This window comes from Pleuronectes platessa, chromosome 13 (genome assembly GCF_947347685.1).
Source record: "Pleuronectes platessa chromosome 13, fPlePla1.1, whole genome shotgun sequence".
NCBI lineage: Eukaryota > Metazoa > Chordata > Actinopteri > Pleuronectiformes > Pleuronectidae > Pleuronectes > Pleuronectes platessa.
This window is the reverse complement of record NC_070638.1, coordinates 23,970,262-24,114,440: the sequence shown is the minus strand read 5'-3', so window position 1 is coordinate 24,114,440 and position 144,179 is coordinate 23,970,262. Positions and strand designations below refer to the sequence as shown.

Sequence of the window (144,179 nt, the reverse complement as noted above, 5' to 3'; positions counted from 1 at the left end):
CAGACTGAGCTACTATGGGGGGTTACCCTGAGTCTCTGCAACTTCTCTGTATTTATTTGAGTAACATCACGAGATCAAACACTCATGGTGGCTTATCAAATATTGGTTTTGGGCCTCACAGTAAAGTGCTGCACACTGAGTTGTGTACCCAGTGTTTCACAGGCATGCAGTCTAAAGAGGAAAAGAATCGCTTGTTGACACCACCGTTTGTTTTATTTTGGGGAGGCCAGGATCAACCAAAGTCGACGACAAGCTCAGCATTTGTTTTGTGAGATGAAAACGTAACAACTGCACTTAAAGTAACGAGTTGTTGAACTCCGATAATTAATGAAAATACTATCATAATTTTTATTTGACATATTATGTCAATATAAAACATGATGAAAATACTATATGTACCAGAAACTTTTGAACATTTACAGCACATTTTAACAATACCACATTGATGTTGATAGATGTAATAATTTTGGTCACTATAAGCACGATACAATTTTCACATAATCTCATCTCTAGCTGGTCATATGGTTGATCTGAATCATTCATCTCTGAAAATACAGGAGATGTGTTGATCACTTTCATATTGTTGCCGTATTTGAGTTATTTACAGCCAATTTAAATATTGGCTTCATATTTCCTCAATTTGGGTTTTTCAAATGATTGTCTTAACTTCCATGTGTTTTTCTACCATTCTACATCATGTGTCATTTTATCTACCCCCACAGGGCTGCCAGTCGCTGCAGTATGCAGAGATAGAAGGGTAACAGCCTTGCCTGTCTTAGTGGGACTGATGTGTGATGCTGCGTTGTGCCCTCTGTATTTGCATTGTTTTCATCAGCAAACTAAATCCTTTAGATGACGCATCGCCATTTAACCTTGCATGAAATCACAATGCTCAAAGTTTTTATCTAGTGTTGTAAGTTTTAAATACCCTGTATGGGTCGACAGCAATAATTCAGGTAGCTTTAAACAAAGACATCACCGAATCACTGCTGTAATTCCACAATTCCATGAATTGTGGAATGGAATTTCCCCAGAGCATGCATATACGTATATATACTGCTGTTTGAACTGTTTGTGTGCAGTAGGCCTGTGATTATAATCATATTAGCTTGACTCTAGCTCAACAAACGGCTTGGGCTAATGCACATGCTTTTTTGAAATTTCCCACTTGTGTGTAGATAAAAAATCTCCAGTGATTGCATTTAATCTGCACCATCACAGATCCTGGGGCCACCAGTAAGAAAGGTCCCCTGCCAGGAAAGTGCTACACTTCAACAGTGTATGTCGTTGGCTCTGAAAGTGAACTTTTGTCAGCCACATGACGAAGAGCATTATCAAAAGTGTGTCCAACTACAATGCCCTGAGAAGTAATTCCACTTGGTTGTAGGGCTGCCACTAACGACTATTTTTCTATCAATTTAATCTGTTGATTACTTAACTGATGCGTCGATTAATCTAAACGATTAATTTTCCTCACAAAAAATCAAATTGACCCTTTCATTTCATTTTAGAAGCGCCGCACAGCGCCAAGGAAAGCCCGGCTTCTCCTATCCACCCCCGTTTAACCTCTGTGTGGTTCACATGGGCCGCGATGCGCCTCGCGCCCTGCACCGATGGTTTCGGCGTCGAATCTGTCGAGTTTGTTAATGATGTGCGTGAGACAGACTCTGTACTAATGTTGACATCTTTATTCGGGTCCTCACTTCCGTGTCTGACCCCGCCCCCCACATTCATTGCCTCCTCCTATTGGTCTACAACATACCAAGTTCCATTGTTTCCGCTCGCCGTAAGCGTATCGCGCCAGGAAACACACTGGAGAATAATTTTTTTAAACTATCTTAATGAAATATTTTATATGATATAAATGATCAAATATGCATCCCATACTTTGTTTTCCCCTTCTGTTGTCCTGGAGTTTTAATTTTCCCAATCGCATAATTAAATGACCCCCTCTGCCCATCCGCTACAAGCACACAAGCAGATAGACAGGGTGGGGGGGGGGCTAAGAAGACCATCATCATTTATCCCCAAACCAGTACATTGAACGGGTAACATACAACAACAAGCGGAGAAAGCAGAAACGTTGGCTGACCGGCGCTGAGAAATGCGCGTCCCGTGTGAACAGCTGGGCGCCTGCACACGCTTGAGAATAGTGCTGTGCAGTGCAGCGCTTCTGCGTCCGGTGTAATTCCGGCGTATAGTGATATTGAAGAAGAACATTTGTTATAATGAATTGAATGAATTTGAAACGTTATAGAAATCGAAATAGTTAATTCATAATTTTGTTGGCGTCCGACGCGTCGGCTTAAAATATTGATGTAGACGCATTTTCAGCGTAAACGTCTTAGATGACGTTGACTAATCGTGGCAGCCCTACCTGGTTGTGAGTGTTCATGCATCACACACATGTTAAAAGCCCTCAGGAGGAATAGGTTTGAAGGCGGTACACTGCAGCCCTTACATAAGACTTGAGAGGAGCACTGTGTTTGCAGTGTCACAGGAGACACTGAGCAGAGAGAAAGAAACGGTGTGGCCTGCATATACCTCCTGTGTGAACCAGCTGCTGTTGTCCTCTGAGAATGGAGTATACAAAAGAACAACTTGGTATGGTATTGTTTGGTCTTTAAGCTTCTGCAGTTGGTTTTGTTTGTGTGTGCATGTAGCTTGTTTTAACTCTTTGTGTTAGTTTGTATGTGAGACGTATTCGCACTGCAGGATTTAAGATTTTCAGTGTTTCTCAGAGCAACTCAACAGTTTTAACTATTTTTGACCAGTGACGTGTTTTGGGTTCTCTTGATAGTTGATCCTCCACAATAAATAATAATGGTCCCCTTTGAGTTAATATAGTTTAATGCATTTATGTATACTGCTTTTAATGTAGCACAGTTTTTCTGTGTTGGGAGAAGAAGAAGAGCAGTCTTCAACGATCATCCTATTCACAATCCTGTTCATGCTAAATATTTCAAAAGCCATTAACAAACCTAAATGGGCAAACCTGAATTTCTTGCTGAGTCAAATGTAACCCATACAGGTATTGCCTGTAGCTGTAGGATCGGCCCTGTGGCTTAGTTTAGGGCTAAAATACCTCTGCTTTGTTTGCGTTACTGGTCTTTAGTGTGACAGACATCATCCTGAGATGGATTAAGGTGCTGTAAATTCATGATGCTTACTGGTGTGATTGTGTTTTAGGACTACAAAAGACATCGTTGACACTGGAACTTTCTCTATCATGTTTGTGAAACTTTTTTTCTTAAAACCACGGTTGAAGAGTGACTTAGTTGGTGTGTTAGAGAAAGGAATCTTTGGCTTTTGATGGATTACTCTCTGTGCCCGTCAGTGTGATTTTCTTTTCTCTTTAAATTAAAACCTGTGTGGTATTTTTTGAGCATGTGTGTGTAAACCGTGCATATCACCTGTAGATCACAGTAATGTTCAGTCACTTCCCCGAACCTCTGCAGCATTAACGAGCTTTGTGTGGCTGTAACAGCCTTAGGCCATAAGAGCTGTCATTTAAATGACTGATGCAGCTGAACTATGAGGCTATAGAGGGCTTGCATTGCATAAAATACAAACAATTCTGCATTCTTTTAAGTTGATTTTATCTTTGTGAAAGTAAAGCGAAACAATATGAACCCTCATACAGAACTGAAATAAGCATCAGGGAATTGTCGAAAATTTACTGGCCTATTTTCTTGCTTAAAATACCTATAAAGTGGTTGTTGGCTGATTTAGGTTTAAGCCAATTAACCACTTATTTATCAACTCTTCATTTCAGCACTTCGATTAATCCACTTAAGCAATTGACGCATATAAAGATAAGAATCTGCTACTTATGTTGGTTATGTTAGTATAAATTAAGATATTTCTGTGTGACTGTCCTTCGACATTCTTAACCAGTCATTTGATCAGAGTCAAACATGAAAAGTGTTGGTAAGAATGTTAAGAAGTGCAGTGTTGATGGCATAGTTATTTGACAGGTGGTTTTGAGAAATGTAAAAAATTTGTCAGAACACCTGGACAGGTGCTTACAGTTATAAGCTTTGTTGGTCTCTCAGTGCTGCAGAGAGAATTGAATACAATACTCCAGATCAGGTGGTGGAAAGAGAGTAGTTTTGTAAAGCTGCCAGTGGCTGGCAAGCCTGTAAGTGATGTTGATGCCTGTGTTCTTCTCTCTGTCTGTGTCAGTGCCAGCTGGGCCAACATACTATATATAGCTGTTCTTGACCCCCAGAGCTATATTAGGCTTATAGACAAAAGGGACAGCGATTGAGGATGACTTACAGTTGAGTAAGAGAAGGAGGCAGTCATAATTGGTAGAGGGGCGGGACAGAGAGTGAGACAAAGAGGACTCGAGGCTAGGAGACACAGCAGCTCTTCATTCTGAGCTGGGACTGCATGCTGTCTCTGTGGCCAGTAAACCGGTTTGATTAGTTAGTGAACCCGGCTGCCAGTCGGCAGGGATGGGTGATCCATTAACCCTGGTGGAGTCTGCCGCCACTCCTGTTATCACAGCCATCCCCACTGTCATTGGTGGGGAAATGCAAGGTGAGCAAGGTGTGCGGTCAAGGACCAGTGACCAGAAGGCTGACATGGACAAATCATCTGCGAGAATTGTATGGGGACTGTTTGGTTGTGTTGAGGAACTGTGTGCTGAATCAGATCTAAACTTGTGTGATCTCTAATTTTGTTTTTTGGTCAGTTGCTGTTGAGCATTAACACATACTAAACAACACAAATCGATTTTTGCATCACTACCGTATTTTTGATGGAATATTTTAGTACCTATAACCTAGAAGGTCCTAGTCTGTTTGACTTTGTCATGGCCACATGTAGATCCTGAACAGGGTTAATGCAACTGGAAGTCTCCCCCTGGCTAAAGAATTTGTGCTAATCTAGGCACTAATGCTGAACTGTCTTAGAAACTTAGAAACAAAACGGATATTAATCTCCTTTGCTGTTTCCTGTGTCAGATAATGTGGATTCATCAAGTTTAGAGAATTTAAGAGACTTGAGTATATTTCAGTTTTATTGTAAACTGAATTAGTCTTTATCCCCCCCAAAAATGGCTCAAACTCATTATGGAGCTCAGGATTTGATACTGTGATAGAAAGTCCTTGTCAAAGTTAACACTATATTTATCAGCGCAAACTGTTTGAAATGTATATCATCTATGTAAGTACTTTGAACTATGCTCTTTGAGTGTGTGTCTGTGTGAGATTTGACCTACAACACCTGTTCATTCTCCCTGCCACTATTTTCTCCCATCATGCATTGTTGTATATCGTCGACAGCCCCGGAATAGCTTCTGGGATGTGGTTTATTTTTCCGTTTCCATCGCATGGCTGAGAACTTTCTGCCCACCACACTCTCTTATATGACTCCTTGTCATGTTTAGAAGGTGTGGCTGGGTCTAAAACCAAGGTTAAAGGGGACCAAGTGACAGTGTTGGAGTGATCAGGGATATGAGCAGATAAAGTTCACTTGCCACAGATGGTATTCAGACGATTATTTCACTTACTGGGCAACAATACCAATTGTTCATCAAGCTACATCTACTGTAATTGACAAGGTGGACTATCAGTTCTTGTTATTACTTTTCTCTGTACAGGCTGACCTCCCGCTTCACTTTGCTAACTTAAATGGCGTGGTTAACGTAAAAGACAACTTCTTAATCAAGACTGTGTATGATTGGTATCGCTGTTTTTTATACTAAGCTTGGATGATACAGTCTATTCAAATAGTGGTAATAAAATCTACCAGCTTCTCAATATGACTTAATGATTTGATTTTAGAGTAAAAAGGAAATCTAAATGTCAAATCCACATGTATGAATCTGACACCATATTCTGTTGTAATGTTGCAGACGGGAAAACTCAAGCTGGCAGTAAGAATGGGAAGAAGGCCGACTCTGGATCCAGCGGCAGCTTCTTCACCTGGTTCATCGTCCTGGCCCTGCTCGGTGTCTGGACTTCTGTAGCCGTGGTCTACTTTGACCTGGTTGACTATCAGGGAGTCCTTGGTGAGTTCACATTACAACACACATCTGTTTTTGCTTGAAAAGCAGATTATTGTGCACATCCTTTCTACAATTTTTTCATCACATACACCTTGCTGAAAATGTATGGAAACAACTTTTCTGGATTTTGTCATCATTTCAACGTTCTCCCACATCACCGTTCCTCAGCTACTACTGTCATCTGTTCTTTAAGTAAACCCCAACCCTGAATATGAACCAGTCTAACCATGATTTTTACCATTGTCAGAGCATTTTAGTCAGACCTTCATCATTCATTACTAGCCTGATGTGAGTGTGCTTCAATCCACTGTCCTTCTGTTCTTATCAACTAAGGCTGAACCTAACGATTATTATTTTCAATTAATCTAAAGATAGGTTTTTATGACTCGATTAATATAATAATGAATTTATCAAAAATTTAATTTTTGGTCCGTGATATCATTTAATCATCTTCTCTTGAATACAAATACTATATAATAAATAGTATGCACTTCAAGACATTATTCCACAACAAAAATGATATATAACTACCTTACACATATAAACAATCTCAGCAACTAAACGGCTTTAACTTTTATCTTTGTTGCCACTTTCTCTAGTTCAGTGAGAGAAATAAACTCTAGCATGTGCTGCCATGACCACCGTAGCAATGAAAGGGCTGCGCGTGTTAAAATGGAAGCGGCCTGTCACAAACTTATAGGTCTGGGTCTGTATAGAACAGCATTTGGGTCCGGTCCAGGACCCGGTTCACCTATGGGGGACACATGCTAAATGATCATGGCCGATTTAAAAAAAAATAAAAATAAAAAATTATAAGGTGAGTACATGCTTTGGCAGTGCGCAGCCACCTTCCGTACGATGTGTTGATGCACCAACACTTGCTTTATACAAAATACAGTTGAAAAGGGAGTGAAAACATTTCTAGATAACTGCGTCAGTTAAATCTTAAAAAGGTAAAAATCTCAATCAATTTGAATATCGCCAGTGTTGTGCTGTTCAGCATCCAGTTTATATCATACTTTTATATAGTTGAGCATATAAAGTTTATAACTAGTCTATATCACCTCTGTCACGTTTAGCTTAGAAAATGCAGTTTTTTTGTGACATTAAGATGTCTATTAATCACAATTACCATGCATTGTCCAACATACATATATCTCCTTCAGTTTTGTCTCATTGGTCTGTTGCATGTGGACCACGTAATTAACCCATTAACTGATCTGCTTCACTGAATTGTCCTACAAGTTGCATGTCTGTGTCATGTTTGTTCACCCTGTATTGTCTGCCACTAATCTGCATTCCTAATTATTAATGTTGAATGTTCTTGTCTTTAACTGCTATTTATCTATGAATTACAAATCTGTTCTGTAATCTTGCCGTTATTCCAATATATATGTTTTGTGTTTTGCATGCAGACAAGGCTAAAGGCTTACAAATTAACCTGTCAGAGACCTTGCAAGGTAAAGCCACGATTTTTGTCATGTCTTTTACAGTTGTGCTGTCAAGATAGTTTCCTCACTCACTTTACTCTCAGAGGCTGGCCAGGCTAACTTTGGCCAGAGACCATCATCATCCCTTCTTAGCTGCTATAATGCAAATTTCTGAAAAATCGACTGCAGTAATAGTAAGGCCTATTTCCCGGAGCAGCGATAGTTTTCATCTCAGACTAGTTCTGGCCATCCGCCGTCCTATTATTGGACAAACCTCCAAGTTTTTACAAAATCAGAATAGTCACGTTACTGTGTTGAATTGCTCCTTATTTATTTCACTTTCTTCCATCTACTCCTACTGTCCCCCATGTTGTCCCACATTTAAAGAAATTCACCAAGCGGTCAGTGGACTAAGTTGGTGAAATCAATCATATCGCCACTTAACTCCTTCCAATAGTGATGGATCTTAAGAAGACAGTCTCTCATGAGCTTGATGTTTCTCTTTAAAGGATAAGACCACATTTCGCGTTGAAAAGCATTGTATGAAATATACGTAATGCAGAACTAAATAAAATTGGCTTCTATTGTTTGCTAGATTTGATTTGATTAATTTAGGAAACTGAAGCCAGTATCCTCAATTAAGCAGAGCAAGTATTGAGATTTATCTGGAAAAGATTGAACAGGAACGATAATCATGAGGAAAATAATTTTTTACAATTTAGATAAGGACAAAGACTTGGGATGTGAGGTCCATCTTTTTGTGTGTACTTGAATGATGCATGCAAATGTACAGCTTTCCATAATGTGTTGTCATGATTCCTGTGAGGATAAACCTTAAGACCACTGTGTTTGTCAATGCTGTAGGTAAACTGGTGGCATACGATACAGATGGCGATGGTGATTTTGATGTCGAAGACGCTAAAGTTCTTTTAGGCAAGTTAATTTATCTCTAATCTACAGCCAATTACACTATCAGTGTCCTGCAGAAAGTAAAATGATGGAACATATTTTCTTCTCCGCTGACCAACGTTATTTTTTTTTACTGTATTATTAGTTTCTCTCTCGTGATATAGTTGGAAAATATTTATTCTGAGTAACAGTTTCTGAAGACCACTGATGTGTAATTTATGTTTGAAATCATGAAATGGCATTTGGGTTTCTTTTGCATGACTGACAATCATACAGTTGCCATAGAGACAATATAATCAATGATTATCACAAAAAAAGCATAACTCCTCCATAACACTTTGTGGACTGAAGTACCTCTTGGAGGTTTGGTGAGTTTTCTTAACAGTTTTGTAGTTTTAAATAACTATAAGCATATCTTTGAGATCATGTTGTAGTGGTACATTTTTTTTTTTTTTTTTAGATTTGGGATCTTATTGTCCATGTGAAGTCTGCTGCATGTTGCATGGTTTTATACAGAGCCAGCCTCTGCTTCTTCTGTTCCTTTTAATCATGTAAATATAACTGCCAAATCATTGCACTAGTTTTGACATGTTGGACCACAGCTGTGGCCAAATTTAAACAGAAGAGTCTGTTTAATAAAATGCTCAACGAGATGATACGTGTCCTACCTCAGAGAACCGGAACATTTGTCAAATGTTATATTTGGAGATCATTAAAGCCCTGGCTTTTAACTCTGACAGGCACTAGAGTTCAAGGTTAAGTATGTCCCAACTTTTGCAGTGTTTAAGATATTCAGCAGTTAGCAGCCTTATGGCTATTAAATGATATGTCCTTACACTGAGCAAACTTCGTGTAAAAATGTCTGCCCTGAAGTCCTCAGGTACATGATGGTTTCTCACTCTGTTGTATGCTCAGTAAGTTTGATCAGACTCCAGGTTCCCCAGTCTGTCAACAGAAGTGGATCTGTTTTTCCATGTCTCTGTGACCTTCTTCACTTAATATTAATTTACCCAAATTATCTTAAGCAGCAACCTTATGGTTAATCTTTGGCACGGCAGTGCATGATCTCATGCGTATTCTGCACGACTTATCCTCACCTTATCCTTTGTTTTCTCCTCTGTGTAGCTCTGTATTTTTGCTCTTTGTTTAGACCCATAGAAGCTCTTCTATAGTAAAAAGTACAAAGTAGAAAGTATTTGTCTATTTTCATTACAGTGCGAATAGTTTGACGTTTACCTGAGCACTCTATGGCCATTTTCAGATAGGACCTCAGGGTAAAATCCGGAGAATTTGCTACGGAGTTTACCTTTCACAGATGCCCAATGCAGCAGGAGTTTTTCTGCACATACGCGTTCATAACAGAACAAGCCAATAAAGTACGTAGAAACTGGACCGTAAAACACTTGCGTTCACACATGCGCCTCCTCCGGAGAAAGTACGGAGGATCTGCAGCATCCAGTGTATGTATGAAAGCAACTTTTAATCAGCTGATCTAGCTCAGCTAGTCTTGTGTCTGCTAGCAAACTGCTGCATTCTCCATCCACCTCCCACCATGATGGGAGGGCATCCTCCATGTTAGGTGTCCACATTGTTGTAGTTACAATATTTATTACAGCAATTCTTACATTCTAAACATGATGTACATTTGAAACTATCCTATCACTACCTACAAGTTTGTCTGACCTGTTTTATGTTCAGTCTTTCCTCTAGTAATTGATCCCTCTGTATCTACCTCAATGTTTACTTGGCATCAATCACATTTTGAGATTAAATATCAGTAACAGCTATCTTTTCAAAGTAGCTGTTGTAGTGTATAACTATCTGGAGATGACAAAAGAAATGCAGTGTAATGTTTAAATTCAATATTTTAATTCCCATATTAAATTCCAATTTACATCGATGGTGACCACATTAGCAACCTGATTAATCTCCATTTGTGGTAATGGCTGCAAATCTAATGATTCTTGCGTACATTATGCGGTTTTCAGCTCCCCTCATGCAAACACCAAGTGTGACATTTACATTTGATGTAAAACTCTTCTGCAGCATCTCCTCTTTAGTCTATGTAACTTATCTTCTGTGATTCTAGGCTGTCTACGCATGATGAGCAGGTTGAACTGAATTCTCAGTTGGAATTGAGTCAGTGCAGAGAGTTCAGTTCGATGCTGATTTGCTGTGACATGGTGCAGGGTCACCACTGTCTCCTTTTTAATTCTGTTGGTCATGAGTAGACAGCCCAACTCCAACAGGTTTTAAATAGTGACTAAGTAGATCCCTTGCTGCTTAACCTACGCTTAAACTTATCTTACCTTCTCCTTGTTTCTTTCCCTCCCTCTCTTTTCTCCTCTGCTCTTAATATTGTTTCATTTTGCTCCATGTTTTTCCACTTCTCCTTCTTCTGACCTTTTATATTAGTTTATTCCTTACGCTGTCCGTGTCCCTCCATTTATTTTCCTACACCGTGCTCCCGAACTTCTCCTCCATCCACCCATTGCCCCCATCCGCTCTTGTTTGCATAGGCTTGACCAGTGAGGGCGATGGTCAGGGTACATCCAAGGTTCTGGATTGGTTAGAAGAAGTGGAAGAGGGCAGCTCTGATTGGCTAAACAGTTTCTTCACTTTCCTGTACGGTCTGATTAATCCCCTGGAGCCCACAGATGAGGAGGAACTTAGTGCCTCAGGGGAAGCTCTGGAAGCCAATGACGAGGATGAGGAGGACGATGATGAGACCGGAATCCGAAGAAGAGGAGCAAAAGATGATGGACAACAGGGGCAGAAGATCATTATAGTCGGCCTCCACAATCAATAACGTCAGGCGTACTGCAGCAGCACAATTCTCCTCCAATGCAGTTTTCAAATTAAGGCCTCAGCATCCAACAGGCTAAGCTACTCGTTCTGGAAACGTGTTTTCTTTTCATACCTTTGCAGGTTTTGCAAATGAACCCAGCCAGTAGCTTTGGGTATAGATATCTCCAGTCTTGTCTATTGCTGTAGGCCCTACCTATCCCAGGTTTCACCCAATGTAATCCCCAAGTATTGTCAGACTAGAAAAACTTGCTTATTTGTTACAGCAGAATTTTGTGAAAGTAAAAATCCTGTTGAAGGAGTTTTTAATAGATGTCTGTTCCTCTGCTGGGATGTGGACATGATACTCAGGAACACTTTTATAAGTCATCTCTTAAACCTTTTTTAAGATTCTATAAATACATTCTTTTCTATACTCGCATGTTGGCAGGTGATTTGCACTTGGGCAGCTGCTTAATTGTCTCTTTTTAAGACATTGAATCTTTTCCTATGGCTGCATGCCATAAAGCTGATCCTGACAACATTTACTCTGGATTGAGAGCATGAATTTTAACTATTTTTTTTACTTCAAACTGTCAAGTTAAAGGCTTTTGTCTTTGATCTTATTTTTATCTGGTAGTAACATAGTTAGTATCTGGATTATGAAAATGTTGTTAAAGGCATAACTAAAATCCATTGCAATTAGAACATCTAGACCAAATCTGGTGATGGACTTGTTTGCATTGTGATTGGATCTCAGCCACATCATCTAAATATCTGTTAGTTAAGTCATACTCCTCAGAATACTAAATCTGACCACTTTGCTGTCTATCGTCCATGTCAAAAAAGCTATGTCTAAATACATAGATGCGTTTTCTTGTTTACTGGCGTGTACAGTTCCTCAGACGAGTGATACAATTTGTGTCTCTTGGATCCTCAGTTGTGCAGCTGGGTACACTGCTCAACACAAATTGTGCTTTGCGTGATCACATGAGGTCAGTTTCTGCCTCTGCCATTCAGGTAGTACACAAGTCTGAGTACAGCATGTGGTCATAGGCACTATTTTAGTGTTTTCGTTCAACTTAGCTCCACCATGTTGGATAAGTCCTCCCACTTTACACAATAAAACCACAGTTGTAGGAGTGAAAGTTGAGCCCTGTCTTCAATTTAATGAATAAGGATATATTGGGTTATGACATCAGTATCGGGTGGCACACAAGCTTTGTAGGATTGTTTCCTATCCTTCAAGTTCTTTGCATTGTGCAGGAATTGAGCTTCATATTGTTTATCTTTTACCATCTGTCTGCTAAGCAAATTCTGAATATTAACTTGCATGAACAAATACAAATATCTTACACTGACAGTAGTTCTCAGCCATGAGCTGTAAAGTTCAAGGTTCAAGTTTATGGGTGTGCACTGACAGAATTGTCGTCATTCCAGTTTGTGGGTCAGTTGACAGGAGTGTGCTGCAATAGAAGGGTGTGGTGAATTGCTAGCAGAGGGTTGAATATACATGCTGCTGTTGAAGCACAAAGATTTATTACTGTGTAATTCTCTAAATTCAGTAAAGTACAACCTTTAGCGTCATGTGCAGCATTTGTGTTTCTCAGTCTAGCAGTAACTGGACTTTTAAATCAAACAATCTATACTCAATTATTTCCCCTTTTTTGCTGACATGAGCAAAAAGAGAACCAATTTATAATTTTTTTGTTTTAATGGCCTCACTTGTTTTAGATCAGATTAAGTTGTTATTGAAACTGATAATCCATGCACTTAGATGACGCATTAAAAACGCCTTGACCTTGCCTTGACCTATGCCAATATACATATTACTTAGTCACAATAACATTTAAAATTGTGAAACCTTCATATAAAACCCTATTTTGAGAATATATCATATAGTCCATTCAGGTCGGGCGGTGCTAGGGTCTTTTCGGTTTACTAGCTCGTCTAGTGACATTGTTGACTTTAAAAAGGTCTACCTTGCTCAATTTAGACTCAACCAAGCAGAATTTCATCCCTTGTTGATGCCTAGTAAAGTAACTGTTAGATTTTTACAGCAACACTGTGTATGTCATACAAAACGTCAGTTGTAGTTGAATAACACAGATTGACCCATGGTGTGTCTAACATTAACACTGGTGTTGGATGAAAAGTATTCCAGTGATGTAACTTAACCTGTTCTTGTGTAATGTCAGATGAAAAACCAGGTGACACAGACAGAAGAGGAGCTGAGAAAGGTATTATCAGGCAGCCACATGCATGAAGCTGTGCTGTACTACAGTGTGGTCTAGTGGACAAGGTGTCAGCTACTCACAATCCATTATCTCGTTTTAGTGGGTGTGAATTAAACTAACACTCAGGATCCATTTTATTAAATTAATCATTGGTTATTTGTTGTTTGCAGAGATTTAAAGATTTTTGGCCTAATTCTTTGCTTGTGCTTGACATATTTAGCTCATGTTTAAGAAATTGTTTAAACTGGTGTAACCAGAATAGAACAGAATTTTTACCTGTTTCTCAAACGAGTGTAACATCCTGGTGGTGTGTACAACGTCAACACTGTCTGGAGAATAATAAAAACCTATTGTGGCATGGACCTTGTCTTGCTGTGGTCCTAATTTATTCCTAGACATGGACATGCCCTTCTGGTGTGTGTAGATGTCCAGTAACGTTTAAGCATGGACTTCCTCCCATAACAAATAATTGGAGTGGTGAAACACCAAACACTGTCATTGATCATTCATCCCAGAGACCCCTCCAATAAAGGATGTGGGCCGGAAGCTGCGGGATGCTCTAAAGCAGCAGCTGGCAATCATCCACGAACGTGTGGAGGCCAAGAAGCTCGCCAAGCTGGCCCTGGCTGAAGTCAGACAGCTCCTGGCCAGAGAGGAGGAGGAGGAGAAGCTGGATCTGGGTAGGAAGGATATGACAGCCAGGGTGAAGGAAAGAGTCTCTGCCAGGCTGAAGGAGGAAGAGGAGAAGATGGAGAAAGAAGAGATAGAGAATGCTCTGGAGAAACTAAGAAAGGAAAAGGCAAAACAACAGGATGAGATAAATACAGAGGAGGGCAATGACAAGAAGGACAGCGAGAAGTCAAAGAATGGTGTAGAGAATGAAGAGGGGGCAGGAAGGAAAGCACAGGAGGAGAAGGGTAGAGGGAGGAAATCTGGCAAAGAAAAAAGGAAGAAAACCAAAGACGGAGGAGGCAAGAAGTGATAACCGAGGTAATGGTCTCACAGGACTAGATTGGTCCCATAGGAAGCCAGTATTATTCACTTTTTGCCTCTTCAGAATCAAATTTTGTTAGATTCATATACTCGTCCCTTGTTCTACTTCAATTCTGAACTAAACTTAGTAATTATTTACAAAATGTTTTACATCCACTCATGTTTAGACAACTAACATTTTCAAAGGTTGGGGTATTTTTTTAACCAATGAAGGTAAAGAAGAATCTATGCCTTGTTATTGTTGTACTGGTCACAGTGATGCTTCAAAAACATTGTTTTGGTACCTTACCAATATCTTGTTGTATTATTTCTATGATACCTCGCTCATTTGGTTGATGTATAGATAAGTAGTTGTCAGCTGGTCCACATTAATCACCACTATGACCATCATGATGCACAAATTAGATATTTCACATGTTGAATATGATTTTAGAATATTGAAAGAAACAAATTTGCAGTCAAATGCAACGAATTAAACCGTTTAGTCTTGAAGTACATGTTATGTGGCCTCCTTAACAATAATACCGTAGCATGCTTGCTCTCTTTCCAGCTCGGCTAACTTAATATATTATGTGTCATAACCGTTTCGTCCATCTATTGGATTGAACTAGCCACCTTAGCTGTCCATGCTACCAGAAAAGAGTCAAGGGCCCTCTGGCACGAAGTCTGTATAATGACTGTGAACATAGAAGGACCGTGTCTGGAGGAAAGATGTGCTGACAATATCATTTCTTCTGGCTGCTTTATCCAGTGCTTTCTAAACTAGATTATGTCCAGTGGTTGAGAACATGTCTAACACAGTCTCCAGTTGTGTCCATAGCCAATTGTCTAGACATCGTTCCAAGCCCATATGTGAGAACAGCTGTAATGAGCAAATGGCAGCCTGGTCAATGTTCAGAAACAAAGATGTGCTGTAGGCTTTTAGTTGGCTTCCATTTTCTAAGAGTATAAGGAAAGATTGGGGTGGTTTGGGGGATGGGACTCAAACTGCAGTGGTCCAAAATGGTATTGATATCAAGTATGAGACACTTAAGTGTCTGTGATCATGGTTGGATTTGAATAGATTGAAATCAATAGAGAACATTACAATGTGAGGCTTTTTCTTAATTTAGGGAGATTTGTGTTCCACTTTTGTCTTTTGTCAATAAAGTGTCTGATCCATTCTTTCTCGTGTTTTTTGTTCTTGATCCATAAAGTGATGTTAAGTCAGTCGTCGGAGTGTTTCGTGGTTCAGAAATTGAGATCACCCTAATACATTTTCTATTTTCAGACTGCCATCCTGTTTAGACCTGCTCTTCAAAATAGTTCCCTATCCTGGGATCACACGGATTACTCTTCAGTACACTGTTAAATGACAGTTTACAAAACGCTCCCTGTGTATAAATGCTACACAAATGTGTTTCAATCATAATATACAACAAACCATTATATGTTAATGAGATGAATATCAGTCTGCAAAAGAAAACCAATGCCTCTCTTACACATGGTCTTTTAAAAGTAATGTTTTATGTGAATGATGTTCTGTGATATTACACTAGGCTGTCCCCACAAGGTCCTGCACAAGTCATTTAAAAACACAGACACTCCCACCATTGTGCAACAATACCACCCAAACTCTCTGTTCAGTTTCTTTTGCAACAACCATAAATCAGATGTAAAATGAACACCACAATCACTGAATATTCACATGATGGACCCACACATACAGTATGTAAATTATATTCTGTCTCTACTACTTCCTTGCCAACGTGTGCATCATCTCATGTAGGACTGAAAGAGAAAGCTGTTGTCATCACTTCCCGAAGCGATCACGCTGCTGCCCCAGTGGAGACTCTTGAAGCCGAACCCACACCAGAGGGTAACAAACAAACGTTCATTATAAACACTTTCCCTCCAGTGCCGTCACAGGAACATGGTGGTAGTAGATAATGAGGGAAGAGGGAGCGCAGGTGTAGTCAGGGGACAGAGCTTCATCAGCTGATGGGATTTAGTCTGTAACCAGGCAGACACCAGCAGCTCACACTGAGCTGTCAGTCAGTTCTGTTAGTGCTGACAATTGTCAATGCGAGTAATAGAGCCTGTAAAGTGACACACTTGCTCTGTACATTAAAAAAAAAGAAATTAGGTATTATACAAATCTATTAATCTGCTGCACTCATCAGTTCATCTGGAGAAAGAAGTTCATGTGGAGCACTTATGACATGATACTGTAAGAATGTTCAGAATTTTTGCATCGACTTACTGTTTAAGTATTGGTTCTTGTAATACCTTAATGTAAAGTGGCAGTTAATGGTGCCATTAGTTACAATTGTGTTCATGAAGCCAGGACTAGTAAGAGATATTTCAAATATCTAAATAAAATCCCACGTTTTGGCTTATTCTGCTCTAAGTGAATCACTTTGATCACTCTATATGTGAGTAGACCATATAACACAGATGTGCCTGTCAATGTAAAAAATGCTAATGTTTCCCTTGTCGTCTTCTCTCCCCCTAGCTGTCGTTGAGCCCGACCCTGTACTCGTGGAGGAGATAATTGAAGCTGCTGTAGCAGAGGACACTTCTGCTCCACCATCAGGTAACTGAGTGGGAATGCCTTAATCATTGAAAATTCCTAGACGGAAACAAAAATGTGTGTACTTGATACAGTACAAGAGAGTAGGTGCAATGGAGGCAGCAGGCAACTCAAGATTATGTGGAGTACAATCTGTACAACTCTCTGCTTCCAGAGCCTGAACCAGAACCTGAAGCAGAACCTGAGGAAGAGCCTGAACCAGAACCTGAGCCAGAGCCTGTGGAGATTCCTGAGGTTTGTACAGGCCTGGTTAATATTAGAAAAGCTTCAGATGCAAACACTATTGAATGCTTGCATTGTAACTTATTCCTGCTGAAGGTTGATTTTCTTTTTGTCACTGGGATCATTAACTATACAACTACACAAATATAAATGTGACGCTGTCCTTGAAATCTGTCTGGTGTATTTCTTTCCAGGTGATTGAGGAGGATCCAGAGGTGCTGGAGGAGGAGGCTCCTTTCGTAGAAGAGGAGGCCCCTGCACAAGAGGCCCCTGAAGAGGAGGCCCCTGCACAAGAGGCCCCAGTCGAGGAGGCCACAGAGGAGGTATAATACCTTTGTTATTGTTGCCTCATAATTGCATACTGTTTCATTCACAGATTTCTAGAGAAGTGTCTCATCTTCTCTGCAGCATCAAAAGTGAAAACTGAGCACATGTCTTGATTTTGCCAGTCACTTCTTGTCCTGGAAACCACGGCTGCTGGATTTTGGCAGAAATCATAATCAAGATTATCTTGGTCAATTTGTAATCACAATAATTTGACGGGATTACTCATTGACTTGGAAACATTATATATTTATTTAACTTTAAATGCAAATTTAAAATGTTGATGCCCATGTTAACAGATTAGAGTATCTACATCACCTGAGTAAGCAGTGAAAAGCTTATCTCTTGTCTGAAGAAGTGTGTATCCGTCTGCTCGTCTCTGGCGCTGTTCACACAAACTGATAATCTCATCAATTTAGTTGCAGTGGTTGGTTCCTATAAAGTTGTAAACTTGCAGTTTTTTCTCTTTACTGCTGCAGTTCTCTGATCATTTACAAGCTACTTACAACACAGCTTTGACAAAAACTGGGGGGGGGGGTGGGCAGAGCAGGCTGTTCTGTGAACTGCTAACATGTTTATTCACTTAGAAAATGTTTGGCTGTTTTGCAATCAATAAAATGTGGTAACTTATTAATGGTAAAAAAATGGAAAAGTGCGGTCTGTATCAGAATCACGAACAACAAATGGCTCACAGATAAAAACCAACATTTCACAACTTCAGCAGCAGAAGTACCGTTTTGCTGTGATCAGATACAGTAAATTCCTGTGTGTGTGCTGTTAGATGATGCTGTCGCTAACACCTAACTTGTGTCAGGCCCACAGAATACAGCAGGTGCCTGCAGATCATACGTTTCTGCACACTTAAGTTCCTAGAGATGTAAAAACACTTTCTCTAAGTTAGCAGATTACAAATAACATCCCGTGTAAACAGTCTGTGCTGGATTTCTGCAGGCTGTCTGTGAGCAGATATCAATCAACTGTAACTTGACTGTACCCCAGTGTGACTGCCAGTCAGAGGAGTAGCTCATTAGCAGGGAAGATGCCAGAAAGGAGGCCCTACACAATTAATCATTTGTATTTTCCTGATCTTAAGAGTAACAAACATGTGTTCTGAAAAGCATACGTCTTCCTGGCCCTTCTAAAAGAAGAGTTGTGTGTGATTTAATCCAATATGTCCATATCTTAATAACCTTTTGCCGATGATATTGCCTAATTCAGGCTGCTCCAGCTGAGGAGGAGCCAGTAGCTGAAGAGGTTGAAGAGGAGATGATGGCAGAAGAGCCTGCAGAGGAGGAGGCAGCTGAGGAGCCAGTAGAGGAAATGGCTACAGAGCAGGCTGTGGAGGAGGATATTGCTGACGAAGCTGTGGAGGAACCTGAAGCAGAGGCTGCAGTGGAGGAAACCATGGAGGCCGAGGCTGTAGAGGAGGAGGCCGAGGCTGTAGAGGAGGAGGCCGAGGCTGTAGAGGAGGAGGCTGTAGAGGAGAGCGCTCATACAGAAGAAGCTGAGGAAGAGGAGGCTGCTGAGGAGCAATTTGAAGAAGAGGTAGCTCCTTCAGAAGAAGCTGTTGAGGAGGTATTGGAAGAAGAAGAGGCAGCTGAGGAACCTGCTGAGGAAGCTGTTGAAGCGGTAGCAGTAGAAGAGGAGGCAGCACTGTCAGAGGAGCCTGTGGTGGAGGAAGAAGCACCTTCAGAGGAGCCTGTGGTGGAGGAAGAAGCACCTTCAGAGGAGCCTGTGGTGGAGGAAGAAGCACCTACAGAGGAGCCAGAGGAGGAAGAAGCACCTTCAGAGGAGCCAGAGGAGGAAGAAGCACCTTCAGAGGAGCCTGTGGAGGAGGCTGCTCCTTCAGAAGAAGCTGTTGAGGAGCCTGTGGAAGAGGAGGAAGCTCCAGAAGAAGCAGTCGAGGAGGTTGAAGATGAGGCAGCAGCCCCAGAGGATACTCCGGAAGAAGTGGAGGAGCAAACAGTCCCAGGTAAGAAGGAAAGGGAGGTGTATTTTGACTTTGATCAAAAACTGTATGACTCTTATATGAATAGTTCATTATTTTTGGGATGTATATTCACGCTCTTGAGTATTAGTTTAGAACAAGAGGGAAACGCTGCAAATGTTTACACTGCATGTGTGTAAAAAAGTATCTATGGGCCTTTCAATGTGGACACCATGACTGTATACTACATGAGGGCTCCCAAAAGTGAAGCAAACTAAATGGGATCATCTCCTGGTGCTGCAGTATACATCACATCCATGTTAGCAGATGGGACAACCTAAAAAGTCAAATCACAAATATATTCCATGAAACATATTTTTCAAAGATGGTGTCTCATAGAGACAGTTTTTTAAAATTTGGATTAAAGACTTGAGAAGAAACCATTCAGTGCTTCCAGTACTATCTGAAGTATGAAGTAGCTTATGAGCAAGTAGTGACTCAGCACTGATTACTGAACAATCAGAGGGAATAAAGTTCACTCATTTCAAGAGACCATGAAAATAAGTACCCACTGTAGGTCCAGTAGCTTTATTCAGAGATATAGACTTTTCTGTCACTCTTGAGATGACAAACTGAAGTTTACTATTATTGAATATGACATCTGCTGAGCTGTTAGCATAGAGAACCGGAGCTGATGATCCAGGTGTGATTCTTGGTGTATTTGTTTTTACAGAGACAGAAGAAGTAGCCCAAGAGGTAGAGGAGACAAAAGAAGAAGGTAGGTACATGCACACACACACACACAAAGACACAGCAAGTTGGGGAGAGACGTGTGATATATTTGTTTGAGGTAAATGCTTTATGAGGAAACATCATTATTTAGGATTACATATGCTTATAATTTACAATATATATTTGTCTTTGCAGCAGCTGAGTTTGTCGAGACAGAGGAACAGATTCTGGATGAGCCCACAGGTAAAAATTGTCTTCCAATAACATGATGCTCATTAGTATTGTTTATACAGTTTATGACCATATCATGGGTTCACATGGTTTAAATCTTTTCCACATTTTACATAAATAGATCAGAGAGACTAAAACACTGCCTTTGACATGGCGATTGGGGAAAATGGCCAGAATTTAGTGAAAATAACAATGAAGCCCTGTCGGGAGCTGTGTTGTCATTAAAGATTTGTGCACGGTCCCCTACCACATCTTAAAGGGTGATCACACGCATGCTGCAGCGGCAGGTAGTGTTTTGTCTGGTGAGGCCTTACACCAGAACCAATAAGGGACTAACTGTTAGCTTCTCTGAAGCACAGAATGTGTGATCACCGAGCAGGACGGGACAGAGGAGCCCTTTAACCAGTCTAGCTCGTGTGGTTTGGATGTATATTTGAATAACTTGGTGAGATCTGTTCCTGCTCTTATCTTGGTTTAGCAGTGGAACCATGTGAGATTTCTCCTATTGCATAAGGAATGACATGAGGCCAGAGCAGTTGTTTACAGGAGGATGCCAGCTGTGTGGAGGAAGAATCCCCCTTCTCCTGCTACAGCTGTGTCAGTAGTATAGAAAGAAGGCATACAGAAGTGTATGAGATACACACTGCACTATAAAAAAAATAACCTCAACAAAAAACCTGTGATCTACCATGAATTATTAATTCGGTGTATGTCACTGAATCTAACACCGTTTCAGACACATACAAGCTATGAAATGGGAAATATTTACTGGAACAATATAATTACCATCTAACGCAAAGTAATCACAAAACTTGTGTGAAGGTTAACATCATCCTGTTTGTGCTTCCATAGAAACGTAGAGGCTGCAGCGGTCGTCGTGGTGACGGAGCAGGGACCCAGTGACGTTGCATCAGCACCATCTGAGTGCGCTCAGAACAATGGTGCATTTTTCCACACCCGGGGAACGAATGAGTCGTTGTGACAACAACCCACCCCTCAACCCTCAACCCTCCCACCCATCTTTCCCCCTCGGTTTTCACAAAATTTCCTTTTAGTGTGACAAATGGCTGAAAACTGTTTACTAATATGGTACTCCTGTTTTTACCATTGTTTTTTTTCCTTCTTAGTTTTTGTTCACTATCTTTTTTTCGGTTGAGCACCCATTTCCAGTTTTGCTCAAGGTGGTTTAGTGTGCGTGCGTGCGTGTGTGTGAGTGGCCAAATGCCGAGGCAATGTGACATCTTTGTGCTCTCCTTGCAGCAGGTCCACCAGTGTCTTGGGCTGTAACAGCAAAGGATCTGGAACTGTACTTTGAAATTTCTCTGAGATTGGCTTCTTGTATTTAAATACAATTTCCAGGCAAAATGAGGCCATGACTTAAGACCAATCTTTGTCACTTAATCAGGAAGTTTGCTTAGCTCCCCCTCTGTAGCTGTGGAAATTCAGAATTAAGCAGCTCAGCCCCACTCACCAGTTTTCTTTGGCCTCGGTTGTAGATTCTATGCAAAGCTGTCGTACAGTCTGTCACCTGCCTCCCCTCTTCCGCATCCTCACCCCTCCTCACCCATCCAGTTTATTTACCACTCAGTATGTGTCGATTCCAGGCCGAGCCACAAGCTAGCATGTGAACTTGGAGAGAGTGTGTACATGAATGTGTGTGTGAATGTTATACTCATGAGTGTTTTGACAAATCTCCTTCTACTCTATCTTTTCTGTGAGAATCAAGTGTCATGATGTCGTTTTGAAGATTTTTTTCTCCTTCAGTTTGTCTCCTAATAACATGTGTGTGGTCTATATAGACTTTTAATTTTTTTCATATTTCAGACATGGATACTAAGAGCATCTAACCAGGTGATCAAACAGGTTTCAACTGAAGTTGCAACATGTAACTTCAGTTTGCATGTTCACAGTTTGAACTGTGATGTAACGTGGGCCACTGTTGCTGGTGCGAAGCTGTCACGTGGTGGTGTCAAGATTCTTTCTAAGAAAACACCAGCAACATGGATAGTTGGGCTGAAGCAGTTAACCCTGTGTGAGACAGAATGCATTTCTGTAATCGTAGCTTCAGTGTAAAAAAGTGATTTCTGGCTCATAAAGGGTTAAATAGATCAGGATCCATGTTCCTGTGGAAGAGCAGTCATTACTAACCAACTGATGCCAGTAAATTGAACCAACATCCTTTTTTTCCCTCTTCAGCAGTGTAACTTTACTGCTTTGTTGGTTTAAGGGAAACCTATTTACTGTATCCTTTTCCTCTGAAACATCAGTTTGTCTGTATGAGCTTTTCAAAACATTGATGCAGACCCAAAAGATCAGAGCCCAACACATCATTTCATGAATTACTCCATCAAATCACAGAACAAAAAAGCCAAATGAGATCTTTCTCTGTCTATATTTTGGAGTAAGGGCGACCTGATGTTTTGGTTATCGTTCTTTTTTTCGCCCCTGTTCTAAGTGTGTATCACCTTGCTCTGGATAGGATGAATTACTGTGACTGAGGTGGTGTGGGACAGTGGCTGCAGCAACTTGTGCAGCACATTTTCCTTTGGATACTGACAGTGAACTCTTTGTAGAGCTGACATTGTAGGAATTATTGCAACACAACATTACAGTGGGAGGAGGGCGACATTAGAGAAACATTCCTCACTTTTTAAGAATTCTCATGTCCCGCGTGTGTGTAGTCCTCACATACTGTGACTAGCGGGCTGTTTTTAGGGATGTAGCGCACCCTAGTGGTGAGCAGTAGCTGTTTCTGTAGGATGTTTTGTCCCGTTTCTCTGTAACACTAGCTGGTCTTTTCTACTTCCTACCACTTTGTAAGTCAATGTGAATTGTCCAATCTTTTTAACATTGAAGATTGCAATCTTTACCAAGAGAGCTTCTAGATTTTTAAAAGGAACATTTTTTAAAAGAACCTGGAGAAATAAAGAACTTAATTTTCTGAAAATGCATTAAAAGCTTTTTTTACAAAGCCATAAGCTGTTTGTCAGGCAGGTATAAGGGGCAGTACTACTTCAACACAAAAAATGTATTCTTGTTCACAAGGAAAAGCAATACAAGTCAAACCGCAGAGGGGCCACATTGCAGCGCCCGGTGAAAGTTTGTCATTCCTAATCTTTGGTCAGAAGTCATGTACATGCTGCAATGGGCTGCAATGCTTTGTTTCCAGCATACAGCGTCTGGGTTTAGTGAGCTCAGGGGTGTTGTTGGGAAATATTACTTTTTGGTTTATAAAAACGGCTCAATCTCTCAAAGTTTTGTCCATCGATCATGACCTTCAGTGTGTGGATCTGATACTGTCCTGTAGACGATGACCATGGTGATTAAATTATTGTGATGTACTGACAATGATGGGCTGTTCATGGAGATTTGAAGTATTACGGTTTTCTGTAAATGATCTGTTATGCGAGCTGAAATAAAAGGTTTGGGACAACACAACTATGACTCCAGCCTTTTCACTTGTACAGTATTCTGCAGAAAGAAAGTCCAGTTTTACTCGTAAAGGTCAGTGTCACTGGTCTCATTGAGGGAAAACGCTAATGATGTAATTTTATTTCGGACATAGAAACTGCAATCATACAACCAAAGCTAGCAGGGGTTAGAAAGGGGGTGAACTGTGAAGATCCTTTCTTATTAAAGTCATGGTTTTCACTGCTATCTAGTCACAATGCTACATATAACTGCCTTCTAGTTTAATACTTGCCATCACTGTGGATACACATACAAATCCCATAGCCCTCAGTCAGGTTTGCAACATTTGATATTATAATTGGAATGACAGACTTGCATACTCCAATCACCTGATAATGTTTAAATGGAAAAGTGATGGTATTTATAATTTTCTCTTCACTACCCACGATGCTTTACAGTACGCATTGAGCAATTACACAACCATTTAAATGCTTGTCTATCACTCATACATCCTTTCATATTGAAGGTCTTGCTTTGTAATTTGCTCTTTGCAAAGGTTGAGAGTAGAGTGGCAAACAAATTTTTGTTCATTTATATGGAATTAGTTACTAATTTTTCAAATTTAAGTAGATAAAATCCATAAATCATTTCCTGTTGAAAAAATCCTTATCTCCCAATGATAAAGACACCTTCTCTTTCTTACATTGCTGCCTATCTTCCTGTTCCTATGCTAAATAGCAGCCACTGTTTCTCCTGTTGGACACACAGTTTAAAGAGCAATATGAAGCAATGCATGTCATATCTATTGCTTGGTCCCGACCAGGAATCAAATCAATTCAGTCCAATTTATATAGCACTAAATCATAAGATACACTATCTCAAGGCACTTTACATAGACTCAATGTGTGCGGCCATCTGACTCGACCGGTTGGGGGGAGCGGAGGAAAATGGAGAAGAGAGGAGAGCAGAGGGAGAGGAGGGAATAGAGGGGGAGAGAGAGGAGTGAGACTTCAGGAACAGTTATGTAACTCTAAGCTCTGTCAGACTGAATGTTATAATAAGAGTGATGTTTAAAGTTGTGAGGCCTTATTTGGCTGATGAGCTTTACATTTACATGATAAGCTTTTACGTTTCTCACCTACAGGTGTTATACCCTGTGGTGAGAAACACCACTGTGCAGCAGGTATTACCTCTCACATTTTGCATTTAAAAAAGGTTTTCTGAACTCCTTTCTGCTTTAATGATTATTAAACCTGTGTTCATCAGTTTTTCACATCAACAATTGGACATGTCAAATCAGTCAAGGTGATAAACCCAGAGTTCCTCTCTGTTCGACTGAGCAGTTGTCCTTCATCTAATCGTTTGTTATCACTTGTTACTGTTTGCTTTTGTGTCAAATTCACCTTATTGTCAGTGATAGCTTCTCTGACTGAAGAGCTCTAAAAACTCTTTTCATTGGCCAGCACCACTTCACCGAGTCTCACTCAAACCGGCTCAGCAGTTTTTGTGTAATACTGTTAACAGACAGCAATGGAATCATTATCCCAGGGGGTGGTTATAATACTATAAGGTGATATAACTGTGCATCATTCTTCTGATACAGTTTGTTGCACTGCCCTCATGTGGCAAACAAAATACATATTAAATGGACACCAGTCTTTTAAATAAGAAGCAGTGACCTGCATTTTCCTGCAGGAGTTAACCGACTGTGTTTATGGTTTGTGACTCATTCTTCCTCTTGGTGTGTCCCTCTGTATTGTTCAAAGACCATTCCTTTCCCTGTCATTTCTCTTGTCTCTTTATTATTACAATGGAGGAATATTCACAGTGTGACAGTCTCTCTCTTTTCCACCCACCTCTCTCTCTCTCTCTCTCTCTTTATTTGAAATGAGAATTAAAATGCATCCTAAGCAGTCAAATTATATATTACTCCTGGCCCTCAGAGAGTCTCTGCACACCACTACTCCACTGGCAGACTGTACACCATCCTCTGCAGTCAGCTCGCAGGACTGAAAAAAGATTGGTTGCTGTTGATGTCTGTGTGTGTCTGCGCATGCACACACGTGCATACTCCAGTGTGCTGATCTCACACTGAGCTCTCCGGCATAGTTACCATGGTGAATTTCTGACCAGCCAATCAAATCTTTGTAAAATTTTAAACACACACACACACTGTAACATACAGCAATACCATATGAAGATGCGCACTAAGCGCACAGATAAAGCACATCTCTCTCTCTCCGCTCCAACCACTACCCACCTTCAGTCTGTTAGTCTCTCTGCTCTCATCATGATATTGCCATGGAAACTCTCCTGAAATTGCCAGTTGGCAGCAGCACTGAGGAGAATAAGTAAAGATTGAGAGGCAGAGACAGAAGAGGTGACGTGGGGTAAAAGGAGATGGTAAGAATTTTATAAAAAGGAAGGAATATATTTTACTTTCAAGGGAGATGCCTCTGACTCATGGGATGCATTTGTCAGATAAAAAAAAATTGGATTTAAACCATGTGAGATATTTAGAAGGGAAATCTGTTAACTCAGGCATCTGAACGTGGCCCTGCTGTAAGACCCAAAAAGGCTGGAGAACCACAGGTTGGATATTTTCGGCACGTGACCTTATATCATCCATTATGTGAAATTCCTTAAAACATGTAGTGGAGTATTCATATATAATAATTGAATGGAGTTGAAGTCCAAAGTAGCAAGAAATGGAAATAAGAAATACTCAAACAAGATGATATCAAACTTTTATTTTGTTACAGAGACACCACTGGAAAACAAATTGTAGGATGTCTGTTATTATCCATTGACACTGTAGCATGTGTTCACATAGTCAGTCCAAATGAGTCAGATAGATCACTCATCCTTACTGCAGTTCACCATCAACATATCCAGCAGGGTTTAAATATCATGGCACAGTCTGTATATATCAACACCGCTTTTGAGCATGCCTCAGTCCAACAGTTCTGGTGTCAGTACGTTTGTCCAGGCTGTGGAGATTAAAAGGTACAGTGTGTTACAGAGAAAGAATGGAGGAGGGTACTTGATTTCCAGTGACTATTTTTACATGTGCACATCATTTTATATTATGTCTTGGATTCCAGTTTAGGGACTGACTTTTTGTCCTGGTAAAACACACATTATGAGAATTAGCACAAGATAGCTAACATGAAATAACAAAGGACATTCCGATTGAGATGGACAAAAGGAGTAGGGGGGATTTTTGTGTTTGCTCTTGGAACAGAGAATAAAGATGTTGGCTCTGTTAAACACACTGTGAAGCTAAACCACCCTTTGTAGTCTGTTGTTAATTTGACCTGTTAGAGATGATAAAGCAAACTAAATTTTTTTTTTTTGGTGCCATCTATCAGGATATAAGCCAGCCCTCCATGAAATCCATGTAGCGTCAAATAGAATACGATATACAGCGTACCTGTAACAATAGCCACTCAGAGTGACCACACAGATACTGAATTTCATTAATACACACTCAATAAAAGTTGTGACATCATTTCTGTCAGTATCAAATAACATTTCCTTTCTGCTTTTTGTCCTTAAGGTTTTGAAATGTTTGATCTGCTGATAGCTGTAGGGAACATTCACAAAAATAAATGACCATTGATTAATCATCTTGCAGCAAGTTAAGCAGATTTATAATGAAGTTGAACAGTTGAAAAGCATTTGCAAACCAGCCACCTTTCAAGTGGAGGAATAAAAATGTAACAGTGACAAAGAGCATTTTGAAAATACATGTTTGCTGGAGTACCTTGCAACTATCAGCAGGTTTCTTTCCGAAACTTCCAATACCCAAGGTGAAAATCTCACACCTCAAAGAAAACAACTGTACAGACAAAAAGAGGGGAGGTGGCCTTCAGGATTACCAGGAATTAATCAGAGCATTGAGCTTTACATGTAAGAGAAAAACAAAAGTCTACAAGCTCAAGACGTAACAAAAAGTGGAGCAGGACGTGTATGAGGCTTAGTGTAATTATCAGACGACCGACAGAAGTGAAACAACAGCTAAGACTCAAGGTGTAATTGACTTTACTCCACTCCTAACATTGACTTCTGTGATGCATTGGTCACTGTGTTGAAGAGACAGTTTGCAGAGGCCGCTGTTGAAGTGTCTCAGGAGTTCGAAGTCACACATAAGTTACATTTGCTCACTTTGATGAGAGTTTCCAAGATTTCCCCATGACAGCAGCTTTTTCACCCTTTATCAAAATGTAAGCAGGTCCTGCACTATACCAACCAGATGAGAGGCCTGGAGTCAACCCAGGGATGGAGTTTCAATGTAACAAGAGAAAAGAGACTCTCAGCCAATTCAGTAGGATGCAGGAGTCAGTGGCCTATGGACCGAACGCTGGTGTCTGTTAGGGCTGGGACTGCATGGATTAGTTGGTGGACTGACTGCAGGCCCTGCTGAAAATGTATACTAGTCTATGCTAAACATTAGCATTTTTCATCAAGCTAACAACCCAAACCATCAGTCTGGGTTCACACACTGATGAGTATAAAGATACAAATGTCTATTTACAGCAATACAAACAGCAAGCCGTTAACTGTTGCCATTACGAACAACTTGTAGCTTCAGTCTGTAACTGATTATAAATGTAATAGAAGAAAAACCAACCTAAACCAATAATCCAACAATACATTTAATCAGTTCTGTATATTTTCTTACAGTTCACGTTGGATCCTATTGGACTTCTTCCTCTAGGTCAATCACACAGTTCTGTTGTGATCAAATAAAATAAATAGTGCAGACTTGTGGAAAATACAATAATCTGCGTCAATGAGAAGTGTTCATGTTGTGTTTGTGTGTAGCATTGTAGTCAGCTTTAAGGTATAAACTCTCTCACTGCAGCCAAACATTAAGATATGAGATAATCTTACGTTAGATAAAGAGCAAATTAGTGTGTTTTCCCAAATATTGAACTATTCCTTCTAACACAAAATACAGGGCCATATCCTATTCCAAGATGACTGACCAATCATAGTTCACAACCATTTCATAGTGCATCTATGTGAGAAAAACCAAAGTGCTATCTGTGTTAGTGAGTTGTTGGAGCATGGAGTACGACAGAGGGGCCAGAGCCCCAGAACGAGCTCCATCAGCTGCTTCGTTCAATGCCTCGCAGTAGAATTACAAAGTGTCAGCCATTTGTGATCTCCTTCTTGTCCACATTGTAAGCTACACCAACCATACTCTCATATATCACCAACAACTTTGTCGAGCAGATATAAAAAGTTCTTTCACATACACTTATTGAAAAATATCTATACACTGTATCATATCAATAAACGTTTAACGAAAGAAAAAGACAAAATAACATTGATTATTGTAAGTATCACAACGTTATTAAGTAGTTATATGTGGGTCAATCACATTCAGTCTCTTATATTTTATGACAAACTTTCCCCCGCTGGTTAAATCTATGAACATATGTGTTGTAACCAGCAGGCCTTTACTTGTCTAACAATAGGTAGTATGAATGCTAGCTATTTAGCTGCTAGCGTAACAGACAACACCAAACCAGGTTCCCTTTAATGCAAGTAAGCTAATAAACTGTTACCCACATCTCCACCAGTCCCACACCATATTCTCATGTAAACGTACACTTAAGCCCATTTAACCCATTTTCATACTCACAATAATATCACCAGCTAAAACAAAATGTACTTGTTAAGGCCGCAAACAAGTCTGGCTTGAGTGTTAAGTTAACAACGCCGCAAGCTAACAACACTGTGAGATGGACTTCAGAGATAAGGACTAGCTAGTCACACTAATTCTGCTGCAAGAGAAAATATGTAGCAGTGGAAAAAACTGTATAAAATATTTAAATACAATTACATTTTTAGATAATATTTACTTCCAAACAACACATCATATTCATATACATGAATTATTTGTAAATTAAAACATCTCCTTACTGTACAGAAAAAACTAACAAATAATAGGACTGTGATCATAGAGGGGTCTCTTCTTGCTAAATGGGGTTTCGGTCCTGATTGGGTGCTTCTTTTGTGACAGTAATTATCAGGCACAGTGACATTCTGTCAGGATAATGCTAACTGTTGGACTCACAGTGCCATCATGTCAACATTAAAGAGGAGGGTCTATTGTAATAACTGTATTTGAAGCTTAGCTAAATTGTATTTCAACATCCACAAATCTGCTTGGACACCACTTCTTACTCAGACAGATGCAGGGCTGCTCTGATGTATATCAATGGATGAAATTCAGTTTTGAAAGGGACTATAAGCTTCTTTCATCCATTTTGTGCTACACATTACCTTCACCCACCAGGACCTTAATTCAAATTTAAATTATAGGATTGAAAAATAATAACAACTATAAATCAGACACAGTATCATACCCAGAATATGAAGACATCACAACATAAGTTATGAGCGGAAACTTGGGCTGAAGTCTCTTCAGTGCTTGACTATTGATTCTACACCTTCCTTCTTGAACTATAATCCACCTCACAAACAAAAGTCAGTATTCCAAAATCACTTTCGCATTTCCTCTACAACATATAACAAGGCTGTTAATGTTAACTCTTCCATTACACAGATTCTTTGTTGATCTCGCACACGAAACTCAAAGTATATTACATTCACTTTTAAATATTTGTATCGGGCAGTGCATTGAAATTACATTATACTTCTCTGACATGCCTGTTACATCTAATTAGGTGACATCTGTTTGATTCAAGACCAAAATACCCATCTATACACTCCTGTCATTCTTTTATGTATGCCATTAAATCTTTTTACAGGGAGTCTTACTGAATCACAGTCTTCTTTCAGAAAATGTGTGTATGAAAAGGTTTAAGAACTTTATGAAAATATTATATTTATGATAGTCCTTTATAGTAATTTACATGTTTATGTCATGAGAAAATATTTGCAAATGTTTTTCGGCAGGGTAAGCAGCTTTGGTTAAGGGCTGGGTTATTAGTGAACAATACAACTAAAATGTTGAGTAAAGCCTTGCTGTATATAAAAACTTTATTAAAATGAAATCTTATTAAGTGTAACCAGGTTCTTGGGGTAAAGTGATGCACATCCACCTGCCCAGGATAGTTCCTCTGGCACCTTTGTATTTCAGTGGTAAACTTACTGCTTGTGCTTGTCTAAACATGTGGTGAGAATGAGCTGCGAACCAAATGGGAGCTTAATTGGTCAACATCAGTTTTAAAACTGCAAAAATGTCAACTTATGAAGCAAATTGCTGAGAAGTATCCAAAGGTTCAAATACAGTATGGTAGTCTGAGCTGACTGACGAGAACAACTGCCTAATCAGTACAAATACTAGCATATTTGGGAGCATATTAGCCTTGAAAACCGCGAATCATTTAATATTCTAGTTGATCAACTCCAGGAATTAACACAAATTAGCTACTACTGAGACTTGCCAGTAACAGTTCTTAATAATGATTAAGATATTTTAGTTTGGAAACTGGAGGGTTGGCGAACATCAGCACTGGTCTTGAGGGGACCTTTATCCTTAAATGATTGTGCTCTTATTATTGTGTGGTTGTACTGTTATATATTATTATTACTGGTTACCCTACATATAAATTACTAATATCTAATTTACATCCATAATGCAACATGGAGCAGTTCACCACCTGTTTTCCAGAAATGATTGACAGATCCAAAAGTACCATATAAAACGTCATTTAAATGACATTATAAAATGCTAAATACAAGTGTAAATGAGTTGCAAGCAGTTAAACGCATCTATCACATTCAACCATATACTATTCATATATCAGCCTGTTTAATTAAAATACTGTACTTTCTACAATAAATGTTGAGCTAGTACAACGTACGTCCTCTCACTTATTGTGCAATCCTTCTTAAACATGTCAATAGTTCTTTAATGCCCTAAGCATCATCATCATCATCATCATCAGCATCATCTTTATCTTCATTGAGGTCCTGCACCTCCAAAGGCAATAAGCACAGCAACATCTGACCAGCAGTGGGAGCTTGTGCACAGCAACAGCTATAATATCCTCTGGATTCAGTTATTGTCTGGACCCCGCCATCAAGCTGCACTATTGTGCTTTCTTTAATTCACGGGATCCACATGTGAGGATCTTTGTGTTCTCAGGCAGGTTAAAACATGCACTAACTCAGTAGATCTTTGTGACTAGTCCACAGCCACATGACTTTTCTTTTGATGGCACTTGGGCACTAAGTTAAACAAAGAATGTAAACACTGGGCTAATAAAAGTACAAGTGATGTCTGTTTGATCAGCCACACGGTGTGTTGTTTCTGATAAATTGTAAAATAGATTACATTTGTAATATATTTATCCTCCGGCATCACTGTGGTGAAAATGTCTGAATGTTTTATACTTTGACTTTAGCAACACATGCAAAATACTACTCAAACAAATGGGGTATTTTACATAAAAACAGTCATTTGAGAGCCACTGCTAATGGAGGAAATGATTTTGAAAGTAACCTATGAAGTAAAACATTTGTTTTATAATATTAAATATAAATTTAAAGTTATTATACAAGAAAAAAATTATAATAGTACATGAATTAAGTTGTAATCTAATGAAGATGTAGTAACAATTTGATCAAAAGGCAGTTGTCATTTTCTATGAAAATTTCAATATCGCAATGATAAAAATGTGATTTGTATATTTACATATCACTACATCTTTTATAGTAAACAAATGAGAACAGCCTGTGTCACCGGGGCTCTGAAGTTATAGGTTTAAAAATGATACATCTTATTGTCATGGACTTTCAGACAAACACACTTTTACACAGACAATATTGTGTTTAAAAAAAATGTCATAATGAATCTTTCTTCTAATGGTATGACCTACAACCAATAGTGTAAAACCATGACTTAATTCTTGTAATATTATTCTTTTTTTCTAGTGAAATGTGTCAGTTTTATTTTGTAATGGTAATAATTATGTTATATTGTATTGTATGTATTAAAAGTTGCTGCAAAGTTTCACTCTACTGTTGTTATAATAACTTTTGTAAGAAATGTATTGTACTGCAAAGAATAAATATATAATACAATCATTTTATAATAAAGTGACTGTATAATAATAACTATATAATTATCACTTTATTGTTTTTTTTGGGGGGTGCAATACATTAGGTACATAGCATATCATACTTAATTGTAAAATTACATTTAATTATTGTTATATTTTGCCTTTTTGGGGCTAAATTGCAACTAAGTTGTTTACATGTTATTTCATGATCAATCACAAAGTTCAACAATTCTAATCAAATGATATCATGATATCATGCTATCATCCAGAATTACAGCTCTGTCTCCAAACTAAATATTCTCTCAGCGGAGGCCCTAATGCTGCACCATGTTTACACCCGGGATTCTGTGAGGAAAAAAGCCAGTGTTTGGACATAAGTAAATGATTTTGTATTTATATAGCGCTTTTCTAGTCTTGATGACCACTCAAAACACCCAACATTACAGTTTTACATTCACCCATTCACACACACATTCATAAAGTGCATCTATTAGCGGCATTTTTTTGTTCTATGAGGGGCAATTCAGGGTTCAGCATCTTGCCCAAGGACACTTCGGCATGCAGACGGGGAATACTGGGGATCAAACTGCCGACCTTCAGGTTGGAGGACGACCGCTCTACCCCTCAGCCACAGCCGCCCAAGTGTGGTCGGAGTTTGTTCAAATGGCTCACATGGCAGTGTACAGTACAGCTACTACACAGAAAGGATAATTCAAGTACTGTACACACATTAACACAGCATGTCAAAATAGAGCGTTTGTTGTACTATATTTAAGCAAAATGTACTGTAGGTCCCATGATATTGTTTTTACCCAACACATCACAACACCACCATTACCATTACTGTTATTGCCCAGAAGGGGTTCCTTCTAGCCCAGACACAAAAAAGACTGTGGGTTTATAGTTCCCTGTGGCTGCCAATTCATATATGTACAAACACAGCACAGTTATGGGCTTTGAATGCAATTTCCATCTAATGGCATGTTTTTACACTGTAAAGTTTATATAACAGTATGTTAGCTGTGTTTGACAACAGGATGAAAGCCGATAATATTGGTATAAATGTTAGAAATAGAAATGTAGTCCCTTTCGCAGCTCAAATAGCAGTCAGGGGAGAAGGAGGCAGAGTCATTGAGCTGAATCCAACCTCATTGGCAGAGAGCCAGAGGCTGGAATCTGTATTTTTGAGTGGGTCATAAGGTCAACAGTTTATTTAGTCCATCATCCAGGAAGCAAGGGCTTAATCAATACATTTAGAAAATCTGTCTGGCTTATCCAGCAGTCCAACCCCCCACAAATATATATAAATAAATAAAATACTGAATCAAACTCACCCCTGACTGAAGTCCTTTCTGATGAAAAATTGGGGCAGGGCAAACTATCTTTGTAGTCTCTATGGCTTATGACCCATAGTGGAGGTCTGCATAAGCCTACACTACATATCCTAACAAGGCATATCATTTACCCAGTTGGGTACAAAACCAGCTGGGAGGGTGGGGGGAAACCTTTGGGGAGATGATAGCTTGTGGGTTGGACTTTGTGATCATACCTTTCAGACTGACCTTGGATAACCGACAAATTTAACTGAATTTCCTACACTTTTTTTTTTTGTCATACTGGAGTAGGATTGATATTTTATCGGGGTGCAGATAGCTGAAGTTAACACTGAGCATCTCATTCTTTATAAGTCGAACCCAGTGTAGGAGGCGGAGTGTGGCTAAGGATGGGGCGGGGTAAGGTGGGGGGAGGGGTAGGGCTGGGGCGACCGTACATCCCCTGCAACTGCCTGTTGGCGTAGTTTGGGTGATTGGGGTACATGGGGTTTTCTTGAAAACTTCTGAGATTTTCATGGAAACGGTGGCTGCTCTCATGGTCAAGGCGGTCGCTGTCATCACAGAGGCGGTGGTTGTTGTGGAGGTCAGGGGTGGGCCCTCGATCTGGTACCTGGACAATGTTGGAGCTACTCGTCCTCCTCAGGGTGGATTCCCGGCTAGATGAGGCAACCGACTGGCAGTCTGAGCCACCGTCACTGCTGGCGGCTGTCCCTTCAACTGGGGTGACCCTGATGGTAGTGATGGCCTGAGGGTGGGGGTGGAAAGGAGGGGCAAAGGTGGCAGTGGGAGTGAATGGCAAATTGGCCCCGGTAGAATTTGGGTTGAAAATAGCGTGAGCATTGCTATAGTTGGGGTTATTGGGGCTGATGGTATTAAAATTGGGGTGCTGGAAATTGTTGGGGTTATTTGGATGTAAGGGATGTACAGTGTGTACAATATGTGGGTGGTTTGTATATGCACCACCTCCACCAATTCCTCCCATGCTTCCATCTCCTCCCCCTTCACTCTCACTTTCAGTCCCTGTGACACTCCTCCATCCATCCACTGACCCTCCATCCCTCAGCGAATCACAGCTGTCTGTGTGCCTGTTGAGATCATTGAGAGCGAAAGCTGATCCTCGGAGAGACGCTCGTTGATCCGGAGGTCTCCATCGCCAGGAGCCGCTGCCATCAGTGCTAGGAGGTTTTACCACGGGTCTGTTTGATCTGGACTCTGGGTGGGCTTCAACACGGACTATACTGCCACTTCTTTCCAAACCTCCTAAAAGAACAAGAAAGATGAATAACTCAATATGTTCTCCTGTTAACAATAACATGTTGAATGATGCGGCCCTAAGCAGCGGAGTCAAAAATCTGATACATAGGTTCCTACTCCCTGCCCTGGCCTGAAAATAATTTTTTTTAATATATTTTCTTATGCTGGGAAGGAACAAACACCAATTACAACTTCTGGCCTAGGTGTGAAGACAAAGTTAATATTCCTACATGTATAACAGTGCTGGAGGCACAAGGTTGAAATTGATATACAGTTGTAATCAGAAATATTCATCCCCACCTCAAAAGACATTACAGTGATGTGGATGAAAAATAATGACAATAAATGACAAAAAAACTCATTATACAACTAAATATATTTATTGATACATATTTGTATCAACAGTTGACTTAACTTTGAAGTTCAAATAAAAAATCTCTTTTAACACATGTGCATGTGCAGTATTATTCAACTCCAGGCTTCAGTACTTTGTGGTGCATCCTTTCGCTTTTATCACTTCTTACAAACGTTTTTGGTAAGTGCGGACAAGCTTCTTACACCTCTCGATCAGAATCTTTGCCCATTCTTAACGTGCATAAGCCTCTAGCTAAGTGATGTTTGATGGCTTCCGTGCTGCAACTGCCTTGCTGCAGATTTAAATCTGGTGAATGTGAATGCCATTCTAGGACGTTCCAGGATATTTTTCTGAACCAAGGTTTGCTTGACTTGGAGGTGGGCTTGGGATCATTGTCTTGCTGGAAAGTCCACTGATCACCCAGGTTTAATTTGTCAACAGAAGGCATCACATTCCTCTTTAAAATGGCCCGAAATTTCTGGGAATCCATGATGCCAGGTACACGATCAAGATTGCCACTTCCTGCCGCAGAAAAAAAACAGCCCTACATCATCAATGACCCACTTCCAGGCTTGACTGTTGGGATGGTATTCTTCTGATCATAAGCCTGGCCTTTCACATGCCAGACATACCGCTGTTCCATATGTCCATACAGTTCCAGTTTGGTTTCATCAATCCATAGAACTGTCACCAAAAACTCAGTCATCTTATCCAAATTCTTCCTGCCATATTCTAGTCGACTTTTGATGTTCCTTGTGGTCAAGAGCTGAGTGCGTCTTATAGTTGCCACTGAAGCACTTGTACCAGCCTTCATCAGGTCATCCTGTAGGTGTCTTGCAGTCACACAGGGGTTTCTCTGAGTCGCTCTGACTAAGTTGCTGAGGTCCCTTGATGAAATGTTGGGCTTTCTTCAACAGCCAGGCAGGTCTGAGCTGCTCCATAAGTTTTAAACTTCCGTATAATGCTCCAAATGGTGTCTCTTGGAATATACCATGATTGAAACTCACCTTTAATACCTTCATGGGTGGGGTTTATATATGCATCACAGCTGAAGCAAATGAAGGATCATTATAGAGTTCTTAAAGGCTTAATTATGTTTCAACTCCACTTTAGGCCATACAAACTGTCAGACAGCTTTAAAAACAACAATATTATATAGGGGTTGAATAATTGTGACATGGCATCTTAACAAAATATACTGTTACACACAAATACTACATCATGCATTTTCTGTGTTGATTTTATGTATCACTCAACTCATAAAGAAGTCATCCGAAGCAGAATCTTGCTCTTTGAAAAAACTTTAATTGATAAATCCTTAAAATCTTTGCGGGGTTGAATATTTCTGGTTGCAACTGTACATCGATTAATTGATTCTGGGAAGTGTATTTCTGCAAATGCTGAACAAATTCCCTTCAAGGATAAACCTGTCAAGTTATGAAATCAACAGTCCATCAGTCTGTCTCCCAGTACTTCATTATTTCCTTGCCTTACCTTATAATTTTGTTGCTTATTTAAAAGGTAATAACTAAACAATTTCCCAAGACAGTTGGCCAGTGAAGTTTTGAAACAAACTGACTCAACAAAAACAACACAACACACAATATGCCAGTCTTGCAGCCTTCATCGAAAATGTAGCCTCAATGTGACTGATGACACAATGATTTATTAATGTTCAGATGCACAGCAGATACAACGTATATATAACACTATTAGCAATACAGACCTCCTCCCACTGCTCCGGTGGTAGAGGCGGGTGGTGAAGGGTCCTGGTCCATCAGCGCTCGGTACCTGATGGATCCACCATCTTCTGAACGGGGAGAGTGAAGCAGACCTTGCTGTTTGGATAAAGCTATCACCTGGAAGAGAAAAGGATGGGTAAAATGGTCTTCTTGTAGGTGAAGAGGTAAAACTATAACTAGGCAGATACAATAGATAAACACTTTATTAATCCGGAGGAATATCTAAGAGGCCTTTTTAACAAAAAGGCTATGAGTGCCAGTTGTCCACAAAGCATATAAGCTGTGCTTAATGTGGAAATTCTAAATGGCTATAATATAAAGTATAATAGACCTATATGTATGTATAATCGACATTTTTTACTTTTGTCACACATTTAAATGATTCAATAACAAAATAACCAGCAGATTAATTGATAATCATCTACTAATTCCACTAACGTGTGTCTTTCTATGTGTATGTGGATGGCACATGCATTCTGAATAGCCCAAGGAAGTGCAGTGTCAAATTTGGTGCGGTTTGGACGCGTTACATTTGAACACATGAACTGTAATAAACTGTAGCATTGAGTGGAGGTGGGGTAGCGTGCCTTTAGTCTGGGGAGTAAGTTGAACATGTCTTCTTCTACGTCCTCAAAAACACCGGTGGTCGGCAACTGGCAGCCTGCGGCCGTTAATATCTGTCCCCCCAGATCATTTTGAAAATTAGATTATTTCAGATATATTCAGTTTCATTTTATTAAAAACAATGACTTTGAAATCGGAGCAAAAAGAATCACGATTGATCATCGAAGCACATGGCAGATAATCCAGGTAGGATGAAGTAGAGTTTTCTGACTTCACTCTGCACTATAAACTGTTATAAGAAAATAAGTTGCAGTAAATTGACAAGGAATAATTCTGAAGTAGCTACGGAGCATCAAAACAGAACAAGCAAAACATTCCAAATGGGTTTAGACTGGGCACTGCACAAGAAATCATAAATTGAAAAATGACTTGTAATCTAGCCTGCTTATAATTATTTGTTTGAGAGGAATGCATGTTTTTAAACACAAGTATTGCCAAGTGACTGTAAATTGACTTATTATAGATACATGACAGACATGACCTGACAGACAGATATAAAGGAAAGGTATAAGCAGGTAAAGAAAGACAATTATTTACCTGCATTAGACGAGGCTGTCCTCCTGCACTTAGTGGCCTGCAGGGGAGGGTGGTCTTCTCAGCCACTCTCAGCCACTTTTCCCTGACTGACCCTCCACCATCCATCATGCTGTCCTCTGATTCACTCTCCTGATCCCTGCTGTTGGGATTCTCCTCCTCAGGAATATGAACCAGCTGGGAGGATCCAGGTCGGGATTGGATTGACACTCTGGCCCCACCTGCCAATCCAGTGCTGCCATTATGAGCCATGTGATTATGATTGGTCATAGGAACCGAGCTAGCAGCTAGCTTCATGTATTGAGCGGGAATGTGGGCCCCAGCACGCAGCTCCGCTTCCTGGCCCATAATGGAGGGCAGGTGGGTTCCACCACGGAGCTCTGCCTCCAGGCCCATGGCAGATGGTTCAGAGGAGCAGCGCAGCTCCATGTTCCTCTGAGGAGATGAGGAGGATGCTGGTCTTATTCCATCCATTACCTGTAGGGACAGCTTCCTGTTATCATTCTTATTCTTCCACTGGCTGAGGAGCTGCTTGGATCGAGTTGAGTCCATTGAGGCATGAATGGAGGCGTGACGCCGAGGAATGCGACCCTCCTCGAGTGAGGACCCTCCATGGGACCTGGAGCAAGAGGTAAAGAAAATTCAGGAGCAAGACCAAAAGAAGTTGATTGTGCTTCTGGATTTTATAATGCAGATCAGTGAGCCAGGCAACTGGCATTCTTAACCACGATGAAATGACAAGCTAAGATAAATAGTGAACTAAATATTGAATATTGAATATAATAAATCATGCTCTTCCTATTATTTCTTTAACAAGTAGTTGGAATCAAGTCTAGCTGTATACCTGTGTTTGTGATAGCCTGTTACTGTGTGTGCAGACCTAGTAGCTTACATATAACATTAGTTATTGTCTGGCAAATCTATGTTGTCTGACTAAAAGGCAATTCTGAAAACATTTGCAACTATAAAACAGCTAAAGCTTGGCAGAACACCAACCAGCAGCAGTGCAGTGCACCAAAGCAACACATTTTTCAAATTTTAAAAACAACACAAAAGATGTTCCACTGATTAGTTTCTGTCTGAGCTGTAGAATCACCTTGAGCTAAATTCGTCGAAATAAAATTACCGTGGGGGCAGATTTGTTTATTCACATATTCATTTTCAAATCAATTAAAAACAATGACAAAGAGAGAAACCAAACATACACAGAGGCTGTTTCACTACATTTGCTGTTTTCCACTCTCATACACCTGGCATTTCCTAAACAACTCTGTGTTTCAGACTTTCAGTTAATTACTCTGTGCGCAAGCTGTGTGTGTGTGTGTGTGTGTGTTTGTACATAATAACACATGGACATATTTTCACATAACTTTGTGGGAAAAATACTTGAAAGAATATTTCCAGATGATACATTTTTTTTACATTTTGGTCATTAGGGGGCACGCACACAGTATGTTAATGTTCAGCTGAGGTGTCCCTGCTGTATGCTCAGAACAACAGTACAAAACAGCAACATAGTGATCTTTTATGTTGAGTAAAACATTTCATATCATTAAGAAACTGTGGTGGAACAAATAAGACTATTGAGGGCTGCCATATTCTAGGTAATTGGTGGGAAACACTGCAGGGATGTCATGAAGATGTCGCAAAGAAGTTGGTCAGATATTATTTGTAAATCCCATATTCACAAGTCAGTTGGTCTCAAAGGGCTTAACAATGCCTCAGCAAGAGTGAGGAAAAACTATCAAAAAACTCTTACAGGGGGAAAAAACTGTAGAAACTTCAGCCACATGAGGGAACTCTCTCCAAGGAAAGACAGAAGTTAAATAGATGCCATGTGTAAAGACAGTGTCTAACATATTTGGAGAGGTGTATTAATGTTTAAAGCTTATATATGTTGTTATTTCATGAGAGGTCACTAGGGCAGGCTTGGGATGGTTAGTCCATATAACTGAAAAAACAGGGGGGAAATCGAAGGTTCAAAGGAAGGTGAAGTTTTATTCTTCCCCAAACAGGCAACTATAAAACTCAACTCGACAAAAATTCAACTGTAAATGTTAAAGATCCCAGTGGAGAAAGTGGATCTTAGAACTCAATTTAGAATGTCCATTTGCCCTTCTTCTTCTTAATAGTTCTTTGTCTGTTTTTGTATTTTCCTGAATGTATTTATCAGTTCAAAGTCTGTCTTCCCAGCTCATTCCAGCCGTGTGCACACTGCTCTTCTCCTCTCCTCTGTAAAGCTCTCCAGTCCTGCTTCAATTAGGTTAGCTTAAGCATCAACACTTGGGTGAGTGATGAGACATTCTGGGAAATGTAGTGTGTGCATCGGTGGCCATTTTGAATTGTGGTTGCCGATCCTGTATGGGAATGTAGCACCACTATACTACATGACCCCAATTGCAAAGGTAATAGTAATGCTAGATGTGATAGTAGTATATATGATTAGGCTTATTTTACAAGCAATCTAATTTTGAGCATAATCCATGATCAGCTGCCACCGCAACGATGAAGTACAAGGTCTCCAAGCAAGATTTCAAGTCACGAACACGTTTTGATAAGACAATGATTGCATTGGATTTGGCTGCAAAACTGTTTTCCCCTGAAACTCTAAAAGTATTTTGCGGAATCCAACACTTTACCCACCCCTCCATCGGCATAGTGGTGAGTAGATAATTATTGCATTTTCCTTTTAGGGAGAACAATCCCTTTAACTACATCAACAACAACAACAACATACAGACACTGTCTTCGGCTCTTATCACCACAACTCTCTAGACATCTTTGTGAGTGTCTTCTACTTTTATTTAGATTTTTCAGCGCCATCAACCCCCCTAGCAGGCGGAGAAAGTCCGTAGAAACTGCAGAGCTTCTCACTCTGACATTTGTGTTCACACATGCACCTCCTCCGTGGAACACGCACAGTATCTGCAGAGTTCAGCGCTTGTCTGAAAGAAGCTTAAGATTTATCAAAAAGGAAGGATTTAAGTGTTATCTTCAGAACTGAAACCGGTAGATGATTCCAAAGGAGAGAATCTAGATAGATGAAAGTCTCCTTCTCTATTTTTTAGGTTTTAGGGATGACAATCCTAATTTTGACATCCTGAATTTTGGAAGTTCAGTTCTCTAGTAGTGTAATATGTTACTATGATCTCTTTAAGGTACGATGATGCCATATTATCAAGGTCTTTTTAAGTGAGTTCTAAATAAACCAGGAAGCCAGTGTAGTGAAGCTATTACAGGAGAAATGGACATGGCATTGACTAATTTGTCTGCATAAAATTGAGAAAGGTAATGCCTAATTTTTGTAATGTTGCATGGGCGAAAAAAGGCATACCGTCATGACACATGATCATGATGCCAATATGTAGTTAAAAAATGTTGTCATCGTTGAAATGGCGGACCTGAGGCCCCAACAAAGGATTATTTCCAAATAACTGGATTATTGCCTGGGGGAAACTTTCAGAGATAACCATGAGGACCGGACTCTTTTTCTGGGTGGTCAGAGGTGGTGAGAATAACGTGGACTATTTTGTATAGTATTGTTTGTGGCAATCTCACCACGCCATACCTGTGTGAACTTTGTATATAGTAATATATAATCAGGTTCATTGAAAATACACAGCGGCGCCCGTACACAGCGTGACAGATCCACCTGTTCTCCTTTAGAATAGCGTATGTTATTTTTCCCTTACATTCTAAACAATCAATCAATCAATCAAATTTTATTTGTATAGCCCATATTCACAAATTACAATTCATCTCATAGGGCTTTAACAGGGTGTGACATCCTCTGTCCTTAACCCTCAGCAAGAGTAAGGAAAAACTACTAAAAACCCTTTTAACAGGGTAAAAATACGTAGAAACCTCAAACAAGACAATAAACCGGTGGAGGAAGGTGAAAAAGCTCAAGTAGTGGATTTATTAAAGAATAGGTGGACAATCACAGTTCATCTCTGGTGGTTTAACTGTTTCTGATACAAATTAGAGTTTCCACTCTCAAAAAGAGCCATAGAAAAGGATATTTCAGTTTTTTGTTCCTTAATTTACATATTTAAATTTTTCAAGACAATCTGAGGTATTCACTTATTTTATTGGACTTCTCTTAAGTGCAAACAAAATGCACAAGATATTATTTGCAGTAGCTCAGATTTGTTGTAGATACCTATTCCTTGTAAAGGAAGGCTAAGTTTGATGATGGATTTCCCAGCTTTGTGTAGAATTAAAGTAACTTTGACTACTATATTATAACAAAGTATAGCTGTCCACTCAGAACATATTTCCTCCATCAGTGTCTCAGCCAAAAACACTGAACAATCATCAACAGTGGAGAAAACCAAGAGTATTTTCCACCAGATTCCTGCTCTGAAGAAAACATCTTAACTCTTCATCATGGGCAGCGAGACCAAACTCTTTAGAAACACATTTCTCAAGTCAACAACTATAGAAATGATCCCTGAAAGTATAGTCTTGGTTTGTTCTGGCTGTTTCCCTGAGTCTTATATCTACAGACGTGAACCTTTACTCCTGGTGATCTTGATCAGAGAGTCACACCTCCTACAATCAGATGTTGTATTGACACTCAGTTGACTTTGCAGTAGGAAGAGAAAGTGGACTGTGTTAGTTTGAAGTATTTTTAAAAGACTAATTTGGGCTGTAGGGAATTTTGAAACCTCTTATCCCAAAGTTTCCTTCTACAATGTCACAACAATCAACTTGGCTCAGTTCAATATTCACCCACTGAGTTCTCAGTCTTTAACATGCTGACGGGTATTAAAGCAACACAAGCCTGTCTTTCAGGCTGCTCTCCTCTCGTTGATCATTTTCTCGTCTTTGTCAGAGCAGGACTTGGCTTGTTCTTGGCTTGAATCCAGCTGTCCTGATGTCAATGGGGAGCTCGTTCCACCATTTAGGAGCCAGGACAGCAAACCGTTGTGATTTTGGTGAGCGGCTAGCTCGCATTGAGGGAGCAACAAGCCGATTGGCAGAGCCAGAGCAGAGTGGACCGGCTGAGGTGTAAGGTTCAACCATGACCTGGATGTAGACTGGACCTGATACATTTACAGCACGGTACAACAGTACTAGTGTCTTGAAGTGGATGCAGGCAGCCAGTGGTAAACAGTGAAGGTAGCAGAGTATCATTACGAGTGATACACCTCAAACCTTCATCTTTCTGCCATTTCATTGAGTTCTGGACGATAGCTGTAACTTAGCATTAATGAACCTTATATTTTAAACATCTGTATGAGAACCACTCAGAACATGTTTCCTCCATCAGTGTCTCAACAAGAAACACTGAACAATCATCACCAGTGAAGAAAACCAAGAGTCTCCCCAACCAGATTCCTGCTGAGAAGGAAACATCTTAACTCTTCATCATGGGCAGCGAAACTAAACTCTTTAGAAACACATTTCTCAAGTCAACAACTATAGAAATGATCCCTGAAAGTATAGTCTTGGTTTGTTCTGGACGTTTCTCAGAGTCTTATATCTACAGACGTGAACCTTTACTCCTGGTGAGCTGCTGTGATTCAGAAAGACAAACCTCCTCAAATCACACCCAAATTAAACTTTAATTTTATTGATTCATTGCTGCCATTACACCCATGTTTCAGAAAATGCTCTATGACTTGAAATCTTCATGTAATTAAGACAAGTTGTCGAGTGAAGAAAAAGCATGAACTTAACTGTATTTCATCGGTTTTGTTCTTCACAACCTGCAGCAGGAGGCACCTGGTTGCTGTTCAGAACTTCAGAGATCTGATGAGAGGCCAAGAACACCAGCTCGTCCAGCAGAGATTCACTGTGCTGAAGAAGAAACTGGGCAACGCCAGCGGCGACAAAACCCAAGTGTAGTTTGGCGACATGCAGGTCACCGTCAACACAGACTGCCTGTCCAATCTGCCCTACTCCTGCCTCAGCTTCCTGCTGCCTGACAGCTACTTCTACACAGACAATAAACCGGTGGAGGAAGGTGAAGAAGGTCAAGTAGTGGATTTATTAAAGAATAGGTGGACAATCGCAGTTCTTCTCAGGTGGGTTTAACGGTTTCTGATACAAATTAGAGTTTCCACTCTCAAACAGAGCCATAGAAAAAGATATTTCAGTTTTTTGTTCCTTAATTTACATCTTTGAGTTTTTCAAGACAATCTTAGGTATTCACTTATTTTATTGGACTTCTCTTAAGTGCAAACAAAATGCCCAGGATATTATTTGCAGTAGTTCAGATTTGTTCTAGATACCTATTGCTTGTAAAGAAAGGCTAAGTTTGATGATGGATTTCCCACCTTTTTGTAGAATTAAAGTAACTTTGACAACTATATTATAACAAATTACAGCTGTCCACTCAGAACATATTTCCTCCATCAGTGTCTATCAACCAGAAACACTGAACAATCATCAACAGTGGAGAAAACCAAGAGTATTGTCCACCAGATTCCTGCTCTGAAGAAAACATCTTAACTCTTCATCATGGGCAGCGAGACCAAACTCTTTAGAAACACATTTCTCAAGTCATCAACTATAGAAATGATCCCTGAAAGTATAGTCTTGGTTTGTTCTGGACGTTTCTCAGAGTCTTATATCTACAGACGTGAACCTTTACTCCTGGTGAGCTGCTGTGATTCAGAAAGACAAACCTCCTCAAATCAAAACCAAATTAAACTTTAATTTTATTGATTCATTGCTGCCATTACACCCATGTTTCAGAAAATGCTCTATGACTTGAAATCTTCATGTAATTAAGACAAGTTGTCGAGTGATGAAAAAGCATGATCTTAACTGTATTTCATCGGTTTTGTTCTTCACAACCTGCAGCAGGAGGCACCTGGTTGCTGTTCAGAACTTCAGAGATCTGATGAGAGGCCAAGAACACCAACTCATCCAGCAGAGATTCACTGTGCTGAAGAAGAAACTGGGCAACGCCAGCGGCGACAAAACCCAAGTGTAGTTTGGCGACATGCAGGTCACCGTCAACACAGACTGCCTGTCCAATCTGCCCTACTCCTGCCTCAGCTTCCTGCTGCCTGACAGCTACTTCTACACAGACAATAAACCGGTGGAGGAAGGTGAAGAAGCTCAAGTAGTGGATTTATGAAAGAATAGGTGGACAATCGCAGTTCTTCTCTGGTGGTTTAACTGTTTCTGATACAAATTAGAGTTTCCACTCTCAAACAGAGCCATAGAAAAGGATATTTCAGTTTTTTGTTCCTTAATTTACATATTTGAGTTTTTCAAGACAATCTTAGGTATTCACTTATTTTATTGGACTTCTCTTAAGTGCAAACAAAATGCACAAGATATTATTTGCAGTAGTTCAGATTTGTTCTAGATACCTATTCCTTAAACGAAGGCTAAGTTTGATGATGGATTTCCCAGGTTTGTGTAGAATTAAAGTAACTTTGACAACTATATTATAAAAAATGATAGCTGTCCACTCAGAACATATTTCCTCCATCAGTGTCTCAACCAGAAACACTGAACAATCATCAACAGTGAAGAAAACCAAGAGTCTCCTCCACCAGATTCCTGCTCAGAAGGAAACATCTTAACTCTTCATCATGGGCAGCGAAAACAAAGTCTTTAGAAACACATTTCTCAAGTCAACAACTATAGAAATGATCCCTGAAAGTATCGTCTTGGTTTGTTCTTGACGTTTCTCAGTCTTATATCTACAGACGTGAACCTTTACTCCTGGTGAGCTGCTGTGATTCAGAAAGACAAACCTCCTCAAATCACAACCAAATTAAACTTTAATTTTATTGATTGCCTGCTGCCATTACACCCATGTTTCAGAAAATGCTCAATGACTTGAAATCTTCATGTAATTAAGACAAGTTGTCGAGTGATGATAAGCATGAACTTAACTGTATTTCATTGTTTTTTTTCTTCACAACCTGCAGCAGGAGGCACCTGGTTGCTGTTCAGAACTTCAGAGATCTGATGAGAGGCCAAGAACACCAGATCATCCAGCAGAGATTCACTGTGCTGAAGAAGAAACTGGGCAACGCAAGCGGCGACAAAACCCAAGTGTAGTTTGGCGACATGCAGGTCACGGTCAACACAGACTGCCTGTCCAATCTGACCGACTCCTGCCTCAGCTTCCTGCTGCCTGACAGCTACTTCTACACAGACAATAAACCGGTGGAGGAAGGTGAAGAAGCTCAGGTAGTGGATTTATGAAAGAATAGGTGGACAATCACAGTTCTTCTCAGGTGGGTTCAACGGTTTCTGATACAAATTAGAGTTTCCACTCTCAAAAAGAACCATAGAAAAGGATATTTCAGTTTTTTGTTCCTTAATTTAAATATTTGAGTTTTTCAAGACAATCTGAGATATTCACTTATTTTATTGGACTTCTCTTAAGTGCAAACAAAATGCACAAGATATTATTTGCAGTAGTTCAGATTTGTTCTTGATACCTATTCCTTGTAAAGGAAGGCTAAGTTTGATGATGGATTTCCCAGCTTTGTGTAGAATTAAAGTAACTTTGACAACTATATTATAACAAAGTATAGCTGTCCACTCAGAACATATTTCCTCCATCAGTGTCTCAACAAGAAACACTGAACAATCATCAACAGTGGAGAAAACCAAGAGTATTTTCCACCAGATTCCTGCTCTGAAGATAACATCTTAACTCTTCATCATGGGCAGCGAGACCAAACTCTTTAGAAACATATTTCTCAAGTCAACAACTATAGAAATGATCCCTGAAAGTATAGTCTTGGTTTGTTCTGGCTGTTGCCCTGAGTCTTATATCTACAGACGTGAACCTTTACTCCTGGTGATCTTGATCAGAGAGTCACACCTCCTACAATCAGATGTTGTATTGACACTCAGGTGACTTTGCAGTAGGAAGAGAAAGTGGACTGTGTTAGTTTGAAGTATTTTTAAAAGACTAATTTGGGCTGTAGGGAATTTTGAAACCTCTTATCCCAAAGTTTCCTTCTACAATGTCACAACAATCAACTAGGCTCAGTTCAATATTCACCCACTGAGTTCTCAGTCTTTAACATGCTGACGGGTATTAAAGCAACACAAGCCTGTCTTTTCAGGCTGCTCTCCTCTCGTTGATCATTTTCTCGTCTTTGTCAGAGCAGGACTTGGCTTGTTCTTGGCTTGACTCCTTCTGTCCTGATGTCAATGGGGAGCTCGTTCCACCATTTAGGAGCCAGGACAGCAAACCGTTGTGATTTTGTTGAGCGGCTAGCTCGCATTGAGGGAGCAACAAGCCGATTGGCAGAGCCAGAGCAGAGTGGACCGGCTGAGGTGTAAGGTTCAACCATGACCTGGATGTAGACTGGACCTGATACATTTACAGCACGGTACAACAGTACTAGTGTCTTGAAGTGGATGCAGGCAGCCAGTGGTAAACAGTGAAGGTAGCAGAGTATCATTACGAGTGATACACCTCAAACCTTCATCTTTCTGCCATTACATTGAGTTCTGGACGATAGCTGTAACTTAGCATTAATGAACCTTATATTTTAAACATCTCTATGAGAACCACTCAGAACATGTTTCCTCCTTCAGTGTCTCAACCAGAAACACTGAACAATCATCAACAGCGAAGAAAACCAAGAGTATTGTCCACTAGATTCCTGCTCTGAAGAAAACATCTTAACTCTTCATCATGGGCAGCGAGACCAAACTCTTTAAAAACACATTTCTCAAGTCAACAACTATAGAAATGATCCCTGAAAGTATAGTCTTGGTTTTTTCTGGACGTTTCTCAGAGTCTTATATCTACAGACGTGAACCTTTACTCCTGGTGAGCTGCTGTGATTCAGAAAGACAAACCTCCTCCAATCAAAACCAAAATAAACTTTAATTTTATTGATTCATTGCTGCCATTACACCCATGTTTCAGAAAATGCTCTATGACTTGAAATCTTCATGTAATTAAGACAAGTTGTCGAGTGATGAAAAAGCATGAACTTAACTGTATTAAATCGGTTTTGTTCTTCACAACCTGCAGCAGGAGGCACCTGGTTGCTGTTCAGAACTTCAGAGATCTGATGAGAGGCCAAGAACACCAGCTCATCCAGCAGAGATTCACTGTGCTGAAGAAGAAACTGGGCAACGCCAGCGGCGACAAAACCCAAGTGTAGTTTGGCGACATGCAGGTCACCGTCAACACAGACTGTCTGTCCAATCTGCTCCTACTCCTGCCTCAGCTTCCTGCTGCCTGACAGCTACTTCTACACAGACAATAAACCGATGGAGGATGGTGAAGAAGCTCAAGTAGTGGATTTATGAAAGAATAGGTGGACAATCGCAGTTCTTCTCAGGTGGGTTTAACGGTTTCTGATACAAATGAGAGTTTCCACTCTCAAAAAGAGCCATAGAAAAGGATATTTCAGTTTTTTGTTCCTTAATTTACATATTTGAGTTTTTCAAGACAATCTGAGGTATTCACTTATTTTATTGGACTTCTCTTAAGTACAAACAAAATGCACAAGATATTATTTACAGTTGCTCAGAATTGTTCTAGATACCTATTCCTTGTAAAGGAAGGCTAAGTTTGATGATGGATTTCCCAGGTTTGCATAGAATTAAAGTAACTTTGACAACTATATTATAACAAATTATAGCTGTCCACTCAGAACATATTTCCTCCATCAGTGTCTCAACAAGAAACACTGAACAATCATCAACAGTGGAAAAAACCAAGAGTATTTTCCACCAGATTCCTGCTCTGAAGATAACATCTTAACTCTTCATCATGGGCAGCGAGACCAAACTCTTTAGAAACACATTTCTCAAGTCTACAACTATAGAAATGATCCCTGAAAGTATAGTCTTGGTTTGTTTTGGCTTTTTCCCTGAGTCTTATATCTACAGACGTGAACCTTTACTCCTGGTGATCTTGATCAGAGAGTCACACCTCCTACAATCAGATGTTGTATTGACACTCAGGTGACTTTGCAGTAGGAAGAGAAAGTGGACTGTGTTAGTTTGAAGTATTTTTAGACTAATTTGGGCTGTAGGGAATTTTGAAACCTCTTATCCCAAAGTTTCCTTCTACAATGTCACAACAATCAACTTGGCTCAGTTCAATATTCACCCACTGAGTTCTCAGTCTTTAACATGCTGACGGGTATTAAAGCAACACAAGCCTGTCTTTTCAGGCTGCTCTCCTCTCGTTGATCATTTTCTCGTCTTTGTCAGAGCAGGACTTGGCTTGTTCTTGGCCTTGACTCCTGCTGTCCTGATGTCAATGGGGAGCTCGTTCCACCATTTAGGAGCCAGGACAGCAAACCGTTGTGATTTTGTTGAGCGGCTAGCTCGCATTGAGGGAGCAACAAGCCGATTGGCAGAGCCAGAGCAGAGTGGACCGGCTGAGGTGTAAGGTTCAACCATGACCTGGATGTAGACTGGACCTGATACATTTACAGCACGGTACAACAGTACTAGTGTCTTGAAGTGGATGCAGGCAGCCAGTGGTAAACAGTGAAGGTAGCAGAGTATCATTACGAGTGATACACCTCAAACCTTCATCTTTCTGCCATTACATTGAGTTCTGGACAATAGCTGTAACTTAGCATTAATTAACCTTGTATTTTAAACATCTCTATGAGAACCACTCAGAACATGTTTCCTCCATCAGTGTCTCAACAAGAAACACTGAACAATCATCACCAGTGAAGAAAACCAAGAGTCTCCCCAACCAGATTCCTGCTGAGAAGGAAACATCTTAACTCTTCATCATGGGCAGCGAAACTAAACTCTTTAGAAACACATTTCTCAAGTCAACAACTATAGAAACAATCCCTGAAAGTATAGTCTTGGTTTGTTCTGGACGTTTCTCAGAGTCTTATATCTACAGACGTGAACCTTTACTCCTGGTGAGCTGCTGTGATTCAGAAAGACAAACCTCCTCCAATCAAAACCAAAATAAACTTTAATTTTATTGATTCATTGCTGCCATTACACCCATGTTTCAGAAAATGCTCTATGACTTGAAATCTTCATGTAATAAAGACAAGTTGTCGAGTGAAGAAAAAGCATGAACTTAACTGTATTTCATCGGTTTTGTTCTTCACAACCTGCAGCAGGAGGCACCTGGTTGCTGTTCAGAACTTCAGAGATCTGATGAGAGGCCAAGAACACCAACTCATCCAGCAGAGATTCACTGTGCTGAAGAAGAAACTGGGCAACGCCAGCGGCGACAAAACCCAAGTGTAGTTTGGCGACATGCAGGTCACCGTCAACACAGACTGCCTGTCCAATCTGCCCTACTCCTGCCTCAGCTTCCTGCTGCCTGACAGCTACTTCTACACAGACAATAAACCGGTGGAGGAAGGTGAAGAAGCTCAAGTAGTGGATTTATTAAAGAATAGGTGGACAATCGCAGTTCTTCTCTGGTGGTTTAACTGTTTCTGATACAAATTAGAGTTTCCACTCTCAAAAAGAGCCATAGAAAAGGATATTTCAGTTTTTTGTTCCTTAATTTACATATTTGAGTTTTTCAAGACAATCTGAGGTATTCACTTATTTTATTGGACCTCTCTTAAGTCTAAACAAAATGCCCAGGATATTATTTGCAGTAGTTCAGATTTGTTCTAGATACCTATTGCTTGTAAAGAAAGGCTAAGTTTGATGATGGATTTCCCACCTTTTTGTAGAATTAAAGTAACTTTGACAACTATATTATAACAAATTACAGCTGTCCACTCAGAACATATTTCCTCCATCAGTGTCTCAACCAGAAACACTGAACAATCATCAACAGTGGAGAAAACCAAGAGTATTGTCCACCAGATTCCTGCTCTGAAGAAAACATCTTAACTCTTCATCATGGGCAGCGAGACCAAACTCTTTAGAAACACATTTCTTAAGTCAACAACTATAGAAATGATCCCTGAAAGTATAGTCTTGGTTTGTTCTGGACGTTTCTCAGAGTCTTATATCTACAGACGTGAACCTTTACTCCTGGTGAGCTGCTGTGATTCAGAAAGACAAACATCCTCAAATCAAAACCAAATTAAACTTTAATTTTATTGATTCATTGCTGCCATTACACCCATGTTTCAGAAAATGCTCTATGACTTGAAATCTTCATGTAATTAAGACAAGTTGTCGAGTGATGAAAAAGCATGAACTTAACTGTATTTCATCGGTTTTGTTCTTCACAACCTGCAGCAGGAGGCACCTGGTTGCTGTTCAGAACTTCAGAGATCTGATGAGAGGCCAAGAACACCAGCTCATCCAGCAGAGATTCACTGTGCTGAAGAAGAAACTGGGCAACGCCAGCGGCGACAAAACCCAAGTGTAGTTTGGCGACATGCAGGTCACCGTCAACACAGACTGCCTGTCCAATCTGCCCTACTCCTGCCTCAGCTTCCTGCTGCCTGACAGCTACTTCTACACAGACAATAAACCGGTGGAGGAAGGTGAAGAAGCTCAAGTAGTGGATTTATGAAAGAATAGGTGGACAATCGCAGTTCTTCTCTGGTGGTTTAACTGTTTCTGATACAAATTAGAGTTTCCACTCTCAAACAGAGCCATAGAAAAGGATATTTCAGTTTTTTGTTCCTTAATTTACATATTTGAGTTTTTCAAGACAATCTGAGGTATTCACTTATTTTATTGGACTTCTCTTAAGTGCAAACAAAATGCACAAGATATTATTTGCAGGAGTTCTGATTTGTTCTAGATACCTATTGCTTGTAAAGAAAGGCTAAGTTTGATGATGGATTTCCCAGCTTTTTGTAGAATTAAAGTAACTTTGACAACTATATTATAACAAATTATACCTGTCCACTCAGAACATAATTTCCTCCATCAGTGTCTCAAACAGAAACACTGAACAATCATCAACAGTGGAGAAAACCAAGAGTATTTTCCACCAGATTCCTGATCTGAAGATAAAATCTTAACTCTTCATCATGGGCAGCGAGACCAAACTCTTTAGAAACACATTTCTCAAGTCTACAACTATAGAAATGATCCCTGAAAGTATAGTCTTGGTTTGTTCTGGCTGTTTCCCTGAGTCTTATATCTACAGACGTGAACCTTTACTCGTGGTGATCTTGATCAGAGAGTCACACCTCCTACAATCAGATGTTGTATTGACACTCAGGTGACTTTGCAGTAGGAAGAGAAAGTGGACTGTGTTAGTTTGAAGTATTTTTAAAAGACTAATTTGGGCTGTAGGGAATTTTGAAACCTCTTATCCCAAAGTTTCCTTCTATAATGTCACAACAATCAACTTGGCTCAGTTCAATATTCACCCACTGAGTTCTCAGTCTTTAACATGCTGACGGGTATTAAAGCAACACAAGCCTGTCTTTTCAGGCTGCTCTCTTCTAGTTGATCATTTTCTCGTCTTTTTCAGAGCAGGACTTGGCTTGTTCTTGGCTTGACTCCTGCTGTCCTGATGTCAATGGGGAGCTCGTTCCACCATTTAGGAGCCAGGACAGCAAACCGTTGTGATTTTGTTGAGCAGCTAGCTCGCAGCGAGGGAGCAACAAGCCGATTGGCAGAGCCAGAGCAGAGTGGACCGGCTGAGGTGTAAGGTTCAACCATGACCTGGATGTAGACTGGACCTGATACATTTACAGCACGGTACAACAGTACTAGTGTCTTGAAGTGGATGCAGGCAGTCACTGGTAAACAGTGAAGGTAGCAGAGTATCATTACGAGTGATACACCTCAAACCTTCATCTTTCTGCCATTACATTGAGTTCTGGACGATAGCTGTAACTTAGCATTAATGAACCTTATATTTTAAACATCTCTATGAGAACCACTCAGAACATGTTTCCTCCATCAGTGTCTCAACCAGAAACACTGAACAATCATCAACAGTGAAGAAAACCAAGAGTCTCCCCCACCAGATTCCTGCTCAGAAGGAAACATCTTAACTCTTCATCATGGGCAGCAAAACTAAACTCTTTCGAAACACATTTCTCAAGTCAAAAACTATAGAAATGATCCCTGAAAGTATAGTCTTGGTTTGTTCATGACGTTTCTCAGAGTCTTATATCTACAGACGTGAACCTTTACTCCTGGTGAGCTGCTGTGATTCAGAAAGACAAACCCCCTCAAATGACACCCAAATTAAACTTTAATTTTATTGATTCATTGCTGCCATTACACCCATGTTTCAGAAAATGCTCTATGTCTTGAAATCTTCATTTAATCAACACAAGATGTCAAGTGATGATAAGCATTAACTTAACTGTATTTCATCAGTTTTGTTCTTCACAACCTGCAGCAGGAGGCACCTGGTTGCTGTTCAGAACTTCAGAGATCTGATGAGAGGCCAAGAACACCAGCTCATCCAGCAGAGATTCACTGTGCTGAAGAAGAAACTGGGCAACGCCAGCGGCGACAAAACCCAAGTGTAGTTTGGCGACATGCAGGTCACCGTCAACACAGACTGCCTGTCCAATCTGCTCCTACTCCTGCCTCAGCTTCCTGCTGCCTGACAGCTACTTCTACACAGACAATAAACCGGTGGAGGAAGGTGAAGAAGCTCAAGTAGTGGATTTATGAAAGAATAGGTGGACAATCGCAGTTCTTCTCTGGTGGTTTAACTGTTTCTGATACAAATTAGAGTTTCCACTCTCAAACAGAGCCATAGAAAAGGATATTTCAGTTTTTTGTTCCTTAATTTACATATTTGAGATTTTCAAGACAATCTGAGGTATTCACTTCTTTTATTGGACTTCTCTTAAGTGCAAACAAAATGCACAAGATATTATTTGCAAGAGTTCAGATTTGTTCTAGATACCTATTGCTTGTAAAGAAAGGCTAAGTTTGATGATGGATTTCCCAGCTTTTTGTAGAATTAAAGTAACTTTGACAACTATATTATAGCTGTCCACTCAGAACATATTTCCTCCATCAGTGTCTCAACCAGAAACACTGAACAATCATCAACAGTGGAGAAAACCAAGAGTATTTTCCACCAGATTCCTGCTCTGAAGAAAACATCTTAACTCTTCATCATCGGCAGCGAGACCAAACTCTTTAGAAACATATTTCTCAAGTCAACAACTATAGAAATGATCCCTGAAAGTATAGTCTTGGTTTGTTCTGGACGTTTCTCAGAGTCTTATATCTACAGATGTGAACCTTTACTCCTGGTGATCTTGATCAGAGAGTTACACCTCCTACAATCAGATGTTCTATTGATACTCAGGTGACTTTGCAGTAGGAAGAGAGAGTGGACTGTGTTAGTTTGAAGTATTTTTAGACTAATTTGGGCTGTAGGGACTTTTGAAACCTCTTATCCCAAAGTTTCTTTCTACAATGTTACAACAATCAACTTGGCTCAGTTCAATATTCAGCCACTGAGTTCTCAGTCATTAACATGCTGACGGGTATTAAAGCAACACTAGCCTTTGATTTCAGGCTGCTCTCTTCTCGTTGATCATTTTCTCGTCTTTGTCAGAGCAGGACTTGGCTTGTTCTTGGCTTGACTCCTGCTGTCCTGATGTCAATGGGGAGCTCGTTCCACCATTTAGGAGCCAGGACAGCAAACCGTTGTGATTTTGTTAAGCGGCTAGCTCGCAGTGAGGGAGCAACAAGCCGATTGGCAGAGCCAGAGCAGAGTGGACCGGCTGAGGTGTAAGGTTCAACCATGACCTGGATGTAGACTGGACCTGATACATTCACAGCATGGTACAACAGTACTAGTGTCTTGAAGAGGATACAGGCAGCCACTGGTAACCAGTGAAGGTAGCAGAGTATCATTACGAGTGATTCACCTCAAACCTTCATCTTTCTGCCATTACATTGAGTTCTGGACGATAGCTGTAACTTAGCATTAATGAAACTTATATTTTAAACATCTGTATGAGAACCATTCAGAACATGTTTCCTCCTTCAGTGTCTCAACCAGAAACACTGAACAATCATCAACAGTGAAGAAAACCAAGAGTCTCCTCCACCAGATTCCTGCTCTGAAGAAAATAGCTTAACTCTTCATCATGGGCAGCGAGACCAAACTCTTTAGAAACACATTTCTTAAGTCAACAACTATAGAAATGATCCCTGAAAGTAAAGTCTTGGTTTCTCTGGATGTTTCTCAGAGTCTTATATCTACATGCGTGAACCTTTACTCCTGGTGAGCTGGTGTGATTCAGAACAAACCTCATCTAATCACAGCTTCATCTCAAACCTCATTATCTGTATTTATCTAGACAGACTCTAAACCTTTACGGCGGGGGCGCCAAAAACATCTTGGCGTGCATTTTATTTCATAACTTTTTTTACGCCACAGAGAACTTCCGGGCGTTGCCAAAACATCTGCTTTTAACCAACCCCAGTGCCCTTGTAACATTGTTAACCACACAGCTGCTTACAGGGTGTGTAAGCATGCAAACCACACAGTGCAATCTATTAGTGTTATCACATGTCCACTGCAATATGATTATTTTAACCATATGTACAGACTATTATGTAAACAATTACTTACTCTAATGGTCTAATCACTTCGATTAATGAGCTGTTTATTAAGTATCACCTCTATGATTTGACCAAAGAGGATAGACACCCATGACGAGACCAGCTGTCAGGAAACAAAAAGGAACCTTTGGTGCACAATCTGTATGCTCTGCTGTAGCAAGAAATGGCTGACTAAGCCGCTGTGTTGGATATTGCTGCTGAATGAAGACACTCCTCTTCGTCATCCATTTTCTGTTCTCATCTGCACATACCCCGAAGTACTCAACCTAAAAGTTTGTTTTCTGTTCTACAGCTAGTTATTAGCTCCACCAAAAATGTAATGTTTTCATTGCTGTTAATTTGTATGTCTGCCTGTAAGTAGGATTACACAAACCTGTGTTTTTATTTAAACTTTGAAAGGTGGAGTCTGGGCCAAGGAAAAAAACATTGACTTTCGATGTTGATTTGTTAAGGGTGCAGAATATTATTTCACCTGGGTAGAGCATGCAGGAGGCAGGACATGATGAATAAACTCAGAACGAGTCTCTTGCAAATAGTTGTCTGTCATAATTGCCAAAAGCTCTAAAATGTCGTTGTCTTTCCTGGATGACAACTTCGTCTTGCATGTTTTACATGCCTACTTTTTAACTGTAACCTTTCCGGACATTTTCCTGCTGTAAGGGGTCACTCTGAAAAAACTGACATTTTACTAGGGGGCTGCCAGGAAGATATCCAGAGCAACTGACTCGGGCTCGCTTTGCAATTATTTGCCCCTTTGTGTGTGTATATTGTATGTATGGAAACAAGAAATATCAACCTATTATTTTCTTATTACTTGAATAACATTTTTTCTTTTTGATTTGCATGTGACAGTTATACATGACGTATTATCAATAAGCGAAATAAAGAAGTTACAAAGAAGTTAAAAAGAGTTACCTTGGTAGTGTGCTGCTGCTGAAAGTCATCATGTTGTCACGGTTGCCTAAAGGGCTGGATGGATTTATCACCTCCACCTCAGCACTTGCTCTCTTCATATTGCTCAGAGATGGCTCTCGATAGGAGGAACTACGCGTCAGGATGGGCCCTGTTTGGTCAGGCAACAACATGTGGGAAGAGGTCCTTGTGATAACTGGCTCTGGTTGGCAGGGAGCCAGGGTGTGGTGGCCTATCAGAGGACAAAAAAGAGAGGTCATGTTAAAAAGGGGGTTGATTTGAAGTTAACTTATTGGAAGTGTGTCTTATCTCAAAAACTGAAGACCTAAAGATCATTCTGTAACTAAATTAATCAACAATTATTAATCAGTTACATAATGACCACTAATAAGAGCAAAGGAACCAATGTCATAATCCATCTCAAAAGCAGCCATTTACTGTGTTAAAATCAACATGTTACCAATAAGCAAAGTTGATAATGAGGAGATTAAGCATTCAACTTAAGTAACAGCCAAAATAAAAACTTCATTAATATTAGTGTTTGCCGAAAGGTGCACATTGGGTAACATCCTTAAGTAAAGTAAACATTTAGTGGCTATTGGTTGGCTGCATGTTGAGATATTACATTTTTCGATTTGTGACGTAGACCCAGGTGTACTTGACTGATTGTAGGTTAAGTCAGGAAGGAAGATTATAATATTTTATTATTGAGTACTCTAAAAAGCTTTGCACAAGCATAAATTCACAATAGTTAAAATCAGCAAAGGCCTAACATTTTGTATCTTAATATCCACGCATAGATTTTTTCCATATTAATGATGCATTTTTATGCTTTTACTGCATTTTGCCTTCTACAAAATTGGGAGAGTGTGACTGTACTCACTAGCATGACCAAAATTAAACTTCTGGACAAAACAAAACAGAAACACAAAACCTGCTGGTCATATCACAATAAATTAAAAAATCTATAAAAAACTGTAAATGGTGTGGGCTTTGTAGGCAATGGCAAACTTTTTGGAGGAAATCTTGTTAGGACAGACGGCGTTCATCCCACTTGGGATGGAGCAGCGCTCTTATCTAGGAATATTACTCAGTTTATAAACCACGAAGGACAACCCAGAGTTGGGACCAGTAAGCAGAGCTGCAGTAATACACACTTGTCTGCGCTCCCGCTGGATCAGTCACACAACCACAACCCCATAGTGTGTGTCCCCCGTCCCATTAAATTATTTAAATCAGACATAAACAGAAGGAAATCCTATATAAAAAACTAATATAAATTAACACAACCTCTGCAACACAACGAGCAAAGACTTTTAAATGTGGACTTTTAAACATAAGATCATTATCATCGAAGGCTATTTTAGTTAATCAACTAATCTCAGATCAAAACATTTATTTATTGTTCCTCACTGAGACCTGGCTGCATCTCGATGAATTTGTCAGCCTAAATTAATCTACTCAGGCTTGTTTTAGACCTGCTCTTAGTTATGCTGCTATAGGTCTAGAATGTCGGGGGACACATGACACACCGAGCTTCTCTTCCCAGCTTCTCCAAAGAAATGAATGTCTCATCAGTACATGTTACTGACTTGACTTCTTCCCTGGAGTGATTAATTGATTGATTGATAAGGGAAATGTATGCAATTTTTTTTTCTAGAAATGCATTCTCGTAGTTGACATGTCAGTGTGATGAACTCTCGACCTCTTTTACCTTGGTGGCTGTTGCTAACTGCTGTTTGGCTGACATTGGGCAGGGAGGAGAGGGGGGGCTCTCTCAGGATTGGGGGAGACGGATGACTTCGAGACCGATCTTCACTAGGCTGGAAATTCCCCACCGCGTACACTCCCTGCATACAAACACAAACACACACATACACACAACACACACACACACACACACACACACACACACACACACACACACACACACACACACACACACAGAGTGAGTCACACACACACACACACACACACAGAGTGAGTCACAGAAGGGCATGCTGCATATCCAGGCTGGGAAAGCAGACATGATAGCACTTCATTCTTTCACCATGTACTGTATTTGCTTCACTGGAGAGTGGATACAAGTCATTGTTATCAAGGTATCTGAAATACATACAGTACAAATAAGGGAATGAATGTGGACACTCTTGTTTAGTGACACGGTTAGTACATGTTTATTTTATTGAAAAACATGCTGCTGTTGCATGATGATATAAAAATAAAATAAATATACAACAGTCAAACGTATTTAAATTACTCTACACTTGTAAGGAACTGGCAATTTCATCTAAAGTAGAGCTGATGATCCAGAGCACAACCTCATATCTGTAGCCAACATTTTCTCTCCAGAAGGCAGAACAACAAAAGTGTAGGCAGTTGAAGAGGCTTGTGTGTGTGTGTGTGTGTGTGTGTCTGTGTGCTATTGTGCATGTGTGTGCATGCTGGACGTATCGTAGTGTGTGTGGGAGGCACTGTGTGAGTGTCAGCATTTTCTACACAAAAGTTGAACATCCATGTCTCCTTTCCAGTAGAACTGTAATAAACCACACGTCCTTCAGTAACAATAACATAAAGATTCTGCAACAACATTTAGTTTAAAAATTGTATTGCTAACTTGATTAAGAAAAAAAATCATGGTGATCAATCCAATCTACATCTTTTCTAGCCTTTAGAGTCTGCTTTACAGTAAAGTTTTAAAAAATGAATAATGAAAGTAATGGCAAAATGAGATGTTTTAAGTGACATAAAATGTGAACAAGTTTGCGTCTAATCAGAGTGTATCATTTTTTTCAGTTTGCTCTGTGTAACAACTCGCAAAATTTTTTTGCTTTATGAAAGATAGTGATAGAAGTGAAGTAGAAATGGAACATTTGATTGAGACTTATGTGAGAAAGAAAAGGCAGGGAGGAGAGGTAAAGAGTGGCCAGTCAGGAGGCAGGCAGAAGAAGTGTAAATATTTGAAAACAAAGTCCCTTTTATACAGGTTAGTTCAGGAGGAAGGCAATTATCCATACGTCTCATTGTTTTAGTTTTTTAACCAAACCTGTTATCTGGTGACACCAGAGAAAATACTCAACAGCCTTTCATCTGGCTAATTCAATCATAATATAAATCTTAATAAAATTCAATAGCATCTCCAGCAAGAGTTGAAGAGGACGAGCAGTCAGAGGATTCACGGACAACAGAGCTAGTGCCCGAACAAGGACGTGAGGGGGAGTGTAGTTCTGTAACTACCAGGCAAGGCAAAGAGGAGGAGATGTGACAGCATGCTGGAGGAGTACATGAGGAAGATGGAAACCAGGGAAGAAGATAGAGAGCGAGAGAGAGAGAGAGAGAGAGAGAGAGAGAGAGAGAGAGCTTCAGCAAGATGAGGACACCTGGTTCCTTTTAGGATCGGCCCCTTCATGAGGCGTCTGCCCCCAGAATGGTAATCCTAGGTTGGGTTGCCGATGCAGGAGTTTTGTCAGGAGGCAGAATAAGGAGATGAGTGTTTTCTAAACTGTGTTGAGATGTTTATTGTTCAAGTTTTTAAAACATTTCAAATTATTACATACTTATCAGAGAAATGTTGAACAAAAAGGAAAAGAACAGTGCTGTTCACAGGGCCTTTCATACTATAGTTTTTGGATAAATACGTTATGCTCTCCACCATCGTCTTCAACTGACTCCCCATCTCCTGGATTCGGAGTATGCAAGTTGCCTTAATGATACTGTCAGCTGCATCAGGGCAGACCTTTAAACTCTGAGAATAGAACCATGTAATTCTTCACTCTGTGGTACGCTCTGGAGAGGCGGTAATTGAAAAAACCCAACTCTGGTGCAGAAAATGAGGGAGGAGAAATGGTTGCGGTATATAAAGATCACATTTCTGAAGGTCTCCCAAAATCTCCAATGTACAAGGAGAAGGAGTCCTTATAATTTTTGTATCGTGACTTAGGGAGATGCCAGGATCACAATGTAATCACCGGTGCCATGTGGGAAATCGCTCTTCGAATCTCCTCCCAGTATTCATCCAAAGTTCCATTTTCTGGACGTGGCATGTGGGCTTCTTTCATGTCTTCCCAAATGTCATTGCAGGTGTCCTTCACTGTTTGTGCCGCAGTTAAGATACCAAGTTGAAACCTGCTGTGATGTAGTTTTCACCAGTGCTTAGAAATCTGCAAAGACATGATGAGAGTGTTATTGTAGTATAATTTTTTTCTGTATTGCTCAATCCTTAGTTAATATGAAGCTTAGCGTAAATTCAGTGAGGAAGACTTAAGCTGCAGACGATCAGCTGATCGTAAAGGCGCACTTAACCTGCATAGTGATCAGCTGATTGTGGGTGTTCCTAAATGTCCAATCAGGTTTGGTGCGGTCTTTTCAGCCAATCATTCAGCACCTGTCAAACTTTAAAAATCCCTTCTCTTCTCTTCCGCAGTCAGGCGTCCTTCAGCATAACCCCTCGTCCACCCCAATCTCCTCCAGTCTCCAGTAGGATATTCATCGACCTCAACTGATTATATGCCTAATCTCACATCATGTTGGCCGCAATCATTTACCTTGATGAGGGATCCCAAAGTGTCAGTTGATCGTGATTACGGCGGCACCCGATCACGGTGGGAGCTGATCGCGGACTAAAAAGCAACAAACTGCCTGACAAGATACCTATTAATCGTGGCATCCGTTGCACTTCTGTCCGTCCTAGAACAGGGATCCCTCGCATGTATATTTGCTAAATAAATATTGTAATTGGAAATCAAGTCTCTCCTGATTGAAATGGTTACACACACATACAAAAATTCATGACATAGATATCCATTAACCATTTTGCCCATTTTCTTAAATTGAATTGCAAACACCACCTTTTGTTGCCTCATAAATACACAAACGTAATATAACAACATGTCTGTCATTGCGTCAGTGCACCCTAGACACCTGGATATTGTAGCATATTTCACTCGTTGGCGAACGCTAGAAAAAGGGCATAGGATGCAGGACAGATACCAACCTAAGGAAGTCATAACCTAAGCTTGTTTGCTTTGTCTTTTCTCTAGATTTGATACACTGTACATTATGTTCTGGCATCGATAACTGCGTTGTGTTGCTTTGCTAGCTTGTTAGCTTGTATGCTACTGTTTTACTCTGAGTTGAGTGCAGTGAATGGGCAAATGTTAACTGCCATACCCCAAAGCCGGCTCTGCTTCTGAGGTTGCTGGTTTCTTCTCCACCAGCTTGTCAATAAATGCATGTATAAACATCTGTATGCATGTTTGGCTCAGACCACATTTCTTATTTACGACAGTGAATTACGCATCCCAATTCTAGGGGAATAGCAAATCTTTTCTTTTTTAATATATATATATTTGTATGGCTTTTTATGCCTTTAATGGATAAGACAGAGAGTAAGCTGTGAAGGAGGGATAGGAAGAGTGGGGGAAGACATGCATAAATGCGGGTTGAGGCCCTGCCACATTGGGACGGCAGCTCTAACAGGTGAGCTATAGCAAATCTTGCATACAGTATTGCATTTCTGAGAGCACAATTGGCCTTAGGATTGTGTTTGTTTATTACTTTGGGTATTTCCTTCTGGTAACTATCAGGGAACATACAATTTATTTTTGAGTATAATGCAATACAAGTATACACATTGATTATACAATTTACTTTCAATTAACTTCAAAGGTTCATAGTTTAGTATTTTATGCAGTATGTTTAAGAATGTGCTGTGCTTCAATACTACCAGAATGTGCCATTCCATAGTTTTGAAGCAGTTGTAGAATAAGAAGAACAACCTCCTCCTCTCTCCAGTCTTAAAAGAATAGTTTCAACCAAAAATTATACTTCACTCATTATCTACTCACCCCTATGTCGATGGAGGGGTGGGTGATGTGTTTGAGTCCACAAAACAATGCTGGAGTTTCAGGGGTAAACAATTTTAGTCTTGTGTTGTGTCATCCAAGTGTCTGCAAGGCCCGACATTCATATTCGACTCAAAACAAGGTCATTTCCACTGTGTTGGTGGACGTTAGCTTTTTCGACGTCTCCTGAATGCACCTCGGCGAAAAACATCAGCGGACAGTAATGCTTTGAAATATGGTTTAAATGACCTTCTCATGTGTGTTTTGTTGACTCAAACATTTCACCCATCCATCCATCGGCATAGGGGTGAGTAGATAATGAGTGAATTATCCTTTTGGGGGAAGTATTCCTTTAAGTGTATTTGTTGTCGAAAAAAACAAATGAAAGAAATGTTCACAGCTGGAATTGTTCACAACAGACTGGACTTCTCAAATTAAATACTGAAGAACCTTACCTCAGAAATACAGCTAGCCGCACATCCAGAGGAGTGGGTTCTCTGAAATTAATCCTCTGTGTCTTCATAATTGGTGCCAGCTGTTGCAGGAGTTCTTCAAACACGCCGACGTACATCCTAAAATATGTCCTGAACCAAGTAGTGAAACTCAACACGAACTCATCAATATCGGATGTATCCAGGTAGTTCGTTTTCATTGCATTTGCTTAGTAAAAGGAGCACCAGATCATCATCGCTTCATCATAGTTTTTCCCAAGGTGTGATTTTTTACTGTGCATTGCTTTCTCAAAGGATGTAATATAGCTAACAATCTCAGTGTACAAGCATGTCAATATTCTTTAAATCATTTGAACCTATCCTTTATTAGAGAAATGGTCAAGTTGCATGCCTTGTCATATCTAAAATAACCTTCAGCTGACCTGTATAAAGCCATATTTGTAACTCATTGAACTTTACCAGATAAACGGCAATGGCAGATCCCAGTAACCATCCACAGTAGACATCGACAGGGTGGTTTCTGAACTGGATGATCCTGGTTAACCCAGCTAAGATGGCCAGCATGACGGAGGAGAAGACCAGGAGAGGCTTCAGCAACTTGGCAGAGTCTGTCAGTACCGTGTTGAAGTACATCTAAAAGACACAGTTTCGCGTGTTATCTTTTACTGTTGGTAAATTTGTATGTTGGCTTAAGAGTTTACATGAGCGTGTATGTCAACCACTTACTGAGATGTAGACAGCAGCAAAGGCAGCCAGAGTTGCATGCTGGGAAGGAAACGACTTCCTACAAAGAAAAAAACACAGTGTTCTTTATGCTAATTATCATGTTCAGACAGCTAAGGACAATACTGAATATTCATCTGCTACAAGGAGGTGACTTTCAAAGAAACTTGGAGGTGCTGGTGTAGCAGCTGTAGCAAGTGTTTAATTAGCAATTTGTCTTGATCCTGCTGATAACATATTTTCAGTACTACAGGGAGTAGGACTGTAACCCTAAAGAACGAAATATACTGAATATACATCAAGATACCAGTTTGTACAGATATGTACATTACAATATAATAATGCTGGGGAAAGTCAGCATGTTTGTCTGAGTTTAGGGCATGGCTATATGATCACCCTCCTCTTACCTGAGTTTTTCCTTCCTCATATCAAGAACACCTAAGATCAATCTGCCTCACTACCACACCTGTTTCCTGCTGCATATAAAGCCTGGTGCTTCTCTCCAATCATCGTCAGATGGTCCGTTTACCCACAAGGTATTCAAGCTCTTTACTTTTTTATTTTTGGAAAGTTTTGGACTGTTGCTTACTTTATCTCTCTTGTGCTCACATTACCAGTCCAATCCCTCCATTGGTCTGCAGCACCCTGGAGGAGTTTTTTCCTGTATTTTTGAGGGCTCAACTGGAACTGTTGCTTTTTGGTCACCTGAACTTTCAGGTTCACTTTTTACTCTGAGTTCTTCATCTTGTGTCCTGAAATCTAGTAACTATAACAGATTGTTTAAATAAGGGATTTTTAAAGTCTAACACAACTCTACCAAACAACTGACAACAAACAGTAATTTATATCTGATTATGTAAAGAATTCACAAAAAAATAAACAATTACCAATTGCAATTATTAATTAAATTACTTAAAATTCTAATTTGTTTATACATTAACATAAAGAAGGCTAATGATAATCCTCTTTACATGACAGAAGATACATTATTTAACTAGGCAGAGAAAGCAGTGTTTAGAGATTGAATTACATTTTTTTAGGGAGCTTAGGATGACTGAAAATGGCTTCTATACTCAAGATGATTTCAAAGAGAAGAATAACAACATCTCATTCTGGTGTGTAGGAAAGCACAGAACAGTGTGTACTGTTTGTGTCAGAGGGTTTAACTGAAGCATCCACACTGCTTGAGATGTGTGCAGTGTACAGTACATCTCTCTGTAAAACTATCTCTAAAGCTTTTAGTGTTGAGGAGCAGAGTGGCCTCAATTATGTACAACGGAGATCCTGTGGAACCACCAGGACTCTTCCTAGAGTTGACCATCTGGCCAAACTGAGTAACAGGATAAGAAGGCCATTGGTCAAATAGGTAATTAAGAACCGGTTTATCGAAAGTAACATCTAAACTTCTATACAGAGATGCAAAAACCTCTCTGAGGGATGAGCATCTCAGCAGCACTCCATCAATCAGGACTTCATGGTAGAGTGAATCGATGACAAATGGCCTCCATTTATATGTCACTGTTCTAGTCTTAATGACCACTCCATGTTCTTCATACTACAAATGCTATTCAGCCATTCACACATCTTTCCACAAGCTCTTGTCTATCTCTCAAATAGATCATTGCTGATCCTTCCCATCCCGCTCACCACCTGTTCCAGAGACTACCGTCCGGAAAAATGTTCCGGGCCATCAGGACTAAAACCTCGCGTCACCTGAACAGTTTTTTCCCCATGGCAGTGGGGCTCACAAACAAGCCCCCTGCATCACACTGACTCTGCTGACCCCCCCACCCCCCACCCACCCTTGCACATAATTTATAACTCTATATTACTGGCACTATTACCAATCTCTGCACCTTAAAACCGCACGTAACTCTTTAACTGTATATACTGTTGTTGTTTTTTATATTGTTATATTGTTCAATATTGTGTTTTTTAATTTGTTGTTTGTAAAGTGCACCTACCACACCAAGGCAATTTCCTGTATGTGCAAATATACATGGCAATAAAAAGAATTCTGATTCTGATTCTGATTCTGATCCCACACTGATTACACAGCCATCCAGGGCAATTTGAGTTTCAGTTTCTTGTCTTGACACTCCCTCCTGAGACATGGATGATTTAGAAGCCAATTTGAGATAACAATATATGTGACAGGAGTTTACCAAAGGGCATTTAATTCACATTAACTCTGTGTCTCTCAATAGGACGAACATTGCCAGCTTTAAGTAGTTTTGGGGCAACCCCAGAGAGAAGGCCAGTTATCAACAACACCAAGAAATACTCACAACAGTAATGAAACAGCACTAAGTTCAGTGAAGAAAGCCAACTGAAGAACATAAATACAGTGCCATCTGAGCGCTTAAGCTTCAGGCAAGATTACTACAGGCATATGTCTGATCTATTATTGATAAGAACAAGATTGGAGGGGTGGCACAGTGGTGCAGTGGGTAGCACTGTCACCTCGCCTGTTGACATCCTCCGGGTGCTCTGATTTCCTCTCACACTCCACAGACATTAGATGAGGTGGATCTCAATTATCTTTAGGTGTAAATAAGAGGTTGAACGTTGTCTCTTACTATGATCTTTCCAGGCTGAACCCCACCTGTCCCCCAATTAGAGCTGAAACAGAATACAGGGATAAATAATGGATGGACGGATTAGAGAGATTAGCAAAGACCTGTACCATTAATAACCTTCAGTAATTAACATTAAAGGGCCCATATTTGACACCTTCCTGGGATGTTATTTGAGGTTTTGGTTCCCCTAAGAGGATATATCAGTGGTTTAAAGTCGATATATCTGCTGCAATGTGTATTTCCATGTCCTCTCTTCTGCCTCTCTCTGGAGCTGTAATGAGAACCGACTGTTTTCGCCGGCCTCTTGAGCCCCTCCTTTGATTGGCTGACTGCAATTTGTGTTACACGCGACCAGGCCTATCACCGGTCTCATTCTGGCACATTCACTCTGGTAAACACGGCTGAAAGTCACATTGTTATGTTTGTATACAGCTATAGAAGACCAGCCATACATTCACAGCCGGTTAAAACAGGATCTTTCTTAACGGTGAGGAACCGTCCTCATGTTTGTTCAAGTCTTAGCAGGATAGTCGTCCAATGTAGGAGTAACGTCTTGAGTTACAGTATGAAGATTCACAACAGATTTTCAATACGGAATAAAGTCAGAAGAAATAAAGCGTAAACACTCAGCGAACAGTAACGTTCTTAGGAATGTGCACAGACACATTCTCTTCCTCACATTCTCTTCCTTGCATCCCTCTTCGCTGCAATGTTTCTTCAGTGTTGTTTGTTGTGGTTAGCCTGTGGTAGTTAACAAGCTGCTAGCTCAGCAACATTTCTGTTTAGTGTCGAGCTCGGTGTTGAGGGGTGATGGTGGGGAGTAGGGTGGTAGGTTCGGATGCTGCACTGGTACCGGCTGGGTGGGGCTGAGAGACGAGTGCAATCCCGAATGACTCATACGGGGGAGGAAGTACGAAACAAGACGTTTCGATAACACATTTCTTAGAACGGACTTTTCATTTTTTTTATGGCCACCTCAAGTAATTTCGGACCTTAAAAGCCCAGAGTTTTTTTTTTTTTTTTTTACACAATATGGGCCTTTTAAACAAGAAAGCAAATGTGAGCAATAATGAAAGTTTCAACTACCCTGATGAAATGTGCAGAACTGTGCATCGAGTGGTTATTATTGTAAAAATCCTTAAGAAGTTTGTAGTGATTTGAGAAGAGCTAAGAGGCGTTGGTAATTACACACCTATTTATTTTATTAATGCCAATTTATTCTGTCACAGCCAACACACAACCTTATGTTTACTTATTAGAACTGCCAAACCAAACTGGTTTTAACCGAAGTCATATGTCCATCATTACACCTTGATGGTTTACAACATCCAGAAATTAGTGAGAGAAGGGGGTCTACCATCTGCTTTTTTTACATGTCTCATAATAACATAAATATTTCTAACTTAGTATTTTTTACTGTTGCAACATTGTATATCTCCTGGGCAGCACTCATTAATGTCTTCTCTCTTTCTTTCTTTCTTTCTCTTTTTGTCTAACAAAAGTGATTTGTCTGTCACAGTCAGAATAACTATTGGCAGTGGCCTATTAAAATATCTATACACTTTTTGCTATCCTCTGTAGGCAGAGAACTGGTGGTTTCTGTTTTGTTCAGAACTGAAAGTTCATTTTTCCAACTTCCTAAAGGAGACACTGAGTAGTGGTTCAGTTTGACCTACTTTAGGTAGCTCCTCCCATATCCAAGTCTACAAGGAGAGGGGTGGACAACATTTCCTCCTCTTTGTCTCCAAACTTTTCATCCTGACTGTGTGGTTGCAGGTGTTTGCCATGTGTCTTTTGAGTAATGTTCAATGTAAGTAACATTTTCTTCACTTTATTTGTATTATGTTGTATTTAAGAATGAAGGTTATTGGATAATGTTTGACAAGTTTGATCTTATTTGTTAAATATAAGTACATGTCTGCTGATTGCCAACAATTGTCTCCTGGTGGTTTGTGGCTCCAGTTAGAACCTTATATCCTCAACAAATGGTCCTTCCAGCCGGAGACAGAGTCACACTCCACACAATGGCCTAAAATGGCTGCTTCAGAGACTGATGGCACTAAGCCTGTTAATGAGTCCACTAAAGAAGGTCAGGCTCCTTCTGCTCAGATTTTAGATGGATCCCAAGGTGTAAGAGACTCAACCCAGCCCATTATGGACAAGGCCAGGCAAGAAATGTCTCAAACATTAGCTAAGCCATCTACACCTGCTCAACAAGCAGAGCCTCACCATTCACATTTATTACCTACCTCTCAGAGAGAGCCCCAAATCCCTTTATCATCAGTATCTTGTGAACTATCAGCTAAAATCCTAACCAAGCCAATTAGTCATGAACCAGGGGCCAGACCTAAAAGGAATCTACGGTCCCCTGCCTATTATGGAATTCAGCCACAGCCAAAGCAGAAGGCGTTCACACAGTCGTAATGTACAGAAGTCTTTTTTCACCAAGTCAGCCTCTAGTCTGCGTACAAGATCTCAACTTAGTAGGCATTCCAACATTCTTGAGGAAAAGAGATCGAAAGATGAACTGAAGGGGCTTAAAAGACTAAGAGAAGAGGAGAGAGAGCTTGACAAATTATCTGAATTGATTGATGCATCATATGCACAAGGATGTGCAAAAGAAGAGAGAGAATCGTCAGACAAATGAGCATGAAGCTGGTTTCTTCTTTTATTAGACATAGTCTCTCTGAAGATGATAACCTTGATGGAGTTTCTGCTCTTAACACCTCTCTTCCTGATAGGGGAGAGCAGGGTAATGTGGGAAATTTTTTACATTTGCTCCCCTCTAGGCGAGCTAAAATTATATATCAGTAAAATTTACACATTTCCAATTAATTCAGGATGTTTTCTAGCAATGCAAATGATCAGAATGTCTTCAGGACAAAGGGCAGTGAAAATAGGATTGTTTTTAAAAAAGTGGTCTTGTGTCCCACTTTACCCCAGCTGTGGGGTAAAGTGGGACCAGGTTGTCTTGGTGTATAGTTTCTTGGCATGATGGCTTTTCTACAATGTTTATGACATTAAAAATAAAACGTATATAATGTAATATAACACTAGAATATGTTTAAGACTAAACTTAACTTGTGCTTCATGGTGGGGTAAAGTGAGACAGTGTCCCACTTTACCCCACAGCATCTGTCCCACTTTACCCCTCAGCCACCGTTTTCAGTAAAAAACAACATCTCTTAGCAATTCAGGCTAATCTTCAGCTAGCATCAATCACATGGTTTTATATGTTGGAAGTTCACCAACATGTATGATATAAGTTTTTCTACCTGAATCAATTTGTTTGACACAACAGTTGCTTAAGTTCAAAGCAAGAAAATTTACTTTTAAATCCAAAAAACACATTTTTGTGAAAAAACATACTTTCCACAGCACCAGCACCAACTTCTCCTTCATGGCAAGGGGGGAATGGGAGGGGCTTGAAAACATAATGGTCACATGACCACAATTGTGTTCCGTTGCCTAGATACAGGGGGTATCTCACATTACCCGATGTCCCACATTACCCCGCTCTCCCCTAATGTAGCTGTACATTCACCGCCAGTCACTGTCCAAGCCCCTAATCATACTGCATCCATGACTGTTCTTGGACAGCCCACTTTCACTGGTACTCTTCTACAGATGCAAGCCATGTCATCCAAGCAGCCGCAATCTGCATACTTTCAAACCCCCAATGCTACAGATCTCTTCATAGCTTCTGCTTATGAAATACCAAGGCCCTCACTTCCTGTATTTCAGAGTTGCAGAGAGAGTGATTTTGCCCTCCTGAAAATGGCTTTGGGTAACATCCGATCTTAATGAGCAGTAAAAATATCAGATCCTTTCAGAACATTATCAGCAACGGGAGCTAAGACATTAGCCAAATCCAGTATGCTTGATGCAAGAGCATATTTAACCGCTCTCCAAGCACTTCAAGAGAAGTATGGTCAGCTAAGGCTGCTAGTTCAGAGTGAAAGTAGAGAAATACTGAATTCCCCTAATATTGACAAAGGTGATGTAGAGGCATTTTATGATGTTTCCCTCACTGTCCATGCTATGGTGGGAATGTTGATGTCCCTAGACATGGATTTGTTTAGCAACATATTAATCCTGGCATTCTGAATGGCCAAACGAACCAAACTTATCCCTTCCTTCACCTTTCAACCTGGCTACAGTCAAAGTCGACAGCCAAACACTTATCAGAGAGATATTAATAAACTCTCACAGTCACAAAGATCACTAAAAGTTGTTTTAAAGTCAAATTGCAAGAGAACCTGTCAAAGTTAAGGGCATAATGTGGTCTGCTGGCATCTTGCAGCTGTAGCTGAGAAATTACAATGAGAGCATGACAAATCTAGACACTTCTCTACACGTCACTATTTTCACTGAATGTTATAATGAAAATCTTATCATGAACTTCAGTAGATCTCAACCCATCTGAGTAGTTCCACAAACTCTAAGAATCTATGACATGGAGCACTGAAAATTCTCTGAATGTCAGTGATGGAAAAACGTATTAACAAACTCTACAGTGGGTTTCACTTTGTCACTCATCAACCCCATTAACCAGTACCTGACTATTTCATTCTAATTTTCGCCTTGAAAATCGACGTCTAAACTAGGGCTACGTTGTAGCACTTGCGGGCCCGAGCACCCGCACGTTGAAGCCTGTTGCGGTCGGTGGAGAGAGCGATCGATGACCAAGCGCACATCATAGATCGAGCATGCACTTCTCCACGTTGTATGCGTTTTGCGCTCTGCGGCAGTAGGTTTGCCAGTAGGTGGCGCCATCACTATTATTACGCACAGACATATAGATCTGTTCAAGTAGGCGCTCAGATGTAGCGTGAGAAATTTTGTGTCAATTGGACAATGTTTCCGCAACTTAATTTTCACACTGATCAATAGGTGGCGCTATGATCCTGAACTAATATTCATATATGGAGCTGTTCTATTCAGGATTGTGATCATAGGTCAGTAGTTTGGAGCCGGTTGGATAATGCAGAGTGGATTAACAAAGTACTTCCTGTTTCCTGGCGAATCAGTAGGTGGCGCTATGACACTGAGGAAATATTGACACATAGAGCTGTTCAGGCTTGGACTCTGACCATGTGACAGAAGTTTTGTAGTGATAGGACAATGCACAGTGGAGTTATGATAACATCGTGTCCTTTGGCGAAGGAAAATCCGTCGCCGCACATCAATGTTTACACGGTTTGAGGAAACGTCACAATTCTGACCATGATCTAATGACTTGACTGATCTGATTTGAGCTGTATATTGTAAATCAGCCAGGAGCAGTTCATCAAAGTATAAAACATGTCACTTCCTGTAGCCACCAGGGGGCGCTGTAATTTCAAGTCATAATTTCTGTGTAGATGTCATCAGGATGGCACCCTTGTCTTACATGTCTAGTTTGGACTCGATTGGACAATGTATGTCCGAGATACAGAACCTCGTGTTTTGATGGCGTTTAATCAAACTCAAGACGCCACGCCACGGTCACACGGTGTGACGAAAGGTCAATCTCTTAATCACTTTTTATCTCCATCTTGTTGTGATGGCACTGATCTTAATTTGAAGTTAATCTGATGAAAGCCCTGGGACAAGTGCATCAAGTAAAAATGTGGAATATGGAAAAAAAATGGCCACTTAATCCAAAATGGCGGCCTCCCTGTTTGGTCAAGCATACCTATCCAAGATATTTTTTTGTTTGTTATGAAACGACACATGTCCCGATAGATTTGTATAAATGTCGGCCATCGTAGTGCCGGGGTTGCCCTATAGGGGGCGCTGGTCAGTTTTTTTGCCACGCCCATTTCTTAAAACCATATGAATATCTTCAGGGGGGGGCTGTTGTTACACACATGTAGTTTGAGAGAGATAGAATCATGAACACTGAAGTTACAGCAATTTCGTGTTTCACGGCGAGTTGATGAACTTTAATGCCACGCCATTCATATGGCGTTTGACGAAAAGTCACGGTAATCTTATGTCTTCATTGTCAATGTCTTGGGACCCATTTGATACAGTTTGACATGGTTGAGGTCAGTGGATGAGGAGAAATTCATCCAAGTGTAAGACAAGCAAAAAACAAGACATTTCCTGTTGCCACCAGGGGGCGCTGCGGTTTTAAGTCATCATTTATGCATAGATGTCATCAAGCGGGGACTATTGTCTTACATGTCTAGTTTGGACTTGATTGGAACATGTATGTCCGAGATACAGATGCCCGTGTTTTGATGGCGTGTAACCAATTTTTAACGCCATGCCACGGTCACACGGTGTGATAAAAAAAAAATCCCTCAATCATTTTTTATCTCCATCTTGTTGTGATGACACTCATCTGAATTTGAAGTTGATCTGATGAAAGCCCTGGGACAAGTACGTAAAAGTAAAAATGTGGGATATTGCCAAAATGGCCACTAAAAGCAGAATGGCGGACTTCCTGTTGCGTTTTTCATAATGCTCCATGAGACTTTTTTTCATGACTGGTCACGATACACCTATATCCAGATTTTGATGAAAATCCGTTATGTGGAAACCTAAGGGCTGGTTCCAGGGGGCGCTGTAGAGCCATTTTGCCACGCCCAATTCCAATTACTCCAGAATACTAAAATATCCGCAGACCTTGAATTTCCTGCAAAGTTTCATAACTTTTTGAGCATGTCTAGACCCTGAAAAAGCCCCCCAAAGGGAAATAATAATAATAATAATAACTAGGGCTACGTTGTAGCACTAACGGGCCCGAGCACAGGCAATTTCAAGTCTGTTGCGGTCGGGGAAGAGAGAGCGATCGATGACCAAGCGCACGTCTCTGCCTTGCTTGCGTTTTAAGCTCTGCAGCAAGAATAAACGCTTCACTTCCTGTAGCCAGCAGGTGGCGCTAGGATTTTAAGTCATGGTGTCTTTGTAGATGTCATCAGGTCGCGACCCTTGTCTTACATGTCTAGTTTGGAGTTGATTGGACCAAATATGTCCAAGATACAGACACTCGTGTTTTGATGGCGTGTGATCAGACTTTGACTCCACGCCATGGTCAGAGTTTGGTGTTTTCCTATTTTGTAACAGGTAAAAATAGCAGTTAAATGTCAACAGTTGTCTTTATTGTCGTTCTATTATTTAATAAATGCAACAAACTATAGTTTTTATATATATTGCATGACTATATATATATATATATATATATATATATATATAACTTTATAACCTGTGTTAGCAAATATGTTGTGCGGCAACAGACAGCTTTAAATTGGGGGAAGAGTGGAGGAAATAGTAAAGGTTGCCTACCCCTGCCTTAGGTAAAACAATTTGTGCCTTGGTCAAACCATGATCCTACACTGCCCTCTAGTGACTTAATATTGCGGTACAAGTAGGTTGTGCCGGCAATATAAAGCCACTAGAGGTCAGTATAAGACCATGAAACACATACATGGTTGAAATGAAAACAGGTCTTTTCATTTTGCACATCAAGATTTTAAGCCTCACCACGGTCACACGGATTGATGAAAAGTTTAAATTTTGATAACTTTAGATCTTCATCTTGTTTTGTAGAGTCTCATCTAATTTTTAAGTTGATCTGATGAAAGCTCTCCGAGTAGTACATAAAAACATAACACGTCTTAAAAACAAGACATTTCCTGTTGCCACCAGGGGGCGCTGTGATTGTAAGTCACAATTTCTGCAGTGATGTCTTCTGGTCGCGACTCTTGTCGTATGTGTCTAGTTTGGACTCAATTGGACAAACTATGTCTGAAATATGGAAGCTTGTGTTTTGATGGCGTTTCATCAAACTTTAACGCCACACCACGGTCAGACGGTTTTGCTAAAACGTAATCCTTCAATAACTTTAGATCTCCAATTTGTTGTGATGACGATCGTCTAAATTTGAAGTTGATCTGATGAAAGCTGTACGACAAGTACATCAAAGAAAAAATATGGAATATGACCAAAATGGCCACTAAAGTCAAACTGGCGGGCTTCCTGTTGCGTTATTCATAATGCACTGATGGACTTTTTTGTGCATCTAGTCATGATACACAATAGTCTTTGTTTTTTTTGAAGATCGGTGAATGCTAAATGAGGGGCTTTTCCGTAGGTGGCGCTCTTGAGCCATTTTGCCACGCCCTTTTCAAAATACTCCAGAATACGTAAATTTTCGCCGCCTTCGAATTTACTGCAAACTCCTACAACTTTTTGAGCACATTAAAGCCCTCAAAAAGCCAATTCATTTAAGCTAAGAAAAATAATAATAATAATAATAATAATAATCATTTCAATTTCAATAGGGCCTCCCACCGATTTCGGTGCTCGGGCCCTAATAATAACTAGGGCTACGTTGTAGCACTTGCGGGCCCGAGCACCCGCACGTTGAAGCCTGTTGCGGTCGGTAGAGAGAGCGATCGATGACCAAGCGCACATCATCGATCGAGCATGCACTTCTCCACGTTGCATGCGTTTTGCGCTCTGCGGCAGTAGGTTTGCCAGTAGGTGGCGCCATCACTATTATTACGCACAGACTTATAGATCTGTTCAAGTAGCCGCTCTGATGTAGCGTGAGCAGTTTCGTGTCAATTGGAAAATTTTACCACAATGTAATTTTCACACTGATCAGTAGGTGGCGCTATGACCCTGAACTAATGTTTATATATGGAGCTGTTCAGATCAGGATTGTGATCATAGGTCAGAAGTTTGGAGCCGGTTGGATAAGGCAGTGTGGATTAACAAAGTACTTCCTGTTTCATGGATAATCAGTAGGTGGCGCTATGACACTGAGGAAATATTGACACATAGAGCTGTTCAGGCTTGTACTCTTATCATGTGACAGAAGTTTGGTAGTGATAGGACAATGCACAGTGGACTTATGAAAACATCGTGTCCTTTGGCGAAGGATGATCCTTCGCCGCACCTCAATGTTTAAATGGTTTGAGGAAATGTCACAATTCTGACCTTGATTCAATGACTTGACTGAGCTCATTTGAGCTGTATATCTTAAAGCAGCCAGGAGCAGTTCATCAAAGAATAAAACATGTCAATTCATGTTGCCACCAGGGGGCGCTGTGATTTCAAGTCATAATTTCTGTGTAGATGTCATCAGGCCGAAACTCTTGTCTTACATGTCTAGTTTGGACTTGATTGGACCATGTATGTTCGAGATACAGATGCTCGTGTTTTGATGGCGTGTAACCAAACTTTAATGCCACGCCACGGTCACACGGTGTGAAGGGGAAAAAATCCCTTAATCAGTCTTTATCTCAATCTTGTTGTGATGACACTCATCTGAATTTGAAGTTGATCTGATGAAAGCTCTACGACAAGTAAATCAAAGTAAAAATGTGGAATAGGGCTAAAATGGCCACTAAATCCAAAATGGTGGGCTTTCTGTTTAGTCTAGTATATCTATCCAAGAGACTTATTTGTTTGTTATGAAAAGACACATGCCCAAATCGATTTTTGTACATGTCGGCCAATCTTAGTGCCGGGGCTGCCCGTTAGGGGGCGCTAGTCAGTTATTTTGACACGCCCATTCCTTAAAACCATATGAAAATCTTCAGGGGGGGGATGTTGTTGCACAAATGTAGTTTGAGTGAGATAGAACCATGAACACTGAAGTTAGAGCAATTTCGTGTTTCGCGGCGAGTTGATGAACTTTGATGCCACGCCATTAATATGGCGTTTGACGAAAAGGCACAGTTATCTTATGCCTTCATTATCAATGTCTTGAGACCCATTTGATACAGTTTGACATGGTTGAGGTCAGTGGATGAGGAGGAATACATCCAAGTGTAAGACAAGCAAAAAACAAGACATTTCCTGGTGCCACCAGGGGGCGCTGTGATTTTAAGTCATTATTTCTGTGTAGATGTCATCAGGCCGGGACTCTTCTCTTACATGTCTAGTTTGGACTTGATTGGACCATGTATGTTCGAGATACAGATGCTCGTGTTTTGATGGCGTGGAACCAAACTTTGACGACACGCCACGGTCACACGAAGTGACGGAAAAAAATTCCGTTGATCATTTTTTTTCTCAATCTTGTTGTGATGACACGCGTCGAATTTTTAAGTTGATCTGATGAAAGCTCTACGACAAGTACATTAAACTAAAAATGTGGAATTTGGCCAAAATGGCCACTAAATCCAAAATGGCGGGCTTCCTGTTGCGTTTTTCATAATGCTCCAAGAGACTTTTTTCTATGATTATTCACGTTACACCAGTGTCTAGATTTTGGTGAAAATTGCTTATGTGGAAACCTAAGGGCTGGTTCCAGGGGGCGCTGTTGAGCCGTTTTGCCACGCCCATTTCCAAATACTCCAGATTACGTAAATTTTCACCACTCTCTAATTTACTGGAAAGTTTAAAAACTTTTTGAGCACGTTGAAGCCCTCAAAAAGCCAATTCATTGTTCGGAGAATAATAAGAATAATAATAATAAGAATAATGCCTACAATTTCAATAGGGCCTCTCACCATTCGGTGCTCGGGCCCTAATAATAATAACTAGGGCTACGTTGTAGCACTTGCGGGCCCGAGCACCCGCACGTTGAAGCCTGTTGCGGTCGGTGGAGAGAGCGATCGATGACCAAGCGCACATCATCGATCGAGCATGCACTTCTCCACGTTGCATGCGTTTTGCGCTCTGCGACAGTAGGTTTGCCAGTAGGTGGCGCCATCACTATTATTACGCACAGACATACATATCTGTTCATGTAGGCGCTCTGATGTAGCGTGAGCAGTTTCGTGTCAATCGGAAAATTTTACCACAATGTAATTTTCACACTGATCAGTAGGTGGCGCTATGACCCTGAACTAATGTTTATATATGGAGCTGTTCAGATCAGGATTGTGATCATAGGTCAGAAGTTTGGAGCCGGTTGGATAATGCAGAGTGGATTAACAAAGTACTTCCTGTTTCCTGGCGAATCAGTAGGTGGCGCTATGACACTGAGGAAATATTGACACATAGAGCTGTTCAGGCTTGGACTCTGACCATGTGACAGAAGTTTTGTAGTGATAGGACAATGCACAGTGGAGTTATGATAACATCGTGTCCTTTGGCGAAGGAAAATCCTTCGCCGCACATCACTGTTTACACGGTTTGAGGAAACGTCACAATTCTGACCATGATCTAATGACTTGACTGATCTGATTTGAGCTGTATATTGTAAATCAGCCAGGAGCAGTTCATCAAAGTATAAAACATGTCACTTCCTGTAGCCACCAGGGGGCGCTGTAATTTCAAGTCATAATTTCTGTGTAGATGTCATCAGGATGGCACCCTTGTCTTACATGTCTAGTTTGGACTCGATTGGACAATGTATGTCCGAGATACAGAACCTCGTGTTTTGATGGCGTTTAATCAAACTCAAGACGCCACGCCACGGTCACACGGTGTGACGAAAGGTCAATCTCTTAATCACTTTTTATCTCTATCTTGTTGTGATGGCACTGATCTTAATTTGAAGTTAATCTGATGAAAGCCCTGGGACAAGTGCATCAAGTAAAAATGTGGAATATGGAAAAAAAATGGCCACTTAATCCAAAATGGCGGCCTCCCTGTTTGGTCAAGCATACCTATCCAAGATATTTTTTTGTTTGTTATGAAACGACACATGTCCCGATAGATTTGTATAAATGTCGGCCATCGTAGTGCCGGGGTTGCCCTATAGGGGGCGCTGGTCAGTTTTTTTGCCACGCCCATTTCTTAAAACCATATGAATATCTTCAGGGGGGGGCTGTTGTTACACACATGTAGTTTGAGAGAGATAGAACCATGAACACTGAAGTTACAGCAATTTCGTGTTTCACGGCGAGGTGATGAACTTTGATGCCACGCCATTAATATGGCGTTTGACGAAAAGTCACAGTTATCTTATGCCTTCATTATCAATGTCTTGAGACCCATTTGGTACAGTTTGACATGGTTGAGGTCAGTGGATGAGGAGGAATACATCCAAGTGTAAGACAAGCAAAAAACAAGACATTTCCTGGTTCCACCAGGGGGCGCTGTGATTTTGAGTCATTATTTCTGTGTAGATGTCCTCAGGCCAGGACTCTTGTCCTACATGTCTAGTTTGGACTTGATTGGACCATGTATGTTCGAGATACAGATGCTCGTGTTTTGATGGCGTGGAACCAAATTTTGACTTCACGCCATGGTCACACGAAGTGACGGAAAAAAATTCCGTTGATCATTTTTTTTCTCAATCTTGTTGTGATGACACACATCTAATTTTTAAGTTGATCTGATGAAAGCTCTACGACAAGTACATTAAAGTAAAAATGTGGAATTTGGCCAAGTGTAAGACAAGCAAAAAACAAGACATTTCCTGGTTCCACCAGGGGGCGCTGTGATTTTGAGTCATTATTTCTGTGTAGATGTCCTCAGGCCGGGACTCTTGTCCTACATGTCTAGTTTGGACTTGATTGGACCATGTATGTTCGAGATACAGATGCTCGTGTTTTGATGGCGTGGAACCAAATTTTGACTTCACGCCACGGTCACACGAAGTGACGGAAAAAAATTCCGTTGATCATTTTTTTTCTCAATCTTGTTGTGATGACACCCATCTAATTTTTAAGTTGATCTGATGAAAGCTCTACGACAAGTACATTAAAGTAAAAATGTGGAATTTGGCCAAAATGGCCACTAAATCCAAAATGGCGGGCTTCCTGTTGCATTTTTCATAATGCTCCAATAGACTTTTTTCTATGATTAGTCACGTTACACCAGTGTCTAGATTTTGGTGAAAATCGCTTATGTGGAAACCTAGGGGCTGGTTCCAGGGGGCGCTGTTGAGCCATTTTGCCACGCCCATTTCCAAATACTCCAGAATACGTAAATTTTCACCACTCTCTAATTTACTGGAAAGTTTAAAAACTTTTTGAGCACGTTGAAGCCCTCAAAAAGCCAATTCATTGTTCGGAGAATAATAAGAATAATAATAAGAAATATAGATCTGTTCAAGTAGGCGCTCTGATGTAGCGTGAGAAATTTTGTGTCAATTGGACAATGTTTCCGCAACTTAATTTTCACACTGATCAATAGGTGGCGCTATGATCCTGAACTAATATTCATATATGGAGCTGTTCTATTCAGGATTGTGATCATAGGTCAGTAGTTTGGAGCCGGTTGGATAATGCAGAGTGGATTAACAAAGTACTTCCTGTTTCCTGGCGAATCAGTAGGTGGCGCTATGACACTGAGGAAATATTGACACATAGAGCTGTTCAGGCTTGGACTCTGACCATGTGACAGAAGTTTGGTAGTGATAGGACAATGCACAGTGGAGTTATGATAACATCGTGTCCTTTGTCGAAGGAAAATCCTTCGCCGCACATCAATGTTTACACGGTTTGAGGAAACGTCACAATTCTGACCATGATCTAATGACTTGACTGATCTGATTTGAGCTGTATATTGTAAATCAGCCAGGAGCAGTTCATCAAAGTATAAAACATGTCACTTCCTGTAGCCACCAGGGGGCGCTGTAATTTCAAGTCATAATTTCTGTGTAGATGTCATCAGGATGGCACCCTTGTCTTACATGTCTAGTTTGGACTCGATTGGACAATGTATGTCCGAGATACAGAACCTCGTGTTTTGATGGCGTTTAATCAAACTCAAGACGCCACGCCACGGTCACACGGTGTGACGAAAGGTCAATCTCTTAATCACTTTTTATCTCCATCTTGTTGTGATGGCACTGATCTTAATTTGAAGTTAATCTGATGAAAGCCCTGGGACAAGTGCATCAAGTAAAAATGTGGAATATGGAAAAAAAATGGCCACTTAATCCAAAATGGCGGCCTCCCTGTTTGGTCAAGCATACCTATCCAAGATATTTTTTTGTTTGTTATGAAACGACACATGTCCCGATAGATTTGTATAAATGTCGGCCATCGTAGTGCCGGGGTTGCCCTATAGGGGGCGCTGGTCAGTTTTTTTGCCACGCCCATTTCTTAAAACCATATGAATATCTTCAGGGGGGGGCTGTTGTTACACACATGTAGTTTGAGAGAGATAGAATCATGAACACTGAAGTTACAGCAATTTCGTGTTTCACGGCGAGTTGATGAACTTTAATGCCACGCCATTCATATGGCGTTTGACGAAAAGTCACGGTAATCTTATGTCTTCATTGTCAATGTCTTGGGACCCATTTGATACAGTTTGACATGGTTGAGGTCAGTGGATGAGGAGAAATTCATCCAAGTGTAAGACAAGCAAAAAACAAGACATTTCCTGTTGCCACCAGGGGGCGCTGCGGTTTTAAGTCATCATTTATGCATAGATGTCATCAAGCGGGGACTATTGTCTTACATGTCTAGTTTGGACTTGATTGGAACATGTATGTCCGAGATACAGATGCCCGTGTTTTGATGGCGTGTAACCAATTTTTAACGCCATGCCACGGTCACACGGTGTGATAAAAAAAAAATCCCTCAATCATTTTTTATCTCCATCTTGTTGTGATGACACTCATCTGAATTTGAAGTTGATCTGATGAAAGCCCTGGGACAAGTACGTAAAAGTAAAAATGTGGGATATTGCCAAAATGGCCACTAAAAGCAGAATGGCGGACTTCCTGTTGCGTTTTTCATAATGCTCCATGAGACTTTTTTTCATGACTGGTCACGATACACCTATATCCAGATTTTGATGAAAATCCGTTATGTGGAAACCTAAGGGCTGGTTCCAGGGGGCGCTGTAGAGCCATTTTGCCACGCCCAATTCCAATTACTCCAGAATACTAAAATATCCGCAGACCTTGAATTTCCTGCAAAGTTTCATAACTTTTTGAGCATGTCTAGACCCTGAAAAAGCCCCCCAAAGGGAAATAATAATAATAATAATAATAATAATAATAATAACTAGGGCTACGTTGTAGCACTTGCGGGCCCGAGCACCCGCACGTTGAAGCCTGTTGCGGTCGGTGGAGAGAGCGATCGATGACCAAGCGCACATCATCGATCGAGCATGCACTTCTCCACGTTGCATGCGTTTTGCGCTCTGCGACAGTAGGTTTGCCAGTAGGTGGCGCCATCACTATTATTACGCACAGACATACATATCTGTTCATGTAGGCGCTCTGATGTAGCGTGAGCAGTTTCGTGTCAATCGGAAAGTTTTACCACAATGTAATTTTCACACTGATCAGTAGGTGGCGCTATGACCCTGAACTAATGTTTATATATGGAGCTGTTCAGATCAGGATTGTGATCATAGGTCAGAAGTTTGGAGCCGGTTGGATAATGCAGAGTGGATTAACAAAGTACTTCCTGTTTCCTGGCGAATCAGTAGGTGGCGCTATGACACTGAGGAAATATTGACACATAGAGCTGTTCAGGCTTGGACTCTGACCATGTGACAGAAGTTTTGTAGTGATAGGACAATGCACAGTGGAGTTATGATAACATCGTGTCCTTTGGCGAAGGAAAATCCTTCGCCGCACATCACTGTTTACACGGTTTGAGGAAACGTCACAATTCTGACCATGATCTAATGACTTGACTGATCTGATTTGAGCTGTATATTGTAAATCAGCCAGGAGCAGTTCATCAAAGTATAAAACATGTCACTTCCTGTAGCCACCAGGGGGCGCTGTAATTTCAAGTCATAATTTCTGTGTAGATGTCATCAGGATGGCACCCTTGTCTTACATGTCTAGTTTGGACTCGATTGGACAATGTATGTCCGAGATACAGAACCTCGTGTTTTGATGGCGTTTAATCAAACTCAAGACGCCACGCCACGGTCACACGGTGTGACGAAAGGTCAATCTCTTAATCACTTTTTATCTCTATCTTGTTGTGATGGCACTGATCTTAATTTGAAGTTAATCTGATGAAAGCCCTGGGACAAGTGCATCAAGTAAAAATGTGGAATATGGAAAAAAAATGGCCACTTAATCCAAAATGGCGGCCTCCCTGTTTGGTCAAGCATACCTATCCAAGATATTTTTTTGTTTGTTATGAAACGACACATGTCCCGATAGATTTGTATAAATGTCGGCCATCGTAGTGCCGGGGTTGCCCTATAGGGGGCGCTGGTCAGTTTTTTTGCCACGCCCATTTCTTAAAACCATATGAATATCTTCAGGGGGGGGCTGTTGTTACACACATGTAGTTTGAGAGAGATAGAACCATGAACACTGAAGTTACAGCAATTTCGTGTTTCACGGCGAGGTGATGAACTTTGATGCCACGCCATTAATATGGCGTTTGACGAAAAGTCACAGTTATCTTATGCCTTCATTATCAATGTCTTGAGACCCATTTGGTACAGTTTGACATGGTTGAGGTCAGTGGATGAGGAGGAATACATCCAAGTGTAAGACAAGCAAAAAACAAGACATTTCCTGGTTCCACCAGGGGGCGCTGTGATTTTGAGTCATTATTTCTGTGTAGATGTCCTCAGGCCAGGACTCTTGTCCTACATGTCTAGTTTGGACTTGATTGGACCATGTATGTTCGAGATACAGATGCTCGTGTTTTGATGGCGTGGAACCAAATTTTGACTTCACGCCATGGTCACACGAAGTGACGGAAAAAAATTCCGTTGATCATTTTTTTTCTCAATCTTGTTGTGATGACACACATCTAATTTTTAAGTTGATCTGATGAAAGCTCTACGACAAGTACATTAAAGTAAAAATGTGGAATTTGGCCAAGTGTAAGACAAGCAAAAAACAAGACATTTCCTGGTTCCACCAGGGGGCGCTGTGATTTTGAGTCATTATTTCTGTGTAGATGTCCTCAGGCCGGGACTCTTGTCCTACATGTCTAGTTTGGACTTGATTGGACCATGTATGTTCGAGATACAGATGCTCGTGTTTTGATGGCGTGGAACCAAATTTTGACTTCACGCCACGGTCACACGAAGTGACGGAAAAAAATTCCGTTGATCATTTTTTTTCTCAATCTTGTTGTGATGACACCCATCTAATTTTTAAGTTGATCTGATGAAAGCTCTACGACAAGTACATTAAAGTAAAAATGTGGAATTTGGCCAAAATGGCCACTAAATCCAAAATGGCGGGCTTCCTGTTGCATTTTTCATAATGCTCCAATAGACTTTTTTCTATGATTAGTCACGTTACACCAGTGTCTAGATTTTGGTGAAAATCGCTTATGTGGAAACCTAGGGGCTGGTTCCAGGGGGCGCTGTTGAGCCATTTTGCCACGCCCATTTCCAAATACTCCAGAATACGTAAATTTTCACCACTCTCTAATTTACTGGAAAGTTTAAAAACTTTTTGAGCACGTTGAAGCCCTCAAAAAGCCAATTCATTGTTCGGAGAATAATAAGAATAATAATAAGAAATATAGATCTGTTCAAGTAGGCGCTCTGATGTAGCGTGAGAAATTTTGTGTCAATTGGACAATGTTTCCGCAACTTAATTTTCACACTGATCAATAGGTGGCGCTATGATCCTGAACTAATATTCATATATGGAGCTGTTCTATTCAGGATTGTGATCATAGGTCAGTAGTTTGGAGCCGGTTGGATAATGCAGAGTGGATTAACAAAGTACTTCCTGTTTCCTGGCGAATCAGTAGGTGGCGCTATGACACTGAGGAAATATTGACACATAGAGCTGTTCAGGCTTGGACTCTGACCATGTGACAGAAGTTTGGTAGTGATAGGACAATGCACAGTGGAGTTATGATAACATCGTGTCCTTTGTCGAAGGAAAATCCTTCGCCGCACATCAATGTTTACACGGTTTGAGGAAACGTCACAATTCTGACCATGATCTAATGACTTGACTGATCTGATTTGAGCTGTATATTGTAAATCAGCCAGGAGCAGTTCATCAAAGTATAAAACATGTCACTTCCTGTAGCCACCAGGGGGCGCTGTAATTTCAAGTCATAATTTCTGTGTAGATGTCATCAGGATGGCACCCTTGTCTTACATGTCTAGTTTGGACTCGATTGGACAATGTATGTCCGAGATACAGAACCTCGTGTTTTGATGGCGTTTAATCAAACTCAAGACGCCACGCCACGGTCACACGGTGTGACGAAAGGTCAATCTCTTAATCACTTTTTATCTCCATCTTGTTGTGATGGCACTGATCTTAATTTGAAGTTAATCTGATGAAAGCCCTGGGACAAGTGCATCAAGTAAAAATGTGGAATATGGAAAAAAAATGGCCACTTAATCCAAAATGGCGGCCTCCCTGTTTGGTCAAGCATACCTATCCAAGATATTTTTTTGTTTGTTATGAAACGACACATGTCCCGATAGATTTGTATAAATGTCGGCCATCGTAGTGCCGGGGTTGCCCTATAGGGGGCGCTGGTCAGTTTTTTTGCCACGCCCATTTCTTAAAACCATATGAATATCTTCAGGGGGGGCTGTTGTTACACACATGTAGTTTGAGAGAGATAGAATCATGAACACTGAAGTTACAGCAATTTCGTGTTTCACGGCGAGTTGATGAACTTTAATGCCACGCCATTCATATGGCGTTTGACGAAAAGTCACGGTAATCTTATGTCTTCATTGTCAATGTCTTGGGACCCATTTGATACAGTTTGACATGGTTGAGGTCAGTGGATGAGGAGAAATTCATCCAAGTGTAAGACAAGCAAAAAACAAGACATTTCCTGTTGCCACCAGGGGGCGCTGCGGTTTTAAGTCATCATTTATGCATAGATGTCATCAAGCGGGGACTATTGTCTTACATGTCTAGTTTGGACTTGATTGGAACATGTATGTCCGAGATACAGATGCCCGTGTTTTGATGGCGTGTAACCAATTTTTAACGCCATGCCACGGTCACACGGTGTGATAAAAAAAAAATCCCTCAATCATTTTTTATCTCCATCTTGTTGTGATGACACTCATCTGAATTTGAAGTTGATCTGATGAAAGCCCTGGGACAAGTACGTAAAAGTAAAAATGTGGGATATTGCCAAAATGGCCACTAAAAGCAGAATGGCGGACTTCCTGTTGCGTTTTTCATAATGCTCCATGAGACTTTTTTTCATGACTGGTCACGATACACCTATATCCAGATTTTGATGAAAATCCGTTATGTGGAAACCTAAGGGCTGGTTCCAGGGGGCGCTGTAGAGCCATTTTGCCACGCCCAATTCCAATTACTCCAGAATACTAAAATATCCGCAGACCTTGAATTTCCTGCAAAGTTTCATAACTTTTTGAGCATGTCTAGACCCTGAAAAAGCCCCCCAAAGGGAAATAATAATAATAATAATAATAATAATAATAATAACTAGGGCTACGTTGTAGCACTTGCGGGCCCGAGCACCCGCACGTTGAAGCCTGTTGCGGTCGGTGGAGAGAGCGATCGATGACCAAGCGCACATCATCGATCGAGCATGCACTTCTCCACGTTGCATGCGTTTTGCGCTCTGCGACAGTAGGTTTGCCAGTAGGTGGCGCCATCACTATTATTACGCACAGACATACATATCTGTTCATGTAGGCGCTCTGATGTAGCGTGAGCAGTTTCGTGTCAATCGGAAAATTTTACCACAATGTAATTTTCACACTGATCAGTAGGTGGCGCTATGACCCTGAACTAATGTTTATATATGGAGCTGTTCAGATCAGGATTGTGATCATAGGTCAGAAGTTTGGAGCCGGTTGGATAATGCAGAGTGGATTAACAAAGTACTTCCTGTTTCCTGGCGAATCAGTAGGTGGCGCTATGACACTGAGGAAATATTGACACATAGAGCTGTTCAGGCTTGGACTCTGACCATGTGACAGAAGTTTTGTAGTGATAGGACAATGCACAGTGGAGTTATGATAACATCGTGTCCTTTGGCGAAGGAAAATCCTTCGCCGCACATCACTGTTTACACGGTTTGAGGAAACGTCACAATTCTGACCATGATCTAATGACTTGACTGATCTGATTTGAGCTGTATATTGTAAATCAGCCAGGAGCAGTTCATCAAAGTATAAAACATGTCACTTCCTGTAGCCACCAGGGGGCGCTGTAATTTCAAGTCATAATTTCTGTGTAGATGTCATCAGGATGGCACCCTTGTCTTACATGTCTAGTTTGGACTCGATTGGACAATGTATGTCCGAGATACAGAACCTCGTGTTTTGATGGCGTTTAATCAAACTCAAGACGCCACGCCACGGTCACACGGTGTGACGAAAGGTCAATCTCTTAATCACTTTTTATCTCTATCTTGTTGTGATGGCACTGATCTTAATTTGAAGTTAATCTGATGAAAGCCCTGGGACAAGTGCATCAAGTAAAAATGTGGAATATGGAAAAAAAATGGCCACTTAATCCAAAATGGCGGCCTCCCTGTTTGGTCAAGCATACCTATCCAAGATATTTTTTTGTTTGTTATGAAACGACACATGTCCCGATAGATTTGTATAAATGTCGGCCATCGTAGTGCCGGGGTTGCCCTATAGGGGGCGCTGGTCAGTTTTTTTGCCACGCCCATTTCTTAAAACCATATGAATATCTTCAGGGGGGGGCTGTTGTTACACACATGTAGTTTGAGAGAGATAGAACCATGAACACTGAAGTTACAGCAATTTCGTGTTTCACGGCGAGGTGATGAACTTTGATGCCACGCCATTAATATGGCGTTTGACGAAAAGTCACAGTTATCTTATGCCTTCATTATCAATGTCTTGAGACCCATTTGGTACAGTTTGACATGGTTGAGGTCAGTGGATGAGGAGGAATACATCCAAGTGTAAGACAAGCAAAAAACAAGACATTTCCTGGTTCCACCAGGGGGCGCTGTGATTTTGAGTCATTATTTCTGTGTAGATGTCCTCAGGCCGGGACTCTTGTCCTACATGTCTAGTTTGGACTTGATTGGACCATGTATGTTCGAGATACAGATGCTCGTGTTTTGATGGCGTGGAACCAAATTTTGACTTCACGCCATGGTCACACGAAGTGACGGAAAAAAATTCCGTTGATCATTTTTTTTCTCAATCTTGTTGTGATGACACACATCTAATTTTTAAGTTGATCTGATGAAAGCTCTACGACAAGTACATTAAAGTAAAAATGTGGAATTTGGCCAAGTGTAAGACAAGCAAAAAACAAGACATTTCCTGGTTCCACCAGGGGGCGCTGTGATTTTGAGTCATTATTTCTGTGTAGATGTCCTCAGGCCGGGACTCTTGTCCTACATGTCTAGTTTGGACTTGATTGGACCATGTATGTTCGAGATACAGATGCTCGTGTTTTGATGGCGTGGAACCAAATTTTGACTTCACGCCACGGTCACACGAAGTGACGGAAAAAAATTCCGTTGATCATTTTTTTTCTCAATCTTGTTGTGATGACACCCATCTAATTTTTAAGTTGATCTGATGAAAGCTCTACGACAAGTACATTAAAGTAAAAATGTGGAATTTGGCCAAAATGGCCACTAAATCCAAAATGGCGGGCTTCCTGTTGCATTTTTCATAATGCTCCAATAGACTTTTTTCTATGATTAGTCACGTTACACCAGTGTCTAGATTTTGGTGAAAATCGCTTATGTGGAAACCTAGGGGCTGGTTCCAGGGGGCGCTGTTGAGCCATTTTGCCACGCCCATTTCCAAATACTCCAGAATACGTAAATTTTCACCACTCTCTAATTTACTGGAAAGTTTAAAAACTTTTTGAGCACGTTGAAGCCCTCAAAAAGCCAATTCATTGTTCGGAGAATAATAAGAACTAGGGCTACGTTGTAGCACTTGCGGGCCCGAGCACCCGCACGTTGAAGCCTGTTGCGGTCGGTGGAGAGAGCGATCGATGACCAAGCGCACATCATCGATCGAGCATGCACTTCTCCACGTTGCATGCGTTTTGCGCTCTGCGGCAGTAGGTTTGCCAGTAGGTGGCGCCATCACTATTATTACACACAGACTTATAGATCTGTTCAAGTAGCCGCTCTGATGTAGCGTGAGCAGTTTCGTGTCAATTGGAAAATTTTACCACAATGTAATTTTCACACTGATCAGTAGGTGGCGCTATGACCGTGAACTAATGTTTATATATGGAGCTGTTCAGATCAGGATTGTGATCATAGGTCAGAAGTTTGGAGCCGGTTGGATAAGGCAGTGTGGATTAACAAAGTACTTCCTGTTTCATGGATAATCAGTAGGTGGCGCTATGACACTGAGGAAATATTGACACATAGAGCTGTTCAGGCTTGTACTCTTATCATGTGACAGAAGTTTGGTAGTGATAGGACAATGCACAGTGGAATTATGAAAACATCGTGTCCTTTGGCGAAGGATGATCCTTCGCCAAACATCAATGTTTACATGGTTTGAGGAAATGTCACAATTCTGACCTTGATTCAATGACTTGACTGAGCTCATTTGAGCTGTATATCTTAAAGCAGCCAGGAGCAGTTCATCAAAGTATAAAACATGTCACTTCATGTTGCCACCAGGGGGCGCTGTGATTTCAACCATAATTTCTGTGTAGATGTCATCAAGCCGGAACTCTTGTCTTGCATGTCTACTTTAGACTTGATTGGACCATATATGTTCGAGATACAGATGCCCGTGTTTTGATGGCGTGTAACCAAACTTTTAAGGCCACGCCACGGTCACACGGTGTGAAGGGGAAAAAATCCCTTAATCAGTTTTTATCTCAATCTTGTTGTGATGACACTCATCTGAATTTGAAGTTGATCTGATGAAAGCTCTACGACAAGTAAATCAAAGTAAAAATGTTGAATAGGGCCAAAATGGCCACTAAATCCAAAATGGCGGGCTTCCTGTTTAGTCTAGCATATCTATCCAAGAGACTTATTTGTTTGTTATGAAAAGACACATGCCCAAATCGATTTTTGTACATGTCGGCCAAGCGTAGTGCCGGGCTGCCCGTTAGGGGGCGCTAGTCAGTTATTTTGCCACGCCCATTCCTTAAAACCATATGAAAATCTTCAGGGGGGGGATGTTGTTGCACACATGTAGTTTGAGTGAGATAGAACCATGAACACTGAAGTTAAAGCAATTTCGTGTTTCACGGCGAGGTGATGAACTTTGATGCCACGCTATTAATATGGCGTTTGACGAAAAGTCACAGTTATCTTATGCCTTCATTATCAATGTCTTGAGACCCATTTGGTACAGTTTGACATGGTTGAGGTCAGTGGATGAGGAGGAATACATCCAAGTGTAAGACAAGCAAAAAACAAGACATTTCCTGGTGCCACCAGGGGGCGCTGTGATTTTAAGTCATTATTTCTGTGTAGATGTCATCAGGCCGGGACTCTTGTCTTACTTGTCTAGTTTGGACTTGATTGGACCATGTATGTTCGAGATACAGATGCACGTGTTTTGATGGCGTGGAATCAAATTTTGACTTCACGCCACGGTCACACGAAGTGACGGAAAAAAATTCCGTTGATCATTTTTTTTCTCAATCTTGTTGTGATGACACCCGTCTAATTTTTAAGTTGATCTGATGAAAGCTCTACGACAAGTACATTAAAGTAAAAATGTGGAATTTGGCCAAAATGGCCACTAAATCCAAAATGGCGGGCTTCCTGTTGCATTTTTCATAATGCTCCAATGGACTTTTTTCTATGATTAGTCACGTTACACCAGTGTCTAGATTTTGGGGAAAATCGCTTATGTGGAAACCTAGGGGCTGGTTCCAGGGGGCGCTGTTGAGCCATTTTGCCACGCCCAATTCAAATTACTCCAGAATACTAAATTGTCCGCAGACCTTGAATTTCCTGCAAAGTTTCACAACTTTTTGAGCATGTCTAGACCCTGAAAAAGCCCCCCGAAGGGAAATAATAATAATAATAAAAATCCTTACAATTTCAATAGGGCCTCTCACCTTTCGGTGCTCGGGCCCTAATAATAATAAGAAATATAGATCTGTTCAAGTAGGCGCTCTGATGTAGCGTGAGAAATTTTGTGTCAATTGGACAATGTTTCCGCAACTTAATTTTCACACTGATCAATAGGTGGCGCTATGATCCTGAACTAATATTCATATATGGAGCTGTTCTATTCAGGATTGTGATCATAGGTCAGTAGTTTGGAGCCGGTTGGATAATGCAGAGTGGATTAACAAAGTACTTCCTGTTTCCTGGCGAATCAGTAGGTGGCGCTATGACACTGAGGAAATATTGACACATAGAGCTGTTCAGGCTTGGACTCTGACCATGTGACAGAAGTTTGGTAGTGATAGGACAATGCACAGTGGAGTTATGATAACATCGTGTCCTTTGTCGAAGGAAAATCCTTCGCCGCACATCAATGTTTACACGGTTTGAGGAAACGTCACAATTCTGACCATGATCTAATGACTTGACTGATCTGATTTGAGCTGTATATTGTAAATCAGCCAGGAGCAGTTCATCAAAGTATAAAACATGTCACTTCCTGTAGCCACCAGGGGGCGCTGTAATTTCAAGTCATAATTTCTGTGTAGATGTCATCAGGATGGCACCCTTGTCTTACATGTCTAGTTTGGACTCGATTGGACAATGTATGTCCGAGATACAGAACCTCGTGTTTTGATGGCGTTTAATCAAACTCAAGACGCCACGCCACGGTCACACGGTGTGACGAAAGGTCAATCTCTTAATCACTTTTTATCTCCATCTTGTTGTGATGGCACTGATCTTAATTTGAAGTTAATCTGATGAAAGCCCTGGGACAAGTGCATCAAGTAAAAATGTGGAATTTGGAAAAAAAATGGCCACTTAATCCAAAATGGCGGCCTCCCTGTTTGGTCAAGCATACCTATCCAAGATATTTTTTTGTTTGTTATGAAACGACACATGTCCCGATAGATTTGTATAAATGTCGGCCATCGTAGTGCCGGGGTTGCCCTATAGGGGGCGCTGGTCAGTTTTTTTGCCACGCCCATTTCTTAAAACCATATGAATATCTTCAGGGGGGGGCTGTTGTTACACACATGTAGTTTGAGAGAGATAGAATCATGAACACTGAAGTTACAGCAATTTCGTGTTTCACGGCGAGTTGATGAACTTTAATGCCACGCCATTCATATGGCGTTTGACGAAAAGTCACGGTAATCTTATGTCTTCATTGTCAATGTCTTGGGACCCATTTGATACAGTTTGACATGGTTGAGGTCAGTGGATGAGGAGAAATTCATCCAAGTGTAAGACAAGCAAAAAACAAGACATTTCCTGTTGCCACCAGGGGGCGCTGCGGTTTTAAGTCATCATTTATGCATAGATGTCATCAGGCGGGGACTATTGTCTTACATGTCTAGTTTGGACTTGATTGGAACATGTATGTCCGAGATACAGATGCCCGTGTTTTGATGGCGTGTAACCAATTTTTAACGCCATGCCACGGTCACACGGTGTGATAAAAAAAAAATCCCTCAATCATTTTTTATCTCCATCTTGTTGTGATGACACTCATCTGAATTTGAAGTTGATCTGATGAAAGCCCTGGGACAAGTACGTAAAAGTAAAAATGTGGGATATTGCCAAAATGGCCACTAAAAGCAAAATGGCGGACTTCCTGTTGCGTTTTTCATAATGCTCCATGAGACTTTTTTTCATGACTGGTCACGATACACCTATATCCAGATTTTGATGAAAATCCGTTATGTGGAAACCTAGGGGCTGGTTCCAGGGGGCGCTGTAGAGCCATTTTGCCACGCCCAATTCCAATTACTCCAGAATACTAAAATATCCGCAGACCTTGAATTTCCTGCAAAGTTTCATAACTTTTTGAGCATGTCTAGACCCTGAAAAAGCCCCCCAAAGGGAAATAATAATAACTAGGGCTACGTTGTAGCACTAACGGGCCCGAGCACAGGCAATTTCAAGTCTGTTGCGGTCGGGGAAGAGAGAACGTTCGATGACCAAGCGCTCGTCTCAGCGTTGCATGCATTTGCGCACTGCTGCAAGATAAACGCTTCACTTCCTGTAGCCAGCAGGTGGCGCTATGATTTTAAGTCATGGTGTCTTTGTTGATGTCATCAGGTCGCGCTTCTTGTCTTACATGTGTAGTTTGAACTCGATTGGACCAAATATGTCCAAGATACAGAAGCTTGTGTTTTGATGGCGTTTAGTCACATTTTGACGCCTCGCCACGGTCACACGGTGTGGCGAAAAATTGATCTTTCAATAACTTTAGATCTCCATCTTGTTGTGATGACACTCGTCTAAATTTTCAGTTGATCTGATGAAAGCTCTCCAAGAAGTACTTGAAAATAAAAAACATGGAATATGGTCCAAATCGAAAATGGCGGGGTTCCTGTTGCGTTTTTCAAATTGCTCCGAGCGCGTTTTTTGTGCATCTGGTGATGATACACAACTGTCTTCAATTTCGTGAGGATCAGTGAATTCTAAATGAGGTGTTTCTCCATAAATGAGGGGAAGCTCTGTTGGTGGCGCTGTTGAGCCATTTTGCCACGCCCATTCTTTAAAACCATCTGAATATCTTCAAGGGAGGGGGGCTGATGATACACACATGTAGTTTGAGGGAGATGGACCCATGAACACGGAAGTTAAAGCGTTTTCGTGTGTCATGGCGAGCTGATGTGACGCCCCGCCACAGTCAGACAGTGTGACGAAAAGTTGTTTCTTTGATAACTTTAGATCTCCATCTTGTTGTGATGACACTCGTCTAAATTTTCAGTTGATGTGATGAAAGCTGTACGAGAAGTATATCAAAGTAAAAGATTATGGAATATGACCAAAATGGCCACGAAATCGAAAATGGCGTGCTTCCTGTTGCGTTTTTCATATTGCTCCGAGCGCGTTTTTTGTGCATCTGGTGATGATACACAACTGTCTTCAATTTCGTGGGGATCAGTGAATGCTAAATGAGGTGTTTCTCCGTAAATGAGGGAAAGCACCATTGGTGGCGCTGTTGAGCCATTTTGCCACACCCATTTCCAAATACCCCAGAATACGTAAATTTTCACGAGGCCCATAATCTGCTCTATAGATGTTGAATGCATTCTGTAGTGAGAACACATTCAAGCACATGTCCTACACCTCCATGAGAGGGGGGAGGGGTGAGAAGGGGGAGGGATGAGAGGGGTGAAAGGGGGTGGGGTAAGATAGGGGCGGGGTGAGAGGGGGGCGGGGCCTTCAAAACAGGTTGATCTGAGGAGGTCTGTTTTAGACAGAGTATAAAGGTGCTGTTTTAAATTATCCTTGGGGTATTTTTACCAAAATATTTTACAGACATTTCATTAAGAACCCAAGGAACCATATCAACTGTGGTGAAATGGAAATAATATGTCCCCTTTAAAGCGAATATGTCCCCTTTAAAGCGTTTTCGTGTGTCATGGCGAGAAGATTTGACGCCCCGCCACAGTCAGACGGTGTGTCGAAAAGTTGTTTCTTTGATAACTTTAGATCTCCATCTTGTTGTGATGCCACCCGTCTAAATTTTAAATTGATGTGATGAAAGCTCTCCGACAAATAAATCAAAGCGCACGATGTACAAAAACAAGACATTTCCTGATGCCACCAGGGGGCGCTTTCCTTTTAAGTCATGATTTCTAGGTAGATGTCTTCCGGTCGCGACTCTTGTCTTATATGTGTAGTTTGGAGTCGATTGGACAAAATATGTCTAAGTTACAGAAGCTCGCTTATATTGGCGTTTAGTCGAACTTTGAGACCTCACCACGGTCACACGGTATGATGAAAAGTTTAAATATTGATAACTTTAGATCTTCATCTTGTTTTGTAGAGTCTCATCTAATTTTTAAGTTGATCTGATGAAAGCTCTCCGAGTAGTACATAAAAACATAACACGTCTTAAAAACAAGACATTTCCTGTTGCCACCAGGGGGCGCTGTGATTGTAAGTCACAATTTCTGCAGTGATGTCTTCTGGTCGCGACTCTTGTCGTATGTGTCTAGTTTGGACTCAATTGGACAAACTATGTCTGAAATATGGAAGCTTGTGTTTTGATGGCGTTTCATCAAACTTTAACGCCACACCACGGTCAGACGGTTTTGCTAAAACGTAATCCTTCAATAACTTTAGATCTCCAATTTGTTGTGATGACGATCGTCTAAATTTGAAGTTGATCTGATGAAAGCTGTACGACAAGTACATCAAAGAAAAAATATGGAATATGACCAAAATGGCCACTAAAGTCAAACTGGCGGGCTTCCTGTTGCGTTATTCATAATGCACTGATGGACTTTTTTGTGCATCTAGTCATGATACACAATAGTCTTTGTTTTTTTTGAGGATCGGTGAATGCTAAATGAGGGGCTTTTCCGTAGGTGGCGCTCTTGAGCCATTTTGCCACGCCCTTTTCAAAATACTCCAGAATACGTAAATTTTCGCCGCCTTCGAATTTACAGCAAACTCCTACAACTTTTTGAGCACATTAAAGCCCTCAAAAAGCCAATTCATTTAAGCTAAGAAAAATAATAATAATAATAATAATAATAATCATTTCAATTTCAATAGGGCCTCCCACCGATTTCGGTGCTCGGGCCCTAACTAGGGCTACGTTGTAGCACTTGCGGGCCCGAGCACCCGCACGTTGAAGCCTGTTGCGGTCGGTGGAGAGAGCGATCGATGACCAAGCGCACATCATCGATCGAGCATGCACTTCTCCACGTTGCATGCGTTTTGCGCTCTGCGGCAGTAGGTTTGCCATTAGGTGGCGCCATCACTATTATTACACACAGACTTATAGATCTGTTCAAGTAGCCGCTCTGATGTAGCGTGAGCAGTTTCGTGTCAATTGGAAAATTTTACCACAATGTAATTTTCACACTGATCAGTAGGTGGCGCTATGACCCTGAACTAATGTTTATATATGGAGCTGTTCAGATCAGGATTGTGATCATAGGTCAGAAGTTTGGAGCCGGTTGGATAAGGCAGTGTGGATTAACAAAGTACTTCCTGTTTCATGGATAATCAGTAGGTGGCGCTATGACACTGAGGAAATATTGACACATAGAGCTGTTCAGGCTTGTACTCTTATCGTGTGACAGAAGTTTGGTAGTGATAGGACAATGCACAGTGGACTTATGAAAACATCGTGTCCTTTGGCGAAGGATGATCCTTCGCCGCACCTCAATGTTTAAATGGTTTGAGGAAATGTCACAATTCTGACCTTGATTCAATGACTTGACTGAGCTCATTTGAGCTGTATATCTTAAAGCAGTCAGGAGCAGTTCATCAAAGAATAAAACATGTCACTTCCTGTAGCCACCAGGGGGCGCTGTAATTTCAAGTCATAATTTCTGTGTAGATGTCATCAGGATGGCACCCTTGTCTTACATGTCTAGTTTGGACTCGATTGGACAATGTATGTCCGAGATACAGAACCTCGTGTTTTGATGGCGTTTAATCAAACTCAAGACGCCACGCCACGGTCACACGGTGTGACGAAAGGTCAATCTCTTAATCACTTTTTATCTCCATCTTGTTGTGATGGCACTGATCTTAATTTGAAGTTAATCTGATGAAAGCCCTGGGACAAGTGCATCAAGTAAAAATGTGGAATATGGAAAAAAAATGGCCACTTAATCCAAAATGGCGGCCTCCCTGTTTGGTCAAGCATACCTATCCAAGATATTTTTTTGTTTGTTATGAAACGACACATGTCCCGATAGATTTGTATAAATGTCGGCCATCGTAGTGCCGGGGTTGCCCTATAGGGGGCGCTGGTCAGTTTTTTTGCCACGCCCATTTCTTAAAACCATATGAATATCTTCAGGGGGGGGCTGTTGTTACACACATGTAGTTTGAGAGAGATAGAATCATGAACACTGAAGTTACAGCAATTTCGTGTTTCACGGCGAGTTGATGAACTTTAATGCCACGCCATTCATATGGCGTTTGACGAAAAGTCACGGTAATCTTATGTCTTCATTGTCAATGTCTTGGGACCCATTTGATACAGTTTGACATGGTTGAGGTCAGTGGATGAGGAGAAATTCATCCAAGTGTAAGACAAGCAAAAAACAAGACATTTCCTGTTGCCACCAGGGGGCGCTGCGGTTTTAAGTCATCATTTATGCATAGATGTCATCAGGCGGGGACTATTGTCTTACATGTCTAGTTTGGACTTGATTGGAACATGTATGTCCGAGATACAGATGCCCGTGTTTTGATGGCGTGTAACCAATTTTTAACGCCATGCCACGGTCACACGGTGTGATAAAAAAAAAATCCCTCAATCATTTTTTATCTCCATCTTGTTGTGATGACACTCATCTGAATTTGAAGTTGATCTGATGAAAGCCCTTGGACAAGTACGTAAAAGTAAAAATGTGGGATATTGCCAAAATGGCCACTAAAAGCAAAATGGCGGACTTCCTGTTGCGTTTTTCATAATGCTCCATGAGACTTTTTTTCATGACTGGTCACGATACACCTATATCCAGATTTTGATGAAAATCCGTTATGTGGAAACCTAGGGGCTGGTTCCAGGGGGCGCTGTAGAGCCATTTTGCCACGCCCAATTCCAATTACTCCAGAATACTAAAATATCCGCAGACCTTGAATTTCCTGCAAAGTTTCATAACTTTTTGAGCATGTCTAGACCCTGAAAAAGCCCCCCAAAGGGAAATAATAATAACTAGGGCTACGTTGTAGCACTTGCGGGCCCGAGCACCCGCACGTTGAAGCCTGTTGCGGTCGGTGGAGAGAGCGATCGATGACCAAGCGCACATCATCGATCGTGCAAGCACTTCTCCACGTTGCATGCGTTTTGCGCTCTGCGGCAGTAGGTTTGCCAGTAGGTGGCGCCATCACTATTATTACGCACAGACATATAGATCTGTTCAAGTAGGCGCTCTGATGTAGCGTGAGAAATTTTGTGTCAATTGGACAATGTTTCCGCAACTTAATTTTCACACTGATCAATAGGTGGCGCTATGATCCTGAACTAATATTCATATATGGAGCTGTTCTATTCAGGATTGTGATCATAGGTCAGTAGTTTGGAGCCGGTTGGATAATGCAGAGTGGATTAACAAAGTACTTCCTGTTTCCTGGCGAATCAGTAGGTGGCGCTATGACACTGAGGAAATATTGACACATAGAGCTGTTCAGGCTTGGACTCTGACCATGTGACAGAAGTTTTGTAGTGATAGGACAATGCACAGTGGAGTTATGATAACATCGTGTCCTTTGGCGAAGGAAAATCCTTCGCCGCACATCAATGGTTACACGGTTTGAGGAAACGTCACAATTCTGACCATGATCTAATGACTTGACTGATCTGATTTGAGCTGTATATTGTAAATCAGCCAGGAGCAGTTCATCAAAGTATAAAACATGTCACTTCCTGTAGCCACCAGGGGGCGCTGTAATTTCAAGTCATAATTTCTGTGTAGATGTCATCAGGATGGCACCCTTGTCTTACATGTCTAGTTTGGACTCGATTGGACAATGTATGTCCGAGATACAGAACCTCGTGTTTTGATGGCGTTTAATCAAACTCAAGACGCCACGCCACGGTCACACGGTGTGATGAAAGGTCAATCTCTTAATCACTTTTTATCTCCATCTTGTTGTGATGGCACTGATCTTAATTTGAAGTTAATCTGATGAAAGCCCTGGGACAAGTGCATCAAGTAAAAATGTGGAATATGGAAAAAAAATGGCCACTTAATCCAAAATGGCGGCCTCCCTGTTTGGTCAAGCATACCTATCCAAGATATTTTTTTGTTTGTTATGAAACGACACATGTCCCGATAGATTTGTATAAATGTCGGCCATCGTAGTGCCGGGGTTGCCCTATAGGGGGCGCTGGTCAGTTTTTTTGCCACGCCCATTTCTTAAAACCATATGAATATCTTCAGGGGGGGGCTGTTGTTACACACATGTAGTTTGAGAGAGATAGAATCATGAACACTGAAGTTACAGCAATTTCGTGTTTCACGGCGAGTTGATGAACTTTAATGCCACGCCATTCATATGGCGTTTGACGAAAAGTCACGGTAATCTTATGTCTTCATTGTCAATGTCTTGGGACCCATTTGATACAGTTTGACATGGTTGAGGTCAGTGGATGAGGAGAAATTCATCCAAGTGTAAGACAAGCAAAAAACAAGACATTTCCTGTTGCCACCAGGGGGCGCTGCGGTTTTAAGTCATCATTTATGCATAGATGTCATCAGGCGGGGACTATTGTCTTACATGTCTAGTTTGGACTTGATTGGAACATGTATGTCCGAGATACAGATGCCCGTGTTTTGATGGCGTGTAACCAATTTTTAACGCCATGCCACGGTCACACGGTGTGATAAAAAAAAAATCCCTCAATCATTTTTTATCTCCATCTTGTTGTGATGACACTCATCTGAATTTGAAGTTGATCTGATGAAAGCCCTGGGACAAGTACGTAAAAGTAAAAATGTGGGATATTGCCAAAATGGCCACTAAAAGCAAAATGGCGGACTTCCTGTTGCGTTTTTCATAATGCTCCATGAGACTTTTTTTCATGACTGGTCACGATACACCTATATCCAGATTTTGATGAAAATCCGTTATGTGGAAACCTAGGGGCTGGTTCCAGGGGGCGCTGTAGAGCCATTTTGCCACGCCCAATTCCAATTACTCCAGAATACTAAAATATCCGCAGACCTTGAATTTCCTGCAAAGTTTCATAACTTTTTGAGCATGTCTAGACCCTGAAAAAGCCCCCCAAAGGGAAATAATAATAATAATAATAATAATAATAATAATAATAATAATAATAAAAATCCTTACAGATTCAATAGGGCCTCTCACCATTCGGTGCTCGGGCCCTAATAATAATAATAATAATAATAATAATAATAATAATAATAATAATAATAATAATAATAAAAATCCTTACAGATTCAATAGGGCCTCTCACCATTCGGTGCTCGGGCCCTAATAATAATAATAATAATAATAAAAATCCTTACAGATTCAATAGGGCCTCTCACCATTCGGTGCTCGGGCCCTAATAATGCCTACAATTTCAATAGGGCCTCTCACCATTCGGTGCTCGGGCCCTAATAATAATAATAATAAAAATCCTTACAGATTCAATAGGGCCTCTCACCATTCGGTGCTCGGGCCCTAATAATCCCTCTCTGCAATCTTTTCTCCTCTCAAAGCTCACAATTGTAGAACATGACCTTATAAATGTACTATGTACAGTGTCCTAATTTTAGCTTACATATTTTCTGTGTTTTAGTAAGGGTCCTGAGAGCAGGTTGGTAACCATGACAACAGCAAAAAATATATATATCAAATACTGCAAGATACAAGAAGATCATAGCATGTGTTTGCTAAAACTAGACATTCAATAGACACAAATCCAACCCACCCACACACACATCCTCTAACACAGTCACTTCTTCACTCACAAACCCTCCCACACACAGAAAGTCTTACCTCCCAGCGTTGATGAGCCCAATGTCTTGTCCAGAGCAGATATCCTCCAGAATGAAGGCTTCATCACAGGTGGACATGTTAATGTGGGTCAAGTTGGGTTTGCACACATCCAGCCAGTAGGGTGTGTGCTGACCAGTGGAAAGCTGGAGAATGTCAGTTATAAGTGCTGTCACACACAGGCCGAAGATATGGACTCCTTGGAAAATAATACATTTATTACAATTATTGTTGACAGTTATATTAATGTCAGTGTTTCATGCGTTTATTTCTGGTTCTGTGGTTTGTTGTTAAAAACATGCATGTGTGTATAATGAGTCCTCCCACCTATGAAGCGTACAGCTCTGCGAATGTAGGAGTTGAAATTACAGCCTGCAGCGTTGATATTGGCCTCAGTCTGTGTGGCTGACGACTTTCTGGACAGATAGCAGTACAGAATGGCCTCTCCTATCAGGATCTAAATACAGACAGACACAGAGAGGATTGATGACAATGCACATCTTTGTCACCAGATACATTAACCTCACTGCAATATATTAGTGTATTTACTCTTGCATCCTGTTGCGGCTACAAACGTTATACAGACTAGTGCAGTGCCTGTTCTAATCATGCCAGACAGGCAGACAGACAGGCATTTCTAGAATTATTAGACATATGACATGCTCTTAACAATCTCTATTTTATCTCCTCTATCCATATTATAGACATGTGAAATATAATTTTAATAATGACTGCCTCTTTCATACGCTGCAAAGTGGAGCAAACTAAGGAAAACTTGGCATGTGTGGTGTATGGTATATATATACGTTTAAAGGATTAACTTAACTGGTGGTACATTTTCATACATTGCATGTCAGCTATTTCTCTCCACAGTCGCCATGCTGCTCGTTGTGGGGTTTTCTATAACATTGTAAAGTCTCATCCTAACTATGTAATGTGCCTTGAGACAATGTTTTGATTTGGCTTCATATGACTAAAACACTATTGAACTGAAATAAATGGAACTGAATCACCTGGCTAATACCGTTCATATGGTGAATGGTGGTGGTATTGTCATGCAAGTGTGTTCCCTAGATAAACGGAGATTCTTAAAGAATAGTTGCTCCAGAGGGCACATACACAATTTTAAACTTTTCAAACATGACTAAGACCAAAAGTACAAAATCAAGATAACACTGGAGTGTTTTCAGAACAAGTCTCAGACTGGCCGAGCCTATAGACCATCTGTGGAGAGACCTGATAGATAAGGTAACTTTTATGTAGACAGGGTATAAACCCATTGAGAGCAGAGCTCTCGTTTACAATGGTGCCCTGCATTTACATAAACAAGTAAAAATTACAATACAGAGGAGAAAAATGTCTTAAAAAAGAGATAAGATAGCTACATCAAGAAAAACAGGAGCATTCGTCAACTAAAACTTCCTTTAACAAAAACTTAAACTGTTTCTAAGGGTAAAACACGATCTAGACTGAATGAATCCTGAAGTTTATTCCAACTACGAGGAGCGTGGTATCTGAATGAAGTTTACCCAGTTCCATGTGCATGAAGGGTTTGTCAAGGGTGATGTGTTGTTGAGAACAAGTGTGTTGATCCATATTTTTACGCTACTTTCTGCTACAAGGTAAATGATTGGTCCGATAACTGTCTCCTCTAATAAACCTTATGGAACTGTGAAGCATCCAGGGGCTTGAGAGTATGTGTAGCAGCATGCATGTCAAACACATCTGTGTAGTCTAGCACTGATCAAAATGTTGCCTTCACAATCTGCAATCTATTTGTTAAACTAAAACACTGACATTTCTTTTAACAAAAAAATTAACATGATTACATTGTTCATGATCAAAATGTTACATTTCCCTCACAATATGTTTCCACTGTTTTCACTGTAATCATTAGTCATTGAGTGAAGATTGATGGGCAGCTCGCCGACCTGTGTGCAACACTTTAAACAAGACTAGAAGCTAGACCACAGTACAGAGCTACACACCATAGAGGTCTTCACAATGGAGCAGATTTGGACAGAATGCTTCTAGGAACTTTTGACCAATAAAGACATTTCAAGCCTCACCTGGAACCCCAGGTCCGGCTGTACGCCTGTTTGTTGTTTTCACTGGCTAGCATTGTTGTGTTTGTACACTATCTGTGCTGCATGTAAATAAACTTTTCACTCAACATGTAGGGGAGAGCGGGGTAATGTGATACATCGGGTAATGTGAGACACCCCCTGTATCTAGGCAACGGTAGGGGAGAGCGGGGTAATGTGGGACATTTTTTACATTTGCTCCCCTCTAGGCGAGCTAAAATGATATATCAGTCAAATTTACACATTTCCAATTGATTCAGGATGTTTTCTAGCAATGGAAATGATCAGAATGTCATCAGGACAAAGGGCAGTGAAAATATGATTGTTTTAAAAAAAGTGGTCTTGTGTCCCACTTTCCCCCGGCTTCGGGTAAAGTGGTCCACTTCCTTTTAGCACTTTAAAACTACCATAACAACACAGTTAAAATCCTGACAGCTAGATTGACAACCACTAATATCGGACTAGTAACAGAATCATGGGCATTGGTCAATTAAGCACATTTATGATTATTATGATTCATGTGATCTCTTGCACACCCTAGCTTACCTGCACGTTGTTTCTCTGTCCAATTGGCAGGGACAGGGATATTGATTTTCTCTGCGTATTCAAATGCCAGTTCACGGCACTTAACTGGAGCAAGGCCATGGAACTGGTCAGCTAGTTGTTTCAAGTGTTTGGCAAGCTCCTCCTCCATCTCATCTGTGAATATTCTCTTTGCCTCAGCTACTGCACCCCAGGCTACTGATTTTACTTTCCCTTTCTCTTTTTTCTTTATGAATCTTGTAAATATTTCTATCCCTTCCAGCTTTTCTTAAGGACTTCTTTCCTTGCATGACCTCAGCGGCTGCACTCTCCATCTCTGCGAGGGGTGTTTGGCCCCAGGTTGTCTTCCTGGTGTATAGTTTCTTGGCATGATGGCTTTTCTACAATGTTTATGATATTAAAAATGAAACATATATAATGTAATATAACACTAAAATATGTTTAAGACTAAATTTAACTTGTGCTTCATGGTGGGGTAAAGTGAGACACTGTCTCACTTTACCCCAAAGCATTTGTCCCACTTAACCCCACAGCCACCGTTTTAGAAAAAACAACATCTCTTAGCAATTCAGGCTAATCTTCAGCAACATAATGGTCACATGACCACAAATGTCATCCGTTGCCTAGATACACATTACCCGATGTCCCACATTACCCCTCTCCCCGTCACATTTTTGGTCATGTGACCATTATGTTTTCAAGCCCCTCCCATTCCCCTCTTGCCATGAAGGAGAGGTTGGTGCTGGTGCTGTGGTAATTATGTTTTTTTGCATGTAAATGTAAATTTTCTTGCTTTGAACTTACTCTACTGTTGTTTCAAAACAAATTGATTCAGGTAGAAAAACTTATATCATACATGTTGATGAACTTCCAACATTTAAATCAGCCAATCACGAGCGACTTTTCGTTACAAGGTTCTGTGGTTTCATCCAATGGTGGGGTAAGATCAGTGCTAGCCAGGGGTTTCACTGCTTTTCATATGACAATTAGATCACATCTACCCCCGCCCCCGCCACCAGAGGTTTGTTCTTGACAAACTATGACTCAGGCTCAAGGCCGATTTATAGATTTTTCGCAGGCGCGCAAGCACGCAAGACACGCTACGTGCCCCTTGCGTGCATCCGCCAATTTTTCTAACTATACGACAAAGCGACGCGAGCCTCACGCAGCCCGCAAGGCTGTGATTGGTCTGCTTACTACATCCCGTTCGGAGTCTAGTTTCCGGTTTCATGCCCCATAATACCGGCAGAAACCATGGAAGATTTAGAAGAACGCATATGGACCAAATAGAGCGTTTGGCAGAAGAGATCCGAAAGTATGACCACTTGTATAAACCGTCACTGACAGGCGGATTTGTCCGCCAGAAAAAGGCTACGAGGAGCCGCAGTGGCTATGTAAATAAACAGTCGAAGAAGAAGAAAGAAAGCGTCTCTAAGGTTGTCTTCGACAAAAGACGTTACTCCACCTAGTTTTCTGGCCGGGAATTGCTTTGTAATTCCCGGCCAGATCACAGGCTGTAATCAGTCGTTAGCTGCCGGGAATTAGGAATGTTTACGGGGCCGAAACTCTGTTTTTTCATGCAGTGGGAAGTTTACTTACAGTGGCGGTGGGAACAGCGAAGGCCAAACTGAAGAGCAGAGGCAGTGGGCAGACTTCCTGTCTGGGCAGGATGTAGGGCAGAGACAGACTGCGGTCATTACAACTGTACCCAGAATGCACCGGTTGGAAAATATCCGTCAGCTCCAAAAAGTAAAGACTGACAACAGAGGAGGCCAGGATAGGGAGCTGCAGTAAAGAATAAAGAACAATACAAAAAAACAAGATTAGAACAACAACACACCAACGGCACAACATCCAACCCAGTGCTGATTCAACAGTTGAGTTTCAGTATTGATAACAAAACAATACATTTTTCATAACGTAATAATAGGTAGAGGTGGACAGCACGAATAGAAGAGAAATTATTGTCAGATGAGGGCCCACGAGCCACATCTGGCTTCACATCAGACCTGCAAAATATGAAGAATTCTCTTTATATATTATAATTATATAATTTTTTTCTTCCTAGAGTGTTTCCTATACATTGATTAATTGGTGATGGCCTGCAACAACATCAACTTTGACAACAACATATTGAGTTTTTTTTACTATTTCAAATGGGTAGAATTTTATTGTAGAGCAGTTTCCGAATTTCACATTGAATCAAACATGATAATAGTTCTTTAGTTCTTTAACTCTGACTAATCCAGAGGAACATAGACTCAAAGGTGCGCATCCTGAGGAAGCACAGAGACGTGTGGACCAGAGGTATCAGCCAAACAGACAACCTAGAAATTTTAAAAGACGAGTTGGAAAATGGAACTAGTGTGATTAGTTATTTAATGATATATGTTCAACTGTTTCCAGGCAATGGCAGCTGAAGCAGCATGGGAGAGAGGAAGGTAAATGGTAAATGGTCTGTATTTATATATATGCTTATATATAAGTCTAGAAAAGCATATATATACGCATATATATACGCTTTTCTAGACTTGATGACCACTCAAAGCGATACAGTACAGTTTTGCCATTCACCCATTCTAGCACACATTCATAGAGAGCATCTTTGTACAGCACTTTATTCTATGACGGGCCATTCAGGGTTCAGTATCTTGCTCAAGGACACTTCGGCATGCAGATGGGGAAGACTGGGATCGAGCCGCCGGCTTTGTGGTTGGATGACAATCAGCCACAGCTGCCCTTAAGGTAAATGGTATATATTTATATAGCACATTTCTAGTCTTTATGTCCTCATTCATACAGTGCATCTATGAGCAGAACTTTGTCTATGACAGGTTACAAGGACACTTCAGCATGCGGACTAGAGAAAACTGGGATCAAACTGCAAACCTTCTGCTTAGAGGATGACCGCTCTAACCCCTGAGCCACAGGGACAGAAGCTACTGCAGAGAGAGTCAAAGTCAAAGTCAAAGTGAACTTTATTGTCATTCAGACCTTACAACAAGAAGTGCACAGCAGAATGAAATTGGGTTTCTCCTAGCTCCATGTGCATGTAGGATGTAAGGGCGGAAGACAGCAGCCCACAGAGGCAACAGGTGAGACTGACAGCAAATAACCCCCTCCCAATGGCTAAAAAATGTACATTTGATTGACAAAATTTTAAAAAGAAATGTTAGCATCCTTAAAGGCCTCCCTATTAAAACTAAAGTAAAATCCAATGATCCACTGTGTCAAATGCTTGTTGCATGTCAAGAATTACCATTCTACAACACCGGCCACTGTCAACTTCCTTTTAGATGTGATTGGTTATATGAATCATGCAAATCTCAACTGAATAACACCAAGGCCCAATCCCATTTCACCCCTTGGCCCCTTAGCCCATCCTCTTCGTTTTGCGCATTCACGTGTAGGGGTAGGCTGTCCCAAAACCTGTTGGGACAGAGGGGTATGGCCGAGGCGTAGGACTTTATAGCCCTCGAAACTGAAGTTTCTGAAGCTTGAGGGTGGGTCATGGGTCGCCTACTGGTTCGATCACTCCTTTAGTCAAACAGTACATTTCCCCTGATGGTTGTACTGACAGTGTATCATAGAAAAAGGTTGTATGAATGTGTGTGTCAATAAGACTGGAAATGAGCTATAGAAATACACTCAATGTATTACAGGCTTATTTAGTTTTATAATGTTTAAGCAGCGAACACCTCTGCAGCATCTCTTCCAAGCATCTGAACCTTCTCTATGTTTTTCCTGAAGTAAAACTTATTGGCCTCATCTAACATTCTTTGCACTTTTTTTCCGAGGGTATTGTATTTATTATGTAAAATGGGCACATTGTTTCCTTCTTTCTCTTTATTCATTTTTTCGATCATTTCTTTCATCATCTACGACAGAGTCCTCTGTTTAATCCTCGCCTATTTTAACTGAGCTCGAATCTGTATTTATCTGATACAAAAGATTCGCGGTAGTTGGACTGTGCACACTGATTCTAGTAGGTTCATTTATCAATTGTGGAGGACCAAGTATCTTAAAGAGGTTTTACAGTTTATTGTAATATGGACAATTTTCACTAAAAAAAATGTATATTAGTAGCCATCTTGGAGGATAACAAATTACTTCAGTTAAAAAAATCATAACAGGCATAGATATTTCAGGGCAGATCAGGGCAATCAGGTATATAGCACTGATCAGTATTGGTTTACTTTTAAGAAGAAAAATATAATTTACTTCTTCAAGGTCATTAGTTAATTAAAATCTTTTTGTTTAAGTCTATATTCACGTAATGATTTCAAGCTCAGTTAAGATCATGGGAAGTATTGTCAGACTACTGCATCTACCCAGTGCTTTTAATATAAAAAGTTTGATATATTATTTGATCGATACACTGTCCAGTGTCAGTGAAATATTCTGCCACAACAGGAATGCCACAATCAAATAAAAGCAGGGGTTTCTTTTCTTTTATTAACAATAAGGTAGAACTGTTACTGACAAATAGCTAACAACTCTTATTATCTATGTTGCTTTCACTGTTCGAAGGGGAGTAGACCTAATCAGAAAACAATAGGGGTAGGACAATATATTGATTCAGCAATATATTGTCATTGTTCCTCAAGAGATACAATTATCGATATGCTGGTGCCAAATATCAACATTAAGTTATAGTTGGACTTTGGTTGGTTCATAGCTATTTTACATTAGAATGACAGCACATGCTGACATTGACAGTGGTTTAAAGAGGTATAAAGAGGCACTGAGGTCAGACTTTTTTGTCTTGTTTCATCTCAGTTTGTGTCAAACTGACAACAAAGTGCAGTTAATAAATACACAACTCCTGCACATTACCTCTTCAGAGGCATTTTGTATTCTTCAGTAAGACAGATCCAATCATGTATCGTTATGTTATGTCTCGCAAAATATCAATTATAGCAGAATGCAATTGCGATGTTATAGTTATAGTGGGCCATGTATTGTATTGGAAAAATTAACTAAGAGTGGTTGAAACTTTTTGCAGACCTGCCTAAGACTCCATGACCTTAAATGTTTATGACCTGAAACCTGTTTGACCTTTCCATTACTTATTGACTGTCCAAAGAACCTAATGGAAATGTATTTAAATCATTTGTTACTGTGCTTTAGTTCCTGTCTAAACCTACCCTACAGAACCAGTCTGAACTGGCTCAGGAAAACTTCCTTGTCCTCCTGTATAAGACCCTTGTATTTGACTGTTCTCCATCTTCACTCTGAGATCCTTAGGAATTTTGGTGTGTTGATCCTTTCTGCAGAAAGCCCCTTATTAAATACACGTAGATAACTTTGTTGTTTCCAGCCTCTTGTATCTCCAGATTTCCATCACAGTATCATGTATTGTATAGTATCTCGAGTTACCCAACGATTCCCAGCTTTATTGTACATAATCATATATAGACGTCTCTGTTTCTGCCTGTCCACACTAAAACACTACCCTTGGGTTTTCAAACTAAACCAAATGTCTCAGTTTTGGGGCCTGGAAAACTCAGTATTCCTTATTATTCCTGACACTGCAGTGCTCCCACCACTAGCTAGATTTGTTGTTAGAACTGTGTGAAAACAATGTAATATATATATATATATATATATTTATATATAATATTTAGGCCACTGTACTGGACTGATTTACTGCCCCACAACAAGAGGCACATCTGCTAGAGAGTATTGCACACAGGTTTTAGTACAGTAATTTATACTACCTCATACATGCAGTTTCAGTGAACTGAATCCAGTCTGCAGTAGTGTAGTGAGCCTCATGTAGTAATGACATCATACTGTACCCTCCTTTAATCATCCAACGTGTACTATATAATGCATATCTGATTAAGCGAAAACATGATGATTATCATTTTACAGACGTATCAAACAAAGCCCAAGTGGCCACTGTGCACACACAGGAAACCAGGCTGCAGTGGTGATGTTTTTCTCCTCTTAACGTCTCTTTCCCTGAACACACAGATATAAAAATACATCCCATTCAGAGGGCTATGTTGCCTAGCAGCCAGTGAGTGGGTAGGATGGTGTGACAGCGCGTGAGATAGAAAATGTTGCAGCTCTCTCAAGAAGATAAAGGATGAACTAGTGGTAATTATGACAGATTCTGAATATTGTTCAGTGCAATAGCAATCATAGAAAAAATCCGCCCCATCTCCCATCACTAAGACATACTGATGTGCAATGTTGTCTCTTCAACAGACTGGAATCTGGAAAAATAGGCCAAGCTCAAACTAGCCTCAATCATGTGTTATGTTTATAGTTAACACAGCTTAATTAAAATAAAAAAGCATGAAATCAGCAAAAACTATGTGCCAACAGGCTTTTCCGACACAGTCAGTCATCCATAATTCATTGTGCCACACTGTGAAGCACTGCCTATAGCTTGGTGGGATGGTAGATGCAGCTGATTTGGACACGTAATAGCATTGAGCAGAAGGCAAGAAAACACTAACATTAAACCATTAAATCACACATCATCATATTCAGAGGATATAAGTGTGGATGATTTATGATAAATTAATCTGATTCTGTCATACATTTTAACATCTTTATACTACACAAACAGCTAGTAAACAAATTCCACAACTGACAATATGGACACTGTGAAAAAGGCAAATGGCCATTCTGTATATGACATCTCAATCAGTCTGATTTTAAAACACAACAGAAACTAGGAATGCTAAACGTTTGTTGAAGGTGGGTGAAGCGGTGTTATTCAACAGTAAAAAAATAAATCCACAACAATTTTGAGAACCAATTCATTGATTCAGTAAAATCTCAAACAAAAATGCCTTTCTCTAGTTCAAGCTTCTCAAGTGTGAGAATTTGTAGTTTTCTTGTACATGACAACTGAAGACATCATAGAAAGTTTCCACATTTCTCTAAAATTCACATACAAAATGATGAATAAATTATGTGAGAAAATAAGCACTGGATCAATGGACATGAAACATAATTGTTAGCTGCCGCCCTTTATAGGATAACCACACATTTAAAGAATGTCTCCTCAGTGTTACAATGTTATGTTCCCAACTGTCAGTTAAATATCTGATGTGATAGATAGGTAGGATAGGTTATCTCAAACAGTTGGTAGTTTTGTCTGTTCTGTGAGTGGGCAACAGTAGAAAACAACTTCACCGCCCCAGCTACATCTAATAGCACTACCACACATGAAGCATAATTTACAGGTTGCTGCTATCCACCTACTCTGACCTCATCATGTAACAAAATAGATGGAAAGCAATATAACAGGACTGATATGGTCCAGAGGATTAGTGGAGACTATGGTTATCAGGTAAGTTTTAATAGAATACCATCATCCTCTTCGGCAGCATTAAATATATATGCATGTTTATGGCTGCTGTTTTATTTACAATTTAACAAAGGGAGCAGGGATAGCAACTCTCCACTGTCCAATATCATGAGCTGTTTTAAGACATGAGCTGCGGGTAAAATCATGAGAATTGGCTACGCAGTTTACTATTTACAGATACACAACGCAGCAGGAGGTTCTCTCCATGCACGCGTTCACAAAAGCATCAAATCTCCTCGGCGAGAGGAGGTGCAGCCTGGTGCAGCAGGCAGAGGCAGGAAGTGATGTATTAATACTGCTGCAGAGATCATGTGATTCTCTTTACAACACTCTTACTACCACAAACTCTCTAGATATCTTCGTAGGTGTCTTCCACTTGTATGCCTCCGCCTTTCAACAGGAGATATTTGTTTTCTTTAATTTCTTTTCAATTTGAGTCTGTCGCGTTTAACAAGTGTCATCAACTCGCTCACGGTGAATCCTGTTGTGCTCTCACATCGTATTCTGGGGAACTAGAACCAATCTTAGATTACTTTGGTTGAGAGGTGGGGTACACCCTGTATAGGTCGCCAGTGTAGAGTAGGGCCAACATCCTGAGACAAACAACCTTTTTAACTAACATTCACACCTATGGTCAAATTACAATCTCCAATCAACCTAACCCAAATTTGTACATGTTTTTAGACTGTGGGAGGAAGCAGGAGTATCTGTTGAATATCGGGGAGATCATGTAAACTCTACACAAAAAGACCCGGCTCCATCAAAGGGAAGTCAATAAAAATCCCCCTCAGCCCCTTATTTTATTTTATACAATTGTCTTCGTGAATTGTAAGCGTATGTCACTTATTTCTAATAAGCATAGGTCAACGCCACGCCAATGCCAATAAAACAGCATGAAACTTCAGGGCCATCTGCACACATACAAATCACAGGAACTGAAAAGAAAATGTAAGAAGTCAAGAATGCCGGAACAAAAATCAAAAGATAGTGGCGTACCAGAATCCAATCACAAAACAACTGTTGCATTTTGTAGTGTCGGCATTGGAAATAAAACAACACAAAAAACAATTCGGAGAAAGTCGCACAATTGATTAAGTAAACTAGAAAGACTGCACTGTGGTTAAAGTGTACAGTGCGCCAACCAGTGCAGTTTCCGTCTGCACCTTCTTTTTTTTCAGATTCATATCAATCAATCAATCAAATTTTATTTGTATAGCCCATATTCCCAAGTTTTGTGAGTTCACTGTGACCTTGCTCTTTGACCACCAAAATCGAATCAGTTAATGCATGAGACCTCCAGGCACCAAAATTGTATCAGTTTATCTTTGAGTCCAAGTGATTATTTGTACCAAATTTAAAGACATTCCCTCCAGATGTTCAAGAAAAACATAAACATACTGTACTTTGTGAGGCCCTGTGACCTTGACCTTTGACAACCAATATAATCAGTTCATCCTTGAGTCCAGGTGAATGTTTGTAAGAAATTGGAAGAAAATCCCTCAAGGCATTCTTTCCCGACAATGAGACAGACAGATGGACGGACAAAAAACATGATGCCACCGACCACTGGCTGTCGACAGCACGGAGCCATAAAAATGGCAACAGAACTAAAAAAGTCACAGCACAAATAAAAAGTGACAACGCAACCGCAAAAACCACAACATAACTACAAAAGCCACACAACAGAAACACAATCAGAACAGAAGTGAGAGACAATGGATGTTGACAATGAAACAAGCAGAGGTGGTTTCTTCCCTCAAGTGAGCCGTTGTTTATGAGCCAGCCAGTCCCTGCTTAAACTGTGATGCTCATCTATTTGAGGTGTTAAAGTACAGGTGCTTGAAGCAGCTAAAGGAAGAACACAAATGCCACATCATAATCTTTGGGGGCTGTGACTTTTGGGGTTGTATTGGGACTTTTGCATATGTGTTTTGCAATAATGCAATTGTGTGAGATGTCTTTGCTGCAATAAAAAACATAAACACACACACACACACACACCTCTGAGTAGATTAGTTCACATATTGTCCACTTACCACAGAACCCGAGACAGATGTCAAAGATATGTATATATATATATAGGCTGATTGGTTTATAATTAATTTTAAGTATGCATGATACAGTCGTTCAAATGTCACTGTTGGTCATAACAAGACTCTGCTTACCTGCCTCAGCTCCAAATTCCACACCTGGTGATGCAAGCAGAAGCTAGGCTACAGCACGCAAGACTCAGACCCAAACGTTTTGATCATTCATACTATCATTTCAAATCTAAAACCATGAATACAAAGTCAGTCTCCAGGAATACATTTTCTTGGAGTTTGTGGTGGATGCGGCTCAGCAGGTAGGCTGGGTTGTCCTCTAATTGTAAGGTAGATGGTTCCATTCCATGCTCCTCTAATCCACATGTCGAAGTTTACTTAGTCAACATAATAAACCCGCAAATGCCATCAGTGTTCGCTTAAGACAGTAAATAAAGGCGGACAACATGATGGCCCTCTAAGTGCGAAGCCAAAGCGTCTCATTCGTCCCTGGTGGCTGGCAGTAGTATAGTTCATGAACCCCATTTCCTCAATGTTAGTGGATGGAGCCTGGACCAAACTCAAAAAATCAAGTGCGCATCAAATTAAGTGCCCATTTTCCACAAAGCTTGGTTAGAACCTCTCAATTGCTGCAATAACAATATGGTCAAACATAACAAGCAAGTGGCACGTGATTCGTCAATCGCAGACTCTGAATTAAGTGATCAGCGCAGGATGGCAGTGTTCACATCCAGGATCCAATCTGGTGCCAATCATTTACCGTTTATTACACCGCCAGTATTTACTAGACTGAATCATGCCTGAGCTATACACGGAAATAGCTAACCTGCTTGCTGGTAACATAAACATCATCTGCTCAGTTAACATTAAATCTACCTCAAAGTTGCTCTATTTTTCTGGCACTGGATCATGCAGCAAACAGCCAATTTATAATTGTATATTAAAGCTAATTATACTTCTAACTGTTACTCTGTCATATTTCAACTTCCCGTTTGCCTTAGCAATAAAAATGCTGTTCTTATCATCGACCATAGTTTTGTGCTTTTTATTAAGAAAAAAGTATTGGTTGTTTGCACAATTTAGGCACCGGTGCCATTTTAAAGTATTGATTTAGCACTGGTAACTGAAGAGATCCACACGATACCTAAAAGTTATTTATATGTGAGTGTTATATATGTTATATGTTATAAATGAGTGGTCATCCAGGAGTAGGAAAAGCATTATACAAATGCAGTACATTTAACAGAGAGTATGCTGTCAATGTATTTATATTGTAATATGATATAATCAAAGTAGTACAATTTTAGGTTATGTCCAAACTACTAGAACAAATACAATTATCATAAGGAATGAAAATTATTTAAAATGCAGTGAGTATCTGTTCTCAGGCCTACAGAAAGGCTGTTCCACAGTCTGGGGGTGGATGAACTAAATACAGCATCACTACAAGCTTTAGCCCTGGAGCGAGGAACAATAACTGTGAGAGAACCAAAGGAGCATAGTGATCTGCCAGAGACAGACTCAACTGTGGCCATTCTTCCTGTGATGATTAAATGGAAGTTGTACCTGTGGTGTGTTAGTGAAAATGAGCCCTGTCCTATTCAAGACACTGTCAGTCTTTTCCTGTCAAGGTTTTCTCTGTGATTATAAATATATGAAGCCAATTGATTGTTGGTCAAGCTGTATGATTTTTTTGTCCCAGCAAAGAAAATTGCCGTATGCATATAGGATCATAATTTCCAATGAGGGCTGCAGTCTCACTGACTGCAAAAACAAGAGTAAACAAGATGAGGAGAATACAGATTCTCAGTGTGACTGCTGGGAAGCTGCGTCGGCTTCAGGATTTCAGTCCGTCTGGCCCTTTTCTCCTCGGCCTCTCAGCAGCAGACAGTATCTTTGTTTTGTTCAAGTGTCCACAACGATAACTTATAGTTTGCTTGTCTAATTATTTTAACCGGACATGTGGTACCCTGTGTGTGGCTGCTCGGCTCTCTGGACTGCAGGCCAAAGACAGTCCACAACTAGATGCTGGTGAGAGAGCGCTGCCCAAATGACTGACCAACATCTGTCAGCAACACCCACCCCTCTGTGCTGTCCTCACTGGCAAATCAGACACACCAACAGCAAGACAGTGCAACAGAGCATTGTCACGGAGGCTCTGAGGCCATGTTACACTGTTACTCAGTCAGTGGCTCAGCAGTCAGTCAGCCAGACTAGCCTAATCAAACAACAGCCTGCCAGTCTGCTCCATATACCACCATTGCATGATGATGTAGTACATGTTTTTAATATGTATAGATAGATAGATAGATAGATAGATAGATAGATAGATAGATAGATACATACATACATACATACATACATACATACATACATACATACATATATACATAGGTAGGTAGATAGATAGATAGATAGATAGATAGATAGATAGATAGATAGATAGATAGATAGATATTCACCTCTACAAAATAAAAGCACGGTAGCAGAGTAACGCTGTCCTTGGTTTCCTTCCCGCCTTTCAGCCGCTCCTTGGCACGAGACATCACGAGCGCCCGGTGGTCTCCCCCGTTGCCGGGAGACAGGGAGCTGTACCTGATTCCCGTCGTAATTTTGGCGGAATTCAGACCGAGTCCAGTTCCCTCCGAGTCTTCACCGGTGCAGCTCCATCACCTGAGCTGGAGGAGCTGCCGCTCGTTGGGGGAATTTGTCCGCTGTCGCCCCGTGTATGCGGTTTTTGGGGGTTGTTGTTTGTGGCAGACTTAAAAATGATGACAGACGAGTGAATGTGCTTCTCCAGTCCGCTGACATGACACTCACAGAATATTCCTCCTGAGGTGACACAGGGCGAGCAGAGAGGAGGCGTTCCTCCGGTCAGCCCGGGATCCTCTCTCTCTCTCTCTCTCTCTCTCTCTCTCTCTCTCTGCTGCAGCAGCAGGTGTCACACAGACCAAACACACACACGTTTCCTGTCACGACTTTCAAAATAAACCCAATTAACTAGTTCTCATAACCATAGTTTACGATCCATCCCTTAATTCCACAGGTATTTAAGCCCCTGCGTGCAGACATTGGTCATTTTATCTCCAGAAGTGTCTCGCTGTTAATTTAATGGTAGCTGTACACTGCAGATACAAATGATAACATCCGGTCTTTCAGGCTAATTTCCGCTGACTTGAAGTAACTCAGCAGCTATAGACAGTGGAGGAGAAATATTAAGAAGAGATAAACTCACAGAGGTCTCACTCTGCACCTATTTAACCGTCCAAATATACTGAGATTTGCACCCTACATTGATTTTTTTAGACCCGTTTCCTGTTGGAAGAAATTATATACTTTGGAGGACTACAAACCAGATCCCTTTCACTTCCATTTGCTTGCGCTGACAAGATGTGGTAGTTTGTTCTATCTGTAAGTGAGGTACCTCTAGGCTTCTGTGGAAAAATGTAAGTGTCCCTATGCATTAAGCTACTGAATGCTATTAAGCAGCTGCCTGTAACCAGTGGTGGAGAAGTACTCAAACTTCTCCAAGACAAAAATGTAATCAGTTCAAAGTACTACAATAACTAGACTAAGTATTAGCATTTAAATATACTTCAGTCCGAAAAGTACAAATATTTTCTTTGCTTAATACAACGATAGTACAGACTCTGTCACATCTGTAAGGAATGCTACAGATGATGCTGCTGAAAACACAGAATTGGTGAAGTAAAAGGGAAAAGTACCTGAAAATCCATTTACCAAAGTACACATACACATGATTGTGTGCTCGGAGCACTCGTGAAGACCTTTTACGACTCTGTGGTGGCATCGGCCATTTTCTTTGGGGTAGTTTCCTGGGGTATATATTAGATTGTCTTATATCTCCTTACATTATAAGTATGGCATGCTACTTATTATTACTTTACTAATGTTTTTTCCTGCATGCCCTCTTGCTGCTGTAACATTGCAAATGTACCCACTTTGGGACAAATAAAGGATTGTCTTGTGTTATCTTATCTAACTTGTGACCACATAAAAATGAATTGAAAACCTCCTCTCAAGTTGTGATGTGGTAACCAGTGATGGGTTAAATCATCATTTTGCCAGTATTAAGAAATGTTCTTGTTCTAGTTTAGTGAGTGATTCATCACCTTAATATACAAGCTTTGTTCTGCAGAAAACCAAACCCAATGGATGGGGTGATGTCACAAGTGTTCTAAAAACCTATTTTCCTCACTGGTAGCGCGCATGTGTGTGTGACAATATATGGAACACATAGCCCTCAGGACAAACACAGTTTGTGTCATGTCAGGGCCCCAGGCCACTGCTTGCAATATGCTCTTAGTGTTTCCATACAAGTTATCACTGTTCCTCAACCTTTAGTAGCACTATTGCAAAGAAAATATAGCCTGTTATATATTAAAGTCCAGGTATTCAATAAAGCTTAACTTTCCGTGAGTGGTTTATTTTCCTGTGCAACATCAGGACAGAGTCTCACTTTTATTATTCTTGAAAAAAATGTATACAATAATCACGTTTTGCACAGCTTCAACCTGAGCAGCTCTAACCAGAAAATTCAACCCTTTACAATTTATCATTTGCTTTACATACAAATATAATAATTATTAAATTCAAGGTTTGGTCATATCTACTTAGATATCTATCTATCTATCTAACTAACCTTTTATATGTTCAGTAAAATTAGACAAATATGCTGTATTTTATTTTGATGCTATCTTTGTGTTATAAAATTGTTTATGTTGTAAACAAGGTCAGTTGGTCAAAAACAGATGGAAATGACTAAATAATAGATGTAGGGTTTGTGTTGCGCATGAATGCTGCAGATCTTAACAATTTCAGCGTTCTTTGTAGTAAATTATGTTGTGTATGTTCTGTGGAATTCAATGTAAATCCCATCCAAATTTGAATGCAGGCCCAGTAATGATACCTCCTTACCATTACATAAACACAAATTTCAGTGAACTCAAAGCTGAATAAATCTTAAGTTCATTTTGATTCAGTCACACAGTCACTGTCCTGCTATCACAAATATTCATTACTGCACCAAATGTAGATTAATCCACTTCTGAAAATAGTCTCCGACAAATGCTCAGTTTCCTGCTGTTTGAGTCTTGCGACAACTAAGTGATTAGCTGTTTTAGGAAATCAACAAAACAAAACACCAGGGGTATATTCCAAAAATACTCTGCTAAATGTTATTCTAACAAAAACCATGTCGACATATTTTTTCCCAATTTTTTTTTAATTTAGCAATAGCAGGGACATGCAGGTAAATATATCTGCATACAATCTTTGCTTGGAATTTAACAGTTACCTTTTCTATCGTAGTGTAAAAACCACTTTTATTGGGATTGCTTGTAAACCCTCATTTCACCTGGCTCCAAACACAGGAATATTCTATGTGCCAGCTTTGTTAACAGTGCTGAGGGGTATGTTGTAATGCAGATATGCAGATTTATAATCTTCAAGCTGGATTTTACAATAACTACAAGATTGATAGAAGAAAAATTCCTCTCAACACCTGATTCTTACTGTGTAATCTCGACACATTACTATTTTACACGCTGCCTGTTGTTGTGTCAGTGATTTGGGAAGCTTGCACTGGTCTTGCACACATAGGTCTTTACAACATGAAGCAAGAAGAAGAGTGAGACTGACCTGTGGTCTGATCCTCATAATGTCTTCATGGTAAATATCCTGCTCTTCTACTGTGTCACTGTATTTCTGGTCGGCTGTAAATGTTTTCCTGCTCTGTTGTCACTTTTAGATTCTGGGCCAGCAAACCATGCCAGTCCAATAGGGGATAATGCTCTCTTCTCTCTCTCTCTCTCTCTCTCTCTCTCTCTCTCTCTCTCTCTCTCTCTCTCTCTCTCTCTCTCTCTCTCTCTCTCTCTCTCTCTCTGAGTCACAAGGACTTGTAAGTGTAATAGCTGATTGAACATCATACTGATGATGAGAGCTACTATCTCGCTTGGTCTGTTAAACATTTTAGAAGTACTACAATTTGGAAGTACATATGAGCTGAGGAGCAAGTAAAAAATAGACTTTTGGTAACTAATAAAAACCAATGTTTTTATTACAGCAAAAACATTGGTTTATTAGTGGTAATACCCACTTATTGTTTTGCCCCTTCATTTACCTCTGTGGATATTTCATTGTGTACTTCTCGATTCAATTTGGAGAGACATTTCTACCTTTTATTTCATTTCAGATTTTGTAGGGACAGTTTTATTGCTCATTCACATTACTTAGTTTAGTAATTTAGTCATAAAATGTTGTCACATTTTGTCTTCAGTTCCTCTCAGATTTAAGAAAGTATGTAGCTGGTTTGTTTTTAAATCTGCTATATTTTGGAGTTCTTCTGATGTGTTTGTTTAATTATAAAGGATGCTAATTTAATTATAGAATTCAATTGAATGAATTTAGCAAACTTGATAAACAAAGTTATGATATATTATATGAATATTAATATTAAGTCATTGTTTAAAGTGACATTTATTTTCAAAAATAAGTTTTAAGATTTATACCAAAATCTGTCTAAAAAACATGTACACAATCAACAAGTAGATGTAGATACAGAAAGAGGAAGAGAGAAAGGAACACAACATTTCTCAGTAAAATCTAAATATATGGATATAAGCATATAAAATGAACACAGGAGACATTAACAGTTAAATAGCTGTTTACAAGCAAAGGGTAGTTGTCCAAAATAATTTCAACATTATATATTTGTAAAGGAAACTCTGATGTCAGTCAAGCACATAGCTCCACTAAGGCCCCACATTCCCCTGACATTCAGCCAAGATGCACCAAAGTGCACGCGCCTATGTGATGATTTCTTTTCACCAGTAAATGTTGCACGATTTTCTAAATAAATAATATTAGGAACAGTCTCAACTTCTCTCAGTATCGTCTTCTGTACAGCAGGTGGCAGTGTGAGCAACTCGCTCGTACCTCGGCCGCTACATGAGTAAAAGAAGAAGAGCAAGAGCCCACACCTTCTCTAGCACAGCTGTGTTAGCTTACATGGATAAAGCACTAAAATAAAGAAGAGTTAAAATGTCCTGTGGCTCTGAACAACTTGCTGCTCCTTCAGCTCACCTACAACAGACAGTGGTGCTTGTAGCCACATCACTGATAGTTATGGATAAAACGTTCAGCCAGTGGAAGAGGCAGTGCCAGAAGAAGATGGACCAGAGTAAGAAGGGCTCCGTGGACCAGGACATCGAACATGTCGTGTCTCTGCTCAACAGCCGAGAGGAGTTCTTCACCACCAGCTCCTGCTCCGGGAGAACCATCCTCATCGACGGGGTGAGAGACGCTTTGCTCTGGACTGGTCCTCTGTTAGCACACAGTCCCAACAGGCTGACAGCTGGACATCTCCCAGTGTCTCACAGCTGTTGACAGATACTGTGTCTCCTGTCTCTTCCCCTCCAGGCTCGAGGGAGCAGTGGTGTCCAGAAACAGAACTGTACCTGGTTGTTCGTCTCACACCAGAAGTGCACATCTGAGGACCTGGTGAGATCAGATGAACTTCTGACAATCCACATGAGGATCATTCAGACATATGAATGAACACTGTGTTTGTTCCTCAGATGTCTGTCCTGGAAAAGTCCAGTGGAGATGCTGTGTTGAAGTTCGAGCCCTTCGTTCTCCATGTACAGTGCAGGAGTTTGGAAGATGCACAACTTATGGTGTGTGTGTGTGTGTGTGTGTGTACGTGTACCTTAATGCATTCTGTGAACACAGACACAGTCCATTCACACACAATTATATTATAATTATATTATTTAACAATGATACAAGTGTATTTTGTAGTGGTATTATAAACAACGTTTGGATACAGAGTGAAAATAGTAGGAAATTCCGTAGAGATGTTTTGATTCTAATAAAACAAAAGTAATAATCTTCAGTAGCATAGTAGTAGAATGTTCATAAAAGACTAGCTCAAAATTGATATTTAAATAGATGATGTCGTACATATAAAGACAGATAAATTGACCACGTTGTCATTAAGTTGTTTTTTCTGACCTCCAGCACTCTGTGGCCGTCAACTCGGGATTCAGGAACTCTGGTCTCACGGTCGGCAAGGCAGGAAAGATAATCACGGTAGGTGTAGAGACATTAGGGACAAAATCAGAATCCTTTAAATAGTAATTTTGAATCAAATTGATCAACATCCTGTCGCTGTATTTTGTCCCTCTAGGCGGTCCGTAGCACCCATGGGCTGGAGGTACCTCTGAGCCATGAAGGAAAACTCTTGGTTGGACACGAGTATGTGAATTTCCTTACTCAGACAGCCAATCAGAAGATGGAGGAGAACCTTAGACGGATCCACAGGTCAGTCTGCTTATTGGCTGTTAAACCATAGATGTTAGGTGCTACACATAAATAGTTCCTGTTGGTTGTGTCCATCAGAATTCATGTCAAACCTCTGAATGTGAACTAAGCTGCAAGGAGCTGTGATTTTTTTTTGTTGTGTTTCTTCTTTCGTCATGTCCAGGTTCTACCAGAACCTTCAGGCAGCTCTGATTACAGAGAAACTACAGAAACTACAACTCCCAGATCCTTCAGACTCACAGGAACCACAACACCTCCCTGACAGATTGGAGACAGAAAAAGACAAGAAGGACAAAACAAGTATGTATACACGGCGGCGTAAGAGAGAACATCGGACTGACTGTTGCCATGGTGACGGATCCAGTAGTGTGGAAGAGCTAGATGTCTGTCTGGATCTATTAACATGAAGTGGTGGCTCTGCACGCATGCCGACTTGCTTAATGTGTCATCTTCTGGTTAATGGTGTTATTGTGAAGGCCTTACTGCTGATTTAGCCATGTTAACAGCAGATTTCAATCGTTTTAAATGTGTCTGCTCACTGGAATAATAACGCCTTAATTTCTTCACCAGCACAATATTGGCTGAGCTGCTACAATAATGGGAGAATAATAAATATTTTTATACTTCACTTTGCTTTGATTGTTGTCATGTATAAAATCATGCATTTTAATTATTATACATCTAGCTGCAAGATCTAATGAATTATAGCTGCAATAGTGTTGTGTCAGAGCTTCTGTGACTAAAAGTAAAGGATAAAACTGTGCTTGTGTGCAGATAAAACAGGTGTTGTATGTTTGTTCACACTGCGAAGAAACTACATGCTTCATATATACACACACACACACACACACACACTCTTGGGACCCTAAACCATTACTACTTCCCTAATCATTGACACAGAGATCAGCTTTTCTCAATTGACAACTTTAAAGTCTGAATATTATCCCCAAAACACACAAACACTTGTATAAACACCAGACTGTCACATCAGACAGCAACCCCATGAAACAAATGTACCATCACATACGGTAGTTCTCTGGATGGCAGTACCTTAAGGGGGCTTTTGTTGTTATGTGATAACACCACCACTGGAGGGCAGCAGCACGTACAAGTTGCATGTAGGAAGGTGTTTGTCTCATGCAGTTACCTGATCACTACACAACTTACTTTAGTATTCTCCCTCTGCTCGACTCGCTGCAGCACTTTGGTTGGTTTTGTATGAGATTGTGCTCAGTACATAAATAACTGGGACTAGGAATTCTGTATTTTTTTTTACTGAACTCTACAAACCCTGATTCAACCTGTGAAGTCAGGCCAGAAACCCTTTGTGTTTGTGTCCAGTAGATTGTGAGTGGCTCTTCATAGTTTGTTCAGTGAGACAGAATGAATCCGCTGGTTCTCTGCAGTCGGATGATTCAGGAAAATCACAGGAGGGGAAGGACTACGTTTCCCTCTCACAGACATAAAAAGGCAAAGAAGAATGACCCTTTCCCTCTCGGGGGTAATTGCCATCATCATCGTCAGTAACTGTGGTTTAATTTTTCTGCTGAAGTATTCTACAAGACCTATACAACTGGATTATACTTCTTGGTGGTTATAATAGTGGATTATTAAACATTATTGTGGGTGTCATTAACCCATACGTGGTAAAACTGGATTATTTGCCATGGTTACACAAACAAGAACTGGGCTGAATTGGATTTGAAAAGAACAACTGTGATTTTTAAGTTGAATGTCAGACTCTTCATCACCAAAGATTCACGACTGGATTCCTCATCACCGTGGTAACTATTTACTGGACATTCTACGGCTGACTCCACCATGCTGTACTTCCAGGTGGTGATTTTGGTGGCTATGGTGATGCTGGTTTACTACTGTGAGTTCACTGACACTTTCAGTCCAGCACAGCAGGGCTTCCTCTGCAGAGACCCAGCTTTAACCAAACCAGATCCTGGACCTGAACAGCTCAGCCTCATCCAGCCTGTAATAATGTACTCTGTTGTGGGTGGGCTGCCTGTTGTACTGGTAAGTCTACGATTTCAACTCAAGTAACACAAGTCATAGGTTATATGTAGTATATGTAGTAATTTTATATTAAAATACAGTGTGAGCTAATCTTTATTTAACAATAGCAATGTCACCACCCAGATCTCTGATATAAGGTAAATGCACCTCATGATAGTGTGGTGATTTAGCAGCAAATGAAAATACTGAAATGAATATTCTTTACATTACCATTTGTTTTTTACATCACCAATTACCAAAAAGCGACAATGACACTGACACAGAAATTGCACTGACTCTCTGCATTACTGTATACAAATGACATTTCACATCATGAGATAAGACAAGATAAGACAAAACAAGAAAAGATAGGATCAGACAAGATTATATACTATTTGATACGGTATGATATGATACAATATGAAAAGATAGCCTTACAGTCAGGATGACGTGGAAAGAAGAACACATGAAAGTATTGAATAGATAATCAAATTGCAAATATAAAATTTCAATGAATAAAAAACTGATTTTATGTAGATAATATACACTTTTCCCTTCAGATGGAAATATCGTTTGTAGCGAAATGTACTTGAGTAAAGAGCAGTGGCACAGAATGATTAGATGAGGATGTATACTGTATTTGTGTATTATGTGTAAATAGAGATTGAAATAAACATAGTAATGTCCCTGCTTATTTTCTGCTGATTACTTCTAATGCAACTTCTTTTTTTCATATTGTGTTGCAGATCTCAGGTGTAGAGCTAATTATCTTCCTCCTTCACCACAACTCAAACAACCTTTACGACCAAGACAAGGTCGTTGTCATGGGTGACTGTTGCTATGTGAACCCAATGGTGCGCAGGACTGTCCGTTTCCTTGGTAACATAAATTATATAAATAAACTTTTACTTCGATCTTAGTGAGGACACTCATAGGCATAATGCATTCCTATAGCCCCTAACCCTAACCTTAACCATCCAAACTAAATGCCTAACCCTATCCCTAATCTAAACCTAATTCTAACCCTGACTCTAAACAAAGTCTTAACCCTCAAGCATCTCCTGTCCTCACTTTCCAAAAATGTCCTCGCTGTGTAGAGTCTAAGCCTAAAATGGTCCTCACAAAGGTATAAGTACGCGAGCACACTCACAAGGGGTTTCTGTGTGTGTATATTTCTACATTTCCTCTAATCTATGTTTTTTCTGCAGGTGTGTATGTCTTCGGTCTGTTCACGACAGACATCTTTGTCAACGCAGGTCAGCTGGTCACAGGAAGTCTGGCTCCTTATTTCCTGTCTGTTTGCCAGCCCAATTACACTGCCCTCAGCTGCCAGGACACGGCGCACTTTGTCAGCCAATCAGATGCCTGTACTGGTGACCCTGAGGACATCATGAGAGCCAGGAAGACGTTTCCCTCCAAAGAGGCTGCACTAAGTCTGTACACAGCGGTTTATCTGGCAGTGAGTAGCTCACAGAAGTTTATCCTCACCACTGCTAAACACAGTATACCCTCACCTTCCTATATAACCCAGACCTTAAACAGTGTCACTGAAATTCTGCAGTATAACCTTTGTTTGCAGATGTACGTCATGTCCTGCATTGGTACCAGCGGAGGTCGACTGACCGGCCCCCTCCTCAGTCTCTCATTGGTCAGTCTGGCTGTGCTGACAGGCATCAATAGAGTGGCCGAGTACAGGAACCACTGGAGTGACATAATAGCGGGACAAGTCATCGGGGGAGCTAATGCTGTCTTTCTTGTCAGTTATGATTCTTCTCAGTTTTTCGTACTCATGTATTTTCTCATTCATGCTCGTTAGTTGGCTGGTTACCTTAGTATTATACAGTGCATCATGAAATATCATTATAGCGAGATGATGATCATGGTTATTATGTTTAGGATGAGCTCATCATCCTGCACACGCAGGCCTTTCCCATCACATGTATGTACTTTATTTATCTTGTTTCTGTTACCAGGTGACACACAGGGTTGGGCCTTTACATGTAATCAGCGACAAGCCAACTCCTTTACACAGGGGGCGCAGTATTAAGAATCATTTGAAATTTTGAAAACATTGATCTTGATATATTCAAAAGTTTATGGAATGATTCTTTTTATCTAATTGTTTTCATATAAATGTGTGTGTGTTAGTGCTTTATTTAGGTTAACACTTTAAACAGTTCTTCAAATCAAGGAAAGGGATAGTGAGAGTGTGACAGAAACACTAGAAAGAATTGGAAATCAACAAATTGATGAATATATTCAAAAAAGCATTTGAATAAATGTAACCAAAATCAAGTCTAATATAGGCTTGTTTTCTCCTTAATTTCTACTTGCATTTGCCATTCAGAAAGCAAACCCTCAGACAGTTACATTTGTGAGTAGTTTTTTGGAAACATCTAGAGAATATTAGACCTGTTTTTTCAGACAGTTTGACCACCACTCTGCAGCTATACACCATTAATGTTGGAGATGACCAAATTCTTTCACATAATAATGCACTAAATTGCTGCAGGACACATGCAGCCTGCGTGTTGTTGTTGCTTCAGTGAGTTTGAATTGGAGCTGGGTCACAGAGAATCAAAACAGAAACGCTGAAGGCCCTCCTCCCTAAATAAAAGTACTCTAATACACTTCATTGGGTGAAGTCCACTTGTTTGTTGTGTCAGACCTTGTCAATAACTGTCTAGATGAATTAAAATGTCAATCTTACTATGGTCAGTGTCTCTGACTCTCTCTCTCTATGCAGGTGGTGTTTGTGGTACAGTATTTTAAGAAGAGACCTCGCATTCCACACAGTCCTTCTGACGCTGGCACATCTGACACTGATGAGGCATCATCTCAAACTTATCCCACCATGGAAACCAGTGGCAAAGATAATGCTGCACAGGTAAAGTGAGGGCATTATATCAATTTGATATGAGCAAGACTTGGTTTTCATGTTGCACATTGAACATTTGCAATATGAAAAATGATTATGGTCATATTACATTTTCTGATAAATGTTCTGATACAGGTTAAAATGAGGTTACTATATAAAATCGAAAAATACATTTTCACATGAAATATTTTTGACATTTCTAGACATTGCACAAATAAAGCAATTGCAAAAAGATTCTGAATCACTGAAAAAAATATTTTAAAAGGCAACTTTAACATTTTAAGTTGAATGATGTTTTTCTTTCCTGTTAATCTAGAGCCCAGGGACTTGCACAGAAGTCACATGACTATGACTCCCACCCCACCGCATGACGAAGATGAAATGGACAAGACTTCAAACATGGACCTTTATAAAATCACGTTTTAGGGTTTCTACTCTCTTTTGTTTAGAACATTGATAATCAAGTGGATTTTGAGCTATGACTATAATTACTGCAAACAAGCAGTTAGTGCATATGTCTGCTTTATGATGCATGACAGACAGAGGGCGCTGTTAGTTCAGAGTGGATAAAAAAAAGTTGCACAGGTTTGTTGCAAATGTGCAATTGCAGTAAAGTGGTATAATCCAGTGTAAATGGTAATACATTTAACAATACCACTGGGCTCAGAAAAAAAGCTCCTTTGTCCAAATTTCTGAATGTCATTATACCATTGTGTATGAGAGGTTGATGCTATACTGTAAATCGTGTCTTTATGTCTAATATAATATCCAGTAATACTGTGTATTTTACATCAACGAATATAGTAGTATCTACAGGTTACATTAAAAGCTGTGTGAAATAATGTAAATACATTACGTCTCTGGTTAACGTCTCCAGCAGCAGAGTATGAGTAAAAATATTAGTTGATATTCTTTGTTCCTATATATGAATACATCCAGGTTCTGTACATTTTTTTTAACACACCTTCCCTGACATCCCAAGATGGTTGTCTGGTTCCATATTTCCTTAATGTGTTGTGATTATAACATATACAGTGTCTTGTTATACCATGAATCTTAGTTTTGTTTTAGTTTGTTCAATACTGAGAGTCAAACTACTTTTGACACCACAAACAATAAGCTGTTGAATATGTGTATTCTGCAAACAAATAATTATGTTTTATTTATTTTTAATATTGTGCTTCAAAAGAAATTTTAATGACAAAATGTCTCATTGTCTTTCGTTCTCGAGTGGGTCAATGAATTAGTATCTATCGTGAGAAATTATAAAGTAGTCTCCTATTTCACAGCTGGGTTTAGACCTATGGTTCAGACCAGCAGTGGCAGTGGGGTGACGTAGTTCTCTTGTCCTGTATCAAGATAAAAGATTGTGATTTCAGAATACTACACCCCTTATATCTGTATTGTTGAATTGGCAGTATTGTTACAATATTTGTACAGATGTAAATATTACTTGAGTTTAATTTCTTTATATATGATAATGATCTATACAGGTACACATGTTTTGAGGTGTTACAGCTATAGACGTATTTTAAGATTGTGTCAAGTGTTGTCTTCTTCCCTGGAATTTCTGTTGATGATTTTCGTTAGTTTCTGTGATGTTTAGATGAGAAATAAAAAAAATGAGAAAGATTATGAAAATGAAAATTGTCAGACAAAATTTACAGGTGAGGGGTGTGACATCAACAGAACAGTCGTAATGTACCATGTAGTTATTCTTAAGGATTGTAGAGTAGCAGAAATCTGAGCTGTGCTGTAAACAACACTGAAAATTAAATGTAATTTAAATTTGAATTACATTTTGTCAGCTGTCTTAATTTTAATTCACAGATGTGGCTGAGGGGGAAGAGCGGTTGTTCTCTAATCGGCGGCTCAATTCCAAAAAAGCTTCTTAGAGAAAGTGCTGAACAAAGATGCACTAAGTTAATGTGTGTGTGAATGGGTGAATGGCAAAAACTGTACTGTAAAATGCTTTGAGTGATCATCAAGACAAGCGAAGCGCCATATAAATACAGAGCATTTACATTCATTAAACTATTATATGAAATCTCCTCATAACAAAGGTCCCATCAAATTATAACCATAACCAACAATAATCGTTCATATTTTTACTGCAAACTATTCTGAATCTTTATTTTATCAGTATATTCATTACTTTAATAGAAAAAAGATCTACAGCACCAATTTAGAGGGTTTGTCTACAAATGATTAACGACACTGAGTTAATTCCAGCTGAATGAAGTCAGTAATGTCAGACAGAGCAAGTGCAGTTTTCCTTCTGAGCATCTGATTAAAAAGGGGAGGTACTGTATACCTCCACAATAAACCAACAAACAGTGCTGGTTTGTTTTCTATTTTATTTTTATGAAAAGATTAAAAACCAAATGTTACATGTACTGTAAGGAATTCAAGTAAATGATTAAACCAATGTTCTGTGTGATTTTCCACATTATATTATCTTATAATCCTTTCTTAAATGACAGCTCTCCAAAATGAAGCCAAAGCATCTCAATCACCCCCTGGTGGCTGGTTGATTGATAGTTTGTAAACCCCACCACCTCACTGTTAATGGATGGGACATAGACCGAACTAAAAAGTACACATCAAATACAATCTTCACAAAGATGGTTTCTGACATTAAATATAAAAAAACAGACTCTGGCTTAAAATCTAGGATGTTTTGGATTTGTTTATGGATAGTGGGAGTAAGTAGAGTTTAGTCACAGTCAAGGTGTGAATAATGAAATATATGAAGGCTGAATTCCATTTAGCTGTGAAGGAATTGTGACACTGCCACATTTAATGTGGGGGACACTTACTGTTCATCAAGCTTCTGGAATAAAGGTTTGGAAACTGAATAAAAGAAGAGTAACGTTGAATGATTAGACAATAATTTACTCGCTGGCATTTTAGTTGTAATTTATTGTATTCATATTAAAATACAGTTTTAATATATATTTTTACATTAACATAAAATATTTTTTATAAATATAACAACAGCTTATAAATGTATTCATTTTTACAATTAGGAAAATATAATAGGGATTATAACAATAACAAATATTGCAAGAATGAAAAGATCTAAAAGGGTTGGACTAAAGTGATGAAATAGTCTTTGAATAAAAGGGATTGAATTGCAATAAGAGGGATTGAATTGTGTTGGAATAAAATAACCAAAGTGTTTATTTTACTTAAGTGAACCTAATTTTAATTAAAAGCAAATGGTCTGTGTTATGTTATTTTATTGAGTAAATCAAATGTATTTTTTTTTCAGTGATAGGCTGTTTATTAGAGCTCTGCACACAATGTCCAGCATGTAAACAAGACTCACTATCGACAAGGAATAATTCTTAGGAATAATAATTGTGTATTAATAGAGGTCAAGCAAACAGCCCATTCCAAACAGACATGTTCAGAACAGGCACTGCACAAGTCTTAATGAATTACCTGTGTAAACTGTGGACCAACTGTCCAAGCAAGTGAGGAGTTCCACAGGAGGAACTCCTGACTAACTGTCTCCATGTGTTAAATAACAGAAGCATGTGGCCACCTTCAGCTCAGTAAAGCTGACTTTCTAGTGACAACACCACTCTCATTGCTATTGGCTGACAGGAGGACATCAAGCAGTCAATCAGCTGTAAGACGACACCCTGAGAGCCCCGCCCACCTGCACCTGCCCCTGCGGGTCCTGCGGGTCAGGGAGACACTGTGCAGCAGCAGAGAGGAGAGGAGGGGTCCCACTTTCAGGTCAGACAACTCAACACTGCTCTACTCCTGTTTTATTCATTTAGTGTCACTATTAACCTTTGTTATTTTAAGACGTGTCTTTTGTTATATATTAAGCTTTACCTACAGCTTTTCAAGTTAATTTGCTATTAAGTTTTCTAACATGCAGCCTCACAATTTCATAGTTTTGAGTAAATAGGGACATTACTGGGTCCGAAACAGTACAATACATGTATTCGTGTTCGCTGGTCTTTGAGCATCTTACGTCTTTAGTGTGCAGCAAATATGTGAACTTAATCTGGATCCATACAAATAAATTGTCACAGTTTGGTAAAGTGCATCAACTGTTTATCTTACTGGAGGAAACGGGTGGACACATAAAGACGAGTAGAAAGAGGAGGAGATAAATCCTTAATTCTGTTTAAGCCTCAGTTTCTCCTGCTTGTCCCAGCAGTTGGTCATAGCTTCACTGCAACCTCACAGAAGTTAACAACTTTTAATTAGTAATTCAGCCATGCTCACTCATTTCAATATATAAAATGTATTTGACACAGACCCGGTTTGTCCTCAGGAATCAGCGAAGGGACCTTGTCACAATGTATAATTCTTATTTTTACATCAGGGATTCATAACTGAAACAGTTGTTATTCTAGGATTAGGATACTTTATCTGTTGAGCAAGAGAATGATTTTAATGACTATTTTTCAATTAAGTACAAATCTTTCATTGCACAGCTTGAAGAAATTATTATTATTATTATTATTGTTATTATTATTATTGTCCTTAGTTTGACACTTGTTTGGAGAGACCTGCATCTCAGCCATGTAAAGCATTGATGTGAGAGTCTGGTGGATTTAATGTTTACATGCACATGAAGTCGTGGTCACTTTTCTTTCACTGATTCTTTCCTTAGACACTTTTAATTAAATCTGTTAATAAATGTATGTAGCCTCAGAAGGTTATGTAACATATTTTAAATATTCTCTGTATAAGATATTTGTGTGCAAATGTTGTGTGCACTGGACAAATGAAAGCATGGTTCAGGCTCTATAGGAATGCTTGGTGAAGGTCCTGAAGGTGAAGTCCACATGCTGCACATGACTCATAGTGGGACACAATTCACTGTGTTGATTATCAACTTAGTTTAATATGTTTTTTGATACATTTGCTATTGGATCATATCAGGAAATATTCATATGATTTAGATTCAGACAGTCAGGTATTGTGCACATGGCTTTCACACTGATCAGCCCACATGGACACTCTGACTGTAACATGCAGACAGATGGTTTACACAGATTAACTACCTCATGAGATTAGCTCAGTTTACCCACTGCTTTGCTGGCTGGTTTCCTGACTGACAGCCTCACAGAAGAGAAAAGAAGTATCTTATTTATTACTTACAGCCAGATTGGAATATGACTTCAGTCCCCACGTGATGTGTGTGTGAGTGTGTGACTGGAGGTGGGTCAGATAAGCCCCTGCCTCGGGCTGACAGGCTCCATGTCTTGTTTGAGGCAGTTGGGGCAGAATAACACGCCGTCCCTGTCCTTCAGTGTGGACACAATTGTTTGTTAAGATGACACAGAGCAAACCTAATCCCAGACCCTTTACACCAGGCTGATCTTGGGTGATGAAATATTCGGATACTCTTTAGGCCATGTTGTTCATCACTGCTGACGTTTCATGTAATAATCAGCTAATTAGCTTGAACTCTGTGGTAAAAAGTGACCTGGAAATAGAAGCAGTAAATGTGTATGCTTCCTTTAGGAATTTACTCCACCCCCATGACCCCGTTAAAGGCCTACACATGACCATGGCTGAACCCCCACTATTAACTCTCCTGACCCATATCTATATTAAATGCACAGTTTCTCTGACTCCCACCGTACACACAGCTGACTCTGCATGTTTACTTTTATTATAAGAAAAGACCCCTACACAATATATGAAGCATCATCCCTTAATTGTTTATGAAGTAGTTGTAAGAAAGCTCAGCTCCTGGCTGTTGCATTGTTAAACAAATGTAATGTATTCAGAGTCCACTGGGTATGTCACATATACTTTACATATTCTGTACATATTGAAATACTAAATTACCTCAGGGTTAAAGCACCTCAAAAGCTGACATGTTTCAATTGTAGAGCACAGTTAAAACTACAGTAGTATGAGTAAGATTCTGATCTATTTCTATCTTTCCTCATGTTGCCATGTATAGAGGTTAGATAGGACTCGATTAATATTAAGGTTTAACACATAGTCTTAGAAAAACTATCAGAGTCATTTTGTTAGCTAATGACTAAATAGACTGCTGAAAAAACACATAACCATGTAAAACCACAACAATGCTTATTATTACATGGGGACAGCTGGACCAGCAAGATGTCAACACTCCCCCAGCAGACCCACTGGATATTAATAAGGTTTGGGTTGACCCTGCAGAATATAAAAAGCCAGAGAACTGTATTTCTGAATGGGAAGTCCCACATATACTCCAGTTTGGAGGGAGCCTGATACAGCAGCTATTACACTTTTAGAAAGGTAGTCATGTAGGTTGAATGTGAAAGAATAAAACATCACATGGTCACAATGATTGACAATGAATGATATTTATATTTACTGCACACATAAAACACAATTTAACCAGAAATGATAATATGATCAGTGAAACGTGAATGTTGAAAGATGTATACTGAAACATCTCAGAGAGTTGTTTTCAATATGATCTAACAGACTGCCAGTCTGATGGAAGAAAGGGGAGACTCATACAGACACACACATACACACACACAGTGAAACACACACACATACACACAGCAGCTGTAGTTTAAGGTGTCCTGTAAATCAGGGGTCCTGTCAGACAGACTGCTTCTGAGTTAATAGATTGACAAAGTAAGGACCCCGGGCTGAGGGTGAGGTGGTTACAGTGAGAGGTAACAATAACACCGACCTCAAGGTTCTCGAGATCATCAAGGTGGCTGCCGTTGTGCTGGAGGGACGCACCTCCAGCTCAAGGAAGATGATGTCGGTCAGTTGTCTTGGAATGAGTGTCTTGTACGGTTCGACAGTGAAGAAGCATTGATAATAGGCTTTTGGGTTAGTGTACAGGTTTCACTGTTTTTACACATCGAAAAAAAAAAAAGAACATTGATTATCTTCAAACATTAAGCACATTGGAATATGTGTCCCAATATCTGAATGATACCAGTCCAATGTTTAGTGAATGCTAACATGTGTAGAGGCAACTACAGAGCATGGACCAATACCGGATACTATAATATTGATTGTTTAAGGGCAGAGGATGTCACACCTTGTTAAAGCCCTATGAGACAAATTATAGTTAGTAGTTTGCAGTGCGTGTTTCAACTGTAAGACAAAGTGTTTCCTCCTTAGTGTAACATGATTTACATGGAAAGATATTAAATTATTTAAAATATGTAAATTAGTAAAAAACAATTGATTGTACATTTGATATTTTTTAATCGAGCTGGCATATTTAAAACAACTTTGTTGACCAAAGTGCTTCACAAGTATAAGGTACGACAAGAAGACAGTAACACTCAATAAATCAGAGTACAAGTAGTAAAATAAAATAAGATAGAAAGTAGAATGATTTAAATTAACATACAATAATATAAAATATAAGATATACTGAAATAAAATAAAATCTGCTGGGATAAAAACGTTCTCAACTCGAAGAAAAGGCCAAGAAGAACAGATATGTTTTTAGTAATAATTTGACGCGTGATAGAGAGGGGGCAGATCTAATGTGGAGTGGTAAGTTGCATGTGCATGTGTCCACTGTAAAGCTAAGGGGGGCCTCAAGCAGCTTATCACACTGATTATGCTTCAATAAAATATTGATATACACATTGCAGCTACAGTTGGAGTTAAATCTGGTTTTGGACGTGTTGAATAAATGTGTGTTGGACCTGTGTTTATCAAGACTGCTCACAGCATAAATCTGAATGTTTAACTGTTTTATCTTAGTGTTGTTGGCTGCTGACCAAATATTTGATGTGTATATCCAAGTTCATGTTATAAATTAGATTTAGGTTGGACTTGTCCTGGTGGATTAACAGTTATATCCACTGGAATGTTCTTTTGTAGTCATCCTTGCAATGTAAAGGAATAGAATGAAATGAAATACTCCGATGCAATATATTACACTGAGGTTGGTACGATGGTTCTTTTTGGAAATTTGAATACCAATAAACTGCTGTTTTCCCTGCTCTCAGTTGAAATCCGTTTCATCACAGTTGTGTGGCTTACATGGATAATCAGTGCAGAATGCAGAAAATGCTGAAGATTTTTTTCTCTCTTTTCCATCTCTCTCTCTCTCTCCCTTAAAGCAGCATGGAGGAGTCTGATTTGCTGAAGGAGAGGCTCCAGGCTATCACTGTAATGCTCTACTCTACTGGTCTCATTTCCGTTTTGTAGCCATCTGCTACATTGAACCAACCTAAACATCCATTTGTGTTTGAGTATATATTAGCACAGAGAAGTAATGTTGAAAAAGAAAATTATATATATATCTGCATTGCTTCTGTCATCTTTAGTTTATTGGAATCTGTTATAAAGACAACTTAAGTCGCTAATGTAAACTGTTTGTCTTTGGTGAATTAGGAGAAGCACCGCATTCAGGAAGACATAAGACAGAAGAAACTGGAACTGGACCGAGAGAAACTGAAACTACAGCATCTAAAGGTTCAGCACATGTTTATCTTTCTGAATCAATCTTTAAAAAGTCAGCAGTGACACCAGATGAGGTGTGATGTGTGGATGGATAAGTATCTCTTATTAAGATGAATTGAAAACAGTTAATACTGTGCCCATCTGTTTGTCTACACATTATTTGTATTCGTCTGCTCATGATCTACATTAGTGAAGCTGTGTGTCCCTCTGTTCCATGAAATGAACAGAAAAAAGGTCTGAGAGAGCGGTGGCTTCTGCAGGACTCAGCTTCCCAGAATGCAACAGACTTTTCACAGCAACAGAGCCTTCTGTCTGACCAGCAACAGACTAAGCTGCTGCAGCTCAACATCCACAGGTGCTCAGCACAAACAAACACTTCACCACGTACCAGTGTGACCTGTGTGACCCAGAGTTAGAGTTAGTTACTGACCTGTAGTGTCTCCTCTGAACCACTAGGATAGAGATGGAGGTGGAGTTTCTGGAGCGGGAGGAGTCCATGATTTCCGCCAATGAGATTTTCATCCTCGACAGGCTGAAGGCTGTAGAGAAAAGCCCAGAGGAAATTATTAAGGTACCCCCCCCCCCCCCCCCCCCCCCCACACACACACAGACACACAAACACAAAAAATATATGTCTTCATCTTAAAATTGAATGATTGACATTATGGACACTTGGTTTTTGTCCATCTAAGAAAGACATCTCTTCATTACATTACATATCATTTAGCTGACGCTTTTATACAAAGTGATTCCCAATTAGTGCATTCAACATCTATGAAGGGCATGGGATAATCTTAGCCATAGTTAATGCTTGCCTAAACCTAAAGCTGTAATGTGCCTCGATTACTTTGCCTTGACTCAATTGCATTTGTTTTCCAGGAGGCCCATGAAAACTTTGCCCCTGGTAAGTCGAGGCACTATTTACTGGATATAAGCCACACCAGAGATGAATCCATGTTAGCAGCTTTGTTTTCTGTGCCACAGAACCATTACAGGTCGCCACAGTGATCCCCGATGTCCCAGAATCCCTGTCTCCACCAGCAAATAATCACATGGGGCAAAACGCAGCAAGAAAGAGTGGGATAATGTCTTGTATTTTTCACATTTCTAAGGAGTCACTCAAAGCACATTGTACATTACATGGTTTAAGTTGTGCGTATATAGTTTAAGTTTGGGATTGAGTCACAGCACTCTGGTTTGTTGTTGATAAAACTAGTAAGTAATGCTGCACTGTAAACCTGTGATTTGAATATCAAGCTGTAACAATGCAGAGGAGACCAGGTGTAAGTCAAAGTCTCAGATCCTTATTGGGAGACTAAAAGGTCGAACACAGGTAGTAGCCACAGAACTAGCATAGATAATGCTACTCAAATAACTTGAACCGAGTCAGCATTTATATAGTGTACTCATGACTAAGATAGGATATCTGGGGGAGACTGTGAGAGACACAGCTCACCGAAGTGTGCATGAACATTTATACTGTCTGTCTTCCTCCTGTATCTCAGCTCTGTTTGCTATGGAGATCAACGTGACCAAAAACCTGCTAACTGGGAAGAGCACCGTCCTTTCTACAGCAACCGTCCCCACCGAGGAGTTAAACCAACACACCGGCCTCAAGGTTTACGATGACGGCAGGAAGTGTGTTTATGCACTGATTTTAGAAGAGGTATCATAGTTAATCATAATGATTACCATCTGTATTTGTATAGAACAAATTGCTTCAAAAAGATTCATATGGAAAAAAAGGACTGGAACAGGACAAAGATACGTAGGGACTATGCATATTTTTTGGTTGTTTTTATGGGAGATTTAAAGGAAATTCACAAATATATGCTATGCAATAAATATAAGCATAGAATTTAATCTGAAACCAAATGTAGTTCGATGTAAAGAGGCTAAAATGAAGGTGATGTCCCCTTTCTCTTGTTCCTGTTAACAGTCTGCCTTACAGGATGCTGTATTACTTGAAAGAGTGAGTTGATAAAGTTAGATTTACAATAATGAGTTCTGGAGAAGGTAAAGAAATTGATGACAATCTGATTTTAATAAAAACATACTGAACTACATTTGAATCAAATTCAAATGTTACATTATAAGATATTTTCCATATGACTAGGTCTAACAGGGGGCCATGTTACTGAATGTATCATAAGAGGCGTAGAAATGAGAATAGATGATGGGAACTCTAAACTGTCTATTTTTCCTTTTGCCTGTTTTCACATTTTCCCAGGATCTTCTGCTTTTTCTGCCTCAGCCACTGACCTGCCTTTGTGTTGATCCATATTCTTCTCTTCTTTTAGGAGTCACGTGACAGAACCTCTGTATCTGAGCTGTCGGCCAGCGAAGTGGAACAGCTCCTTAGAAGAGCCACAGTGCATCATCAAGTAAACAATCAAAACTACCACCAGAATCCCAACAGGAGGGAGGAGCGCTGCTTTTACAACCACCAAGATGAAAGAGACAGAGGGGAGAGATGTGATGTCAGTAACCATGGCGGACACTATGGTAACCAGGTCCCCAGGAACAACGCAGCACAGGAAGACCCTGGCTGCATGCTGAGAAAACTACAGGATGAGCATCGCCATGGTCACCAGGAGCGCCTTCACAGGAGGCAGGAAGTGAGACTTAACCAGAGCAACCTGAGGGAGGGTCATGGCTTTGGAAACCACAAGGGGGTGGGTCCTCACTATGTAAACCAGAAAGATCCTCACTGCAGTTCTTACCAGGTGAGAAAGTGTCACAGTGTTCAGGAGGGTCGGCCTCCAAGTCACCAAAGCAACACTGTCATTAGGAACAGTAGGATAAATGGAGTCAATGGATCCAATGGCTGTCCTCCTCCCAGATCACATGACCAGGAAGCCGTGTCAGCATACCAACCTCAGCTCTGCTACACTCCATTAAATCATATCCCTTTTAAAGATTACATTTCTGTTGATGAAGAAGAACTTTATTGTTACAACCCACCCTCGTACCACTCTGTTCGGTACACTGGTCCAGCCCCCTCTGACAGAGTGCCCTCCCCCCTCTACCGAGATGACACCCCTTACACCATCCTCAATGCCATGGAGCCCACCGAGCCAATCACAGCCATCTTCATGGGCTTCCAGACGGCGCAGGATGACAGTGGGCAGGGTCAGGAGTTTGATGGCTCTCTGAAGGCCGAGCTGGTCATCATCGAGGACAACGAAGACGATGGTAAGGACAGCAATGTGAAGGAGAGAAAGAGCCACGCCCAGCCGGATGTCAGCAGCTATTCAACAGGAAGTGCAGCCAATGGAAGTGTTGGATATGAGGAGGGATTTGGAGGCAGACGGACAGAGAGACGGCTGGAACCAGGTATCAAAAGGATCCCGAAAAAACACAAAACCTGCTGTACTGTCTGCTAACTGGACTAACTCATGTGTGGCGACACTGACTCTTACTGCACAGACTAATTCATTTCATATGGTGATGCTTAAAACTAACTTAACTGTTGAGCTAGACTGAGAATAAGGTTTGATGTTAGAACTCCCTGACTGAAGCCGCTGCTGCTTTTATGAAACGCTACATCTGAAATCAACACACATGGGTAACTAGTTAGATTTACAACTTGTTGATAAACTACTTGGATCTAGTCCTTGTATGTTGTAAATGGACACATTCTTAAAGTTGTATGACTTATTTATGCAAAAAAACTTTTATCAAAAGACTGCATGTGCTCTGCAGCTCTTTGGACATGAATAACCTGTAGTTTCGTCTGACTGCTCTCATCAGTGAGAAAACACTTATAACCCCTCTGTAAACTACCTACAGCAGACACACACTTAGCAGCCAAAGAAGCTGATGTTTTCATGAGCTGGTGGAGACCAAAACAGAGGGAATGTTGGATTTGAATGCATGAGGTGGACACAACCACACTATCAAATCAATGCATGTGTTACACGCCAGCTAGCTGTTTGTTAACATATTAGCCTTAATAATTTGCAAGGTGATGTAGTCGGTCGGTCCTGGGCAGCTTGTGGGGGAGATCTGCCTTCAGGTGCTAAAAAGATCAACAGCTTAAAGGAAAAAAAACCTACTCAAAAATGTGTCATTTTTTTAATATTGGTCAGGGCCCATTTTCACTGTAGAAATTAAATCTATTGGAAATTCTTAAACCCTTTTTACCCTTCAAGTAGAGTTTAAATGAATATGTGCAGCATACAATTAAAAATGTTAACTGCTTTCAGTGTTTGATGAGATACTTACACTGATGAAAGGAATGATACAGATCTAGCTGATAAACCGATTGTGCTCAGGGTTAGATTCAGCTGTTCTGCTCTCCTCTGGCTCCCTCTGCTGGTTTAAAGGAGGTTAGGCTAGCTAGCAGCTATAAAAACTCAATACCTATGTATCAGCTACAATGACTTACATTTTTTATGATGGGCTCAATGATATTATAAGGGCTATAGTAATATTGTATAGTGCTGTTGATTATATTATGTTTTACACTGTTTTCCAAAGTAGGTTTCAGAGACAGTTAGTGCTTCCCTGAGAAATAAAATTACTTATTTCAGATGAGTACTATCACTCCTAGATGCTAATCCAGAATAGTTCTGATCAATTACAAAGCACATCATGTTCATATAAAAAATGAGATCTCCATTAATGGGATCTGAATTTCCCATGTCACACAAAGTAAATTGAATCACTGTGGTGTCCCACATGCAATAAAACCAGTACTGATTTTATTATATGTTGGACACAACATATTTATATGTTCCCAAAATACACAGTGTATGCTATTTGTGTTCCATTCACACATGTTGAAAATACCAGACCAACTTAATTATTCACAGACTTGAAATGTATTTATATTACAACTTGTAGAATCCAAGACTAGAATAAAACAGATGTTGACCTTTTTATACTAACTTCAGATGTTACTGTGCATTCTGTATGTTTGACCACAGCATGTGGACAACCATGCAACATGAAGCTAATAAACCTTTGTTTACTGATTGATGTCTGCAGTTTGTCCTCTCTGTGTGAAACTAACCAGTATAACAGCACAACACTTTGTCAATGTGTGTGTGCGTGTGTGTGTGTGTGTGTGTGCGTGTGTGTTTAAAATTAACATCAACCCTGCATGTTTCAGGCTTTACGCGAGTAACGAACTCTTTTAAATTTCAGTAATTGTAACTGCGTTACTTGATTTAAAAAAAAAAATACTTGGTTACATGCTCGCTACTGCTAAAATTAGTGGAATTACAGTAACGCGTTACTTTGTACCGCGTTACTCCCAACACTAACTGTGTCAGCTCAGAATAATGTAAAAGCATTTGAACATCTACAGTTCCTCAAGACCAAACTTCATCTGCTGGTGAAAACCATGTGATTCAGTCAAAAGCTCCAGAACAAGCAAATTAGAGGACCTTGAGCCGGGACTGAGAGCTGCAGTTGACATATGCATGAACTATCAGCCTCCTCAACCATGTAGTATCCCCGTTATTTTTGATTTGTGCCATGTGTTTGCATTTTGTGTGGTAAAGGAAACGCACATTAACATGATATTAACAGTGGACAATCCAAGTGTTACAGTAGGACATAACACTGTGGCAGTGAGTCAGCATGAACAACAACAAGGTCCTAAACTGAAGAAGCAATATGGAATTGGGCCATCATTCATTTGACTATTAACACCCATACTTTTCCGACAGTCACATGTTAAACTGTCTGTTGTGTAAATGACTTCCCACATTTCAAATGTACAGACTTTCACACTTGAGGTCAAAATGAAAGAATCCAACCTGGATCAGCATTTTCTTCTGTGGTGCCTCATTTTGGTAAAATTGGTGTGTGAAGTAATATTACACACTAAGTCAGCTCATGCCATACTAATGACAGTTTGTGTGTGTGTGTGTGTGTATGTGTGTCAGGTACAAATGACGCGTGAAGGCGGAGAGTCCATCCATCAGTCCATCAGACCGGTTCATCAGCCGGCACCATGTTCCACGGCTCAGCCTCTTCTTCTCTTACCTCATGTCGAGCTTTGTAGATCCGCCACAACGAGGGCTGCTGTCATTCTCCTGCTGGGATTCGGTTTTGTAGTATAATACGACAGTAAAAACCTAACTTGTACTCAAGATCCTTTCCACTGGCGCGTGTATTTTTCTCCGTCACCGTCTCTCTGCTCAGCTTGACAAACGGCCACAGCCAAGCTCAAGAAGTTTCTCTTTAAGCTTCTGCTCACAGTCAGTCTAACTAGCAATCCGATTTGACACAGTACCCTTATTGATGGAGTTAAGTACATGAGAAGAGTATAGGATTTAATAAGGTAATAATTTCTGATTTCCTGTTCTTCAAGGCACATACATGAAGACAATTTAATTGAAGGGCTAAATGTGTTTGTGTGACTCACCCATGCAGAGGTTTAGCTGAGCTGGAGCTGCAGAGGGTTCAGTTTGTGATTTACAGATGTTCTAAAGGGCCTCTTCTTTTTTACGTGAGTAGGATGTGAGTTAATCAGTATGACATTAACGAATTTCAATATCAGTTTCTGGGTGTTTTATTTTTTCAGGGAACATGAAAATTATCCTATTGTATTATGCTAAAGCCAAGGGCCTAATCCCTCTTCCCCCAAACCACACACCCACACACACAATTTTAGTTGCCCCCACTTTTAAAGTTAAATTTGCTTTATCTACTAAAATATCTCTCATGTCTCTGAACAGTGTCCTACATCTGTCCAATTTAAGAAACGTCATAATCTTTCATTGAAAGCAACCACATAGTGACAGTGTAATAATAGCACAAGAAGAGAAAGAGATACATAATGGGTGAACACGCTCATAGACATTAATGACACAGTTTACTGACCTAGATATTTCTTTACTTATTTCAAATGTTAGTTTCACTTTTATATTTTTATCGTATATTGCTTAAAGCTTTTTTAATTATCTTTAAACACTAATAAAATTACATTAATAATGTGTTATTTGCAAAAATTCTCTACAGTTTCAAAGATATTTCAATTATATCTGATTTCAGGCCAAAACCACATTTACTACTTTTTACAGGGACCCAGGGGAGTTACTATATTTAGCCAAATTAATATCTTATCTGGTTTTCATTGGTTACTGATTCACAGGCAATTTTTTCCAAGCAGTGGGTTTTAGGCCATCTGAAATCATGATTGCTTTTTATTTTAAAACCTTACCCAGTGACACATTTCTATATATCTGCATCAATTTACTACGTATATGTGTGTGTGACAATCAAAACAGTGGCTGAAAGAGAAACAGACTATAAACAACAGGAGGTTTCAGGAGTCACAGGCTTTATTAAATATGTCCTCACCACACTTTTAATTTGTCAATAATAAATGACTGGAAACTCAAGGCAAATATATGAAGAAATTAAGTAGAATAAATTACACTAGTGAGGAATTGGTGTAATAATCAGGACAGCTGTTTATATAGAGTCCATGCAGAATTTCAATGCAAGCGGTGTGTGTGTCACTCTGTAATCATTGAGAAGTGGCATGAACACTACCACAACTGACAAGAGACAATCAGAAAACGTTTAAGAACACAATGACTAAATATACGTTCTCCTCCAAACTAAATCTACTGTTCCATAATAATAATAAATCGTTGATGGCGTGAACCGCAAAAAATCACAACTGAAATCAGACGAGGCATTCGGGTGAACACAAGACCCCAACTCTAATGAAACTCCAGGGCAAACACGCAGCGTGCAGAAGTATGTAGTATGTGCTCTCATAGAGTAAATCGAACACAGTAACACAACGACATGTTGAACTTTTCACTTGGCCTGCTTGTATCATTGTGCAGCCAACACATCTCAGAATCTGATTAATCTCAGCTCGGAGCTTTAAAGGATAACATTTTTCAATTCCTTCCAATTCAATTTGTTCGCAGTTCGTCCTCTGGCCCGAAGGTTGGTGGTTCAATCCCTGTCTCCCTCATTTGGCATGCTGATACTGAACCCCAAATTGTCCCTGACGGCTGTGTGTGAGTGATGTGTGATAGAGAAAGTGCTGCACATAGATGCATTGTATGAATGTGTGAATGGCAAACTGTACTGTACAGTGCTTTGAGGGGTCATCAAGACTAGAAGAGTGCCATATAAGTAAAGACCATTTACCTTTTATTACGCTGCCATACTGTGCGTAGACTGAACATTTTATTTTCTGATGCTGGCCCAGACATTCTGTGATCCATTCTGTGTAAAACAAAATTCTCCTTAACCTGAAGGTCTAAACATGAGTGAGCCAAACCAAGAAGGTATCCCATAGTTACAATCTATTTGGACAACATTTCTATTTGTGTGGTTTGCTTAATCAAAATATAATGATGCTAAACTGAAACCGCTTCTGTTAAGAGTTCTGATGTGGTAATCTGGTATTATTTCAGCCTGGCAGTTAAAATCATCCCATTCGAGCTGTCCTGAATGCACCTTTATCCCACAGCTGAGCCCAGCTTGTTTTACAGGGGCCTCCAGTGAGTGAGCTCATTCTGGAGCAAGAGGCAAAAGGAAAGAACGCCCTGAATGTGTGGAAGATGGATTAGCATACACTCGTATACACATGCACACACCACGCATTAACCTCCTAAAAAACATGGCAGACTTCCAATTTCATTAAGTCGCTCTGACACAATATATTATAAACTTTTTACAAATAAAAGCTTCAAGGATTCATAAGCACTGTTCATTTCATAAATATATGCAGCAAAAATACAATACAATAAATCTCTTTAGGAATCAAGACAGGACATAAAAATATGTAGAAATCTTCACTAGACATAGGGGTTAGAATATTGGACTCATTCAGAAGTGCTAAGCTTTTCTTTGCTATAACAGCAGAGCCACAGATAGATTTAGTCTATAAAGAAAGACCATCAACTGTAGATAAAAGTGGATTAAATGACAGCTTCCCAAAAGTGAAATCAAATCATCTTGATCTCCCCCTGGTGGCTGGCTGCAGTACATGTCATGAATCCTGCTAACGCCATATAAGTGGATGAGTCATGGACCAAATTAAAAAGTTTAAATAGGCCTATATGTTATATACCTAACCCATAGTCCAGGTGAAATCTTTAGCACAAGATGGTAGCATTCATATGCGAAATATTGTGTCTTCATTTCTGGATAGTGGGAGGAAGTGGAGACACTTAATCCATCTTTACATACAGTCTATGGTCTGCTCATAGTCTGCCATCCCAATTGGATCTTTTTCAATTCTCAATTCATCTTTGCAGTTCTGGCCACATATTTTCTCAGAAGCTAATGGTTTGCTGACAGCTTCATCTTGCATGATGAAGTGTAGCAAACAGAGTAAACCCAAATTAATGTTATAGCTAGCTGATATAAGTTCTGCTAATTTAAAGTAGGTCAAATTTCAATTTGCCTTTGTATGTTTGGGTAGAGCATTACCAGATTTTTTCAAAAATGTCCATGACCTATGCTGTATGCTTTTATTCTGATGAAAGAGCAAAGGAAAAAATGCACTACATGCAGCTTTGAGATTAATATACTTTTCAAATAAGTATACATATATTTATTCTTGCTACTTCGTTGATAAAAGCCCACAAAACGGAACTCTATCTGGGTTACAATATTATAGTATGTGCAATGTGACCCAGGTGATATTCTGTTAACAGTTAGCACTGAAGGCTCATTATAACTAAGGCAGTGATTTTCAAAGTCTGGATAGGCACCTTTAAAATACATGTATCATGAAAATAACGGGCTTAATTATTTATTAAGTATTTTGAAATAAAGGTGTACTTTCAAAGTGTTCACTTTAAAAAATGCAGACTTCTAAATTAAGATCTGAAATTGACATGTAGCTGCCCAGAATGGGTTTGAAAATCACTGCATTACAGTCGGTCATAGTAATACAAATAATTAGTTGTAGGAGTACTATAAGTTAACATCTAGAAATCAAAGTGCAGTAAATATTAAATATTGAAAGAGAATGCAGCATCTTTTGACATGTTTCCAAAGTTTCCATAAAATATGGACCTGTTTGTCAAAAACTGTAGTGTTATTTTAATTGCAATTTTATAACTAAACACCTGCTAAGAATGTGCCATAGAAGTCCACAAAAGCTAATATAAATAAAGAAAAAGTGTCAGGCTGTTCTATTGTCATTCTGTTTCAGACAATTCCATTTGACTTTGACAGCAGGACTTGTCTTATTCCAGCCACAAAAACATAATGAAAACACAGACTAGTTAAAAAGTCTTAATCTGTGAAACCAACCTTCTCCCACAAAAAACAGACCAACCCGCTGGTTCTCACCCATAGTTCTGACAAGCACTGCAGTAGACAGTGGCTGCTGACAAACAGGGATGTGTGTGGTTTTATGAACAAACTAAGGAATAAAACAACTGTGGGACTTCCTTTTGGCTTTTAAATGGCAGACAGTTGAGTGCTGTTGTTGCTCAATCCTTCTTCTGATTGGCTAAGAGGGAGGCCTCCCATCGCTGCGCCATCGCATTCTGTCGTTGAGGCACTGAAGAGAGGGAAGTAGGGAACTGGAGGGAGGGGGAGATTCAGCTAAACCACTGGAACCAGGTTAGATGGATGGATGAATGATGGATGAATGGATGATGGATGATGGATGATGGATAATGGA

General features: G+C 40.2%; 6 protein-coding genes, 1 long non-coding RNA gene and 13 other non-coding genes across 28 annotated transcripts in view; 6 read left to right on the top strand and 14 right to left on the bottom strand.

Annotated features, from left to right (window-relative positions):
- The window catches only part of LOC128454011 (fibrous sheath CABYR-binding protein), a 25,822-nt gene extending 2,007 nt beyond the window's left edge, over positions 1–23,815 (top strand). The window contains exons 2-13 of one of the 7 annotated variants that reach the window (XM_053437142.1): positions 5,864–6,019; positions 7,432–7,476; positions 8,311–8,379; positions 16,138–16,227; positions 16,864–16,944; positions 17,096–17,175; positions 17,358–17,486; positions 18,706–18,924; positions 18,961–19,459; positions 20,148–20,192; positions 20,342–20,389; positions 21,230–23,815. In XM_053437142.1, coding sequence (XP_053293117.1) covers positions 5,864–6,019; positions 7,432–7,476; positions 8,311–8,379; positions 16,138–16,227; positions 16,864–16,944; positions 17,096–17,175; positions 17,358–17,486; positions 18,706–18,924; positions 18,961–19,459; positions 20,148–20,192; positions 20,342–20,389; positions 21,230–21,237 — 1,469 coding nt within the window. In that variant the 3' untranslated portion in view covers positions 21,238–23,815. Of the gene's footprint in view, positions 1–5,863; positions 6,020–7,431; positions 7,477–8,310; positions 8,380–16,137; positions 16,228–16,863; positions 16,945–17,095; positions 17,176–17,357; positions 17,487–18,705; positions 19,460–20,147; positions 20,193–20,341; positions 20,390–21,229 lie in introns of all 7 variants that reach the window. The other 6 variants (XM_053437141.1, XM_053437140.1, XM_053437139.1 and 3 more) reach the window with 6 other exon arrangements.
- LOC128454012 (uncharacterized) lies at positions 8,388–16,128 on the top strand. Its single transcript, XM_053437146.1, has 2 exons — positions 8,388–13,379; positions 13,892–16,128. Exons 1-2 carry the CDS (start codon positions 13,331–13,333, stop codon positions 14,356–14,358), a joined length of 516 nt encoding a protein of 171 aa, XP_053293121.1. The 5' UTR covers positions 8,388–13,330; the 3' UTR covers positions 14,359–16,128.
- Positions 23,816–34,506: 10,691 nt separating the features above from the next.
- On the bottom strand, positions 34,507–114,455 carry plppr4a (phospholipid phosphatase related 4a). Its single transcript, XM_053438847.1, has 11 exons — positions 114,372–114,455; positions 104,137–104,322; positions 100,238–100,367; positions 99,914–100,109; positions 64,027–64,084; positions 63,760–63,933; positions 58,720–58,855; positions 57,009–57,237; positions 38,679–39,294; positions 37,502–37,634; positions 34,507–35,426 (listed from the first exon to the last, which is right to left on the bottom strand). Exons 1-11 carry the CDS (start codon positions 114,453–114,455, stop codon positions 34,507–34,509), a joined length of 2,862 nt encoding a protein of 953 aa, XP_053294822.1.
- Positions 42,937–43,144, bottom strand: LOC128455325 (small nucleolar RNA U3). Its single transcript, XR_008341702.1, has one exon. It is a non-coding gene; the product is annotated as a small nucleolar RNA U3 (small nucleolar RNA).
- On the bottom strand, positions 43,923–44,130 carry LOC128455326 (small nucleolar RNA U3). The gene has a single exon (XR_008341703.1). It is a non-coding gene; the product is annotated as a small nucleolar RNA U3 (small nucleolar RNA).
- LOC128455323 (small nucleolar RNA U3) lies at positions 45,014–45,223 on the bottom strand. The gene has a single exon (XR_008341700.1). It is a non-coding gene; the product is annotated as a small nucleolar RNA U3 (small nucleolar RNA).
- LOC128455345 (small nucleolar RNA U3) lies at positions 46,104–46,311 on the bottom strand. Its single transcript, XR_008341720.1, has one exon. It is a non-coding gene; the product is annotated as a small nucleolar RNA U3 (small nucleolar RNA).
- On the bottom strand, positions 47,192–47,399 carry LOC128455351 (small nucleolar RNA U3). The gene has a single exon (XR_008341726.1). It is a non-coding gene; the product is annotated as a small nucleolar RNA U3 (small nucleolar RNA).
- On the bottom strand, positions 48,179–48,386 carry LOC128455350 (small nucleolar RNA U3). The gene has a single exon (XR_008341725.1). It is a non-coding gene; the product is annotated as a small nucleolar RNA U3 (small nucleolar RNA).
- Positions 49,271–49,478, bottom strand: LOC128455327 (small nucleolar RNA U3). The gene has a single exon (XR_008341704.1). It is a non-coding gene; the product is annotated as a small nucleolar RNA U3 (small nucleolar RNA).
- Positions 50,256–50,463, bottom strand: LOC128455330 (small nucleolar RNA U3). Its single transcript, XR_008341707.1, has one exon. It is a non-coding gene; the product is annotated as a small nucleolar RNA U3 (small nucleolar RNA).
- Positions 51,346–51,553, bottom strand: LOC128455324 (small nucleolar RNA U3). Its single transcript, XR_008341701.1, has one exon. It is a non-coding gene; the product is annotated as a small nucleolar RNA U3 (small nucleolar RNA).
- On the bottom strand, positions 52,436–52,644 carry LOC128455331 (small nucleolar RNA U3). Its single transcript, XR_008341708.1, has one exon. It is a non-coding gene; the product is annotated as a small nucleolar RNA U3 (small nucleolar RNA).
- Positions 53,424–53,631, bottom strand: LOC128455333 (small nucleolar RNA U3). Its single transcript, XR_008341709.1, has one exon. It is a non-coding gene; the product is annotated as a small nucleolar RNA U3 (small nucleolar RNA).
- Positions 54,504–54,711, bottom strand: LOC128455328 (small nucleolar RNA U3). Its single transcript, XR_008341705.1, has one exon. It is a non-coding gene; the product is annotated as a small nucleolar RNA U3 (small nucleolar RNA).
- LOC128455329 (small nucleolar RNA U3) lies at positions 55,488–55,695 on the bottom strand. Its single transcript, XR_008341706.1, has one exon. It is a non-coding gene; the product is annotated as a small nucleolar RNA U3 (small nucleolar RNA).
- Positions 68,349–107,842, top strand: LOC128455169 (uncharacterized). Of its 2 annotated transcripts, none has more exons than XR_008341685.1 (4): positions 68,349–68,412; positions 104,944–104,978; positions 105,178–105,282; positions 105,372–107,842. It is a non-coding gene; the product is annotated as an uncharacterized LOC128455169 (long non-coding RNA). The 2 variants fall into 2 exon arrangements; XR_008341684.1 differs by having other exon boundaries at positions 68,353–68,412; positions 104,944–104,985; positions 105,151–105,282.
- A 4,436-nt stretch (positions 114,456–118,891) lies between the features above and the next one.
- On the top strand, positions 118,892–120,880 carry tyw3 (tRNA-yW synthesizing protein 3 homolog (S. cerevisiae)). The gene is made up of 6 exons (XM_053437826.1): positions 118,892–119,223; positions 119,350–119,430; positions 119,508–119,606; positions 119,950–120,021; positions 120,119–120,252; positions 120,416–120,880. Exons 1-6 carry the CDS (start codon positions 118,972–118,974, stop codon positions 120,657–120,659), a joined length of 882 nt encoding a protein of 293 aa, XP_053293801.1. The 5' UTR covers positions 118,892–118,971; the 3' UTR covers positions 120,660–120,880.
- Positions 120,881–121,622: 742 nt separating this feature from the next.
- On the top strand, positions 121,623–126,892 carry plppr5a (phospholipid phosphatase related 5a). 2 transcript variants are annotated; one of them, XM_053437825.1, is made up of 6 exons: positions 121,623–122,277; positions 123,003–123,135; positions 123,465–123,715; positions 123,836–124,012; positions 125,003–125,143; positions 125,451–126,892. In XM_053437825.1, the coding sequence occupies exons 1-6, from the start codon at positions 122,074–122,076 to the stop codon at positions 125,478–125,480; spliced, it is 936 nt and encodes a 311-aa protein (XP_053293800.1). In that variant the 5' UTR covers positions 121,623–122,073; the 3' UTR covers positions 125,481–126,892. The 2 variants fall into 2 exon arrangements, with proteins under 2 accessions (XP_053293800.1, XP_053293799.1); XM_053437824.1 differs by having other exon boundaries at positions 123,465–124,012.
- A 6,324-nt stretch (positions 126,893–133,216) lies between these two features.
- palmda (palmdelphin a) lies at positions 133,217–136,941 on the top strand. The gene is made up of 7 exons (XM_053438938.1): positions 133,217–133,261; positions 133,487–133,567; positions 133,783–133,910; positions 134,012–134,126; positions 134,435–134,459; positions 135,061–135,221; positions 135,856–136,941. Exons 1-7 carry the CDS (start codon positions 133,217–133,219, stop codon positions 136,939–136,941), a joined length of 1,641 nt encoding a protein of 546 aa, XP_053294913.1.
- The last annotated feature ends 7,238 nt before the right edge of the window (positions 136,942–144,179 follow it).

Coding starts and splice junctions, on each gene's coding strand:
- LOC128454012 (XM_053437146.1), top strand. CDS start 13,331: ATGTCAGATGAAAAACCAGGTGACACAGACAGAAGAGGAGCTGAGAAA. Junction 13,380..13,891: donor CAGAAGAGGAGCTGAGAAAG/GTATTATCAGGC, acceptor CATTCATCCCAG/AGACCCCTCCAATAAAGGAT.
- plppr4a (XM_053438847.1), bottom strand. CDS start 114,455: ATGTCTCGTGCCAAGGAGCGGCTGAAAGGCGGGAAGGAAACCAAGGAC. Junction 104,323..114,371: donor CGTGCTTTTATTTTGTAGAG/GTGAATATCTAT, acceptor TCTTTACTGCAG/CTCCCTATCCTGGCCTCCTC. Junction 100,110..100,237: donor CAGAGCTGTACGCTTCATAG/GTGGGAGGACTC, acceptor TTATTTTCCAAG/GAGTCCATATCTTCGGCCTG.
- tyw3 (XM_053437826.1), top strand. CDS start 118,972: ATGTCCTGTGGCTCTGAACAACTTGCTGCTCCTTCAGCTCACCTACAA. Junction 119,224..119,349: donor GAACCATCCTCATCGACGGG/GTGAGAGACGCT, acceptor CTTCCCCTCCAG/GCTCGAGGGAGCAGTGGTGT. Junction 119,431..119,507: donor AGTGCACATCTGAGGACCTG/GTGAGATCAGAT, acceptor TTTGTTCCTCAG/ATGTCTGTCCTGGAAAAGTC.
- plppr5a (XM_053437824.1), top strand. CDS start 122,074: ATGCTGTACTTCCAGGTGGTGATTTTGGTGGCTATGGTGATGCTGGTT. Junction 123,136..123,464: donor CAGGACTGTCCGTTTCCTTG/GTAACATAAATT, acceptor TTTTTTCTGCAG/GTGTGTATGTCTTCGGTCTG. Junction 125,144..125,450: donor GCAAAGATAATGCTGCACAG/GTAAAGTGAGGG, acceptor CTGTTAATCTAG/AGCCCAGGGACTTGCACAGA.
- palmda (XM_053438938.1), top strand. CDS start 133,217: ATGGAGGAGTCTGATTTGCTGAAGGAGAGGCTCCAGGCTATCACT. Junction 133,568..133,782: donor TGAAACTACAGCATCTAAAG/GTTCAGCACATG, acceptor TGAAATGAACAG/AAAAAAGGTCTGAGAGAGCG. Junction 134,127..134,434: donor GCCCAGAGGAAATTATTAAG/GTACCCCCCCCC, acceptor TTTGTTTTCCAG/GAGGCCCATGAAAACTTTGC.